The sequence below is a fragment of the Ictidomys tridecemlineatus genome, chromosome 2, assembly GCF_052094955.1.
Source record: "Ictidomys tridecemlineatus isolate mIctTri1 chromosome 2, mIctTri1.hap1, whole genome shotgun sequence".
Classification (NCBI taxonomy): domain Eukaryota; kingdom Metazoa; phylum Chordata; class Mammalia; order Rodentia; family Sciuridae; genus Ictidomys; species Ictidomys tridecemlineatus.
In genome coordinates, this window is record NC_135478.1 from 148,993,637 (window position 1) to 149,137,815 (window position 144,179).

The 144,179-nt window shown below is 40.4% G+C and overlaps 2 long non-coding RNA genes and 1 pseudogene across 5 annotated transcripts; 1 reads left to right on the forward strand and 2 right to left on the reverse strand.

Moving 5' to 3' along the window:
• Positions 1-18,159: 18,159 nt before the first annotated feature.
• On the reverse strand, positions 18,160-18,843 carry LOC101972534 (RNA exonuclease 5 pseudogene; annotated as a pseudogene).
• A 38,279-nt stretch (positions 18,844-57,122) lies between these two features.
• LOC120891947 (uncharacterized) lies at positions 57,123-69,821 on the reverse strand. Of its 4 annotated transcripts, none has more exons than XR_013435099.1 (6): positions 69,661-69,821; positions 62,268-62,344; positions 60,781-60,865; positions 60,285-60,393; positions 58,979-59,104; positions 57,123-57,425 (listed from the first exon to the last, which is right to left on the reverse strand). It is a non-coding gene; the product is annotated as an uncharacterized LOC120891947 (long non-coding RNA). The 4 variants fall into 4 exon arrangements; XR_013435098.1 differs by having other exon boundaries at positions 60,285-60,396; XR_013435097.1 differs by lacking the exon at positions 60,285-60,393.
• A 112-nt stretch (positions 69,822-69,933) lies between these two features.
• LOC144375369 (uncharacterized) lies at positions 69,934-85,606 on the forward strand. The gene is made up of 2 exons (XR_013435100.1): positions 69,934-70,097; positions 83,256-85,606. It is a non-coding gene; the product is annotated as an uncharacterized LOC144375369 (long non-coding RNA).
• Positions 85,607-144,179: the final 58,573 nt, after the last annotated feature.

Here is a 144,179-nt window from a genome sequence, read left to right on the forward strand (position 1 = left end):
GTTCCCCATCCCCTTGATGGAGCTAAGATGAACATGCAAAAGAGATGCACATAACCAAGGACCAAACCAAGAGATAAGGAGGTTTAACACGTAACAGCTTTTGAGCTCTAGCTTTTGTGGCCATATAGCCTGAATCTCCCTCCCCGCCATTCCTGAGCCCCATCCTGATTGGATGAAGGGCTATCACTCTGATTAAAGGACTGAAGGAGGGGCTTATGTTTTGTCTCCTCTTCAGGGTTGCGCTGCCTTCAACACGCCACATACCAGGAAGGGGAGGAGATCTGGCTTCTTGGGACATACCTCCTGGATTCCTCTCCTGAGTTCTGTGGCTCCAGCGCCTTACTTTGCTGATTTGGGGTGGAGGTGAATCTGGAAGTCAGCTTCCCTGACTGAGGCAATCCCTATAAGGTGCTAAGAGCAGCCCTGCGTGTGGGAAATCCCCAGTCAAGGTTAATGGCCATGGGCACTGTTCTCAGGAATCCTCTAAGGGACCCTGATGCTCTTTACCTGACCTTCAAATTCCCCAATCCCAACCCTATTTCCCAGAATCAGCTCTTCTTTGCTACTAGACCCCCATCTCTTCTCTCTTAGCCTGGACTCTCCTTGTTTTACTTTTTCCCTTTTGCTCTCCCTTACCTTTTCCTCTTTGCTCTTCTTGTACCAGCTCAACCCTAGAGCCCTGCCACTCAGGCTCCATCACCCCCTGCCTGGCTGCTTCCTCTCCCTTCTCTGCATTGGTCCTGCATTGTTAAACTCCGCTGGGCCTTTATCTTCATTCCCAGGTACAGCCTGCTCTTGGAAATAGCCCTTCCTAGCACAGTGGAAGGACAGGGGAGAACAGGGTTTCATTCATTCATTCATTCACAAATATTCATTCATTCCTCAAATATTTATGGAGCATGAACTAAAGGTTGACAGAGGCAAAGCATGTATCATTCATTCTCCACAGGAGCCACATGTTCTGAAGATGATAGTGTGGTACACGTTTAGTTATAATGCAGCACAGTGTGTGTGTGCAGTAGTTTGTCTCCTGGCTTATTGAATTGAGCATGACTTTGGAGGAAGCCGTACTGACTTTATTTATTTATTTACTTTTCGGTACCAGGGATTGAACTCAGGAGCACTCAACCACTGAGCCACATCCCCAGTCCTATCTTGTATTTTATTTAGAGACAGGGTATCACTGAGTTGCTTAGTGCCTCATTTTTGCTGAGGCTGGCTTTGAATTCGCAATCCTCCTGCTTCAGCCTCCTGAGCCGCTGGAATTACGGCCTGCTCCACTGACTTTAAATGCTGGCTCTGCCTCTAACTGGGTGTGTGATCTTGAGCAGATTACATATCCTTTTAGACACTCTGTTTCCTCAGAGGTACAAAGGAGCGATGACCCTCACTTCCCAGAGTTGTTATTTTCTATTGTCATTTATATTCTCTTGCTCTTGGGCATCCACTCTGCTGGGTAGCTCAAGATGGGTGGAAAGAGGTAGAGGGGCCAGGTGTTTAAACTTGCCAATGAGGGTGCCTTAGTTTCTTCAGCTTTAAGTGTCTTGGTGTAAGCTGTCTCAGGGATGGAGGCTCAGTTTTTCAGTCTCTTGTTGCCAAGACATTGTCAGAGCTAGTGGTTCTGAATCTGCAGGGATTTGTCTCCCAGGGGACGTTGGCTCTGTTTGGAGATGTTGTTGATTATCCTACTGGGGTGGAGGTGGTTACCATTGGCATCTCTTAGTAGAGGCCAGGGATGCTGCTAAACATCCTAAGATACAGAAGAATGATCTGGCCTAAATGACATTAGTGCCAAGTGAGAACCCTGGCCGGTCTAGTAGGAAGACTTCCCAGCCTCCTGACTGGGATTTCCTGCTGCAGCCTGTGGCTACAGAGCCAGCTGCTTCTCAGCTTAGATGGGTGGTCAGGCTCACAGTTCTATACCTTGTCTCTTCCTGGCATGGCTCACTCCACTGAATTTCCACTTGACCTCTTCCTGATCTTTCTGGTGGGGTTGCCTCTGCCCTTCTCACCTCAGCTTTTTTGCAAGACCTGTTAGCTCTCCACTTACTCTCACTCCTTGGGAACTGAGGAAGGTCAGGACAGGACCCTTCTCTGCCTACCTAATGCTGGGCTGCCATATTGACTCTACTGTACCTACTGGTGGAGCAAGCCTCAGTAATGGGAGTCACTTCCTGGAGTTTCCAGTGAAGAGCTGAGTTAGCAAGACCCTAGACTTCCAGCTTTCCCTCAATTCTTCTTTCTTCCTTTCTTTTTTGGTCTTGTCTGACATAGACATCCTCCTGGGTTTGTATTCTTGTCCTTCCAAATGACACTTCTTCCTCTTCCCTGGGGCTATAGAATGTCTGCCGGGAATGGGAGGAGGCAGTGGTATGAAAAGAGCACACCATTCATATTTGCCAGGATTATTCCTGTTGTGTAATGAATGGGGCATGTACATTTCCAAGGCCTCCTCGCAGAGTGGACCACCTTGTGCCTTCCATAGTGCTTAGCTTTCCCCTTGCTATGGGGACAGAGGGAAGAAAGTGACAGAGCCATAGCATAGCAGCTTCTCAATTTTTGCCTGCAAACAAATTGTCCCTCCACTTCTCAGGCCGGGGAGGATGTCCTCTGATGAAGTTAACTGGTCTTTCCTAGACTTTGAGCTGCACTAGGGCAGGTCAGCACCTGGCCACTGTTTGCCTGGTTTATCTTGTTTTCTATGGGAAAAATGGCAGCTGTTAAACACTTACTAATTCTGTTAAGAGCAGTCATCTCATGACAAGGTTGAGACTTTGACCATGTGTTCTTTTAATAACAATGCCCAACTCTGCTTTCGCCATCCTATCTCTGAGAAACATGTCCCAAGGAATCATCTTACTGTGAATCCCTGAAATCTTAAAATATGAATAAATATGCATTTATCTTCAGAAAATGCTGTTTTAGTGCATTATAATTTCTGATCTCAGTAATTATAATTTGGCCAATTTATTTTTCATCTTATAAGTGGCAAGATGCAACTAGATGGTATCAAGCCAGAGAAAAATTATGAAGTTTTCCTTCCATCTTTTTTTTGTGGAGGGGGGTGGTGCAGAAGAACCACTTAGGCCTTTATATTCTTTTAATGGTTTTATCACTTAAAACTTCTGGTTAAATCATTTTATCTTGATGAAGGTGATTTTAAAAAAATGACAATGTTTTATTATAAATTATAATTTTATGAACATTAGAAATGCAAACTTGCAAATTTCTGTTTATGTTTATATGTCAACATATTTAAGTACTAGCAGGTGTTCTGTGATCAATAAGACACAATTTATATACATTATCCTGAAGTATCTTTGGCTGAAAATGCTGGTTGGCAATATTCAAATTATGGCTGAATATGAATGATGATAATCAAGAAGAAAGGTATCATCAATATGATCCTCTGGCAAGTTTTATTTTAGTGGGGAAAGTAAAGTAGCTATTGATTTGAATTAAGCTGGTAAGCCCAACCATGATTTAAAATAGACTGGTAGGTCCAGTTGGGGTTTAAAATAGTGCTAAAATTAACCTTTTTGTTGCTAGGTACATACAACTGCCAGCAATCTTGCATTATTTTACATGAAATTTATTCCTGGAATAAATTTAGACCATATAATAGCTGAACAACCCATTTGCATTTGTGGTTAGAAAATAAAATATAAAAGACTTTTCTTCTAATACCTGGCAAGGTCAGCCGAGAATTGAGATCCATGCAATTTATTAAATATGTTGAATTTGGGTTGCTATTTCAATGGTCATTGAGTCACCTAGAGAATAAGAATCACCTAATCACAAAACAAAGCAAAACACTAGACAAATTAAAATGGTGTCTCTGGGGGTGGGTCCTGGCATCTTAAAATAAATAGGCGAACAAACATGTGTTTTTAATATGTATTGGGGAATTAGAACTTCTGACAAATAATCTCATTAAAGAAAACCTTAAGTAGTTCAACTAGTTTTCAGACAACTTATTCTGTTGCAATTTTATTTTAGCTTAAATATAGGAATTCTTCTTTAAAAAAATAATCTCTGCAAGATAAAAGGAGAGTGTAATTTAGGATTTCCTCTGTGTCTCCAGAGTGTTTGCAAACACAGGTGAGCCTGATCACAGTTATCTGGGAATACCTAAGTTGGTTAGTCTGTTGGGATGATGAGGATCAGCAAGCCCTCTCTTCTCCAAGTCCCTGTGAGGGTGGTGTCATTTCTGAGAGACTCCCTGAAAGAGTTAAAACAGTACTTGATTTTGAGTCTAAGAAATCAGTTTTGATTTCCAGCCTTGATGCTTCCTAGTCCTGACCCAAAGGTGTGTTCCACCCCCCACCCCTCTCCCCAGTATCAGGGAGCAGGTTAGAAATGTAGAACCTTGAGCCTTACCCAGACCTACTGACTCTGCCCTGTAGCAGGATCCCCAGGGGATTCCGTGCAGCTCTAGAGCAAGCCAATGAACCCTCTGAGCCTAACTTTCCATACCTTAGGGAAATCTTCTCTGCTGCTCCACAAGGTATTTGTGAGGACCAAACACGAGATATGAAAAAGCATTTTCATATTTTAAATTTTGATTTAATATACATAACAAAACTTATCATAATCATTTTAAAAAACAAATTCACTTTTAAAATTGGTACATAAAATTGTACATAGTAGTGGAGTACTGTGTGACATTTATAAACAGGAAAACGTTGTGTAATGTTTCCATCAGGTTATTCCTATCTATCTCCTCAAATGTTTATCATTTCTTTATGGTAAAAACATTCAAAATCCTTTCTTCTAGGTTTTTAAAATATACAGTACACAATTGCTCTCTCTAGTCATCCTATTATGCAATAAAAAGCACATCAGTACCTCTTATTCTTATCTATAACTTAGTACCCATTGACCAACTCTCCCCATCCCTGCCCCTTATTCTCCCCAGCCTCTGGTAACCACCATTCTACTCTCTACTTCTATGAGATCAACTTTTTATATCCCACATACAAGTGAGATCATGCAGTACTTGTCTTTCTGTGTGTGGCTTAATTTACTTAACACAATGATCTCTAGTTCCATATATGTTGTTGCCAAATGGTAATAGTTCATTCTTTTATATGGCTGAATAATATTCCACTGTATTAATATTAACATATCACCTTTTCTTTATCTATTCATCAGTGCATGGATGCTTAGGTTGTTTAATTTTCTTAGCTATTGTGAACAATGCTGTGATTAAACATGGGAGTACAGAGCTTCAACATACTGATTTCATTTCCTTTGGAGATAAAGCCAGTAATAGAATTGCTGGTATATATGGTAGTTCTAATTTTAGTTTTCTGAGGAATCTTGTACTGTTTTCACAGTGAACATAGTAATTTAAATTGCTACTAAATTGTGGAAGGATTCAACCCTAGCACATTGTGGAAGGATTGATCCCTAGCACATGCTAGGCAAGTGCTCTCCACTGAACTATAGCCCAGCCCTATTCATTGTGATTTTGATTTGCATTTCCCTGAAGATTAGTGATGCCAATGATTTTTCTTATACAGTTATTGACATTGTCTGTCTTCTTTTGAGAAATGTCTACTTAGATCTGTTGCTCATTTTTAAGTTGGATTATTTACTCATCTGTATTTATGTGAATGCTCTGGGTGGTGTGTATGTGTTGCTGGGGATTCAACCCAGGGCCTGGTGAATGCCAGGTAAGAACTTTACCACTGAGCTACATCCCCAGCCTCACTATGCTGTTTTGATTAGCTTTGTAGTATATTTTGATGTAAGGTAGTATAATGCTTCCTACTTTGTTCTTCTGTGCTTGATATTGCTTTGGATCTTCCAGGTGTGTGTGTGGGGGGGGGGAGTACCATGCACATTTTAGGATTGTTTCTTCTAGTTCTGTGAAAATCGTCATTGGTATCTTGCTAGGATTGTATTGAATCTGTAGATTGTGTTAGGAAGCATGGACATTTTAACAATATTGATTCTTCTAATCCACGAACATGAGATGTCTTTTCCTTTTTTTTTTTTTTTGTGTGTGTCCTCTTCAATTTATTTCAACAATGTTTCATAGTTTTTATTGTATAGATTTTTCACTTTTTTGGTTGAATTTATTCCTAAGTATTTTAATTTTCTATAGAGATTATAAATGGGGTTGCTTTCTATTTCTGATAATTCTAATTCAGACACATTATTGGCATGTAGAAGCACTACTGATTTCTGTATGTTGATTTTGTATATTGCAACTATTATTAGTTCTAATAGTTTAGAGTCTTTAGGGTTTCTATATACAGGATAGTATCATCTGCAAGCAATAACAATTTGACTTCCTCTTTTCCAATTTGGATGCCTTTATTTATTTTTTTCTCATGTCTGATTGCTCTGGTGAGGACTTCCAGTACTATGTTAAATAACAGTGATGAAAGTGGGTATCTTTGTCTGTTCTGGATTTTAGAGAAAACTTTTGGCTTTTTGTCTTTCAATATAGTGACAGTGGTTGGCTTGTTACATATGGCCTTTATTATTTTGAGATCCATTACATCTATAATTAATTTGTTCAGTTGTTATTATGAAGGGATGTTGAATTTTACCAAGTGTCTTTTCTTCATCTATTGAAATGCTACTTTGCATCTATTGGGATAGGGATTATTAAAAAAAACAGAAAATCATAAGTATCTACATCTATTGATGATCATATGGGTTTGGCTTTTTTGAGATGGGTCTTAATAAGTTGCTTCATCTTCCTGTATCAGTTTCCCTAGTGTCTTGGATTACAGGTGTGTGCCACTGTGCCCTTCTAATCACATGGTTTTTTGTCCTTCAGATTGTTGATGTGGCGTAACATGGTTATTGATTTGCATCTGTCAAACCATCCTTGCATCACTGGTGATCTCAATCATGGTGAATAATCTTTTAAATGCACCATTGGATTTGGTTTGCTGCTTTGGGGATTGTTCACCCAGCATATTGGCCTATGATTTTCTTTCTTGTGTACCTTTTTAGCGTACAGTTCAGAGGCAGTGAGTGTGTGCACACTGTTGTGCAATTACATCATCCATCCCCAGAACTTTTCATCTTCCCACACTGAGACTCTGTGACTTGCACACATCAACTGCCCAATTCCCTCTTCCCTCCAGCTCTTTGTAGCTGCCATTTTACTTGGTCTCTGGAATTTTGACTATTCCAGCTTTCTCATAAAAGTGGTTTATTTCACTTAGTATAATGTCTTCAAGGTTCATTCCTGTTATACCATATGTCAGAATTTCTTTCCTTTGAAAAAGCAAAATGAAAAACATTTTGTTTATCATTCACCCATTGATGGAATCGTTTTTCCTGATTTTTGGCTATTGTGAATAATGCTGTCATGAACATTGGTATACAAATATCTATGCGAGACTTCGGTTTCAATTCTAGAAGTGGAATTTCTGGATCCTATGGCAATTCCATGTTTAATTTTTTGAGGAACTGCTTTAGTATTTTCCACAGCCGCTGCATCAGTTTATGTTCCTACCAGTAAATGCCCAAGAGTTTCAATTTCTCCACATTCCCACCAGAATTTTTTTCTGTTCTTTTTTTTTTTTTTTAATAACCATCATAATGGGTTAAGTGGCATCTCATATGGTCTTGGTTTTCCTTTTCCTAATGATTAGTGATGTTACGTATCTTCTCATGTGCAGATTGGGTGTACAGTATTTTATACCACATATGCTGTTGAAAGTTTGGGATCATTTTATATTGAACTTTGGAAACAATGACAATTTTTTTTTTTAAAGAGAGAGTGAGAGAGGAGGGAGAGAGAGAGAATTTTTAATATTTATTTTTTAGTTCTCGGCAGACACAACATCTTTGTATGTGGTGCTGAGGATCGAACCCGGGCCGCACGCATGCCAGGTGAGCACGCTACCGCTTGAGCCACATCCCCAGCCCAACAATGACAATTTTGTTCAAGAAATCTTACAGATTTTCTTCAGCTGTTTTAGGAGTAAATTAGCCAAATTTTGTTCATAAAAACCATCCGATTATTGAATCATATCATCTGAAGATACTATAGCATTTGTCTCCTTTTCTTTTTCCATAAAAAGGAGGAAACAGTCCTACCTCATTGAACTGTTTCAAAGATTGAGTGACATAACAGATCTAAAAGGCTTAATGAATGTGGGTGTTCCTCTACTATGAGGGGGTTATCTCCTGAAAAACCCAGAGTAGATTGAAATATCATAGTGCAAAGTGCATTCAATATACTAGCCTACTGAATCTGAGAGTTTAGTGCACAATATACCATGAAGCCTTAAAGAAAAGATCAAAATTCCAGATAGGGTTTCTACTATACTTTGCACTATTGTCAACTTGGCACATTATTAAGTCGAACTAGTTAGGGACCAGCTGTATACTAGAAGAGCTGGCTCTTACTGTATGAGGGTGTGGTGGGAATTACATTATGGTTTTGAGAAGAAGAGAGACCTGAGCTGGATGATGCAGGAATACTTGGCATGAGGAGAAGCCGAGGAAGGCACAGAGAGAATATTCTGAGGGCATGAGGCCAGCCAGTGCAGCCATGAGCTGTGCTTAGGTTGACTGGTGAACTTGTTCATGGCTGTGGAGAGAGAGCAGGGGAAGATAAGGCTGGAAGGGTGGGTTGGGACAGGTGGTAGGGGCACGGAGGATAAGTACACTAAGAAGTGTGGCCTTTTGATAAAGGCAGTGTGGAACCACTGAAGGTTCTGTGTTGGGAATGATGTGATCAAAGCCAGCCTTGTTTGCTGTTCTTCCCAAGCAGACAGGACTCTCGGACTGTAATAGCAGCACTCCATCCCCAAGACTTTGATCTTGACCATTACCGCTGTTTACCTTTTGGGGAGTACCTTGGATATTTACAAAGTGCCATGTAATCAGCTTCATTAGTTCAGAGATAAGATTTATTAGATGTTTGAGCAAGCCAGGACTGGACTTGGCCTTGAAAACTCAGGCCTTAAAGGAAGCCATGCTGGAGTCGGGATGGTGGTTCTCGCTGCAATCTATGAGCTGTGGCCTCCTCTGCTGAGGAGTGTGTAGAACACCATACCAAAAGTGCCCTCAAGGGGGAAAACCTGGCTCCTATATTCACAGTGATTGCTGCCTCATTCAGGAGGGGTAGGAGTGCTGTATTAATACCGAATGAGGGATCTTCAAATGTATACTATGCAATGCTGATGGAAAGAGCTGGAACAGGAAGCAGGGATGTGATGAAGGAGGCCTGGAACCATTTCTATCCTGCTATGTCTTAATAGAATTGGCAAAGAATGTTTGTGTTATGACAAATGGACTTTTTTTTCTGTCTTTAATGGAGATAATAAACAAATTATTCATCAGTCTCTGTTATTTTAAATGAATGTTTTAGTTATCCTAAACTAGATGGGAAAACAGCAAATAAGCACGTAAAATATTTGCATTTCCATTGAGGGGGGGGCGATCATATAAAGTGAAAAATTTGTCTTGAGGAATGGCAATTAGTGAATTATTAGTTTCCATAGAGAAGCTGTCATTGAGTTTCCAAAGGTATGTTTGAATTTTGTAAACTGTACTTTTTTTTAAAACAAAATTCAGTTTGTGTTTTTGTATGATATGATTCTATGATTAGAGTGTTAGAAATAGATATATTAGTCAAATAAAGGATTTAAAATTAAAGTTCCACCAGGATGCTATTTTTAAACTTATGGCCAGTGTCATAGTATCCCACAAACAATACATATGCCATAAGACTTCAGCAGGAATGGTTAATTCAAATATGGCTTTTGAGAAAGGTGCTCTTGTGGACTGAAGACTCTCTGGTACATATCACTCAGGCTTCAGTTAGAAAAACAGAAACCATGTAGGAAGGGATTTAATAGGAAGAAATAGTTGCCTCTTAAAAAAAAATGTTGGGAAGATTGAAGAAGTGAAAGTCAGGAGAGGTGGTGCAAGATTTCAAGATTGCCCCTGCATTTGCACCACCAGAAATTGCTGCAATGGCCTCGCTCAGGAGGAGGTAGGAAAGTGATGCTTATGGTCACAGCTGGTCATAGCATGAAACTGATAACCAGAAAGGGAAAACCTAGAGTTGCTGTGAAACTTCACATCTGCTGAAGCCTGAACCTCCAAATCTTGCTCAAGGACATGTCACTGACAGAATGTATTTCTTATCAAGAACCATGAAATTTGGGACATGGTTACCAAGTTTCGTGTCCTGGGATATAGAGAAGAACACTGGAAGGAGGAGAAGTTGAATGTAGTTGCCAAAAAATAATAGCCAAAAGAAGAAGGGAATATTATTATTATTTTACATATGAGGGAAACTGAGGCACAAGAATCAAGTAACTTGCTCAAACATAGTATGAGATTCCAAGCCAGGTCTATCTGATTATAGACCTATAGCTTCTTATACTTAGTCATATTGGGGACTATCTATCGCATGGCAGAGAACTCCCAAGCTGAATTTGCTTGATCAGCTTTGCTGATACCTCATCAGCTCACATTTTTTTTTAGGTTATATGCTTTAAAATAAAACAGTTTTTAAAAAGGATGGTTTGGGCAACTTCTCATTAGGTGGTATTTCCAAATGTACAATCTTTCTCAACTCCTTCCAGAAAGTGTGATCTGGCTAACTCTGGCAATTGCAGTAAGTTCCCTAGGAACAAAGTCTTGGCTTTGGTGATATTTAGGGGGTGAAGTGATGGAGACATTGGCTATAACTCCTAAATCCAGGTCTTAAGCCAAATTATGCCACAGACAATAGCTATTTTTTTTTCTTTTTTAAAATTGGTTGTTCACAACATTACAAAGCTCTTGACATATCATATTTCATACACAGACAATAGCTATTAAGTCTGTAAATCATGACCAAATTTCTTATTCTTCCTTATTCTTTGAGTTCCTTATTGATCTTGTTTTAAGATTATAGGTCAATGAACAAGATTGGCATTCTACTGATTCTGACCCCTCCAAACCCAATAAATCATGTAGAAAGAGTATATGTTCAGTGTAACTCACTCATTGTTTTATTAACAAGCACTCCATGCTGTATACTGGTTTTTCTCCACTTATCGCCTTCTTCCTGTGTCTCACATTCACACAGATCCCGTCTTCTCCCTCTCTGCCTGCTCTGGCCCCTGGAGGGGGATTGTGCCTTCTCTGGGCCCCCTTGCTTCTGGTTTCCATTTCGGTTTGGTCAAGGGGAGGCACCAGCAGGAAGCAAAGGCAAGAGAAGTGACAGATGGAGGTGCTTCCTCCCTGCTCCTTTCCTACTTGCACCTCATTTTGACCGTGGTCTGGTCGTGGGCCTCCATGATTACAACTTTTACGACCCATCACTCCTGCTCCCACACTGGGTTCTGGTGCCATTGCTTCCTCTCCTTGTTCCTTCTGCGCCAGGGGTGGTAATTGCTTCCCACTCTTGCTGGTCCCTGGATGCTTCACCATTCCTTGTTTATTTCAGTAATCCAGCCTTATATCTATAAGGAGTCTTTTGGTTAACTTTTCTTCATTGAATCCATCTTGGGTATCAGCCCCTGACTCTCCTAAAAGACCATCAGAACAACAGATTGGTCAAACATAACGTAAGTTATTATTTTCTATAACAGGCATCATGTGAGTGGCAACTTGGTCATAAAGAAGGGGAATAAGCACAGAGTTTTGGAGTCTGAGTTCAAGTGGTTTGAGGTAGGACTCTGGAATTGGGCAAAGTTGATAAAAATTTTTAGGGTTGGCGGGTACAGTGAGGAAGAGAGCGTTTAAAAATGAGACATGATGGATAGTTATTTGATGGGCAAACAGATTTGACTCCAGGGAGTCACCTAGTGTCCTGAGAAAGGGGCTAGCTACTCACATGAACAACCTACTGTCCTGAGAAGACGACTGGTTGAGCAGCTTATGGTCCGGATAAATGAGAATTAGTTATCATTTATTGGTTTACAGCCTTACCTTCCTGGGCCAGAATTGCTTCAAAAAATAGTAAAGTCATATGAAAAGAGATGTCCCAATGTTAGTGCCAATAATTAAGCCATGGGGCTCCAAGCATCTGACAGGTAATTTTGTGACCACCTGTGACCACCTGTCCAAGTTGTGGGATGGACCATTACATGTAGAGGTGGGAGAAATCTAGATCTCCACTCTGACTTAGGATTATCAGGTTTCTGGAGGTGGTCACTCCAACCTCTGTGGATGCCAGTTTCTTGTTGCCCAGGTGATCATTTGTTAGCTCATTTGATGAAACTAACACAGCAGCATTAAAGATGCTGGAGACAGCACCTGTAAAGAATGCAACACAAACGAACACCAAGAGAAGGGCTCGGATTCCATCTGAGGTGTATATATGTATGTATGTCCTTTCCAGGAGCCAGTGGTGCTCAAGTTATACCAGGAAAACTGATCTTATCCCTAGGTGAAGAGCCCTCAGAACCAGGTTGGGAAGATAGCCAAGCCACTTAATTTTATCCTTTTTTTTTTTTTTTTGTAGATCTTTCTAGTAACAGCAAAGATCGCAGAGAGTTCTCAGGAATATAAGGACCACATTCTTCTTAATGCAACCCCTATTTCCTGCACAAGGGCTAGTGCTCTATCTAAAACAGCTCATTGGGACAGGGCATGGGAGAAAACCAGGTTGGAATGATTCACTAGCTTAAAGAGGAAAATGGGGGAGGGCTGTCATTTAGCCTGGAAATAAAAACTGGATTTGATTAAGAGGCTATTTTCATCATGGGTGGTTCAGAGACTCCAAAATTAGTTGGAAAATGTTCCTCCTTTTTACTTATAATATTTGCTCCTTAAGCCCTAATAAGACGCTCCTCCACTTACAGTGGTTCCACTAATGTTTTCCCACTTGACGGTGGTGGGAAAGCAAGGCACATTTGTACTTGTGTAACAAATTCTCACCCAGTAGGGGCCTAAAACATCAAAATTCATTCTTTCATCATTTTGGAGGCAGGAAGTTTGAAATGAAAGTGTCAGCAAGGTTGGTCCCTTCTGGAGAATCTGAATGAGAACCTACTCCACGGCTTTCTTCTGGCTTCTTGAGGTTCCTTCCTTGGCTTGTAGCTGTACTGCTCCAGTTTCTGTCTGTCCCCACATGGCCTTCCCTCTGCCTTTGACCTCTTCTCTTCACAGGAGGATATGAGTCTTTGGATTTAAGGACCACTCATTCAAAATGAGTATGAACTCATTCAAAGTATATCTGAAAAGACTCTCTTTCCAAATAAGATTATATTCTGGACATAATTTTTTTTGTTCTAATTTGTTATGTATGACAGCAGAATGCATTACAACTCATAGTACACATACACAGCACAATTTTTCATATCTCTGGTTGTACACAAAGTCAAGTTACACCATTTGTGTCTTCATATGTGTACTTAGGGTAATGGTGTCCATCTCATTCCACGGTCTTTCCTACCCCCTTGCCTCCTCCCTCCCTCTCCCTCCCCCTCCTTCCTGCTCCCTCTATCTCCCTCCCCCTCCTTCCTGCTCCCTCTATCTCCCTCCCCCTCCTTCCTGCTCCCTCTATCTCCCTCCCGCTCCCTCCCCTTCCTACCTCTTTGCTCTATCTAGAGTTTCTCTAATCCTCCCATTCTCCCTGCCTTCAACCCCATTATAAATCAGCATCCTTATATAAGAGAAAACATTCGCATTTGTTTTTTTGGGGGGAATTGGCTAACTTCACCAGCATTATATTTTCCAACTTGGATGGGCGTAAATTTTGAGGGCAGATTAGCTCTACAGAAAATCAGAACCAAGAGGATGCGTGGTGGAAGGGGAAAGGAGAAAGAGATTTAACTGATTTTAAGGAACCAGCTCACACAATTGTGGAGGCTGCAGGATGATCCAGCAGACTGCAGACCCAGGTAAGAGTTGATGTAGTTCAAATCCAAAGGCCACCTGCTAGGAGAATGTTCTCTTTCTCAAAGGAGGTCAGTTTTTTCCTTAAGGCCTTCAACTGATGGGATAAGGCCCACTCAGGTTATAAAGGGCAATCTGCTTCACTCAAAGTCCCTGGCTTAAATGCTGATCTCATCTAAAAAATACTTACAAAGCAATATGCAGATGTATGGCTTAGATATGTGGTGTCCCCCAAAATCTCATTGAGACAGCACAAGAAGGTTCAGAGGTGGATTAATCCATGGATATGGATTCATTGGGCAATAACTATAGGCAGATAGGGTGTGACTGGGGGAGATAGATCATTGGGGGTGTGACTTTGGGATTTATATTTTGTCCCTGGTGAGTGAAGGTCACCATTGTCAAGATAGCAAACATATCCATCACCTCTAGCTGCTTCCTGGTGGCTGTGTTCTGAGCTGTTTTCCTCCACCATACCTTCCACCATGTTATTTTGCCTCACTCAGGCCCAGAGGCATGGAGTCATCCATCTATGGACTGAGACCTCTGAAACTATGAGCCCCACATAAATTTCTTCTCCTCTATCTTGTTCTTGTCAGGTCCTTGGGTCACAGTGATGAAAAAGTCAACTAAAACCCATAGCCTAGCCTTTGTGGCATATAAAATTAACCATCACTGTGGAGGACATCATGCAATCTACTATTATGGGCAAATTATTTGCCCTTTGATTGCTTAGCTTCTGCTGTGCAATGGAGGTGCTAATTCCACCACACAGTTCCACTGTAAGAACTAAATGAGGAAAGGCACAGAAAGTGCTGGAGGTGACACTGAGCACAATATTGTGTCTGTTTAGCACATCTCTCTGCTAGGAATAAAATCTCCTTCATTTGGGGAATGGCTTGTATCACCAACGAGCTAATAAGTGTGGCCATCCTCTTCCTTGTCCTTTACCCTTAGCTGTCATTAGACTCCATCTGGAAAATCTGTGTCAGTCAGACAGGACTCGGGATTTTTTCAAGCTGAAATTAGAGGAGAAAGGCCTTTGTTACTCATGGTGGAACCAGGAAGGGGACTTCGACTTGCCAGCTGCCGCTCTGGTTGAGAAAAGAAAGTTGTTTTGGGCAAAAAGTTTTGTGGTTGTTAATCAACTATTTTTTAAGGTAAATTGATACACACACTGCACATATTTTAAATGTATCATTTGATCAAAGTTTGGGCATGTGTGATTTCCGTGAAAGGTTTCCATTGTCAAGATAGCAAACATATCCATCACCTCAGAAGTTTTCTTGTGCCCCTCCTATCCCATTCATTGTCCAGCAACCACTGACTTGCTTTACGTCACTGTAAATTACTTTGTATTTTCTAGAATTTTTAATAATGAAATCTATATTCCAGATTTTTAAAATCAGTTTTTTTAATGCCACTTAATTATTTTGAGACTCCTTCATGTCATTTCTAGAATCAATAGTTCATATTTATTTATGGTTGAATATACATACAGCACAGTTTGCTTATTCTGTCACCTGTTAATGGACATTTGGGTGTTTATGGTTTTTGCTATTTTACTGAAAAGACTGTTATGAACAATCTTTATGGAGAACATATTTCCTTTATTTTTCAGTAAGTACCTAAGAGCAGAATGACTATATCCTATAGTAGACATCTAACTTTGTGAGAAACTGCCAACATGTTTTCCAGTGTGGTTGTAGTATTTTACATTCCCATCTGTGGAGTTCCAGTTCCTCCATATTCTTATCGGCACTTGATATGGTCAGTCTTTTAAATTTTAGTCATTCTGATAGATATATAGAGAAATCCCATTGTGATTTTATTCTGCATTTCCTTAATGACTGATGGTGTTGAGAATCTCTTCATGTGCTTATTTGCTGATCTCCTCTTTTTAAGTGTTCTTGATCTTTGTAAAGTGTTTGGTTGACTCTTTTGTTCATTTTTAATTGCATTATCTCTTTTTCCCTTATTTTTGGCTTTTAAGTGTTTTAAAAATATTCTTGATATGTCTTTTAACTGACATATGCTTTGCCAATATTTTTCTTCTAATAATTTTTTAATAGAAGTTTTTAATTTTAATAATTTGTTTTTTTCACTGGTTGTGCTTTTGTTTTTCTAAGAAATCTTTGCCTAATCCAAGGTCACAATGATTTTCTCCTCTTTTATTTTACAACTTTTAAAGGTTTAGATTTTCCATTAAGTCTATAATATATTACAGGTTAATATTTTTATGTAATAGAAGGCATGGATCCAAAATCACTTTTATTTTTGCATATAAACATTCAATTATTCCAACATCATTTGTTGAAAAAGCTGTTCTCTCTCCATACCATTACCTTTGTGTGCCTGTCAAAAATTAGTGTGGTTTTATTTCAAGACTCAATTATTTCCATTGATCTTTCTCTCTTTATGCCTAAAACATCATTTTTGTTACTGTGGCTTTATAATAATTTTTGCAGTTAGTGACTATTATCTCTTAAGCATGTTATTTTTAAGATTTATCTTTGTTATTCTAGGCCATTTTCATTTTCACCTGAATTTAGGATCAGCTTGTCAGTTTCTATAAGAAAAAGCTTGCTGAGATTTTAATAGGAATTATATTAGATTTGTAGATCAATTCAAAGAATATTTACATTTCAACTATATATATGTATGATTTGTAGATGGACATAATGCCTTAATTTTATTTATTTATTTTATGTGGTGCTGAGGTTGGAACCCAGTGCCTCACATGTGCTAAGCAAATGCTCTGCCACTGAGCCACAACCCCAACCCCAACATTTCAACAATATTGAGTCTTATGATCCATTTTCTATTTATTTAGGTTTCAAAAAGTTTTATCAGCAATGTTTTACAGTTTTCAAAAAATGGGTCTTACAAATCTTTTGTCAGATATATTCATAAGTATTTCACATTTAGTGCTATTGTGAATATTAATTTTTTTCAATTTCAGCTTTTGATTGTTGCTAGTATAAATAGTAGATTTTTGTACATTGATCTTGTATCCTGCAACCTTGCTAAACTTACTTACTTATTGGTTCTAGCATGGGTTTTTTTTGCAGATTCCATTGGATTTTCTACAAAGATAATGATCATGTTGTCTGAATAAAGACAGTTTTATGTCTTCCATTTCAACTTGGATGAATTTTCTTCTCTTGATGGCACCAGATAATATTGAAGAGAGGTAAAGAGAGTAGATATAACTATCTTGTTCCTAATCTTTGGTTTTTCATAATTAAGTTATTTTAACAGAATACAAAGTTTTCTGTAGATGCCTTTTACAACATATATCTATCTCCTTTAAATACTTTTTTTGTTCCATTTTGTTTATTTTTATGTGGTGCTGGGGATTGAACCCAGGGCTTTATGTATACTAGGCAAGTGCTTTATCACTGAGCTATCTCCCTATCCCTGTAGATGCCTTATATCAAGTTGAGGAAGTACCCTTCTATTCCTAGTTGGCTGAGAGTTTTATTTTTAATCTGGAATGAGGGCTAGATATTGTCAAGTGCTTTCTCCTGTATTTATTGAGATGATCATATTTTTTTGTTTTAAATTTTTTTATATCATAAATTGTATTAATTTAATTTTCAATATAAAATCAACCCTGTAATTCTGGGATAAACTCCTCTTGGTCATGATGCATTTTTCTTAATATCCTGTTGAACTAGATTTAAGGGTAATGCTGGACTCATTCCTTCCTGTTCAATTTTTGAGGGAGAGTTTGTATAGAATTGATACTATTTCTTCCTTCCACATTTGGTAGAATTTGCTATGTGGGCCTGGATTTTTCTTTGTGAGAAGATTTTTAATTACAATTTTGGTTTAAAAAATAAATACAGGGTTATTTGAGTTGTGTGTATGTGTATGTGTGTGTAAACTTTTATAGTATGTGCCTTTCAAGGAATCTTCTTACTCCAACTAAATTGTTAAGTTTATAGGCATAAAGTTGTTTTTTATGGGGGTAAATTATAAATTGTATTTATTTTGTTTCCATTTTACTTTATATTTAATCATATATATATGATTAAATATATATATATATATTTAAAATTGGCACATAGTAATTGTACAGACTCATGGGGCACAGTGTGGCATCTTTTTTTTTTAGCCCCCCCCCCATCTTAAGATGAGGAAGGCTTGAATTTAGGCATTTATTAAAAACTTGTGCATGCCATGTAAATGGATTAGACCCGTTAGCTGGTACACCAGCTTCCCACACAAAGCTGTCCACTGAATGAAGAGGCCCAGCAGTCTTTGGAGAAGCTGCAGCCTGACCGTCTTCTCCACCATCGCCCAGGAAGGATGAGAAACCGCAAGTGGCGAGCCGACTCACAAACCCATGCTTGGGGTGGTGCTTTCCTCTTCTTCATCTTTTATTCCCATGAGTCCTAGGCCAGAGAGAGATCCATGAGGGCTAGTGGTTCCTGGCAGGAGGATGACGCAAAGGGTACCTGGGCTCAGGCTTTGGTAGAGCCGTCCAATCTTCTGGCTCCAACGCCAGGCTGCAATTTTTGCGTTGTCCGCCTTTAAATTCTGCAAGGTCTCTTGCTCTGAGGGAGGAGGTCTAACCCTGAGACCTGTGGGCCTTCTTGATTCAGGTGGTGGGCTCCTAAGCCACTCGTGGAGGTGCCTGGGGGTTAGGGCCTGCCTGCCTTTTAGCTTCCAGTCCTTGCCTGTGAGGACATGGAGGGCCCTCTGGGCATTGCCAAAAGTTTTGAATTTTAGGAAACAATATTTTTCCTGTCTTCTGCTTTTAGCATCTGTAGGCACGATCACAGCTTCCAGGCCACCAAAGAGGTTCGGTAGTTCCTGAATATGTCCCAAGAAATCTTTACTAACTCCAGACAGAAAACTAGTATCTCGGTTCTCAGAATCTCGTTCCAGCTCCTTAACAAGTGTGTCACAATCCAGAGTGAGTTCTGTCACAGGTCTCTGTAACTTTGTGTATACACCTTCCACCAGAACGCCATTCAAGGACTCGATGGCCAGCCGGGCAGCTTCCAGGACTTCATGACAGGGTCATTCTGCAGGTTTTGTACTGGCAGACGGTAAAGATCCTTCCATGGTCTTAGGCAGATATCCAGCTGTTTGATTTGGTAGCCCAATAATATCAGCTAGAAAATTAGATGATGGAGGAGGCAAGTGGAATTTGTGTTTGAAGGCTTTTCGGAGAAATCTAGACTCCAAATAGAACCTGTAGAAGTGTAGTTGACTCATCCCTTGAAGGACGAAGACCACTATTCTCCTCAGTTGGTTTTGGTCAAGAAGCTGGCACCACCTGGGTCTCTCAATAACGGGTTGACCCAGAACTGCATACTTGAGCAACTCACATAGCTGTTCATGAGTTACTTCACAGTTTTCAGCCATTACGATGCCAGACAACTGGGCTCTCTTGGGCTCAGGCTGCCTGACCACGAGATCCAAATGGGATATCCTTACCTTGGGTGTCCTCATCAGCCAGTCGGGGACCTGTCTCCTCAGGCTGCTGTCCCTGGGGAGCCTCCCAGTCTTCTCCTTCTCTGGCTCCATGATTCTGTACTTGAGTCCTTGCTGTGGAATGCTGTCCTTGCTGTAGAAAGCTGTCTCTGGTGTAGAAAGCTGTCCTTGTCTTGATGCCAATCCAGCAAGAGAAAACGGTCTTGAGAAGGAAAAAGGATGGTTTATTGCTTTGCTAGCAAAGGAGAAACAATGATTCTCATAAAATTGCTTTTAACACCTTATTGTCCTAGTCTTATGTGTAGAATCTGTAGTGATGTCATCTCTTTCGTTCCTGATATAGATAAGTTGTATCTTCCCTCCTTTGGTCCTGATCAATTGTCAATTTTATTATCTTTTTAAAGAACTAGCTTTTGATTTCAAAAGCTATTATTTTCTCTATTTTTTTGTTGGACAAAATGAGTTATTAGAGGTAGAGATAAAGAAAAGAATGAAAAATTCTAATGGTTTCTGATAGATTCTGATCTTGGTTCAGCTAGGTTATTTTATTTTTTTAATTGCTTTTATTTTTTAAATACATGACAGCAGAATGCATCACTATTCTTATTACACATATAGAACACAATTTTTCATGTCTCTGTGTATAAGTATGTTCACACCAATTCATGTCTTTGAATATGTACTTTGGATAATGATGTCCATCACATTCCACCATCATTGCTAACCCCCGCCCCCCCTTCCCCTCCTTCTTCTCTGCCCTATTTAGAGTTTGTCTATTCTTCCCATGCTCCCTCTCCCTATGCCACTATGTGTCAGTCACCTTATATCAGAGAAAACATTCGCCATTTATTTTTTTGGGATTGGCTAACTTCACTTAGCATTATCTTCTCGAACTGCATCCATTTAGCTTATTTTTAAAAATAACTTCCAATTTTTTTCATTTTTAAGATGAGAGAGCTGGGAATTTTTTAGTGTTTTATGAATTGTGGGTTGTGATCCATTAGAGGGTCATAAAATCAACAAGGTGGATCACAATCAAATTCAAAGAAATGAAATAAATAGAATAAAAATGTTGAATGGCTTCATAAATAGTAAGGTAGACATTATCTCATGAATGTATTTATGGTAGGTCACAAGACCTAAGTTTACAAAACATTGAGTTAGATAAGCTCTAATGACCATTCATTTGTTTGATTCTTTAATTACCATAATGAACGAATTTCACACTTTCATTGTGTGCTATATATTTATGCATGTTTCTGAAAAATGTTCTGCATGTAAATAAAAAGAAATAGCTTTGTGATTGGGAAGGTTCAGGTCTGGAAAAGTAGGAGTACTTCATCAAACTGGTCTTTCCATGTTTTCAACATATAACTTTTATAAGAACACTTAGGAATGTGAGTGACTTTATTTTTTTTTAAATTTTCGAATTCAAAGCATATTTAGCTCTCTTTTAAATTCCCTTCTGATTATTCATGTGTACTTACACATCTTAACTGATTGTTAAATAAAAGGTATGCATTTATGTTTAGGGGTCAAACATTTTCTTATAAAGATTACTACACAGTCAAAATTGACACATTTTAGGGTTGGTGCAGCTATGTAGCATTCAATGTGTTAATATGTAAGTAGCATGATATAAAACAACACAATAGTTACACCACAGGAAGTTTTGCAATGACCATTTCTGACAAAAAGGTAAGTGTTTTACTTGGTCAAGCACTACGCTAATTTTAAAAGATAATAGTTTGTGATATTAGCCAGTTCTCCCATCCTTGGAGATGTTGATGATCTATCCTTGGAGTCAGATTGAACAGTTTCCATCAGTAAAGCTGGGATCAAGCTGGGACACTGAGTGTTTGGTTTGGAATGATGAACTGAGACCAGGAAAACTGTTCTAGGGCCTGAGGTGAGGACACTGGATCCACAGAGTATCAGAGCTAGAAACCATTTTGACCATCTAATAATAGAATTCAACACCCACCTTACAAATAAGGAAACAGGTTCAGGTGGTGACTTTCCCTGTTTATATAATCCCAGTTCTAAAACTTGGATTTTTTATTGTTGTTATTATTCAGGGGATGGAAACCAGGTGTGTTTAACCACTGAACCACATTCCCAGTCATTTTTTATACTTTATTTAGAGACAGGTTCTCACTGAGTTGCTTGGAGCCTCGATAAATTGCTAAGTCTGGCTTTGAACTCACCATCCTCCTGCCTCAGCCTCTGGAGCTACTGGGATTATAGGCATGCACCAATGCACTCAACAAAACTTGGATCTTCGGATGGCACAATCTTAGCTTGATTCAGAAGTTTCAGGAGATGAAGATCCTAAGGACACCAAAAGAGTCAAGAGAATATAAGAAGTATACAATCTAGAAAGTTCAGACAGGTCAGAGAGTGGGCATTTTTGACCGCCAAAAGCAGAGGAGAGGAAGTTTGAAATACAGAAATCCCTCAATCCAGAAGGTTTACACAGTACATGCAAGAGAACCACAAGAGAGCTCAAGGATCAGGCAAAGAGTGATGGAGGTAGATGTCATCCTTATCCTCATAGGAGCTGAGATCAAGGTGCCAGAACACCACCTCTGCAGTTAAGCTTGGGCTGAGGAAGGAAGGTGAGTTGTTTTTTTTTTTTTTTTTCTCAGTGTGGTTCTGACACAGAGACAAAAGCAAAGAAAGTTCTGGGTTGGTGGAGGGGAAGACAGCACATTTCTTCTAACTTGTAGAATTGCCAGATAACATATAGGATGCCTGGTTAAATTTGAATTTCAGATAAGCCACGAATAGTGTTTGGCTATAACTATGTCCTGTGTAATATTGTAATAATAAACACTATACAATATAATATAACATACCATAATAAAATAACTAAGACATTATTTGTGGTATATCTAAAATTCATATTTAACAGAGAACCTTGTGTTTTTATTTCCTAAATCTTGCAACTCTCCCACCATAGCTAGAGGAGTTCAAGAAATACGATCACTTTCTTGGTGGTAGAGCTTCATGAGAAGGTGTTTTGGAGCCGTGCAGCTCTCTGCCATCTGACCCCCTACTTGCCCACACACATTAAATATAAAAACTTGTTTTTCAGTTTCAAGGTCCCAGTTGACTAAACAGAATGTAGTTCTACGAAGGACTTCATTCCCAAGACCGATTTGAGGCTGATGGTGCAGATTTATATGCATCTTGTAAGCTTACCGAGAAGTAAAAGTTCAGTAAGGGGTTAAGGAGCCTGCAGTTGGAGAAAAGATTGTTCCCGGTGTGGAAAGGCAATGGATGATCAAAGGCTGCAGGAGGAACGCTTCCTGCCTCCAGCAAAGAGCAGCTGCTGCACTGGTTAGAGGCAGAATGCGGGCTTGCCTAGCCCTGGCTCTCAGGCCACGTCCAAACATGCATGAAGGGGAGAGAGATGATAAGAGGGGAGGGGAGACGAGGGATGGAAGTTTGCTTCAAGAGAGATCTGTATTCTCTATTAAGTGTGTTCTAATTATTTAAGGAAAAATGGATATGCAAAAACCCTAATTTGGAAAATAAGCAGAGTCGCTTGTATTGCAGAAAAAGCTGTTTCAGAATGCTTCTTGCAGCCTGGTTTGTGGGAGAAGAAAACGATAACATGGAATGTTTATCTTAAGGGACGTGGTCGAGTGAACCATTCCGTAGTTACACTATGGAATATTTGATTACTACAAACTTGGTGAGGAAAACCATAAGTACCACTCTGGAAAGACATCTGTACTGTATCGCTATGTGAGAAAGATTAAAGGATGATGTGCACAATCTAATTGTAATAAAGAAGATGAAAAGTAGATCTGAAATTCCACCAAAGCTTCAGGAAGTATATGTGTATTCTTGTATGTGCTTTTGTGAGAAGAGTGTGAAAGGACTGGTATCAAACTCTCAAGTCACCTGGAGTGAAATGGGAGCTGAGATGTTAGGGAGCTGGTGGGAAGATGACGGGCTTTTGTTTGTACCTCTCTGAATACTTGGACCTGTTATTATGAGTGGGCATTACTATTAGTATAAAACTAACAAATAAATATCTAATAGATATTCAAGGTCATATGGTATATTAAATTTAAAAATGTATTTAAAGCCTTTTTTAAAAAGTACACTTCCCTACCCAATTTCTTCTTCCTCCTTCTACCTTATATATTTAAAATAGGGTTCAGTTCACATAATTTACATTAACAATCTTTTTAGGAATGTACTTTCATACTGTGGTTTACTTATACCTTTTCTCCAGAGAAACTAACCAGAAACAGGATTTTAGCTTACTAGGGGAATTGCTAGAGGCTATGAGAAAATGGAGATGGGTTAATGGTGACAAGATGAGTTTTTCCGGGAATCCCCAGTCTAAGAACCCAGGCTCAACTACAGTGAACTTGCTGAACAGTGGCTCTGAATAGCTTTTGTGTGATGAAGAAATCATGTTTGTACACATTTGTACACCTTATTTTTAGTGATGCTTCTATTCTCTGTTTGTATCATTCATTCAGTCAGCCTAGAAAGCCCAATTTTTAAGGTTCGTATTCTCAGTAATGAGTAAGTTGGTATTGTGTAGGTTGAACCTTCTCCAAGCCTAGAAAGTTGCTCTAGAAAGTTCTATGCACTTATGTCCAAAGGCGGGGGGAGGGTGTTTTCTTATATATTTATAGTAAAAAAGACTTTTTCTCTTTGTATTTTCTGAAACCATCATAGATTCTTTCTGGAATGAGACATATAAATAAAAATGAATCTGAAATGCTCAATAATGTCATCAGTGAGGAAAGGGAAGGTGTTTGAATGATCATCAGGGGAGGCATGAGTGTCACCACCTTTGTATTCCCTTTAATTCCTAGCTGAGTTGAAGTACTGAACTGGCTTCCATCTCACAGGTTGTTGTGGTTGAGGAAAGGCCTTTTGCTTCTAACTTATTGTACTTTCTAAAATTTTCGATCCCCTGCCCAGTCCATAAAATTTCACCAAGGGGATGTCAATACCAAATCCAACCCATCTAGACAGTTACTGTGAAGAAAATGAAATAAAATGGATAGATGTTTTCAAGATTCTTAGAAAGAGTTTTATTTATCCAAGGGACAATCACTATTGTAATTAGCAGCCCTATTTGCCTTAAAAATAATGAAACAAAACAACAGCAGTATGTATTTAACAATATATTGTATTAGTTAAAGGTATTCGCCAGTTGTATGAAGTTGGATGTGACAGGAGACTCAGATCCCTCTAGATGAAGTGTGAAGGTTCTAGGGAATAAATGTGACTCACTGCAGCCTTTTAAACAGAGCAAATGAGCATCTCTTGCTTTGCTTTTCTTCACTGGGTTCAGGGACTTGCTCATGTGCAAAGACGTGTACTTTCGTTGGGGCTCTCACTCAGTGGTAGAGCGCTTGCCTAGCACATGTGAGGCACTGGGTTTGAGCCTCAGCACCACATAAAAATAAATAAATAAATAAATAAATAAATAAATAAATAAAATGTGTCCTCACCTGAGGGTCTTTCTACAGCCTTCCTGGATCATACTGCTGGGTCACTTCTCAGTGGATCTTATGATTTCTGAAATCATATTTTGAAACCATGGCAAAAATAAAAAAAAAATTCATTGCACTAGAACTTATGGAGGAAATTGAAGTCTGTACAACTTTTTAAATTGCTTTACATATTTGAAACTACTTTATGGATGCAAGAGGATCATACTGGAGTGTATATAACTTGGTTTACTCATAAAGGTACTGGGTTGGATTTTTTTTCTTGTATAATTTTTTAATTTATAAATGACAATGGAATGCATTACAATTCTGGGTTGGATATTTTTGAGATTAAAAGAACTGAAAGTAATTTTGAGAGAAATATGAGCTTTCCTTTAAATCACAAAGTCCAAGTGAAAAAAAAATTTTGATTTATTAAGCATTCCATTTTTTGAAATTTCGCCTTTAGGGCTTCTTTTTTTCTGGGAGATGAGAAAGGGCTTGAGTAGAGGCAATGCTCTGTCATCGGAGGGGCTGCCTGGGGCCCTTGTGTCATTTGAAACAAACCACATATCCCTGTATTGTCTTATCCCCAGCTCCTGCACTATGATATACTACTATATATCTTGGTCTCTGTACTATATTTGTTTAGCAAAGACAAGATGGTAAACCTATTTCTTAAAATGTTTTACATTAGTTGAAAACACACACACACACACATGCACACACACACATGCACACACACACACACACACATAGTGTGAAAAAACTAAAACACCACTTTATATCAGTTCACATAAGGATCTACAAAGCCAAGATCAAGAAGGTCTCCTTTACTCTGTTCAACTCACACCAGCTTCTTATTGGGTCTGCGTATAAGACATGCAGTTCATTTGAATTTGAAATAAACTATGAATGCATGCAATATTTGGGACATAACTAATTTGGTATTACATGCAGTTGTTATTCATCTAAAATTCAATTATAACTGGATGTCCTTTTTTTATTTGCAAAATGGCAATCCTGGTGTGGAGTCTTCATTTTGAATTCCTGGGATTACCTACATTTTTTTCATTCATTCATCCAAAACATTTATGGAACATTTGCTCTGTGTCAGGCTCTAACCTTAAACAAGATAGGCATGGTCACTTCATTGTCCTAAAATTTTCAGTCTTGTTGGTTAAACAAACCAAAAAATAGGTTTAAAAAAAATCAATAAGACAACTTGAAATAGTGATGAGTGGTATAAAGATAGTGAAGAGAGATGTTGGCCCCTGGTGGTCGGAGAAGGCCACCTAGTGTTTACATTGAACTGAGACTTTGAATGACCAGACAGTCATGGCAGGAGCTGGAGGGAGAGTAGTCCAGGCAGAGGGAACAGGAAATGCAAAGTTGGGCAAGAATGCCATTGGATATGCAAAAAACAGAAAGTCACTGTGGCTGTATAAGGGAGCTAGGGTATAAGTGGTGATATATAAAGTCAGGGAGGAACTTGGGGATCAGATCACGGACTTAGTTGGAAAGCCACTGGGACTTTTACCATCTGATTTATGATTTTAAAAGATCATTCTGCCTGAATATGAGGAGTACATTGTAATGAGGAAGGAGTGGAAATAGGGAGAACATTTAGGAAGCAGTGGCCCTGGTGGATAGTGGTGGTGCACTGGACAGGGTGGAAGGAAGAGGCTGGTTAGGAGCTTGTTGACTGGACCATGCTGAGGAGTGCACAGGGCTTGCTGATACAATGTGGCACCTGGAGGCACACAGGGCAGCCCTCCACCACCTCTGAGGGGACATTCTTTCTTTTTAACACTCTCTTCTTTCCCTGTCCCTTTGCTCTCCCATTCTCTTGTGCTCCTGGAACACCCCTACATCAGATGTGCCCCCCCCCCAGCCCTCCTGGGTCTTCTGTTGGCCTCTGGGCCTGGTTCCAGGGTGTGAGCTCCAGACCTGTTTTTTGTTCCCCATTGGGGCTGGACAGAGGGAAGAGGGAACTTTGAATTCCAAGGTCAGGGGAGTCAAGGGAGGAAAGCCCCACCCCCCAGCTGACCTTTCTGTTGGCCCATCTTTGGGTGTCCTTTAAATGTGTTGGGTTTTGCCTTCCTTCTGCTGTTCTAACTTTGGTGCATCAAACCCAGGCTCCAGGAAGGACAAAGGAGGCACTTCTGCCCTGTTTCATATTTCCCCAAAGGATAGCTACATTTCAAGTAAACATTTCAGAGAAGTGTGAGAAGGGTCAGTGGATGGCACTTATTCTAGTTCTGATCGGATTGTGATCCCAAACAGAAATGTCTTCATCACTCCCTAGGTCAAGGTGAGGAAGAATGATAAATATGCTCAGGGAAATAATGTATGTTAGAAGGAACAAAAAAGGAAAGGAGGGTGGGAGGGAAAGAGGCAAGAGAGAGGAAGAGAGAGAGAGAGAGAGAGAGAGAGAGAGAGACTGACTCAGACCTTCACCAGAATAATATCTGAGCCATAATTTATTGGTTTATTTTCTTCATCTAATGGTGACCAAACCCCATAAGCACAGACATAAAGCAGAGCTAGTCTGAGAGCCAGTACTGATGCATATCAGGGATGGAGAGAGGCAGTGATTTAGGAGGAAAGCAAAACAAAAGAAAATGAGAACCAAAACAAAAGTCCCTGACTTGGGTTTGATCTGGACTCCAGCAGCTGGTGCTGAGCCCCAAGAGGGCAAGGCCACGCGCCTCTTGCCATCTGCAGCGAGGTGTTTGGCACTGGATGTCCATGGTCAGCATTCAAAGCATGTGGAAGGAAGGAAGGTCGCAAGGAGCCGGCAGTGCCTCTCCTCTCTGGGCCCAGGACCTCGCCTTGCTGGGAAACGGCTGGGCCAAAGAGCTCTGCAGCCTCGGGCAGCTCCAGTGCTAAGTTCCTGCCCCTTTTCTGTTTTCTCTCCATTGCTTCCTTCTCCTCTGTCACATGCCTTAGGCCCAGACCAGAGTCCCAGCATTTCTCACTTGTGATGTTGGCTGCTTATTATTATGTTTAGACCTTGGGGAAGGCAGAGAGAGAAAGCAGTTGATTGGTGAGTCAAAGTCACTGACACTAAAATGTTTACGTTAGAATATAAGCAAGAACCAGAAGAAAGATCTGTGAAGTTTAGATTTTTAATACTGGTTCCAAAACTGCAGTAGAGTGTGATTATCGCATTCAGCCGCCTTCTCCATGAAGCCACATAAAGCGTTTTTGTAGACAGTGATGACCAAGTCTGACATGGTTTGGAGAATGGCAGCTGGCCAGAGGCGGCTCCTCCCCCTCTTTGCAGAGCTCAGGAGAAGTGCATGTGTGTTCCTACAGAGAGGCGTCTATTGCCCTACCTGCGTCTAACCCTTAGTTACAGTTGGGGGAAAAAAGATACAATAGTAATGGGAAAACGTTCTGTTTTACTTAGGCTGTTTCAGTTATGGAGATGTTTTTCTCCTCCTAGGCACAAAGATGATGGTGTTTTAGAATAGATGGCCAAACAATTATCCCAATATTTCTCCAATTTCTGCCTTAGTTTTCAGAGGAAAACCTCACTATCAATGCAGGAGAGGGATAACACATACAAAGGTAAAACTTCTGACACTTATCAATAAATGGACCAATGCTTTGTCTGCAAGTTACAGGAAATCAAATATGGATTTAATAATGTTTATTTAACATAAAAACATAATTTTAGCTAGGCACAGGGGTGCATGCCTGTAATCCCAGCAATTTAGGAGGCTGGGACTACGGCAGGAGGATTGCAAGTTTAAGGTCAACCCTGGCAATTTGGCAAGACTCTACTTTAATAAAATGTAAAAAGAATTGGGGATATAGTAAAGTGGTAAAGTGCCCCTGTGTTCAATTCCCAGTACAAAACAAACAAACAAACAATAAAAAAACTATAATAACATAATATAAAAATCTTAAGGATTCAATTTTACCATCAAGGACAGTTTTTCTCCACTTCTCTACTCTAGTTAAACTATTTTCTTAAGACAGCTATTCTCAAAGTCTCCAAATAGCTGCCATTGCACCTGGTAGTACACTCAGAACAACATTCATAGCAGAGAGGGTACAGCCCCCACTTGTTCACCAGGAGAAACATGAAGTCATTCTAGACCCCTCTCTTTTCTTCACTTCTCTACTGTAACCATCCTCCATGTTCGATCAATTGTGTCTCCCTGTCTTATGTTGCACTTTAAGATCAAGGAAAACCCTCCCAGAAATCTTGCTGTCAACCCACAGTTTTCATTGGTCAGAAAGGGGGATATATAGGCACATATCTATCTAAACCCTTCACTTTTAGATAAGAGTCTGGGCCCACCGTGATTGGCCTAGACCTGTGCTATCTACTTGACCTAAATATAAATTTCTAGCAGTCATGTTTCTCAAAAAAATATAAATAAATAAATAATTAATTAAAAAGGATCAGGTAAGTAATATTAGTTCTAATAACATATTTTCTTAACCCCAATATATCCAAAATATTATCTCACCATTAATATAAAAATCATTAATGTTATATTCTTTTCCTCTCCGTACTTAGAATTCTAGTGTATATTTTGCACCCAAAACATATCTCAGTTTGAATTAGCCGCATTTCAAGTAAGCACTGGCTACATGTGACCGTTGGCTACTGTATCAGTGTGTGTCTAGAGTTGACAGGGTTAACTCCCCCACCCCTTACATGATGCCTCAGAGAAGGGAGGTGTTCTGGGGGTCTCTTTGGCAAGGGAGGAGAGTCGGGCAATGGGTGCCGGCTGCTGATCTCATCTCCCTCCCAGCCGGTATCTCTCCCCATCATCTTGGCCTGGGGAGGGTACAGCCCCCACTTGTTCACCAGGAGAAACATGAAGTCATTCTAGACCCCTCTCTTTTCTTCACTTCTCTACTGTAACCATCCTCCATGTTCGATCAATTGTGTCTCCTAAATATTCTGCTATGACTGATTTGGGGCCCTCCATCACCATCTCACCTGTCACTGGCTTCTGCAAGGTTCCTCAGTGCTCCCAAGCTTTCAGGATACAGTTCCTGTCCTTCAGTGCAATACACATTAGCACTCTGCCTCATTTCCACGAACACAATCAAGCCCTGGCTGTATGTAGGGCTTGGAAAATCTCTGCTCTTTTGTACCTCCATCCTTTGAAGGGATAATTTCCTATCTTCTGTCCACCCTTTCCCTTCTCCTTTTTCTTCTCCCTATACCACAATCCTTTTCTTAGTAGACTTACTTCCTGCCCCCATGTGGCATTAACTACTTCTCTCAAAAGTGCCACATGCCCTGGGTATCCTCTGATCTAGCACATATATGTCTGGACTGAGTTGTGCTGGCTGTACCCCGTCCGATGGATGGCACAGTGCTGCCCTGAGGGCTCTGGTCTCTGACCTCACTGCACAGGCATCCAGTAGGGAATGTGTGGCACCACACTTAGGGAAGGGAAGGTGCCATGTCTGTTGAATGGACGAGTGAGTGAATGAACGAGATGAATCCTCATCTTTCGAGTCCCTTTTTTCCATCCATGAGTGAAAAGCAGCTCTTTCCAGCTTCCTGCCCAGTTATCTAGAGTGTCAATAACAAAGTGCCACAACACAGGGTGGCTTTAACAACAGAAAGGTATTGGCCTACAGTTCTGCAGGCCAGAATCAAGGTGTTGGCAGTACCATCAGGGTGCCATGAGAAGAATCATTCCATGCTCCCTCCTAGCATCTCGTAGCCTCCGGCATGCCTTGGCTGGTAGCTGACATTCTCCCTACATCCCCTTATCATATCCCCGCTGCATGCATCTGTCTCTCTGTTGAAATTTCCCCTTTGGTCCAGTTGGATGAGGGCCCATGCAAATGACTGTATCTTAACTCAATCATCTGCAATAGATAAGAGTCCAGATCCCAGGTATTGAGGGTTAGGACTTCACTATCTCTTTGGGGAACAGAATACAGCCCATAACTGAAACCACAGTTGAAGGCAGATGTATTCATCTTCTATTGCTGTGTAATAAGTTGCCACAGATTTAGCACACTAGAATGCACATTTATTGTCTCTTTGCTACCATGGGTCAGAAGTCCAGTCATGGCTCAGCTGGGTCTCCTGTGCAGTCTCTCCAGGGAGCAATAGAAGCCTTGGCTACAACTTATCTCATGTGGAGGGTCTGGGAATAATGTACCTCTAGCCATCCCGACCTCACCAGTAAAGGACCCCCGCAGTCCCCTCCATAGTGACCTGTGCCCTAGGCAGTTTACCCTAGGCAGTTTCATTTGTATCTAGATATTTTTCAGTGGGTACAGGACAGATTCAAATGTTTCTCTTCAGTTTTACTTCAGGTGTCTGTCCAGCTCTTGATGGAGTTGCTCTCTCTGTCTCTCTCTTCCACTTTTGTTCTTGTTCTTTCTTTCTCTAATCATGGGAGTGACATATAGGCAAAGGTGCTTCCCACCCTCCAGAGGAGGGGAGTGTGACCCTTTGGGATCACCTTAGGTGTGTCCATCACAATAGGTGTGTTACTTTCTTGGGCTCCCCAACTGTCTTCCTATCTTCAGATTCTATAAAATCTGCCAAGAGGAGGGGAGGGTCCTAAAGGAGAGCAAAATTTAGAAAATTGAACTCTAATACATTTTCACTTAACAGTGGGATGTATTTATTTATTTATTTATAAGAGAGAGAATTTTTAATATTTATTTTTTTAGTTTTTGGCGGACACAACATCTTTATTTGTATGTGGTGCTGAGGATCGAACCCAGGTCGCACACTTGCTAGGTGAACGCCCAACCGCTTGAGCCACATCCCCAGCCCAGTGGGATGTATTTAATCGAAACAATTAAATTGTATTTATTTTAAAAAGCAACATTTGATATTAAAATAACTATTTAGAAATGATAATAATAACAGCTGATATTGAGTGCTGGTCACGTGCCCAGCACCATTCTAACACAATGATCATATGGCATCTCAATGGATTCCTGACATTTTTCCCTCAGCCTTTCCTTCTGATTGATCTACTCTTCATGAATGATTAACCCTTCAATCCAATTATAGAAAAATTATAAATGTAACTTATGAAACATAAGGGATTCATTAGTATCTAGATATTTTTCAGTGGGTACAGGACAGATTCAAATGTTTCTCTTCAGTTTTACTTTATCCAAACTCATCACTCCTGGCGGGTTTTGACTCTGACCACTCATGTTTGATTATGTTAGAGAGACATACCACTCAGTGGTCTGAAAAATCTGTGAACTTAGATGAGCAGTTTATTTTAGAAAACAACAGCAATGACAGCCCACTGGCCGATTTCAATGGGGACCTGTGCTTTGATTCAGGTCCTAGTTTTTAGTCTGTGCAATCTCACAAAGAGAAGGAATCAATTATTAAAATTCTATGAAAATCTAGTCTTTTATGACTTACATGTCATTTTTCTGGATGGCTTTTCTGATTGATAAAATTTGAATAATGCATTTGTCGACCTCTTGCATATGTAGAAACAATGATATAATTCAGGATATACCTAAGGATGTAAAACTTTTGCAGGAAAATATTTAATTTTTTTTCTCTTTAAAAAGCAAGGGACATTTTATTTCCAATCCAATGAGTTGACATTCAGGTGCTACAAGTTTCCATACTCATTTATACATAACCTGATAATTAAGACTCAACCAGAAATATATTTTTTAAATAAGAAAATAAAATTATTATGGTGTTTATGCAACACCAGAAACTACATTTTACTGTGAAAAGGCTCAGGTGTTAGCATTAGGCATTTAATAATGCCTAAAAGTTAACCTCATTGTTGTGCCATTCTCCATCAAACTGGTATTATCTGTCCTTTCTCCTTCCCTGCCCACTCATCATTGGGAAGAGAAAGAACATGGTTTACAGTTTTCAGCCCCCATTTCCTTTAATGGTTCAAGTCCTTGAGATATTGAGCCTGTCTGCCCCAGATCTGCTTTCCTCTACCCCACCGCTACCTCATATTCTATTTTCTCCTTTCCCATACTTAAGAGGACTTAAAGAATACAATAGTGTCCTAGATTCTGAAATTATGCCCCACGTTCAGTGAAGAAAATTCACCTTTTCCCCAGGATATTGTTCAAACAAGTACTTCTTTTAAAAAAAGTTAACAGCAACTCTAATATCATCTTTGTAAATGTGGAAGATGAAACACACAAAAGAGGTAGAGGAAATAATCCAACCTGAAGTTTTTTTTTTTTCCTCTTTTCCAAATGTCAGCTCCGAAATCTTCTTGCCCAATGATTCAAAAGAAGGAAAAAACATTTGACACGTTCATTAATTAGGCTGCACTGTAACTATGAAAAATACTTGTTGGCCTGAATAAAATCTTGGCCTTGCCATCAATTTCCCTACCCTTTTGAAATGCACATATCCTTTGATCTTTGCTGATTTTATAATATAATGCACTGGTTCTCAGCCTTCCTTCAGAATTACCTGGAGAACTAGTAGATGTGCAGATTTGTGGTCCCATAGTTTCCAATCAGTATCTGGGGTGGGATCCACAGATCTAACTTTCTCACCAGACAGAATAATACAGTTCTAAATGTTACACAAAGACAAGAATATAAAGAAGATGTTCTGGGCCACTTGGAATACCATCCCCAGACACAAGTCCTATCTGGGGTTCATACTTTTGGTCTTAGATGCTCACATGGAGCAGACACTGCCAGGACCCTGCCATATGCCTGTGCTTGCATTCAGCCTGTGCCCAACTGAGAAACCAAACTGAGCAGGCATTGTCACATGTCACTACATTGGCTGGTGGTAGGTAAGCAGAAGTCTAAGGAGAAGACTTTCTGAGAAACTACCATCTTCCTGAGCGAAGGAAAAGGTAAAAGACCTAGCTGTTCTATGCCTTTTTATGCTTTGCCCTTCTCTCTCCATCCTGCCTGGAGTGTGGTGTGAACCCTATCTTACGTGCCTGTACATGGAGGACACAGCCTGAGGGTCTGGAAGGAGAGCGGACCCTTGGTTCTTGGAGCAGCTGCGCCAACTCTGCACTGTCTTCCATTTTCACATGAGATACACAACCCAAGAATGTTGAAGCCACTATATTTGGCTTCTGTTAGAGTCCCAAACACAATCCTCACAGAAACAACTATATACCTGTGGCTATAATCTCAGGACAAATGTGACTCAATCGGAGAGGCCTCTGACTACCCGTATGCATCCACAACCATGTCATTTGTCTTAACCTGCTCCAGTTTTCTTCGGGAGCTTGACGTGATTGTTGTTGTCTTGATAGTGCTGGGTATTCCAGCCCAGGGCCTCATGCATGCTAAAAATGCATTCCACCACTGAGTTACATCTTCAACCATGATTTTTTGTTTGTTTGTTTATTGTTTGCCTTCATTTACTATAAGGCACACTCCATGAGAGTAGGGACTTTATTTTGCTGTTGTATCCTAACCATTAAGATACCTAAGAAATATTCACTGAGTGAATGAATGAACACAAACATGGAGTGTACTCTCATCTAAGATGACAGTGCTCTGTAACCAGTGTTTTCCCCATTTAACCACATAATGACTCTCCACGTCCATTCATATAGTATACCACCCACATTCTGTTTCCTGTCTACGTGGTATTCCATTATTTGAATATTTATAATTTTTTAAAAATCCAATCCTCGATTGATAGATGTTCAAGTTCTAATTTTTCTTTACACATATGAAAAAGACCCACAATTCCTGAGGTTCACTCTGGAAAAGAAACACTTGATCATCTTTTTTCCTTTCTTTTCCCAGAGAAAGTCCCAGAATGCTCAACAAATATATCACTAGGGGGAATATCACTACAGGGAAATCTGCACTGTAGTGTGTGCTCTAGCTTCTGCAGCTTGAAAGAAATTCCAATAATTGACAGTGCAAGTTCCAAAGTGGGTCATGTTAAGAAACATTTTAAGAAACATTGTGAGTGACCTTTATACTTCAGACCAGACAATTAGTCCCCTTCCAGTGTAGCCTGACATAAAGAACTCAGATTTTCATAGGCTCCGGTGAATCCAATTTTTTCTTTCTTAGGAGAAGGTATGTATAAAAAGATACATATATTGCCTCTCAAAATCTAATGTATTCAGAGATGGTTTAATCTAAATCCATGTAGAAAGGAATGAAAAAGGAAACAACTCTTCAGGACATGCTAATATTATGAATCTATTTCCCTTACTTATTACACCACTTAACTGTTTGAGTTAATGGCAACCTCGTAGGGTTTTCTAAGAACAGTGATGGGTGATGCTTATATTTGTGTAAACAAATATAAGCATAAATATAATTATTTTGTTAATTTTTCTCTCAAACAGAGGGAGCTGGCTACAAAGGTGAATTGATCTTTATTTAGCCTCCAGAGAAAAATCACCCGTAGTTTAAAATCAAATGAAACTTCCCTGGGTACCCCAATAAACTTATAGCCAGTTTCATTTTATTCTTTGATTTTTAGGAATTCACAACCAAACTTGCATTCCACTATTGAATAATGGGACAGGACTTTGTGACACAAGATTCCATGAAAGGACTAGCCCTTAACTACCTGTTAAAAAAATTAAGAATTTCAAACAGACAAAGCCTTTCAAATGAACACTGGAGGCCTCTGAGAATGATCTGATTCTGTAGGAGCATGTACCCTTGTTGATTTTACAACTCCTTAAAAAAGTCATAGAAAAAGGGAGAGCTATTTAAATAATTCTTATTTATAGGAATACAAATAATTTGTCTACAGAGTTCATCTGATTATTGCCTTATCGTAAACCAATTTTTGCAAATAATTGCAACATTTTTTTTACTGTATTCAAATTTATAGTGCTTTGACTTCTTTGAATTTGTAGTTCTCCTCAGTTGTACCATCATATTGGTTCCTTTGAATACTCACTGACATGTATTCATTTTATATTTTTATGAGTCAAAATTTTGCTTTCCTTTGAAAAATCATTTTTAATCAAACTTTCAAGTTCTCTTCATCTTGATTTCACTTCAGAAATAAAATGTACTTTATAAATTATAAAACTTACACACAATTTTGCAGAAAAGCTGGATAATGTAGAAAATGACATAGAATGAAACTTGAGTCACCTGTAATCATACTGTCCACACATAACTACTACTAATATTGAATTTTTTCTATTGTTTCTCTTTAAGTTAGAAGTTAATTTTTACCAAAGTTATACATGTATGTGGTTTAAAAAGACAAATAACACTAAAAGACTTATATTGAAACACCAGGAGTTTCCTGCCCCTGCTCTCCTGGACCCACCAGTCCCATCTGTCAGAAAACATCACCTTCACCTCTTTTAAGTGGATCCCCAGGTGTTTACTGTGTTTAGTTACCTCCACGTTTTGAAACTATATGCTCCTTTTGCTCTTTCCTTAATTTTCAATTCTATCTATCTTATCTATCTATGCATGTCTTAAAATGAAAAAGGACTGGGAATGTAGGTCAGGACCCCTGGGTTCAATCCTCAGTACAAATATATAGAGATGTACATGGGCTGGGGTTGTAGCTCAGTGGCAGAGCACTTGCCTAGCACATGTGAGGCACTGGGTTTGATCCTCAGCACCACATAAACATATAAATAATACAATAAAGAGTATTGTGCCAATCTACAACTAAAACATATATATATAAATGCAGGTCCTTGCTAAGTTGCTTGCTAAGTTGCTGAGGCTGGCCTTGAACTTGTGATCCTCCTGTCTTAGCCTTCTGAGTAGCTGGCATTACAGGCATGCACCACTGTCCCAGACTTCAGTTTTGGATATTAACTTTTGGCTTCTCATCTCAACAAATGATGACTGAGATCTATCCACTGTATTCTTATCTACTCCCTCTCCCCATGTCCCAATCCAGTTATATCACAATTTTTAGTTAAATTAAGAAAGCCAGCAGTTAATCTTGACATTCTTTTGTCTGTATGAGTATTATTTGCTTTGGAACAAACAATGACTGAATTATGCTCCCTTTCTTACACACCCTTTGTTTTTTCCTGGAGTTAAAAGTTGTTTTATTTTTTTATCTGCTTGATTTTCCGTGTCATTACTGTTTCCCCAAGTTCACTCTTTGTCACATGCCTATTGTTTGAGTTTGTTTTTGCATCACTATGACCAAAATACCTGACAGGAATATGTAAGAGAAGGAAAAGTTTATTTGGGGCTCAGGTTTTCAGAGGTTTCAGTCTATAGTTGGTTGAATCCATCACTCTGGGTCCAATAAGGCAGCCCATCATGTGGGGAGAGGGAGATAGGGAGAGCCACAGGGGCAGATGTGCCCCAGCAATCCACCTCTTCCAGCCACTCCTCATCTGCCTACAATTACCACCCAGTCCATTCATACTAGGTGAACTTGTTGGGTTATAGCTCTCATAATTTAATCATTTACCTTATTTCTGCATTAACAGGAGCTTTTGGGGGACACCTAATATCCAAACCATCACACCTATCATTATTTTTAAAAATCTCAAGTGTATCTAGTCCATATTCACCCCTGCAGGGGCCTGTCTCCTGGAACCCTCTATCTTCTGTATTAGGACCGGATGCCTGAAGCGTCATTGTCATCCCGAAGCTTCCCTTCAGTGTCACTTAGGGAATTCTTTTTTTTTTTTTTTTTTTAATTTGAATCCTGTTATCTGCATTCTGTCTTAAAGTTTCCTGGTTTTGTTTAAGTAAATAGTATCTTGCTGATAAGGGAAGATACTTTCCTTTATTTAAGGGAAATCAAACTGTCTTTTTGTATGTCTCAAAATGGCTTTATTCTACTTTCACACTTCATTTGTCGCTTCATTGGTATAGAATTCTGGATTTGAAAGGTTCATTCTCAGAACTTTGAAAGTAGTGTTCCATGGTCTTCTAGCATCCAGTGTTGCTGTTGAGAACCCTAGGGGTGTGTGTGTGTGTGTGTGTGTGTGTGTGTGTGTGTGTGTGGTGCTTACATAATATTTGCTATGAACCTAGCTTTATTTTAAGTATTTTATATCTATTACCTCATATATAAGGGAGATATTCTTATCTCTATTTTAGAGATGAAGAAATGAAGCAAGAGAGGTTAAGTAATTCATCCAAAGTTGCACAACTAGTAAGTTGAGTTACAAATTCAGGTAGTTGCTTAGCTTCAGAATCCATTTTCTCAACTACAGTTCTATCTCACCTGCAATGCCAATCTCTTTCCAATAATTTCTATGTGACTTGTATTATCTTCTTGGAATATGCAGTTCTTCTCTTTAGACCCGATGTTCTCAAATACCACAGAGATGAATCTCGGTGTGTTTCTTTCATTTGTCATGCCAGGTGGGTCTCAGTGGACCTCACCATCTGGAGAAATGTTACCTTTGATTCTAGAAAATTTTCTTTTGAGATCATTATTTGATGATTTCCCCCCTCCATTTCTCTCATTTGTATTTTTTTGACTCTTATTATTCAGATATTGGATTTCCCAAGTTGATTTAAAATTTTTCTTATCTTTTGTTTACTCTTTTCTAACTCTTGGATATTTTATTCTACTTTCTAAAAGAAATTTTTGTTTTTATTTTCTAATGTCCTGAATGAGTTTTAAGTTTTTGTTGTATTTTTAATTGTTAAGAGGCTTTTCATGGGCTGGGGTTGTGGCTCAGTGGTCGCGCACTCACCTAGCAAGCTCGAGGCCCTGGGTTCGATCCTTAGCACCACATAAAAATAAATAAAGGTATTGTGTCCAACTACAACTAAAAAAATATTTTTAAAAAGAGGCTTTTCATATTCTCCAACTGGTCTCTTTTTACTGTATTCTGTTCTTGCTTAACTCTCTAAGGATACTAATTACAATTTTTTTTTAAGTGTCATTTGGTTTCTTTTATTTTTTTGTTTCCTCCTGCTCCCTTTGTTTGGCTCCCTGGGGTGGGGATGCCTTTGAATTCAGACTGTGTACCTGATGTCCATGTCATGCCTGACACCTGCTTTTCCTAGTTCCAAGCATCTCCCAGCACAGGGGCTCTGGGGGTTCTGTGGAGTTGTGGCTTCATGCTTTTCTACCAGTCAGTTGCTTCTCCTCTCTCTGCTACACATCCTCCGTTGCCTGTCTACTGATGTTTTATCTGGAGCCTCTTTCTACAGGTGGATTAATCCCTTTTTATTATAACTTTATTTTTTTGTGAGGTTTTAAAAGAGTAGATAAATGTGTAAGTTCAGTCTGCAGGAGATCCATGCTCCCTTGCTTTCTAGGTTTTTGAACTACACCCCCTTAAAATTCATATGGTGAAGTCTTCACCTGCAGTATCTCAGAAATTGACCTTATTTGGACATAGGATCACTGTATTTGTAGTGAGTTATGACGAGATCATATTGGAGTGGGTGGGCCCATAAACCAATATGACTGGTATTCTTAGAAGAAGGGAAAATTTGGACACACATGTGCACCCAGAAGAATGCCATGTGAAGGCTGTAGTGATAGTGTCACAAGCCAAGGCATGACCCAGGAAAGACTCCTGGATCAGATCCTCCTTGATCTTGGACTTCAGCCTCCAGAACCATGACACAATTCTTCTGTTATTATAGTACTTTGTTTCAGCAGCCTTAGGAAACTAATACATCTTATGCCCCAGTCCAGCTGCGGCAAAATAGCCCCGGGGGGTGACGAATAACTTGTGTACGTTGATACAGCAGGAATGGGAGCCGTTTATTGTAGGACAAACAGAGGTATTTATACATTTTGCACAGCTTATCTTAATTAGCATAAACTAGATACATCAGTCAACCAATAAGGAATCTCCACACTTAATGGCTCACTTTTGTTACTTCTCAAACCACTCCCTCTGGCATTTTGCCAGGCACCATCCAGACTTGTTTACAGACCTTGACAATCTTATTTTGATGTATGTATGTGTTCTTATACATCACCTCAAATCCTTTTTTTTTTTTTTTTTAAAGAAGGTGTATGGGGCTAGAGTTGTGGCTCAGTGGCAGAGTACTCGCTTAGTGTGTGTGAAGCCCTGGGTTCAATCCTCAGCACCACATAAAAATAAACAAATAAAATAAAGCTATCGTATTGAGAAACTGATGTGACTCCATTTTTGAGAAACCAGCCTCTACCTCAGAACAAAGCCTGTCTAAGGAAGAGGGCGTGACCCTTGTCCTGGGAAAAACCCCCAGAGCACTCTTCAGCACATACCCACTCTGCTGAGTTGTTTGTAGATAACAGGAGAGGTCTGTGGCGCCAGGTGTCCCTGACTCAGTTAGGCTAGGTGAGGACCCATAGCAACCTCCCTAGCAACCTCCAATCAGCATGAGACAGGGAAAATACCTGAGATGACAGATGACCCCCAAGTAGTTTATGGTGGTCGATAACATGTTGGGAAACCATGTAGTTTAGCACGTACACCCCTCGTGGCCTAAACCAATCAGTTCAAAGGAATCCCCCTCTTGTACTAACCAATCACCCCTACCCAACTTGTTCCTGCCAGTGAATGAGCTAATCAATGTTAAGAGTTGTTGTTTGATTTTCCCGAGGTATGGAATGATTTGCTGTGTGATGTTGTGACACATAGAGTATCCCCCCAAAACCTATAAAATCTCACTGAACAAAGGCCAGGGACTCACTCCCTGGGACTGCTGCCTCGGGAACAGTTGTGAGTCCAGGCTCGAGCTTGCCATAAAGACTCTTGTGTGATTGCATCAGATTCGGCTCCTGGAGGTCTATTGGGGTCCCACGAATCTTGCATAACAGTGTCCAACTACAACTAAAAAATAAATATATAAAAAAAGAAGGTGGACGGTAAGTGAATGAAAATAACACTAAGGTTTTATATTATAACCAACAGCAGTTTCCTAAGCGTGGGATTATGGCAGGCTGTACAGGGTTAGTGTAGCTATTGTCTTGTAGTTTAGCATGGTTCATGGGATTTAGTCCATGTTCAAAACATTTTGGTAGCATTAGTTGTTGTTGCTAGTATTGTTATTGTAACTAAATTCACCCTACATTTCAAGATTTATTTCAATATCTAATTTAGAGAACCATTATAATTTTTCTGATGAGACCATTTCATTCAACAAATATTTAAGTGTCGAGTTAAGGAGGTGCAAGGATTAGATTCTTGACTATGGAAAGGACACTGAACTAAAAAAAGGTGTTTTTCTTTTTTTTTTTTTCCCCTCTCAAAATGCTAATAAGCAGCACTGTCTTCTCCCTTATCCTGGCTTTGGTAAGGGGCTTCAAGGAGTCAATACAAATTGTATATTGTTGTTTTCTCCATGGAAGCATCCTGCTGAAGGTCAAAGTTCACACTAAAAATTCCTTACATTAAAGCAACTTTACATCCTGGTCATTTCTGGATACTTTTTTTTTTTCTAAGTACCTGGAATTGAACCTGGGTGAGGGCAATTCACCACTGAGCTGCACCCCTAGCCCTTTTTTATTTTTTATTTTGAGATAGAGTCTCATCTTGCTAGGTTATTTCAAGCCTCACTAAGTTGCTGACTCTGGTCTTGAACTTGTGATCCTCCTGCCTCAGCCTCCTGAGTCACTGGGATTACAGGCATGTGCCACCACACCCAGCCATTTCTGGATGCTTTTTAAAAACCAGCTCAGAGGCTGGGACACATCCACGAGACAAGTCCTATTGGAGCAGAAGGCTCTTCAGGGCAAACCCAGGGGCAGCCTGTATGTCCTAACACAATGCTGCTCTGTGCAGTGAGTCTCCCCTCTGGGTGGTCACCGGGACAGTCTAGCAGCAGGAGAAGAGCTAGGAAGAATTTGGTAGCCAGGAAAGTGTGCTATACTGAGCTCACACTCCTGTCCTTGGCTGTGCAGCTGTGGCAATTTTCATAGACCTATGCTATTTATGACTCTGCATATTTGTTCTAAAAGAACCATCTCATTTTCGTACTGCAACTGCCCACACTGGTCTGGCTGTTGCTGCGGTTTTTCCAGCAGGTCACCACACTGCCACATCACTGCAGAGCATCTTCCCTGAGTTCTCTGCTCACCCAATGTACTGAGGTTTAACTTTGGCTCATTCGTTCACTTTGTATCAAGGGCCGCCCAGCCCAAGGCCCTGGGAATACTAAGGCCACATGCGTTGCAAATTCCTCCCTAGAAAGGTTTGCTAGCTCTGGGGGAGCCCCACAGGCTGTGCATCATATCGGTTTTTGGCCTTTGGTGTTTGTCTCTACCTTCTTTCCTCTATTTTCAAACCAAATCCACTGGGTAAACCCGCCACTCTGCAAGTTTGTTTTGGTCTTTCCATTCACTCTCAAACCTTATAATATGACTGCACCTAATCATTGAATGCCCTGAGGTCTGGCTTCTGGCTTGGAGGAGGGCCCTCCAAGGTCACCAATCATTCACACCTGCTCCCCTTCCTTTCCTTGGGTTTCATTTATCTTTTGACCATGATGACATAGGGTATCACACAAACACCTGTTCTTGTCTGCAGATGGGGCCTGCCCTGATCTCCCCATGCCTACCATCTGCCCCGCTCTCCTCCCTTCCCAGGTGGCTTCTCTCACTTCTTTCCTTAGGCTCCAGAACCCTTGATTGTTCCTGATCTTCCTTCTTTCAACTCCCACACCTACCCAATTTGAGAATACCATAGTCTCTCCCATCTGGGGATCAATCATTTGACAGATATCATAGATTCCCTTTGTGGCATCTTTTGTGTTGTTGACTGGCATAATTTGACAGTTCATGTAGATCATGAATAGTCCTTGTTCTCAGACATAATAAACAGCCCCTTCCTGTTGAATCTGCTAAGGATTGAATTTAAATCTGCCCCCCCTTTTAGTTAGCTAATGTGCCAGATCTGGTCTGGGAGCTTTCAGATCCATTACTTGTCCTTCCTGTTTCTCCTTTGTATTGCTGGAGGCTGAACCCTGTGGGCTGAGCTCCTTAGGATTCTGGGTCAGCTCGTTTCTGGAAAGAGTTGGCCAATGAAAGGTACAGAAATGGGAACTGGGAAGAGAGAAACCACAACATTTTCCCCTGTCCTTCCCTGTCTTGGACAGAATCTATGGAAGCTCTTCCATGACTCCAGTCCCTGATGGACTAGCCCACTGTGGGTCAAGCTTCCATGAAGTATTTTGGCTTCTGGTAACACCAAATGACTTTTTTGACTCTACACTTTAGGGAGTAGCATGTTGGACTTGCTAAAATCTGGGTGGTCTTGCCATCTCCTAGTAGCTATTTAGCTCAGTTGTTGCCTAAAAAATAATATAGAAGGTAAGCATTCCAGTGTCCGGAAAGGGGTCAACAATTACAAGCTATAATGTCATTAGTAGGAGATCTATCTCAATGAATCTACTATTCAATGAATTTCTACTTCCTGGTTGGACCATTGCTGATACAATTATCCTTCCTTCCATTTCTGATTGAGTTATTTAATGTTGTATAATAAGTTACTCTAAATTCAGTATTTTAATGTATTTTCTCAACAGGTTCTAGAAAGGATTCTGGGCATGGTTTAGAGCCCCTCTAGATCAAGGTGTCTTATGAATTTACAGTCAAATGTTGTCCAGGGTTTCAATCTCATTTGACAGCTTGTCTAGTAAGGGGAGTCTGTCCCCAAGATCGCTTGCTTAGAAGCATGGTCCCTTGCCATATGGACTTTTCCATGGGTTGCATCTATGACATAGCAGCTAGATTTTTTTTTTTTTTAACTAAGGTGAGTGATCAAAGACAGAGAACACCAAGGAGAGACAACCCAAGACAGAAGTCACAGCCTTTTTTATATCCTAATATTGGAAGTGCCATTCCATCACTTCTATATTGTTTGTTAGAAGTAATTTAATAATAAGTCCAACCCACACTCAAGAAGAGATTACACAGGGTATGAATACCAGGAAGTATTCGTCATAGAAGGCTAGCTCCTTTCCTTTCTCTTCCCTTCCCTTTCCTTTCTTCTTTCATTCTTTTTTTTTTTAAAGAGAGAGTGAGAGAGGAGAGAGAGAGAGAGATAGAGAGAATTTTCAATATTTATTTTTTAGTTCTCGGCGGACACAACATCTTTGTTGGTATGTGGTGCTGAGGATCGAACCCGGGTCGCACGCATGCTAGGCGAGCGCGCTACCGCTTGAGCCACATCCCCAGCCCCTCTTCTTTCATTCTTTCTGGAACTGGGAGAAAACATAAAGAGATTGTTTTTGATCTCAGATTTCCCAAGGCCAATTCCTTACTCTTTAAATTTTGCATACATCTCCTACAACATCAGCAAGTTATAAATGAACTAGATTTCTATGGGCTGGTCTGGGAATCTAACATTTGTAATACTGTATGTATGGAAATCCATACCTGATATTCTACTTTGCAAATTTACAAGTACATTTTTTTGGATAGAATCCACTTGTAAATGGCCAACTTGCTGGAATAACAACAATCACAAGTCTGTTTTGGGGAGAACTGTTGGTTATAATCATCAGAGAGATTGTCATGCTCTTTTGGTTGGTTTCATTTCACCTGGAACTGATACTAAAGGAAGCATATTGTTCAGATTACGGATGCAAGTTCTTCAGCGCACCTGTTTTGGATGAACTGAAGCATGAAAGTCAAAAAAGGGGCAGTATTATTCCCTAAAAGATATCCATCCTTTTTGGAAATAGTACTCAATTCTATTTTTTTAAATGTCATTGAATTGCTGATGTCATTAGTAGGAGATCTATCTAATGGGCCACCTTTCTGCCAAACACATGATAGCAATCATTCCTATGAAATATGAGCTCCTTTCTAATATTGAGTTGTGGGGTGCTGACTGTATCACTCAAACAGGAGATGAGAAATGAAAAATATTACGTAGATCATCCCTGTACCCAGCTGTAAGATATGATATTCTATTTTTTTGACGAGTCTCTGTTTCATGGCAGTTTCTATGTCAGTCTTTGAAAAGAAGTAAGGCAATATAATGAGGGGGAAATTATAGCTTGAAATTGTTGACCCTTTCCCAGACACTGGAATGGTTACATACTGTATTTGCCATAAATATGGATGTGGACATCTGCCTACTTCAGGAGTTACCCGTGTATTAGACAAAACAAACATATTTGGGCTCTACTTAAGATATATGTGCCTTTAGAAAGCACAAACATAACACCAGTTTTTTGAAATTGATTTTTAAAGGTTATAATCAAATCCTCTGATCTATTCTTCTTATCACCACAATAAGAATAATTTTTTTTTTGAAAGGGACTGTCCTAGAAGTTAGGGCTTGGAATAGTCACTACATTTACTGTACTATGCTAAGGCAAGGTAGGCCAAGGGGACAGAAGAAAGTGCTGCCCAGGGGCTTAGGGAAAGGGATTGCATAGTTTGGAAAGCCAGCCAGAAACCCACACTCAAAGGCAATTTCATAATGATCACAGCAGGAATTTTTGTGGTAATTTTGCATATATGACTTTCATACCTAATTTTCAGTGCTTCTGCACATGTGCTCCATATGTTTACCCCAAAGCATTTTTGGCTTCCAGCTGGAACATGCTCAGAAACGACCTGTGACATTTTCACATTCACAAATGAAAAGCACTCATATCTATCCTTCAATGTATCCACAAATGGCGTCCGTTTACTTTGGTGTCATTTTCCGTTCTGCTGCCATTTGGATTGACTCCAAGATTAACTTGTGGTAAAAAGGTCACACAATTTTGACATTGTTTTATTATTTGTCTAGCTTGTTCCTTAGTTATTTTAAAACGCTTTTGTAAAGTATTAGCATTGACATGGAATCTTTCATGAAAATTTATAGCTTCTTCTAGTATAGAGAAAATATGTATGTCACGTGTAGTTTTATCTGCTACATCATTGCCCAAACTAAGGGCTCCAGGCAATCCTGTATGTGCCCTGATATGTCCTATAAAGAATGGATCTTTTCTGTCCCAGATTACACTTTGTATAGTGGAAAACAAAGAGAAAACAGTAGAAGAAGGGGAAATTCTACCAGCATCTTCAAGGGATACTATAGCATTAACTATATACTGGCTATCAGAAAATAAATTAAATACAGAATCTTTAAACATCACAAAAGTTTGTAATACTGCATTAAGCTCTACCTTTTGAGCTGATTGTTTGGGTACTAAAAATGTAAAAGTTTGATCAGGTGTAACTATTGCTGCTGTACCATTATTTGACCCATCAGTGATTATATTTGGAGCATTCATGATAGGTGTTTTTCTTGTCATTTTTGGAAAAATTACAGGATGCAATGACCAAAAAGACAATAAAGGATTAGATGGTAAGTGGTTATCAAATGAAACATTAGATTTGCACATTATTATTGCCCAAGTATTTAACTCATTAGCTAATTCATCAATTTGATTCATAGTATATGGAGTAATAATTTTATGGGGAGAAATTCCAAACACTGCCTTTGCTGTTTTTATTCCTTTGAGTATTAATTGTCCTACAGCCTCAGGATATCTAGTAGGAATAGTGTTAGGAGAATAAGATAAATGTATCCATAATAATGGACCTTCTTGCCAAAATACTCCTGTAGGAATATTTTTTGTTGGTAATACAATAAATAATAAAGGCAAACTTATATCAATTCTATCCAAATGCATATTTTCCATATATGTTTCAATGATTTTTAATGCCTTTCTTGCTTCAGGCGTTAACATTCGGGGTGAATTTGGATCTGATGGACCTTTTAGGATATCAAATAAAGGTCCCAATTCTCCTGTTGGAATACCTAGATAAGGCCTTATCCAATTTATATCTCCTAATAACTTTTGAAAGTCATTAAGTGATTTGAGTTGATCTACTCGTATTTGAATTTTTGGTGGACGGACCATGGTTGAGGATAATAGAACTCCTAAATAATTAATTGGAAAATTTAATTGCACTTTATCTATTGCTATCTCTAGATTATAATTTTTTAATAAGTTTGTAAGTGTGGCATAACATTCTAGCAATGTGTTTTTAGCTTTGTGTGCCAATAACACATCATCCATATAGTGAAATATTTGTAGTTCAGGATTTTGATTTCTAAGTGGCTGGATTACTTTGTTAACATAAATTTGACACATAGTTGGGCTGTTAGCCATCCCTTGAGGGAGTACTTTCCATTCATATCTCTGATCAGGACCTTCATGATTTAGTGCAGGGATAGTAAATGCAAAACGTGGACTATCCTCAGGATGAATTGGAATTGAAAAAAAACAATCTTTAATATCTATAACTAAAACATACCAAGTTTTTGGCAAAGCAGACAATTGAGGAATCCCCGATTGAGCAGGTCCCATAATGACCATTTCATTGTTAATGGCTCTTAAATCTTGCAGTAATCTCCATTTACCAGATTTCTTTTTGATGACAAAAATGGGAGTATTATGGGGAGATACAGAAGGTTGTATATGTCCTTCCGCTAATTGTTGTTTGACCAGATCATGGGCTACTTGTGTCTTTTCTTTAGTCAAGGGCCACTGAGGAACCCATACTGGTCTTTCTGATTTCCATGTAATTTTTATTGTCTCAGTGGCCCTTTGTGAAAATCCAACCCATGTCTGTCTGTTCCTTGATCTATTTGTATTGGTGCTGCTATACATTGTTCTTGTCTTTCTAATCTTTTTCCTTTCCTAAAACCTTGTCTAGCCATAATAGTGGGTGCATTTTGATTGATATTATTTGTTAATGTCAAACCTAATTGATCTAAGACATCTCGTCCCCATAAATTTACGGGAAGATGATCCAATACATATGGCTGTATAGTTCCTTCACATCCTTCAGGATCCTTCCAATCTAATAGCATTGCACTTCTATCGGGATTAGTCGCCACTCCTAGGCCTCGAAGCGATTGAGTGGCTTGTTGTAATGGCCAATGTTTTGGCCATTCTTGACGAGAGATGATGCTAAGATCTGCACCTGTATCCAGTAGCCCATTAAATTCATGTCCTTGAATATTTAGTTTTAGCATGGGGCGAGAATCTAAATTTAAAGAAAGCATAGCCCAATCTACACCTGTGGAGCCTAATCCCTTGGAACCTCTTTCTACAACATGACTGGAAAATTTATCATGTAGGCTTGGTATTATTAGTAACTGTGCTATTCTATCTCCTGGTGAAATTACTGATATACCCTTTGGAGAACTGGCTATAATTTTTATTTCACCTTCATAATTGGAATCAATTACCCCAGGACTTATCAAAAGTCCTTTTAGAGTAGAAGAGCTGCGTCCCAATAATAAGCCTACTGTTCCTTTGGGAAGAGGTCCTTTTACCCCTGTGGGAATGATTTGAACTCCCATCTCTGGAGTTAGTACTGATTTGGTGGAGGCGCAGATGTCCAACCCTGCGCTCCCTCTGGTTTGTCTGATGAGGGATCTGATGTGCTGGGCACTACCCTGATGGGGTTGCTGGGGTTGCTGGGTTCCTCCAGTGCTCCGTATATTTGTGGTTTGGGGCCCCGGAGCATTGGGGCCCCCTGTCCATTTTTTGGCAACGGAGCCCGATGCCTTTGTCCACGATATTGTGGATAAACACCTTGTCCTTGTTCGTTTTTTGATAATGGAGTACCCTCTATGGTGGTTTGAGGACGGTATTCATTAGCCCAATATAATGGAGTACCCTCTATGGTGGTTTGAGAACGGCATTCATTAGCCCAATGTCTCCCTCTACGGCATCGTGGGCAAATACCCGGTATTCTACTTGTTTGATACCTAGTTTTGTTAAACCCTCCTCCTATGGGGCAATTCCTTTTAAAATGTCCTGTTTGTTGACAATTGTAGCATGTTCTTGGCCTGGCATCTAAAGCCTGTTTTACTGCAGCTGCCACAATTTGCCCTTGTTCATTAATGTCTCTGGCATCTAAAACCTGTTTTACTGCAGCTGCCACAATTTGCCCTTGTTCATTAATGTCTCTGGCATCTAAAGCCTGTTTTACTGCAGCTGCCACAATTTGCCCTTGTTCATTAATGTCTCTACATAATTTAATATATGTGTTTAAATCTTCATGTTTCCATGGTCTAATGATATCTCTACACCAACGATTCGCTTGGTCATAAGCCAGTTGTTTTATAAATGGCATTGCTTGTTCTGTATTCCCAAAAACTCTGGTAGCTGTTTGAATAAGCCTATCTACAAATTCAGCGTAAGGTTCATTAGCTCCTTGTATTATCTTAGATAATTGACCTTGTAAACCTCCAGGTTCTTGTAAAGACTTCCATGCCCTAACTGCATCTACAGCAATTTGTAAATATACACCAGGATCATATGCAAGTTGTTGCTGCCGATCCTCATAAGGTCCCTTTCCTAACAACATATCTAGATTTCTCTGAGGATAACCAGCTGCTGCATTTCGACTAGCCGTCTCCTTGCAAAATTCCTCATTGGCAACCTTCCATAACAGGTATTGTCCTCCATTTAGCACAGCTTTACACAAACTAGCCCAATCTGCTGGCGTCATGCTTAAGTTGGTAATGGATTCGACCAAGCTTACAGTGAAGGGTGCTTGAGGACCATAGGTTGCTACAGCCTCTTTTAGCTCCTTCACTGATTTGAAATTTAAACCCTGGTAAGTTCGCTGCCCTCCTACCTCAAATACAGGGCATACTTGAGATCCTGTCTCAGGATCCAAACTATCAACTGCGGGGGTTGGGAGTCTCTTAGCATATGGAGGTGGTGCTGTTGATTGGACACTTATGCCCTCTGGTGATAGAGTGCTGTTAGTAGCAGTCTCCTGTAGAGGTGGCGCTGTTGGTTGAACACTTATGCCCTCTGGTGATAGAATGCTATTAGTAGCAGTCTCCTGTAGAGGCGGTGCTGTTGGTTGGACACTTACGCTCTCTAATAAAAGGGTCTTATTAGCAGTCTCCTGTTTTAAATTTTCCCCTGATAGATTTTTCTGCTCTAAACTTCCTTCCTCTGTCTCACTATCTCGAAAGACCTTCTCTTTTACTTGAATCTTTTCCTCTTTCTGACTAGCTCGAGCTTTTACTTGAATCTTTTCCTCTGTCTGACTAACTTGAGAGACTTCCTCTTCTACTTGAATCAATATGTCTTCTTCTTCCTCTACCTCTGTCTGAACTGAAGGCTTTGGACTAAGCAAACTAGATACCAACGTCCACAATGACAATGTGCCAACTGGCAGAGTCCCTGGGTTGTTCTTTTCTATTCTTTTTAAATCTTCACCGTGATGGTTCCATTGTGATATATCTAACAGCTCCTCCTTAAAAAGCCATGGGCTATATTCTTGTATTACATCAATTTTACCTGTAAAAAGTTATAAGGCCTTTACTATTATGTTATGTGTTGTATGTATTATATTATGTGTGCACACTTGTGTTTTGTGTTATATGTTTGAATGTACGTATGTCCAATGTACGTGTTTCCATATATTATATATGATGAGCGCTCATGAAAAGATGAAAAGAAATTCTGGCACTAATGGCTAAAGAAAAAATTAGGTAACATTCCAGAAGACACTAAAAGAAAACAATTTTCTTAACGATTTACATTATAGTGAAGAGAATTATTCAATATAATGAAAACTAAAGGTGAGAGTAAACAAACAGATCTGTTAACCTCCTTTTTTGTTTACATATTAAAACAATTCTTAACAGTTATTTACCCAATTTAAATTAAACCATTTAAATCACGTGAATAAAAAAAAAAATATTTGGATCCATCTTTTCATGAGCGCTCATCATATATAATATATGGAAACACGTACATTGGACATACGTACATTCAAACATATAACACAAAACACAAGTGTGCACACATAATATAATACATACAACACATAACATAATAGTAAAGGCCTTATAACTTTTTACAGGTAAAATCTCTATTGCAATGTTTAAAAACTCTATAGTCAAAAAAAAAAAATAGAACTGATCAGCAAAACATTAACCTAGGTCTGTATGAGCTCAAAAAAATAAAATAGAACTTCATGATATGGGAAAGGGCAATAATAAAATAGATATTGAAAAAAGCATCCTGGTTCTGTTGCAGATGTAAGGATAGCCAAATTGGAGTTTTGGATATCAGCTATTATGGATTTGAGCTAAATCATCTTCTTTTTGGTCTGTAGAAATCGCTTTAGTTAATCTCTCTGGAATCCAAATCGGCTGCTGTTCTCTCTGTGGAAACACAAAAACAGACCCCCGACTCCAGACAATCACTGGGTCAGGATTTTAGTTAATCTCTCCGGAATCCAAATCAGCTGCTGTTCTCCCTGTGGAAACACACAAACAGGCCCCCGACTCCAGACAATCACTGGGTCAGAACCTTGGTTAATCTCTCTGAAATCCAAATCGGCTGCTGTTCTGGGTCAGAACCTTGGTTAATCTCTCTGGAATCCAAATCGGCTGCTGTTCTTCCTGTGGAAACACACAAACAGACCCCCGATTCCAGACAATTACTGGGTCAGGACCTTTCCATTGTCCTGTTAGAATATCTTTCCAAAGTACCTTGGGCTTATGTACATTTTTTGGACACATATGCCTTTCTGCAGCACTAAGTCCTGATGAATCCAAATTTAAAAAGTTTAGAGTAAAAAGGGTTATTTTAAGTTTATCTTTGGGGAATATATACCCCTTCCCAATTCCATCTTTTTGCTTTAATAAGTACATTTTAATAGTTTGATGAGCTCTTTCAACTATGCCTTGACCCTGTGGATTGTATGGGATTCCTGTTATATGAGTAATGCCAAATGATGAGCAAAATTGTTTAAAAGAAGTAGACGTATAACCAGGGGCATTATCTGTTTTTAACTGTTTTGGAATGCCCACAGTGGCAAAATTTTGTAAGCAATGAGCTATAACATTTTTAGTTTTTTCGCCGGCATGAAGGGAGCCCATCAAAAATCCAGAAGAAGTATCAATTGTAACATGCAAATATTTTAATTTTCCAAATTCTGGCAAGTGTGTGACGTCCATCTGCCAAATATGGTTAGGCATCAATCCTCTAGGATTGACTCCAAGATTAACTTGTGGTAAAAAGGTCACACAATTTTGACATTGTTTTATTATTTGTCTAGCTTGTTCCTTAGTTATTTTAAAACGCTTTTGTAAAGTATTAGCATTGACATGGAATCTTTCATGAAAATTTATAGCTTCTTCTAGTACAGAGAAAATATGTATGTCACGTGTAGTTTTATCTGCTAAATCATTGCCTAAACTAAGGGCTCCAGGCAATCCTGTATGTGCCCTGATATGTCCTATAAAGAATGGATCTTTTCTGTCCCAGATTAAACTTTGTATAGTGGAAAACAAAGAGAAAACAGTAGAAGAAGGGGAAATTCTACCAGCATCTTCAAGGGATACTATAGCATTAACTATATACTGGCTATCAGAAAATAAATTAAATACAGAATCTTTAAACATCACAAAAGTTTGTAATACTGCATTAAGCTCTACCTTTTGAGCTGATTGTTTGGGTACTAAAAATGTAAAAGTTTGATCAGGTGTAACTATTGCTGCTGTACCATTATTTGACCCATCAGTGAATATATTTGGAGCATTCATGATAGGTGTTTTTCTTGTCATTTTTGGAAAAATTACAGGATGCAATGACCAAAAAGACAATAAAGGATTAGATGGTAAGTGGTTATCAAATGAAACATTAGATTTGCACATTATTATTGCCCAAGTATTTAACTCATTAGCTAATTCATCAATTTGATTCATAGTATATGGAGTAATAATTTTATGGGGAGAAATTCCAAACACTGCCTTTGCTGTTTTTATTCCTTTGAGTATTAATTGTCCTACAGCCTCAGGATATCTAGTAAGAATAGTGTTAGGAGAATAAGATAAATGTATCCATAATAATGGACCTTCTTGCCAAAATACTCCTGTAGGAATATTTTTTGTTGGTAATACAATAAATAATAAAGGCAAACTTATATCAATTCTATCCAAATGCATATTTTCCATATATGTTTCAATGATTTTTAATGCCTTTCTTGCTTCAGGCGTTAACATTCGGGGTGAATTTGGATCTGATGGACCTTTTAGGATATCAAATAAAGGTCCCAATTCTCCTGTTGGAATACCTAGATAAGGCCTTATCCAATTTATGTCTCCTAATAACTTTTGAAAGTCATTAAGTGATTTGAGTTGATCTACTCGTATTTGAATTTTTGGTGGACGGACCATGGTTGAGGATAATAGAACTCCTAAATAATTAATTGGAAAATTTAATTGCACTTTATCTATTGCTATCTCTAGATTATAATTTTTTAATAAGTTTGTAAGTGTGGCATAACATTCTAGCAATGTGTTTTTAGCTTTGTGTGCCAATAACACATCATCCATATAGTGAAATATTTGTAGTTCAGGATTTTGATTTCTAAGTGGCTGGATTACTTTGTTAACATAAATTTGACACATAGTTGGGCTGTTAGCCATCCCTTGAGGGAGTACTTTCCATTCATATCTCTGATCAGGACCTTCATGATTTAGTGCAGGGATAGTAAATGCAAAACGTGGACTATCCTCAGGATGAATTGGAATTGAAAAAAAACAATCTTTAATATCTATAACTAAAACATACCAAGTTTTTGGCAAAGCAGACAATTGAGGAATCCCCGATTGAGCAGGTCCCATAATGACCATTTCATTGTTAATGGCTCTTAAATCTTGCAGTAATCTCCATTTACCAGATTTCTTTTTGATGACAAAAATGGGAGTATTATGGGGAGATACAGAAGGTTGTATATGTCCTTCCGCTAATTGTTGTTTGACCAGATCATGGGCTACTTGTGTCTTTTCTTTAGTCAAGGGCCACTGAGGAACCCATACTGGTCTTTCTGATTTCCATGTAATTTTTATTGTCTCAGTGGCCCTTTGTGAAAATCCAACCCATGTCTGTCTGTTCCTTGATCTATTTGTATTGGTGCTGCTATACATTGTTCTTGTCTTTCTAATCTTTTTCCTTTCCTAAAACCTTGTCTAGCCATAATAGTGGGTGCATTTTGATTGATATTATTTGTTAATGTCAAACCTAATTGATCTAAGACATCTCGTCCCCATAAATTTACGGGAAGATGATCCAATACATATGGCTGTATAGTTCCTTCACATCCTTCAGGATCCTTCCAATCTAATAGCATTGCACTTCTATCGGGATTAGTCGCCACTCCTAGGCCTCGAAGCGATTGAGTGGCTTGTTGTAATGGCCAATGTTTTGGCCATTCTTGACGAGAGATGATGCTAAGATCTGCACCTGTATCCAGTAGTCCATTAAATTCATGTCCTTGAATATTTAGTTTTAGCATGGGGCGAGAATCTAAATTTAAAGAAAGCATAGCCCAATCTACACCTGTGGAGCCTAATCCCTTGGAACCTCTTTCTACAACATGACTGGAAAATTTATCATGTAGGCTTGGTATTATTAGTAACTGTGCTATTCTATCTCCTGGTGAAATTACTGATATACCCTTTGGAGAACTGGCTATAATTTTTATTTCACCTTCATAATTGGAATCAATTACCCCAGGACTTATCAAAAGTCCTTTTAGAGTAGAAGAGCTGCGTCCCAATAATAAGCCTACTGTTCCTTTGGGAAGAGGTCCTTTTACCCCTGTGGGAATGATTTGAACTCCCATCTCTGGAGTTAGTACTGATTTAGTGGAGGCGCAGATGTCCAACCCTGCGCTCCCTCTGGTTTGTCTGATGAGGGATCTGATGTGCTGGGCACTACCCTGATGGGGTTGCTGGGGTTGCTGGGGTTGCTGGGTTCCTCCAGTGCTCCGTATATTTGTGGTTTGGGGCCCCGGAGCATTGGGGCCCCCTGTCCATTTTTTGGCAACGGAGCCCGATGCCTTTGTCCACGATATTGTGGATAAACACCTTGTCCTTGTTCGTTTTTTGATAATGGAGTACCCTCTATGGTGGTTTGAGGACGGTATTCATTAGCCCAATATAATGGAGTACCCTCTATGGTGGTTTGAGAACGGCATTCATTAGCCCAATGTCTCCCTCTACGGCATCGTGGGCAAATACCCGGTATTCTACTTGTTTGATACCTAGTTTTGTTAAACCTTCCTCCTATGGGGCAATTCCTTTTAAAATGTCCTGTTTGTTGACAATTGTAGCATGTTCTTGGCCTGGCATCTAAAGCCTGTTTTACTGCAGCTGCCACAATTTGCCCTTGTTCATTAATGTCTCTGGCATCTAAAACCTGTTTTACTGCAGCTGCCACAATTTGCCCTTGTTCATTAATGTCTCTGGCATCTAAAGCCTGTTTTACTGCAGCTGCCACAATTTGCCCTTGTTCATTAATGTCTCTGGCATCTAAAGCTTGTTTTACTGCAGCTGCCACAATTTGCCCTTGTTCATTAATGTCTCTACATAATTTAATATATGTGTTTAAATCTTCATGTTTCCATGGTCTAATGATATCTCTACACCAACGATTCGCTTGGTCATAAGCCAGTTGTTTTATAAATGGCATTGCTTGTTCTGTATTCCCAAAAACTCTGGTAGCTGTTTGAATAAGCCTATCTACAAATTCAGCGTAAGGTTCATTAGCTCCTTGTATTATCTTAGATAATTGACCTTGTAAACCTCCAGGTTCTTGTAAAGACTTCCATGCCCTAACTGCATCTACAGCAATTTGTAAATATACACCAGGATCATATGCAAGTTGTTGCTGCCGATCCTCATAAGGTCCCTTTCCTAACAACATATCTAGATTTCTCTGAGGATAACCAGCTGCTGCATTTCGACTAGCCGTCTCCTTGCAAAATTCCTCATTGGCAACCTTCCATAACAGGTATTGTCCTCCATTTAGCACAGCTTTACACAAACTAGCCCAATCTGCTGGCGTCATGCTTAAGTTGGTAATGGATTCGACTAAGCTTACAGTGAAGGGTGCTTGAGGACCATAGGTTGCTACAGCCTCTTTTAGCTCCTTCACTGATTTGAAATTTAAACCCTGGTAAGTTCGCTGCCCTCCTACCTCAAATACAGGGCATACTTGAGATCCTGTCTCAGGATCCAAACTATCAACTGCGGGGGTTGGGAGTCTCTTAGCATATGGAGGTGGTGCTGTTGATTGGACACTCATGCCCTCTGGTGATAGAGTGCTGTTAGTAGCAGTCTCCTGTAGAGGTGGCGCTGTTGGTTGAACACTTACGCCCTCTGGTGATAGAATGCTGTTAGTAGCAGTCTCCTGTAGAGGTGGTGCTGTTGGTTGGACACTTACGCTCTCTAACAAAAGGGTCTTATTAGCAGTCACCTGTTTTAACTTTTCCCCTGATAGATTTTTCTGCTCTAAACTTCCTTCCTCTGTCTCACTATCTCGAAAGACCTTCTCTTTTACTTGAATCTTTTCCTCTTTCTGACTAGCTCGAGCTTTTACTTGAATCTTTTCCTCTGTCTGACTAACTTGAGAGACTTCCTCTTCTACTTGAATCAATATGTCTTCTTCTTCCTCTACCTCTGTCTGAACTGAAGGCTTTGGACTAAGCAAACTAGATACCAACGTCCACAATGACAATGTGCCAACTGGCAGAGTCCCTGGGTTGTTCTTTTCTATTCTTTTTAAATCTTCACCATGATGGTTCCATTGTGATATATCTAACAACTCCTCCTTAAAAAGCCATGGGCTATATTCTTGTATTACATCAACGTATGCCCTGACTGCTCTTGGTTTTACTGGGAAGCTTCCTTCCTCTAACAATTTACTTAACACTCTTTCGGTTTGTTTTTTACTAATTGCTGATCCCGTATTTCTACTACAATACAACCCAACAAGATGACGCCAAACAAAACCGAGACAGAATCCAATAAAAAGGGAACCACACAAAATCATTATAACAGCCTTTCTATCCTCCTGACATATGTATCCGTCCTTTCTCCCTATCTGTTCCTCAAACGCAAATAGTTTTTCCTCAGATGTGAGTGGTTTTTCTTCCCTCTTACTCATCTCCAGGGACAGGAAAGTTAAAACAAAAACGAAGCAAAACAAAAGAGGAGACTTAGAATGGCTCCCCATCCTCTCGCCCTGCCCTCAGGGGCAAGCAGTTTACTTACCCTCAGTTGCTCCCCGTGCGAGCCACCAAATGCCGAAGTCTGGCTTGGCACAAATCAGGAGCCACTTGTCAAAAAGAAACTAACTTTATTTTTAGAACTACAAACGCCAAACAAAACAGCTCCAGGGAAAAACCCTCAGAGCCCAACTGCCACCACCGGCTTCCACAAGCCTCTCTCCCCCACACCACCCTTTCAACCTCCCACAATCCTCCTCTCTTGAGGCCGATTGGCTGGGTTGCGTGGGCAGAGCCAAAGAAGTCACCCAATGAGCAGCTCCGTGGAGGAGCCAATCAGCTAGATGTTGCTGGGGCCGCTGTGAGCCAATCATCAGCTGGCAGTCTGAAGGGCAGGGAAACAGCCCAATGAACATCACCGCAGAGGAGCCAATCAGCTAGATGTTGCTGGGGCAGTCTGAAGCTTGCTGGCAGCTGGAAGTTTGCTGGGGCCCCTTTGGCTGTGGCTCTCAACAGTTTACCCCAAAGCATTTTTGGCTTCCAGCTGGAACATGCTCAGAAACGACCTGTGACATTTTCACATTCACAAATGAAAAGCACTCATATCTATCCTTCAATGTATCCACAAATGGCGTCCGTTTACTTTGGTGTCATTTTCCGTTCTGCTGCCATTTCATAGGAATAGGTTGAAAGGTGCCCCTAAGGTGATCTTCATGGGGCCCAGTAAAGCGAAGAGAGCCAATGTAAAGACAGAGGGCAATTGTTGTAAAAGGTCATAGCTGCTTTCATCAGGTGACATATGAACTGGTGAAAAGGTACCACATCTATGAGAAGAAAGAAAAAAAAAATAACAACACGACGGGCAGAATCAGTCACTCTGCATCCATAGTTCCATATCCCATGCAGCTTTGCAACCAGCCTTGCTGCTGGTGAGACAGACTCTATTTGCTTTGGCCGGAGCAGAATTTTTTCCTTTTTAAAAACATGATTTAAAAAAAAAAAAAAAAAGCAGAGCACGAAAGCACCCTGTCTTTCTCGAAGGAACGTGTGCTGATAATTAAAATTTATGAGTACATTCTTATAGACTAATTCATCTTAATGGAAATATTGCTCTTCCAGGGTTGATGAGGTCAGAGGCTATAGCAGTCACCACGGGTACAGGCTTTGGGTGGGGTCTGTCCAAGAAGGGTAGGTTGTGGGATTGTAGAACTTTGCTGAGAATGTCCTAGACTCACACCTTTGCTGCGTGGCTCTTCTCAGATGCATTTTGGGACCTCAATAGAGTCTCCTAGTGCATAACTGGGAGGCAACTGAGAGGCCTCCTTTGATCACAGAGGTGCCCACCAGCCCTTCTTTGACCAAGCAGGCTTAATCCAAGATCTTTGGAAGGACTGGTTGCTCAGGTTTTTTTTTTTTTTCCTATTGCATTAGAGACGTCAGTGAAGAGAGTTTACATGAGCCAACAAATTGGAGCCAAATTACAGACATAATTTAAAACATTTGTAAAACAAACAGACTCACTCTCTATATATTTATATAGGCAGTCTTCTAGACACTGGAGTTTGAACTGAAAATGATATGTATGTGAGGATTTGGGGAATGATATTCTATTTAGTTTTTCTTTGGGTGACTTTAATTTTTTACTGTTAAAAAAAATCTGTGTGTTTTTGTAACTAACAGCAAACACCCTTCACAATATTGGCACATTGTTTTGCAAGAAGAGTGTTTATTATTAATAATTAGCTAAGTTTGCTGGTTTCACTCCTGGGTTTTAGTCCTGGCTCTGGAATTAGGCAGTAGCTGTGTGGCCTTGGCCAGATCACTGAATTTTTTTTTTTTTACTTTCATTTCCTGCTCTATCACATAAGAGGATTAACATAGATCAGGGATTCTCAAACTGTAGACTTCAGTCCATTAGCAAATCATGAAACCAGTTTAATGAGTTTGTGATCAGCATGAAAAATAATAAAAATGAATGGAAATGTTAGCATGCAAAATGTTAGCATGCATTCCATATTGCACAACTACGTATGCTTTCATTTTGGTTGCATCTATGCTTATTAGTTAAGTGTATAGATGGTTGCCATAGTTTCTTACAATGGGGTGAAGTTCAAAAAGTTCAAAAACACTGAAAGAGATTATCTCCCTGGGGTCCCTTCAAATTTTAAATGCAAGACTCCTTGAGACAGTATCCCTAGCCACATACATTAGTGCAGATCATAAAGATTATTAGTATAATTATAAAGATCATAAAGATTGGAGTTCAGTGGAGAAACTAGGAGTTGGGGAGCATGCTAGCACCACCCTCATCAGGAGGAGCCTTTGGTCAACAAGGAGAGGAGGGGGCTCTCAAGAGAGGGCGTGTGCACTCCATTACCTTACTGGCTGAGGTCTGGGAGAAATGCATCCAGTTGTGTTTGCAGGGTGTTGCTGAGATCCTAGTTACACAGCCTGTCACCTCTTCTCACATTCCTCTTTCTTCCCTCTCCCCTGAAAAAAGGGCCTGTGGAGGGAGAAATGACCAAGGTTATTGTTGGAGTGGTCTCAGACATAAGGAGAAATCACCAGTTGCATTTTTCCTCTTGTTCTCCTTGAAAATCCAGAATATAAAGTATCTCTACAAATGGAAGAGATCTCTGAAGGACTGACCACCCACAAAGTCATTTGAAGGTCAAGTGCCTTCTAAAAGATATTCCTCACACAACATTAACCTGGTTCCATCTATTCTGGAAAAGATTTTGGTCTTGGAGGAAAATGGTCAGAATCTTTAACAAGATACCTCTTGCTTCCAAGAAAGGAAGAAAGATTTTTGTGGGCACCAGATCCCTCGTTTCCAGTGAATTCTGGCCCACAAGGAGTAGAAGATAAGTGTCTCCCCTATCCCAATTTTTTTTTGTGTAAAAAATAAATAGTGTTATTCCATCTTTCTCTAATTTACCAATAGAAAAGCGTATCTTTTCATAAAAGTGCCATATTGGCCAGCAGTGATCCTGAGAGGAATTATTGATGGCAAAATTCCAGTAGAGGAAGTTTTGTTGAAAGTGTCACTGAAAGAGAAAAGAAGTGAAAGGTGTCCGGAAAACTAGAAAGTTGGAATTCTAGGCAGAGGAAACAAAGCATCTGATATTCTGTATCATGCAAAAGTTTTGTTTTTTTTTTTTCCTTTTGCCACTGTTGGTGTGTTGATGTCATTGAATCTCGCAATCAACACCCCATCAGCACAACTTAATAGTGTGACTCAAATGAATAAGCCAAACTGACTCCAGAGCAGAGTTATCCCTGCTATATAAGTTGGCAGATCTGAATTGAGCTACACTGAAAATGTGTCTATCAGCTTTTCTATTTAACAAGAGATTGCCTGATCTTGAGTAAATCAAACACTTTACTGTGACATTCACAATCTATGAGAAATAAAGTTATAACAAGTGAATCATTCTGGGAGATTAAATGAAGTTATAATCCATTATCCTCCCTTTTACTCTTCTTGCATTATTTTAGAGAAACAAAATTTTCAACTCTAAAAGTTCAGAAACTTTTAGAAAATACCATATGATTCTATAGGTAATATTTAAAGGGATAATGCTTAAAAAGACATTTATGCCATTCATTTTTTTGTTCTTTTTAGATATCTATGACAACAGAGTGTATTTTGACATATTGTACCTACATGGAGTATAACTTACTCTAATTAGGATCCCATTCTTGTGGGTGTACATGATGTGGAGTTTTATTGGTGAGGTACACATATATGAACATAGGAAAGTGGTTCATGTAGATCTTTGGTGAAGGTGACTTCTCCAAAAAGATAATCAAATCAAGTTGTTGGGCAAAGCATGAAAAGAAAGAAAAACATTGAATTTGATGCTATAAGTTAGTCTTTTCTATGCTTTAAATATGCTATCTCATACTGGTCTATCAGATTTTTGTTTTTGTTTTTGTTTTGTTCCTGTACTGGTGATTGATCCTAGGGGCATTTTACTTTTTAGCCACATCCCCGACTCTTTTTATTTTTTGAGACAGGGCCTCACAAAATTTCTAAGGCTGGCTCCAAACTTGTAATCCTCCTGCTTCAGCCTCACAAGTCACTGGGAGACTAGATTGAACCCAAGCGTGCTTTACACTGAACCACATCTCCAGTCCTTTTCATTTATTCATTTTTATTTTGACACAGGTTCTTACTTGTTTTCCAGGCTGGCCTCAAACTTGTCCTCTTCCTGCCTCCTGAGTTACAGGTAGATGTCACCAGGCCTGGCTTAGATTATCTCTTTAAAAATAAAAACGAAATTTAAAAATTCCTCCAAAGAATGTCAGGCTACATCATACATCTGAAAGCAAAAGTATATATATATTTTTTCTTTCCGCACCAAAGGACAGGGTCAGAATGTTCTTGACAATTTTAACACCTTTGGGTAATTCTTTAACTCTTTACAGGATACTTACTCTGATGCATGAAAAAAGTACTAGGAAAGTTGCTTTGTGTAAGTCTGTTCTTCACTCTGTTTTTATCTTCCAATTTTAGCACAGTGATCCATTCAACAAATGCTAACAGAATGGCTGCGATGTGTGTGTGCTGCTGCTTTGGGATCTAGCTGTGGAAGATAAAGCCCTTCCCTCAGGGAGCCTACAGTCTTGGGGACACTGGGGGAAAACAAACAAGGAGTGAACAGATCCGATGTGAGATGGTGGGAAGTGAGGTAAGGGGGCTCTGTGATCACTGGGGTGGGCGTGTTATTTCATATAGTTTCAGATGTGGTTCCTTAAGTGGTGGCTGTATCATTATTTCATTATTTGCTAAAGAAGAAGAAGAAGAAAAAAAAAACTATTGCTAAAGAAAAGAAACAAGAATGTGCATGTGCAGGAAGCTATAACAGCTAAGGCCATAAGCAGACCTCTCAGACCCAAGGGAGACTGGGAAAGGAAATCAGATACCAGGTAGGCTGAAAACCAGGTTGAGGCTGCACCAATTTAGTACCTGGCCTTTCCTTGTAAAGGTCTGTGCTGCATGGCTTTCCTCAGGGTTCATGGGATTTCTGATGTCTCCTGGCAAGGAAGGTTGCAGGGGAAAGAGTCTGTCCCATTCTCTTAGAGCAGGAGGGACAGAAGGGAATGAGACCCATCAGGGATTGCAGATCTGAGCAGCAGCTACCACATTTTGTGGGACTGCCAGCGACTGGGCTGGTGGACATCCTACTACAGAGAGCAGAATTTCTCTTTTCTTGTATAGAAAAATGCCTGAGGTCAGAATAGAACCTGGAGTAAAGAAGAACGATTCTAGCAGAAATGAATTGGTATTTATGTGGCTCCCAACTGAAGGATTTAGACAGGGTGAGGATGCTTGCATGGATGGCTCTTTGGAGGTGGGTGGCAGAGGGAGATACATCTTCTGAAGGTCCCAGGAAGGGGCTTGTACATTTTAAACAGGGCATTAGTAAGACACACTAGAGAGTTCATTTTATAAGATCAGTACCTAAGGGGTAAAACGAGTACTGATGACGAAGGTGAGAAGTTGGGATCTTCCTGACCACATGTTGGAAAAGTTAAATAGCTTGAGATTTGCAACAGAATTTTCCAGGGATTTGTAAGTGTTAGGTCTATGGTCTGATGCTAATTTTTGATCAATACTTTTTCATTAATGTGGAAAATTTTGCCTTTTCTTTTGATCTTACCTTCAGACCCAGGGTGCACAGATAGATAGCCACGCTCCAGTCCTGCTCCTCCACTTCCTCTCGCTGGAGACAATGATCTATATTGAACATTTCATTTAGAGCACTCTATTTTGAACAAACCTTTAGGAAAGATCTTTCTCAGGAGTAGGTATGATTCAGCAAACAAGCAGGTCTGAGCTGTTTTCAGGAATGAAATGTCTTTTACCATCTTCTGTTCAATTAAACTAAATTCAGGGAAGAGGACGGATTTTTCTAGGCAGGATTGAGTTGGGTTCAGTCTGCTCTAAGTCCCCATTCTCCTTGGACCATAAGTCTTGGGTGTCTGTGGACTCTTTGTTAGAATTTGGGGGTGGCTGACTAATCTGATCTGCATGCTTCATCCTTGACTTGTGCTATCTGGGTCATTAGTTCCCTTCCTTTTGTTAAGCTGCATAGGTGATAGCCACCCTTGGGGATTTAGTTTTGATTCTTGACTCTATGAGGAACCATCTGTGAGCTCAGTGAGAGGGCTCAAGGGAGCCTACAGAGAATGTGGGCAGGTCCTTTTGCTTCAAATGTCATTAGCTTCCAACCACAGCTTCTTTCTCTGATTGATGGTTTCATCTCTAATGTGACACCCAACTTTTAAATTTTCCTAATTTTTTTTTGGTTGAAGAAGTCTAAAAATGAGCTCACAAGCTGAGAAAGAACCCTGTATGAAACACTATTCTGATGTCTACTATTGGATAAAGTTTATCTAATATTCTTGCTTTTTTTCCCCTTCTTTGTATGTGATCTAGAGTACGAAATTTTACCCCAAGTTTATAAACATGACTTAAATAGAATTTGAGCTTTTGATTTAATGTCAGGTTCAGAATGCATGGCTAACAGTTCTTATAGAAGTAACTTGGGCCTTTATGTCTCTTTCTTCATATATGTGAGTATAAATATGACTCATTCTAGTTTAAATCTGTACAATATTAAGTTTGTAACCAAACAGCAGTTCCTTATGCAGTGTCTGATACCTACGTTACTGCCTTTGACAGTAATGAACTTGAACTTCAACAGTAGACTATCTCTGTAGTATGACTGTAATACAATTCCTAAAACAGATTGAAACCATAATAAATTGCCATTTTTGTAGTTCAAAATGGCCAAATATTAACGATTTGATATGGTTCAATATAGTATGATATTTACTCATTCTGCAAAGCCTTGAGTGCCTCATTATGTATTAGGCCAATTGCAATGGAAGATTAAAAAATGAGAATGACATGGTTCCTCCTTGGCATCTCTAGTCTATCTACCACAACTTGACCACCACAGAGAGAGTAATTTTCCCTTTAGAAGACGAAAGCAGCTTTCTGGTTTAAAGGAGGAGACCATGGTTTAAAATGTGTTCCTTATATCATTAGAGTGCCTTGAGGTCCATAGAGTCTCATTACAAAATCTCACTCTCAAAGACTTTTGGTTCCTCAAAGTCTCATGAACTAAGGTCAGAGTCTTTAGTGTGGCCTTCAAAGTACTATCTTATTTTATTCCTTTCCCCTATGTTTAAAATCACTGCTTTTCCATTTTTTGCTATTTCTTCTTCCTGGAATATTTTTTTTTAATTCCCACTTCAAAGGCAGTAGATGTAGTGATTGAGTATGGGCACGGACTAGAGTCTGGGTTCAAATTCTATGGTGTAACCCCTGGAAAGCTGTTTGATCATTGCGTGCTTCAATTTACTTACCTATAAAAGAGGGACAATATTAGTGCAGCCTCATAGGACTGTGAATGTTCAGATCTTGAATGTCCCCCAAACCCCCATCTGTACAGGCTGGGTTCCCAGTGTGGTGTTATTGGGAGATGGTGGACCATTAAGGAGCAGGGCCTAGTGGGAGGACCTTAGGTTATTGGGAATATGTACTCAAAGGGGATTGTGGGATCCTATACCCTTCCTTTTAGGTTTTTGCTTCCTGGCCATGAGGTGAGCAGTTTGCCACATCATATGCTTCCTGCCATTGCTATCCAGCACCCACACCAGAGGCCTAAAAGCAATGGGTAGGCTTAAAACCTTTAAAACCATGAGCCCAAATGAGCTACAAGTTAATTATCTCAGGTATTTTGTTACAGTGATGGAAAGCTGACAACTGTACATGTTAAATCATTGATTATATGTCAGCCCTTGGTAAGTGTTGTTTATATTATCACAACAGTTGCATCTCTAAAGATGCAACTTCATCTTTGAAGGCTCCAGATGAGGATCACCTTCTCCCCAAGCCTTCCTCCTGAGTTCCTAGGTGCAAGTTCACCTTCCTTTCTCTGGTTTCCCTTGGTATACCTGTTAACTGTTATATGCACTCATTGTTTTTAAGCCTTTGTATCTTATCTCCTCTATTAATCTGTATACATTTGAAAGTAGGAACACCATAATGCAATGGGTTTCTGTCACCGATTACCCAGAGCTGACTCTGCAGACCCTTCAGGTTAACCATACAGTTTTCCACAAAACTGCCTTTATTTCAGATTCAGACACCAGCTCTCTCAGGAAGACCCCCAGACCACCTACACTTCTGATCTACCAACTCAGAGGGTCCCATGACCCCATCAGTCTTGATTACTTGCTACACAGAATTCAGGAAAGTGCCGTACTTCCGATTATGGTTTTATTATTTAAAACACACAAATCAGGATGAACCAAATGAAGAGACACAAAGTAAAGGATCTCAAACACAGTTTGTGTCCTTATCTTATTGTGGACTCAGAATATCTGTCCTCTGGACACATTGTTATGTTCACCAAATGGGAAGCTCATTCAAGTTACAGTGTTCAGAATTTTTATTGGGGTTCCATTAATGTAGGCATGATTGTGTGAGTCACTGGGCACCTGATCAAACCCAATCTCCAGCCCCTGTCCCTTCCCTGGAGATGGGGGTGACATATCACTTGACTCAAGGCCTCAATCCTCTAACCACATGGTTAGTCCTGCTATCATGAACGGTCTTCATCCTAAGCCATCTCATTATCCTAAATTCAGGTATGGTCAAGGGGCCCACCATGAACAACAAAGTGCTCCTACCCCCAGGAACCCAGGACACAGACCAGACCATTTCTTTATTATAAACAGAAGCCATATCTGATTCACCTTCGCCTCTTCTCCAGTGCTTAGTGCAATGCTCTGCACACAACACTCATGTTTATTAAAACAACGACAAAGTGGGCTTTAGGAAGCCAACACTAGCAATATGCATAGGATGGATTGCAGAGATCAGTTAAGACTGTTGCAAGAGAACTGATGCTATTTCTTAGACTCTTTCAATATTCTGTTGGTGCTAAGATTGGGGAAATGTAAACTACAAAAGTTAAATTGCTCTCATGCTCCCCCCTCCCAACTGCAGTAATTTCCTGTATGTTAAACTTTTTCAATTAAGCCCTCTACTAGGAAGTTAAAGACCTTGTGTCTTCTCATACATTTAACTGATTAACAGCTTGTGATAATGTTTTAATATTATCATATTGTTATTGATAGTTCTCCACACCAACATACCATGATGAGGAGGATTTGCTTCAAAATAATCCTGGAAGTGGATGGGGAAAGATACAAACGAAACAAGAGTGATCATGAGTTACTAATTATTGAAAGTGATGATGGGTGATTAGTACCATTAAAAATAAAATAAAATAAAATAAAATAAAGAACTATAATGTTACTAATTGTATCCTCCACAGGCTCCATTCCCATGGTCCTTCCCTCCATCTCCCACCAGTAACCATTATCCTAAATTTTCTCTTTATTAATTTCCCTGCTTTTAATCACTTGATGAATTCCTTAAAAATACATTGCTTAGTAAAAGAGAATAAAATCATGGCATTTGCAGGTAAATGGATGGCATTGGAGAATATAATGCTAAGTGAAGTTAGCCAATCCCCCAAAACCAAATACCGAATATTTTCTCTGATATAAGGAGGCTGATTCATAGTGGGGTTGGGAGGGGAAGCATGGGAGGAAAAGACAAACTCTAGATAGGGCAGAGGGGTGGGAGGAGAGAGGAGGGCACATGGGAATAGAAAAGAGGGTGGAATGAGAGGGACGTCATTACCCTAAGTACATGTATGAAGGAACAAATACTGTGAATATACTTTGTATATAACCAGAGATATGAAAAATTGTGCTCTACATGTGTATTATGAACTGTAATGCATTCTGCTGTCATATATAACAAATTAAAATAAACGATTTGAAAAATACACTGTTTAGTTTGGCTTGTGTTTGAGCTTTGTAAAAATGGTATCATATTACCGTAGTCTCTGAGGACTTGCTTTTCTTTGTTCAACATTGTTTCTAAGCTTCATTCATAACTTTTTGAGGAGCTGTAATTGATTCATTTTCACTGCTATGTAATAATCCATGGTGTGAATGGACCCCAACCACCACTGATTTGCATTATCTGAATCTGCTTACGTTGTCATACTTGTGAATTTTGCCAACCTCTTGGGTATAAAATCTTTCATGGAAGTCTAAAATTGTATTTCCTTGTTACTATGAGATTTAACATGGTTACCTATGCTCATTGGCTATTTCTTTTTCTGTGCAGTTCCTTCTTATACCTTTCACTATTTTTTTCCCTTATAAGGCTGTCTTTTTTCTTACTGATTTTGTAAGATTTTTTATATATACTAAAGCAGTGTTCTTTACCATTTTCAGAAAAGCAAATTTGTAGTTGTAGCTGGACAGCATGCCTTTATTTTATTTGCTTATTTTTTTATGCAGTGCTAAGGATTGTACCCAGTGTCTCACATATGCTAGGCAAGTGCTCTGCCACTGAGCCCCAGTCTCAGCCCAGTATTCCTTATCATCTATCAATTTGTTCATCTATACAATTTTTATTACAAAATATGTTGTTCATTTCTTTCATGTTACCCAGGAAGAAAACTAAAGTGTAGAAGGGAAAAGCAACTTGCTTAATACCACAATTTGTTTTTAGCAATGCTGAGGTTAGCACTTGGACTTTTTACTCTAAATTAAATCATGTTCCTATGATACTGTGATAACCTCTTTTATTGGTTTGTCTCATTTTCATTTAAAAAATTAAAAAGAACCCAAGTGATACATGTTCATGATAGAAAAAAGGAAAATAAAATCCACACAATGAAGAAAATAAAAGTCAGTTTTGATATAAGCAACTACAGTTTATATTCTCTATTTGCTCTCCATATAAGAACTATAGCAGATTGTTAGTTAATATGGTGTGCTTGCAATGTATTAATTATTACAGTGTGCTTATTATGTGTCAGGCATTTTCTAAACACAATACACGTTTCTTTTAATCTTACCTAGGATTCTGGGAAACGGTGATGTAGATAATCACCGTTGGCCAGAATGGCTAGCAAGTGACAAGGTAGAATAATAGCTTCCCAAAGTTTCCATATTTTAATCTCAGGAACACGTGATGATGTCATGTTACATGGCAAAGGAAAATTAAGGTAGCAAGCAAATGAAGGTTAAAATGGGGCAATTATCCTGGATTCTCCAGATGGACCCAATGTAATCAAAGTGATCTTAAATGTGGAAGAGGGAGGTAGAAGCATCACTGTCAGAGTGATGCAATGTCAAAAAATTTCAACCAGCCATCACTGGCTTTGAAGACAGAGGAAGGGGCCATGGGCCAAGGAATGAGGGCAGCCTTTAAGCACTGAAAGGGTACGAAAACAGATTTCCCCCTGGAGCTTTCAGAAGGGATTACAGCCCTGTGAATCTCTTGATGTTAGCCCAGTTATGGCTAACCTTGATGTTAGAATCATGCAATGGAGAGATTATCATGGATTATCTAGGTGGGCCCAATGTCATCACCAGGATCTTGATCTGAAGGAGGCAGGAGGATGAGAGTTAGGGAGAAGATATGATGACTAGTGCAGAGGCTGGAGCACTGCTCTTTCAAGGTTGAAAAAGGAGCCAGGGCCAAGGACGGTAGAAAGGCTAAGAAACTGATGTGGGATAAGCTATAGGAGAAGCCTCCACATATACTGTTGAGCATCTGGAGGGAGTGTGGTCTGACACCCTGATTTGGTCCAGAGGAACCCATTTTGGACTTCTGATTAACTGTAAGAGAATAAATTTGTATTGCTTTAAGCCAGGAGGTTTGTGGTGGTTTGTTACAACAGCAACAGCTAATGAATACACCTAGTTTAGAGCTGGTCAAGGCCACATGGCTAGCAAGTGACAGGCAGCATTTGAACCCAAGCCATCTGACTTCAGAGACCATCTCCTTTACCACTATATTTACAGATATATAATATATCTGTATATATGTATGTATACATGTATATACACATATATCACATGTACTATATATATCTCATATATATGTATATATATACATATACACACACATACACATACACATCTGGGTATATAGATTTAATTAGTACAAACAATTCAATACATGCAAATCTTCCATATTATTTTAATAGTTATCTAGCATTAGTATATAAAAATTTTTTTTCATTGAACATCCCTGCTAATGGACATTTAGGTTGTCTCCAATGTTTTGATATCATAAAACTGACAGTGACAAACGTTTATCTCTTTAATGATATTAATTATTTCTTTGGGAAAAACTTTTAGAATATCAAAAGAAGTACATTTTAGAAAAAGGCCAAATTACCACCAAAAAGATTGCACTATAATATAATTTAAAACAAATCATACAACTGGAGTAGGAATATATCTGCCTTCTGTTTCTGCAGTTTTTCCTTTATTATTGTGTTTTTCCTATTGGTGATACGCACTTGACATAATTGTTTTTGTTTTTAGCTATACCATGATTTCTTCTGTAGAATCTTTCTCATTTAAGTTAAAGCAAAAGGGTATTTAGAAGTCATTTAAGTTAAAGCTTCCCAGGCTGAGAGAGGTGAACACTCATCAGGCTGCCTGGAGAAAACAAACCCACAAGCCTGACTCCAAGTCCAGCTGTCTTTCCTCATCTGCTGCAAATGTCATGATTATAGCCCCCAGGTTGGTACCATTATTGATTTTTTTCCCCCTTCAAATCATGCGAGAAATCTCTTGTCCTTTTAATCAGAAGGGTACTATAGGGCTGTAGGACAAGAGGCTTCCACATACTGGTGCTGAAACAAACTCTAGCTCTTTCCTGGAGCAATCGTATTTTTTATTTTCTCCTGTGAAATTTGGTAGGATTGATGGCAGACAATACCCACCCTCCCATATTTTAATAAGAGTTCTTAGAAGGGATAATGGGACATTTTTCATCATCCCCTTTTGCCTTTTATCCTAACTTGGTTCCCGCGTTCCCCAGTAACACCAAGGTAACTTGTCCTGGTATCTGATGTACACAACGGCATGCAAACTCTTTCTTCTCTCTGAAGCAAACAATGAAATAGGAAAGCACACTGCCATTTTCTGACTGACCTCAATCGCTGAGGGTGGACCCCGCACGTTACATCAGCAGGCCGGCTCCATTACACTGCCCTGCGCTGTGCTCGAGCTACTGAAATATTGATTTTTACAGAGCCGGCGCACACACACTGAAAAATCAATATTCCAGTGCACACAACAGAACAGGCGGCAGAGCCGGGACCAACTCCGAGGCCCAGCAAGCACTGCCGGCAGGCCTCGGCCAAGCAGGGGGTGGGGGGCTGGAGGAGACAATGCCTGGGGAGAGGCCCCAGCAAACCCGGGAAGGGTCAGATAAACAAGTCAGTGTGGAGAGGGAAGAGAAAGGAGAGTGGAGAGAAAAATCCTTGAGGATAAAACAGTTGGAAGGAGCAGAGATTTGTCTTTCCATAGGGGGAAATAGGGAGAAGGAAAGAGTATATTAAGAAGAGAGAATGGGAAGAATTTTCCAGGTAAGAATCTTCCCATGAAAATACTTCTTTTGTTTTTCTGTATCATTCGGCCAGACTTAAGATGAAAAAATTATAAAGATGACACAGATACTTTATTAAACGAAGAGGAAATAACTAGGCCAGTTCTGGGGGAAAATTTTTTTTTATATCTCAGCCCCTTTTTTCTTTGGTGATTGGAGGCTGGGAGACCTTATGATAGCCACCAAAGAGTCAGCATTTATAACGTGGGGTCTATCTTTGCAATGCCATTTACTTTCTTTTCCTTGGGGAGGGGAAGGGAAGGAAAACATCCTGGTCATGTGGTCACTCATTGATTCCCTTTATTCTACAAAAGCAGCTTCTCTGGCATGCTTGGGGATGACATTCAGAATTGATTCCTTTTACCTACTCCATGACTTCTTGGGGAATTGGGAGCTTCCCTGAGTCACACCTCCTTCCAGATGTGGGGAGGAGAGCACGACTCCAGGTTGTACTCTTGGGTGCCCAGTACCCAGTAGAAGCCAGAGTGGAAACCCAGTGGCCTGTAAAATTTTTAGAAAAACGTTAAAAAAAAAAAAAATCCAGAACTGGCATTTGCTACTTTCAGTTAGCTTTCTGGCCTCTTTTAAATTGTGGATGGGTGGTGGGCAGTTAATTAAAAAGGACGACTTTTAACTTTCGTGAATTCTTGATTTTGCTTTTTCCTAGAATTTTCTTACCAGAAATCTCGCTATTAGTTCTTTCAACTCCCAGTCAAGGGTAAGAAACTGTCCTCCCCGGTTGCCAGAGTACCTGCTGGTACTCTTCCCAGACGGCAGCATCGCTGCTTCTTCTTTCCTAGCCCAGAAGAGACCCAGGCCCAACGTAGGCTCTGGCCTGGGATCCTGGAAGGGGTGCCGGGGGTAGCGGGCATTCTGTGGCACCTTGCAAAACCCGGGTCCTTTGGGCCAATGGGGCTGGCTTGGGCCAGCGTTCAGCAGACTGTTACTGCAGGCCAAACCCGAGGAGTGGCAGCGGGGTGGGCGGGAGGGCGGGACAGGACGTCTAGCCAGGTGGCCACCTGGAGTGCCCCGCCCTCCCAGCCCCGCCCCCGACCGAGCTGGCGAGCCGCGCCCCCGCGCCCGCCCCGGTGACCGCCCCCAACCTAACACTGCCGCTCTATTTGCATAAGGAGGTGTCTCTGGGACCCGCCCGGGGCGCACGTGACCCCGGGGGAGGCGGAGGGAACCTGCTGACTTGACACGAGCCGCTTTGCGGCTCCCCTTGGCGCGGAATAGCGAGAGCAGCCGTGACCTCCGACCCCGCCCGCCGGCAGCCAATAAGAGCGCAGGTCGTCTCCAAACCCAAAATTTCCACGTCGGCAAAAGTCAAGATGGAAGGGAGCGGAGCGGAGCGCAGGGGGGGAGCCGGCCCGGGAGTGCCTGGCGACCGGCGCTGAAGGGACAGGCTGGGGACCCTGTGGCGGATGCACAGGGGACCATACGCGAGGGTGTCCCGAAGGGGCCAGGCCGGAGTGCGACCACCGCCCGTAGCCCCAGGAGACTCTGGACGCCCCACACTTCTCCAGCCGCCTGTGCACCCTGGCCCGAGATCGCAGCCCACTGCACGTCCGGCCCGGGCTCATGGGGGTCGTAGGGGACGGGACGGTGCGGGGCGGTGGGGAAAAAGATGGGGAAGGCACTTTCCAGACCTGTTGCATGGGCGCAACAGCTGTTCCAGCGCGGTATGTGGGGGGAGGGGCCTGCCGGGGTCCGGAGGGAGGGTGGTCGGAGGTACTTAAGGGACTGGGGGTGCAGGATCAGAGCGAAGAGCCGAGGGCCGGTGTTGGGGGGCTGTATGCAAGAAGAAAGGTTGTGTGTAGACGGGGTACGCGGGAAGCTCTGCTTAATAGGAGAATCCCGAAGAGTGGGTGGGTGGAGCAGAGGGGACCGAACTGCATAGACGCTAGTTCCCTTGGCTGGGCGCGGGCTGCTGCAAGATCGGGAATAGAACAGTGGGAATGGCTGGGTGAACTGGAGGCCCCGCAAAGCCTCGCTTTTCAGGCTGTCCCATCTGCGGGCATTTCTCGGGCCTGTGTTTGCCCACTCCCCATCTTCCAGCTCCGGGCATTCGTCCTTATGTAGCCCCCCCTCCCCCATCAACTTTCCAGATGGGAAACTAAAAAGTTGCCACAAGTTAGGAGTGAATGAATTAGTTTCTTACAAAAGTCTAAATCACAGAACCGAGGACGTGAGGGTTCCACCGGGAATGAGTTCTAATGGGGGTGGGTAGGAAGGAGGGGGAGGGTGTGTGAGGCCAGCAGTCCATTTGTTGTGACATTGCGATCAGAATTTGTCATACCCGGTTGTTAGAACACCATTTCTGTTGGGCTTTTGCTCCTGCTGACTGCGGCAGTAACTTTCCATAATTAATGACCCGTTCCATTATCGGTCGCATCCTGAGCTAAATTGCTTCTAACGAGTTATTCTTCTTTGTCTTCACTGGGGGTGGGGGAGCACACCTGCAGGAGGAAACTTCTAGAGGAAGATAGCCCGTTTGGTCTTTTGAGGCAAAGTTCTGAGACACTCCGACTCTGAGTATGATAGAAGTCAGTGCACTACAGAACTTTGTCTCTAGAGGCTGTGGTCGCCGCCTCCGCCGCGAGAGCTCCGGACGCCGGGCTGGGTGGCCCTGCTGGCCACGTCGCTGAGCCTTTCCTTTGGGGGAGGGGCGAGGCTAGAGCGGGTTCAAGTGCCACACGAGGAACTTGATCAACTCCTTTGAAGCCAGGGGGTTAAACCATGTAAAGGGGAGAAATCCCCCAAATCTGTTAATCTTACCTCGTGAACACCTCACTTCAGAGGACAGTTTTTGTTTTGTTTTGTGTGTATGTTTTGATTTAAGGGAAGGGGGAAGCTTTGTGTTTTTCAAGGTTATTTAAAAAATACTCAAAAGACTGGCTTCACTTATTGAGCAAGGAGAGCCGCAAGTTTATTAATGGGTGTGTTGGTGTGCAATGCCTTACAGGAATCTAAACTCTGCACCCTTAAAGAAGGAAATGATTTTGTTCCAAAGCCACGGATAATGCTCCCTTTTCTCAAGTGTCCTGATGGATAAATGAGAGCCTGCAAGGGTTGAGTTTGGAGATCTAGTCTCAATTCTGTTTCTGATTTAGGTCCAGTTTATTCTTATTTTTTAAAGCAGGATTCATTAATGGAAAGGAAGCACTTTTTCCAAGAAAGCATTTTGACAGACATTTAGGGAGGTGGCATTTATACTTTTGGGCTGTGAGATACTTTACATGGAAAAGCTGCTCTTCTCCTCCCTAATGGAATGTGGGTTGTGGTTCGTGAGTTCCTATCAATAGCCTGCTCTGTGCAGTGGGCAGTCACTGGCACTGAATTGTAGACCTGTACCATAGGCATTGCCCTGTTTGGGTTTTATGAGCTCTTGGCTGGACAGCTGATCGATCCAAGGAATTACAAAAAACTCCTTATTAACAAAGGCACTTATCCAACATTATGTGTGTAGTGCCTGCTGGGAGCCAGGGTCAGGGCACAGGGTGATGAACAGAAAGGAAATGGTGTGGGTGCCATGCTGCTGACAGCCAAACCAGGGGAGGACTTCCTGGCATAATCTGTGGGGAGCTCCAGAAGTCTTGGGGTTGCCTGTTTGTGTGACTGAGAGGTCCTTGATTAAAAAAGAAAGAAAGAAAGAAATCATCTATTTAATTATGTTCCAGCTGATTTATCATTGAAGAGCAGTGAAAATGGAGGAAGGGTAAATGGGGGAAAGTATTCAGTAATTTGGTTAGAGCCTAATGGACAGATTTGCCAGTTGATTTTCCCAGGAGTGCTATGTCTTGGTCCTCAGGTAGCCTGTGTGTTTTGATGTGGCTATTATCCATATTTTCTGCCTTTTCATCAGTGACTGTTTTGCTTAATTTTCTCAATCTTTACCTAAAAGGTGGCTGAATTTTATTTGTTGAGTTAAATAAAATGATTCAAACTCAGGTACCCCTTGTGTTCATTTGAGATGGAAATTACGCTTAGTTGTAAAGAAGATTCCCTTTCCTGATTTTTGTGTACAAATGTGTCCACAAGATATTCTGAAAATACCAAACACCTACAAAACTTAAGCCAACTTTGTAAGAGAATGCATGTGACTCTTTGAGGGGATAGGGTAGAGTCCTTGGCTAAAGAAGTGGTCATCCGTGCAAAGGTTTGGATCAGGACATCATCTCCAAGGAAGGGTAAGGTTTGGAGTCTCCAACAGGGTTCCATCTGGTTTGACTTTATGCTAATATGATTTGCTTAGAAATCTTTGCTTTGTTTCCTTCCTGAGATCTCGAATGAGTGAAAAGACTAACTAGTCTGGAAGGCTGTGGTTTATCTGGGTGCTAAGGATGCCAGGAATTGGAACTAGGAAATTCAGCAGTCTGGAGGTGTTTACTGCAAACCTGGCTTTGTCATCTCCTGAGCATGAGGAGGGATTCGGGCAGTGAACACAATAGGCCCAAATTCCAGCCTTCTTGGAGGTCATTTTTGTGGAGAGAGACAATTAAGTGTAAGCTAGTCAGAAAGATAGTAAGCATGCCAGGGAAGGGTGAGTGTTGTTTTCACCCAGATTGCTAGGTCCAAGAAAATCATCACCAATAGCCTACTTTGAGTGGCTCAAGCTCACCTGCTGGGTGTGGTGGCACATGCCTACAATCCCAGTGGCTCAGGAGGCTGAGGCAGGAGGGTTGCAAATTTGAAGGTTGCAAATTTGAACCCTGGTTCAAAAAATAACATTTTTTTTTAAGTGAATGAACTGAATGACAGGTGCACTTGAAACTATATGTAAACACTGGTAGTTCCCCCTCCTTTTTAAGAACATTTTTGTTTTCAAATGTAAAGGGTGGGAAATGGTGGAGGTGATGCTAGAAAGATCTTTGGTGAAGAGGCAGGAGCTGGGGGAACCATGTCACTGGGCCACTGAATCTTCACATGCATAATATCCAACCATATCTTCCAACAGCAGAATTCTAGCTAACCATGCATTTCAAAAAGTGTTTGCTCTAAAACCTCAAGAGTGCCTTCAACTATTAATTAAATAGTTGGGAGTAGGGTGGACAATATATTTCTTAGGATCTCCAGGAGCCACAGGTGTGCTGCCATTAAGTTCACATATGATATTCAGGAAGTACTTTTTTTTTTTTTTGGCTGTGCTTTTCTCATTATTTGATTTAAAATATTTTTTATTTACGTGGGCCTCACATGGAGAGCTTTCATTGGATAATCACTACAGACACAGGAAAACCTTAGAAATACGACAGCTGTGGGCACAAAAGGAAAAAGGCAGAATTCATTGATCACACTGCTCTCAGTGACATATCAAGAATAAAACCTGTGGTAACTTTGGAGGAGCTAGAAGGAGGGAAGAGGATGTCTTAGTATTCCTGGAAATACTAAGATACAAGTCTCATGATTCTGACCTGTAAATTCATTAAATGGTCAGTAGGAGAGCTAGCAGTGGTTTCACATAGGAAAAAGCCACTCCTGAAATGACTTCTCTGCTTTGCTTCTTAGATATAGCTCTTTTTTTGCCAGTTAATAGGAAAAATTAAAAACAAACAAACAAAACTACTAAGTTGCGCCAAGCCCTGTTATAAGCATTCACATACTCAATCATTTATTCTAGGAGACCAGAATTGTTAATATTAGTCCCATCTAACAGATGAGGAAATTGAGGCATAAAGAGGTTAAATAACTCACTGAACACACAGCTGGTCAGTGGTTGAAGCAAGATACAAGCCAAGCTGTGTGGGTCAGAGTCTGGGCAGCTGACTATACTGGGTATCATGCCTAATTGATCATGGTGTAGGATAAAGCTTGGGAGTCTAGGTTCAAGGTTAAAAGCCCTGAGCATATTAGGGCATAGCTCATTGCAAATCTTCAGTCTGTCTGTAGTATATGAGGTTTGTTTCCAGGGTGGCAGTTGCACTACTTTCGGGATTATTCTCATTATTTTCAGTTTACTGATCTTTCTTGCTGCCGGACAAAATTGAATGCTGAGAAAAAAAGGATAGTTTTTTAAACCATGCTCTAGATGTGAGAAAAGTAATAGAAATGGAAAATAATTAAATTGTGTTAATACGTTCATCGACAAGCTTCTGGTTCCTACCACATGTCAGTCCCTGGCTGTAAGCAAGCCTTTGAAATGTGGTACACACAGGGTGCTGTGACACCCACCTGAATATCCAGAAAGGCTTCCCAGAGGCTCTGAGAGCTGAATATGGAAGGATGTATGGGGAGTACCTAAATAAAGAGGGAAAGGCATTGTAGTTCAAGGGAACAACAAGTACAGGCTCATGGAAATATGCAACCTAATGTTGTACTTAGAACTAGGAAGTCTACTTGTGCCAGGTATAAAGGGCACGTGTAGGTGAGCAGTAGGAGGTAAGGCTGAAGAAATAGGCTTGGCTGAGCCCTGAGGGCTTTGCGTGTTACAATTTAAAATTGCGTGATCCATCCGGAATGTTTTGGGAAGCAATGAAAGATCTTAAGCAGGGAAATGGCCTGATCAGCTCCGTTTTTGTCTTCTGGCAGTAGAAAGGGTGAGTTGTTTGCGGGCGAATAGCCAGTTTTGAAGCTGTTAGAGAAACGCAGCAGGGGACACAAGGAGAGGTGGTGGTGTGCAAGAGATGGGTGTGGGGTGGCTTTTGGATGGCAGTAGGGAGGCCCATTGCCCAGGAGCAAGATGTAAGGACATTCAAGCAGTCTGTCTAGAGCCCCTTACATATATTTTGCTGGTAGTACTAACCCAGGGGATGAAATTGGCACTCCACTACTTTGTGTACATTATTTCCCAATATTAAACTTTTGCTTGGCTATAATCCCAAGTTAATTCTGGAAGTGTAATATTGGAAATAGCTCTTTAACCCTTTATGGTATATTGGAAATTTTACCATCATTCATCAAACCTTGAGAGTCAACCATTGCTAGCGCACAGTCAAAACGTATATGGAGTGGGAGGCAGGGGCCACTGAAGAGGGTTTGATGCAAGAAATGTTGGCAGTGGGCATGGGCAGGGTGGAGAGTGAACCCTAAAAGGAAGAGTGAAGAACTCTGGTGCTGGCAAGAATGGGGAGCTCTTCCACTCCTAGCCCTTCAGGGCTGAGAGAACAGTCCTGGGGAGCTGAGGCTACAGGAGGTGTCTGGGCCTTTGGTGGAGGAGGGAAGCAACCTATGCTCTGCAGGGGGGTGGGGGTGGGTAGCAGGGAGTAAAAACCCTGTATTCTCTCTCCTCTTGCCCTTCTGTCTCCTGCCACTGCTTCTCATTGGCTGAACCCAACTGGAGGCCACAATCAGGAGATCAGGGTGGAGAGTGGATCTGGGAAGTCAAATAGGGAATGGACAGCACAGGTTTATTTTTTGGCATCTTATCCTTTCTGTGAATACACAAAAGAAAAACTGTAAGGTCAATGAATTGGTTGGAGAATTCCTAGAACGTCTTCATCTTCAGAGTATTTTTTTTTTCTCTCATACCGTCATCTTCTGTGCCATCAAGGACACAAGTCCAGGTGCAGCATTCTGTAGGAGATGTTCCACTAGGTTCTCTGCACCCAAGCCACTGACACTCACTCCTGCAAAGTTTGAAGCTGGGCCTTTTAAACCCTCTCCCCCTTTTCTAATCATGGTGAAATATATGCAACACAAAATTTACCATTTTAAGCATTTTTGTATGTACATTTCAGTGACATTAGTACAATTTCACATTATTAGCTGTATGCCCATCACTGCCATCCATTTGCAGAATTTGTTCAGCTCCTCAAACTGAAACTTTGTACCCTTTCAATGGTAATTCCCCAGAGATGCCTGGGTTATTTTGAACTCATCAGAAGAGGCCAACAAAAGATTATCAGACTGGATTTCTGCAAAGGTAGAACATGTCAGTGACATGGTGCCACCTGGCTGACAGCACTTACAAGGCATTACTGGTTGTGAGATGCATCCTAATTTCAGAGATGTTAAAATGTTGGGAAAATATGTTGCTTAGAATGAATGAAATATGAATCCTTTTACAGCAGATCTCACAGCCAGTATTCTGTGAATGGGTTTCAGATGGGCCAAAAACGTGTTCTTTTCTGTCCTCAGGGAAGCCAAGCAGGACCTAAGGCAACTGGAATCCGTAGGCTGAAAAATATTGGCTTTGAGTGCTATTATCCGTTTACCCCAATGTGCCTTAAAATATTATCATTTTCTGCGTGTAATGTGATCTGAAAAAGACTAGGAAGCACAGCTCTGGCAGATCTCCATCTTTAGTCTGGCCAGATTTCTAGATTTATATTTAATTCAATATTATCCGTGTACATCTGTAGGCAGGAGGTACTGATGAGAGAACTGTTCAAATATGCTTCACCTAATGTAACAGTAAAGCTGGCATCCCAAGCTCTTGAGGGCCCTTCTGCATCAGGCTAGGAGAAGCACAAACCTTTGAGTACCCAACACAGGAAAAAATCTGTACCTACCTTCTGCACTACAGTTCCATTTGTACTGCTTAGTACAGTCTTGGCACTGACTGAAAGGAAAAAGAACTTACTTTACAAGAAGCTCAGAGGTTGGGAAACTCCAGGGCTGATTAATTTAGCAGCTTAACAGTGCATTAAGGACCAACGGTTTCCAGATCTCTTCCCGTTATTCTCGGCTTCTCTGCCTCGTTCTCAGACTAGGTTTTCTCATGAGTGTGGAGGCTGAATCAACTCCCAGCATGATGCCCTCACAGAATGTCCCTCTGTCTCTTGTTTTCTCAAGACTTCCTGGCACTTTCTGTGATTTCCCACTGGGTCAAATTGAGTTGGATGCCCGGGTGTTAACCAGTCACTAGTAGGGGGAATGGCCTAGATCAATCAGGACTGAAGTCTGAGTCCCGAGGAGCTAGGGTGGACCTTGAACCAAGTCAAATCTATTTGCAAAGAAGAGGTGGGGGACTGTCCCTTGGGTAGGCAAGAAAACATCTGCTGACCCACTTTGAGAGCGCAGTCTTAGAAAACTGCATCTCCATGGCAATTGTACACTCATTGCAGTATTGCCTTTAAAGGCAAAAATTTAGAATTAATCAGGAAGTCCATCAATAGAAGACTAGTTAAATGAATTATGATACAGCCATATGATGAGATAGGTAATAGAAAAGAATGAGATAGATATATGTGCAACCAACATGCACAGGTGAGTGAGACTTAAGTTTTCAATAAAGATAGTGTTGGAGAATAATAAATGGGATTCAATCCCATTTTGATCACTCTGTACATATAAACTCAAAATAGAAATAAAATCTGTCTGCTATGAAGGGGATTAAGGGTAGCGTGGTTGAGATAGAAATTTTCACTTAAAAGGTTACACATTTTGGGGGCTGGGATGTAGCTCAGTGGTAGAACACTTGCCCACTATGAATGAGACCCTTGATTCAATCCCTGGTACTGGGCAGGGGGATGGAAGTATGCACTTTTGATTGCTTGACTTTTTAACAAATTGTATATTACTTTGTAATTAAAAAAACAAGTTTGTCTCATGGGTAGAAGGCAAATAGAAAATAACATATTACTATTAATGAGATCATAATCCTCCCCCACATTATAGCTTCATATATAAAAACATCAACCCCCAATTTATTACTATCTTTTTTGAATCGCTTGCCTACACTGGGTGCAACTACTCTCTGGTAGTTAACAGAGCAGCCTCTTCAGCTGGGCTGTCTGAAACAGCAGCGTCTAACCACATGTGGCTATTTTAAGTTTATTAAAATAAAATTTAAAATTCAAGCCAGGCATGGTGGCACATGCTTGTAATCCCAGTGGCTCAGGAGGCAGAGGCAGGAGGGTCACAAGTTAGAGGCCATCCTTAGCAGTTTAGCAAGGCCCTAAGTAATTCAGCAAGACCCTGTCTCAAAAAATAAAAAAGGGCTGGGGAGGGAGCCCAGTAGTTAAGTTCCCCCGGGTTCAATTCCTAGTGGGGCTGGGTGGGAGAAGAAGAAGTCCTAAAAGAGAAAGAAAGAAAAAATTCAGTTCCTCATTTGCACTGGGCACATTCAGGTGCTCAACAGTCACACAGAACTAGTGGCTGCCGTGTCCTACAGTGTGGATTATAGAACATTCCCACCATTGTAGAAAGACCAGCTGGTCGGCAGGTTCCAAGCCTCTAACAGCCTGAGTTCAAGCATAGGCTTAGTTTCTTGGTAATTACGTGTCTTTGGACAAGATATTTAACCTCTTTGTTTTGTAGCTTTCTAGTTATTAAAACAGGGAAAATGATAGTATGTAGTACCCAGAATTGTTGAATAAATTAAAATTCTTGCTTAGTGCCTTGCTCATGGTAAATCAATAAAGTTAACTGGCATATTATGAGGAGCTATGATTTGGAAATGGTTTGTCCCTGAAAAGTTTATGTGATGGAAATTTGGTCCCCAATGTAATGTCACTGATAGGTGGTGAGACCCTTAAGAGGTAGGGCATAGTGGAAGGTAATTAGGTCCTGGGTCACAGCCCTCATGAATGAATTAATGCCTTTCTCAAGAATCTGGGTTATGTCTCTTGAGACTGGAATAAACCTCTCAAAACTGGATAAGTATATGCAGGATGGATTGTTATAAAGTAGGTGGGCCCTTCCTCTTTCTCTTTTGCACACGTGCTCCTCTTGTACAAACCCACTTCCTTTTCACTTCTCTGCCATGTTGTAGGCAGCAACAAGGCCCTCACCAGAAGCTGAGCAGATACTGGCACTGTGTTCTTGGACTTTCCCATTTCCAGAACTGAGCCAAAATAAACCTCTTTTATTTACAACTTATCCAGTTTCAGGTATTTTGTTATAGCAAAGTAAATGGGCTAAGACAGAAACCTTTCCCAATATTGATTTAGCATTTACTAAATCCAGCACCACTGTTTTGCTAAATAAGGAATGACAAGTTGAAATAGGGATGACAAGTGAAATAAAACTTCCCTGTCTCATGAGAAGAGTCAGGGGAGGGAGTAAGCCAGGACTGGTTCCAAGGCTTATATTCCTTGATGTTTATAAATGACATTTGGGATGGGGGAGTTGAATAATTAACCCTCCCTCTGGAGGCCCCTGCCTCCTGCCCTGCTCCTCCCTCTATGAACAAGAGCTGACTGGTTCAAAAGAACTATACAACTTCAGATTTCTGATTAACTTTCTTTTTGATGGTGGAGGGACTGGAGATTAGAGGACAATCATTTACCCAATTTTCTGTGCTGTGTGAATTTTCCCGTTTTCTTCTTGTGGATTTTCTAAAAGCTGAATAGCCGCCTTTAAAGGAAACCACTTTTGGCCAAATTAAGGAAGGAGAGCTCTTGCCAGAGGATGCAACAGGAAGAGGCGATTATCTTGAGAAGCTTCTAATCAAAGTTAAAAATCATCCTGTGTCTCTGCTTGAAGGTTCAGTGTGTGCACATATCCCTTGCTTGGGGCTGGGAGGCTTACAGGAAAGGACACGGTCACATCCCAGGGGTGGTTCAGGAAAAGAGGGGGCAACACTGTCTTTGGTTCTGCAATTGGGGGGACTTGTATCTGCCAGGCACTTCTGAGCTGGACCTAGGTTGGTCTTCACTGGTATAAATGGCATCTTAATTAGAGTTTCTTTAGAATCCTTTTCCTGATTTTTTTTTTTTTTTTGACAGCTTCTTGCAGTCAAAAAGATGTGCTTAATCCGGGAAGGGGACTGTGAGCCCCCTGCAGTGGCGCTGATAAGGAACTGTGCTGATAAGATCTTGCTTTGTGCTTCATTTTTTAAAATTTTTATTTATTTTTTTATTTTATTTTTTTTCATTGTTCAGTCTTTTTTTTTAATTAGTTACACATGACAGTACAATGATCTTGACAATTCATACATTTGAATCAAATGGGGTATAATTTCTCATTTTTCTGATTGTACAGGTTGCAGAATCACATTGGTCATACAGCATTTTTTTAAAAAAAATGTATATTTCTAATTTTTATATGACAGCGGAATGCATTACATTCTTATTACACATATAGGACCCAATTTTTCATACCTCTGGTTCTATGCATGCTTCATTTCTTAAGTTACAATTCCAGTTGGCTGTTGTTGAGCTGATGTGCTATGGAAAATGCCCCTTAAGCTTTTCAGTCTTTCTAAGCTGAGAGAGAGAGAGAGAGAGAGAGAGAGAGAGAGAGAGGTGTGTGTGTGTGTGTGTGTGTGTGTGTGTGTGTGTGTGTGTGTGTTTTAGGGAAGAGGCTTTTGAAGGGTCACTGAGAACTGGTTTGTTAGAGTGCTGGGACGTCCTGACTGGGGATTAAAGGAAGATGGGCATGCAGGACCAAAGTGGGCTGTTCGGCCATCGAAAGCCAACAGGTGATCAGGATTCCTCTGAACTTTGTGAAAACTGAAAAATGAATTCAGTTTGTTTTTCTAGCTTCCACGAGGTCACTTAAATCTGAGACACTTCACAATTAATGGATTGTGGATAATTTACATTGAAAAAAAATTGTATTTGATTATAAAACTAGAAAATACTATGAGACTTTTACACTCTTGTATCATTTCTTTCCCTCCAATTCAAATCACAAGGTTTCCTTTTGTTTCTGAAATAGGACTTTTTTGGGTGGGGACACCATACCAGGGATTGAACTCAGGGGCACTCACCCACTGAGCCACATCCCCAGCCCAATTTTGTATTTTATTTAGAGACAGGGTCTCCTCGAGTTGCTTAGTGCCTCACTTTTGCTGAGGCTGGCTTTGAACTTCCGATACTTCTGCCTGAGCCTCCCGAGAGGCTGGGTTTACAGGTGTGCATCACTGCTCCTGGATGAAATAGAATTTATTGAAGACCTATCATAGCACAGTGCCTAGAACATTTGCCACACTTGGTTTCAATTCTAAGCTCCCAAGCGTACATTTACCTATTTGTTTCCACAGCTCAACACACAGTGCTATTCCAGGCACATAGTGGCTGGTCTGTCAATATTTCAACATGCAGATGAGTTTGTGTCCTAACCTCTGTGTGTGCCTGTGTGTGAGTACCTTGACTTTGAGAGTTAATATAATTTCAATTTATTTCACTGATGTTGATCCCTTGATTTGAAGTTGAGTTAACCACACCCTCTCATACAGCTGCCTTCCAAGTTTTTCTTCTGTGGAGTTGAGTTAAAGCACGCATTTTTCTTCCAACATTTTTTTTTTTTTTAGGTTGATCCTGGTTTGGGAAACTTCCAGGCTGGAGTGATTACAATCAAAAAAGGTGTTTCTCCTGCCTCTTCCTGATGCCAACACACCTTCTCTCTACTAAAACTGTATCTCCAATTAATGTTTTAAAGGGCAACATCTTGCGAATGGGCATATCTACCCTGGGAGGCAGATGGATACTTTGTAAGAGGTACTTGGTCACCAAAGCATTCAATTGTGTATCCTCAACTTTCCCCTCCACAAGTTTCTAAGGAAGATGTGATACGTCATCAGAACACTCTGGGCTCAGGATTTTTTTTTTTTTTAATCTTCTCCTACCTTTCCTTTGCCCATCATCCTTTTCTTACTCTACAAAAGAAGGCCCTGCCCTCCCCAATTCCATATCTTACTGAAATGCATTGCCTGGGGTATAAAAACCTTTGTGAGCCGAGTGCAGTGGTGCCTGCCTGTAATCTCAGCAGCTTGGGAGGCTGAGGCAAGAGGATCGTGAATTCAAAGACAGCCTCAGCAAAAGCGAGGCACTAAGCAACTCAGTGAGATCCTGTCTCTAAATAAAATACAAAATAGGGCTGGGGGTGTAACACAGTGATTGAGTGCCCTTGAGTTTAATCCCTGGTAGTCTCTCCCAACCCCTCCCCCGCAAAGTTGGTGAGATGAAAGGGACAATTTCACTCAACAACACACATTTATTGAATACCTACTGTATGCCAATTCTAGATGATGAACTACCACAACAAACACAACAGTGAAACATCTCTGTGCTCATGGGTTTTCCATTCTAGCACTCTTGCTTTTCTGCCAAGAAGGAAAAAAAAGTGTTATGCATGTTTTAATCAAGCCCTATAGTTTAATCAAGGCCCTATAATTTTCCCATGAGTCTCACAAAGAAATGCATTCCAGAAAATTCTCCTTTATATGATTTAATTATTATATATCAAAACCTATATTTAGGTTATTTGGCTCAATTGTATACTAGTAATAATTGTAATGATTCAGTCTGGAAAAACTAGTTAACACATGGAGCAATAATGGAAAATTAAAACAAATTTAAGTCACACTTTATATATGTATTTTCATTGTAGAGAAGTATGGATATCAACAAAAGTCTTTAAGTAAAAAAAAAATCATGATTAAAAATTGTAGAAAGGCGGAATGAATTACAGTTTCAAGAAAAAAGGAGACATTATAAAAGTTCTAATTATTAGGTAAGAGCTTGATCAGACATTTTTAAATAGGTAAATGTTGGTATCAAATTACTGTAACATTTAAGTTTCACTGGATACATATAAAAGAATGTCACTTTTATTCAAAAACTTCAGTGTTTTCAATGACCACAAATCACATCTTTTGCAACTATTTAAACTTATGAAAAATGTTAAGCATCTACTTAAGTATGTGTGAGGGGCACATAGTTTCCTCAAAGTTCTTGTGGGGATAGGGGGCCAGCTATGTTAACAACATCTGAAGGCCAGACTGCAAGTTATATTTTTCTGAGAAGGGAGGTGGTGGGTGGAGCAGCACCATAAATATGTGGCAATATTGCCTGAATGTAAGTGATATTTGGCAGAATCATACTGAAGCTTTTCCTGGAGGGATAGGAAAAGTATGAAGATCACTTATAAAATACTGACTCAGGAATCTCTAGTTTTCAGTGTGATCTGGCAATCCCACTCCCGGGTACATATCCAAAGGAAATGAAATGAATATGTCATAGAGACATGTGCACTGCTAGGTTCACTGCAGCTCTGGTCATCATAGTCAAGAAATGGAAGCAACCTAAGTGCCCATCAGCTGAGGACTCAATGAAGAAAATATGGTGCATGTTCACAATGGAACACTAGTTGGTCACAGAACGAATGAAATCCTGTCATTGATGACAACATGGATGGAACCGGAGATCATTACATCAAGTGGAATTAGCAGGAAGACAAGAACCTCATGATAGCACGCATAGGTAGAATCAAAAATGTCAATCTCAAAGTTGAAAGTAGAAGGGTGCTCACCCGGGAGAGACTGGGAAGAGTCGTGTGGAAGGCTGATCAAGGTGACAGATAAACAGGAGCAACAGTTCTGTTGTACTATTGCACAGTAGGGAGACTATAGATACCAATAATAAACCATGTATTTCAAAAAAGCTAGAAGAAAAGATTTAGAATGTCTTAATCATAAAGAAATAATAAATGTTTGCAGGGGTAGATATATTTAATCTGATTTATTTATTTATTCATTTTTTTCTGATTTAAAATATTATACAAAATGTATACATGTATTGAAATACCACATTGTAGTCCATTACTATCTACATTTTTTATGGTTTTATGTATCAGTTTAAAAAATAAATTTAATTTAAAATAGTCACTGGTTTTAAGTAATTAATTAAATTAACAACATGAGTAATTAAATATTATGATTATTTTAGATTGTCAACTCTAGACACTAGGAAGTTTTGATAACATTATGAAGATTCAGTCCTATTTTGATGAGCAACTCTGTAGCCATAATCCTGCAATCCATTTATACCTGGGCATTAGCATAGATGGTTTGGAGCCTCTTCATAGGTTACTTGCATGAATTCAATTCAAATTTGGGAGAACCATACTCTAGGGACAGTGTACGCATCATATACTACCCCTTACATTGTACAATATGTCATATTTCATGCCTGTGGCAAATATTTATTAAGCAAGATGTGCCAGACATTATGCCTAGCCTTTGTGTAGGTCCAGAGTTCATTTCTTGGAGAGGATCAGGTGAGCATTCAGGGCCGGGGGGAAAATAGGTAGGGAAAAGCTTCTACCCTTGCTTGTGAACCAGTACAGAGTAAGCAGGAACTATATATAAGCTGCTATTAATTAATTAAAAGTAATACTACTGCTTACTAATATTACCAATATTAGCTCTAGCCCTAATCACTGTCATCAATATTGCTACCCAAATCTTGTTTATCTTACTCGAAGTTTCCACTGAAAAGAGCACCGATCTAGAGGCTATCTTTTTAAATATGTCAAGTACTGTTTTAAGCACTTTATATAACTTACCTCATTTATTGCTCACAATAAATATTCTCTCTCTCTCTGTTCTCACAGATGAGGTCACTGAGGCACAGAAAAGTTAAATAACTTGTTTATGGACACACAGCTGTGAAATGGTGGAGCCATTCCTGGGAGGATTCAATCCCATGTAGCCTGCCTCCATAATAGGCCATTTGTATCACAATAGAATTAAGAATGAACATTTACAGAACACATGATTTGGATCAGGCTTCATGCTAGACGCTTCACCTGGATTATCTAATTTACACGGCTAAGTAACTCTGGTGTATTATTCTTGCTTTATGAGGAAATGGAGGCATAAATCAGCTAAATAATCTTCCCACTGGTGCAAAGCTGGCAATGGCAAAGCCAGGATGTAGTCAGGGTTCCAATCCAGAACCCTCAGGGACCATTTTGTAAATCTCAGTTTGCAAGCCTGTCCCATGGGAACGGCCAGACCTCATGGCCTTACTGTAAGAAGTCTTACTGTTAGGGTCTCCTCTGTCACCTTTCACTCCATCGCTGACATCATCTACCCTCTGTCAGAATCTGCCACAGCATCCTAACATACCATGCAAGTAACTTCAAACTACCTTACCCTAAAATATCTGGGATCTGGGGGTGTAGTTCAGTGATAGAGCGTGTGCTTAACATGCACAAGGCCCTGAGTTCCATACCCAGTACCAAAAAATAAAAATAAATAAATTATAGTGTCACTGTCATTGTATGGAGTGAAAAAAATAGCAAAGTTGCTTTAAGGATTGGATGCAGAACTCACATAGAGTCTGAGCCTTAACTGCAGATAACCCAAACATTGATATGACAGTTGTCTTCACAATGTTACATTTTAGTGTAAGGTCACCATCAAAATACAAAAATTAAGGCTAGTTATTTCATCCACAAGGGTCATAATGACTTTGAAATATTTGGTGAGAGATGGTGGCTTCTGATCTCCTTGTTTTACAAACAAGCACTTATAAGTAAATGGATGTGCCTTCAAACAGCTATCTCTGGGGCCAGATCCCTGGCCAAGTAGTGTGTGTAGTCCAGTTCCCACTTGAGATTCTGGCCAGCTCCACCCACCCACTGCTACTCAAGAGCAAAGAGATGGCAAGTGGAGGCATGCTGATGTGCTGCAGGGGCTCCAAGCTCAGAGGGCCTCTCCCCATCTGTGAAGGATTTGCTTATTTATTAAACATTACTGAGGACCTTTTACTTGCCAGATGCTATTAGTACTGGTTCTACAAAGATGAGTAAGATGTGGTTCTTGTTCCGCAGAGATTCAGACCCTGATGTAATGAATAAATATGTGAACAAGTCACTGTACCATGGGAGTAGGAAATGGAATGCACAAGGCTGGGGTCCACACCAAGGAAGCAGTGCCCCTGTGGTGCCAGGAGAGGAAGGTCATGGAATAATTCCCAGAGATGGGATACTCTAGACCAGGGTCATGCAGGATGACAGGAGCCCTGAGAAGGAAAGGGACATTCCAGATAAGAGCATTTGCAAATGCATGGAGTCATTGAACTGTACAGGAGTGTAAATCTTGTATGGCTGGTATCACCAGCTGACTCACCTACCCTCATACACCTTTTATGTGTAAGAGTGGGGATGGGGGTGTGAGGTTAGAGCAACAACCAGGAACCCCACATCATGGAGGGCCTCATCTGCCCTCTATTTAGACTTTATGTTGAAGGCCATGAGGATCCCTGAAGGCTCTAGGCAGGAAGAGACATGGTCAGACAAGCATTTAGGAAAATAGCTCTTCCATCTTGGATCATGAGGACCAAAAACAGGATCCCAGGTTAGCTCAGCCTGAGTTCAAAAGAGCCTGGATCCCTGAGGACTTAGTAGAGCAAAGTGTCATATTGGCTGTGGACTGCCTACATGAGAAAGATATAGATTTATATGGGTAGGCTATTTTTTTTGATTTTTCAGACATGTGTAGCTGAACCACTAACTCTAATAAAAGACATCACTTACGGGGTTAAGTCTAATTTGAGGACTTCCCAATATCAGTTCAAATGAATGGTTTTATGTTTGTTCATTGAAAAGTCTTAGTAAGGTTTGGTTTCCCTAACTCCAGCTGCTACCAAATTCTCAGAAAGAATCTTTCTGAGAAGACTCTCGGTCAGGTGAATGAGGGGTGTGGTGAAGTGCATGTTTGGATGTAAACCCTGACTTCCTGTGTAATTTCAGAGAATTGCAGTTGGTGTGTCTATTAAACATAACTTCTCATTCTGTATTTTTGATGTATTGATAACCTGGGGCCTTGCTGATCTGAAGGGACCGTCCTCCTAGAGCTATTAAACCACCAGTATTGAGTTCACCTTTCATATGCAAACTGAGTACAGGCCCCGGGCTCTCTGTTCAGCTCTGAACTGAGACACTACTTTCCTGCTCTAATCTCCCCAGGGCCAAATACCAGACAGCTAGGGACAGCCCCTACACTTTAGAGCTCAGCACAGTTACTCAAACTGTCCAATCCTATGCCTGCTTACCCTGCCTTGCCCATTTCTTCATGTGGAAACCACAATAGAGGCTCTTGCCCATGTTTTTCCTTCATTCTTTCTGTCTCCTGACCTGTCCTGATGCTTCTTATGTGGCCCTGTATGCCTCCTTTCTGCTTGAAGGGATTGGCAAGCTTAAAACAAACTTCTTCCATTATGACAGTCATTTCTGTATCTGTGTGTGTTATTGCACCTGATTAAAACAAACCCCAGGTACTCTTAAGAGAGCATGTACCTTGATTTCCCTGGCTGAAAGAGCAGCCTACCATTCTACAGCGAGAATGCTGATAAAAATATTTTAAAGAGGAAACCATGCAAGAGGGTGGGGACGGAATAAAATGATGTTCATTCATATTCATGGCATTTGATTTACCAAAGTGATGACTCAGACTTGAGATTGGATGCATAATTAGTTATTAATAAAGGAATGTTATTTAATCCTTGGAATAAGTATGTAATCCTCTAGATGCTTACTATTTCTTTTCTCTGAATATTTGTTCTATTAATTCGTGTTTATGTAGCACTTGTAAACTGCATGCGGTACTTTTACACAGGTAAATTATCTGCTTAATAAGAAATAAAATATCTGCCCTTCGGAACCCGTAGTTAAGAAAACTGTGTTATTTAGAATTAACATAATATACGAGGTGGTTATGACTAAGACTCTTGTCATTTAAAAGGGGACAACCTCCTCCTGAGTGCCTCAGTACTGTGTGTTAGAACTCTGAGTGAGTCATCCCTACACATGGCCCTGGAGACCTGGTCGCCTGCCTTTCTTGTCACAGCAGCCCTGTGTCGGGAGCAGCACTGTGTTAGCTGAAGGAATGGGGAATGCAGGACCTCTTCAGTTCTAGTATGTGTATGTCCAAGCTGACCCAGGATATAAAAATATGTGTTTACACAAGAGACAGATTAAGGATAATGTTCACTTTCCAAAGGACTGACCACTGTATGCCTTTTCAAGGCGAACTAACACTGTACATTTAGAATATGATTTAATTTTTAAAAACATCCCTTATTTAGGCAATTGTGTGTGTGTGTGTGTGTATATGTGGGCAAGGGCATCTGTTGTATACATGAGGTCAGTCAGGGAAATTAGAAGGTACAAACATGAAATGTAGCAGTTTATGTTTTAGCTAAATTCTCTCAGCTTCTAAGCAGAGACATTCTTTAGAATGTGTCAGGGTGTACAGAGGTGGGGGCTTGATTGCAAGCTATAAAAGGATTAATTGGATATATACATTTTTAGCATTCCTTAATGCAATGTAAATGCTAACAGCCTTTGCAAGGATCCATAACAGCCTTTGCAAGGATCCATAACAGAGCTGTTTATAGCTTTCGGAGCACACTCTATGCATTATCTCATTTGGTCTTCATAACAATCCTATGAGGCAGGAGGTAAGGTAATGTTTTCATGTCTGTTTTATTGATCAGGGTGCAAAGCCACTTGGATCAAAAGAGGTGGAGCTGGGACTAAAAAGCAAGCCCTGTTCTCCCTGCTCCTAGCACACCCTGTGACCCAGAGCATCCACTCAGACTGCAATTGTTTTAGAGTGAACCAAGGACCCTTGATTTATCATTTTGACTCCATGAATTTCATATAATATTCACCATCTCTGCAAGAAGATCAATCTTTCTTCCTTCTTCTTTGGTATGTTTTAACCAGCTCTGAAATGAAGATTTAGTGACTTTTGTGACTATAGACCTTGATATTGGAAAATGTTTACTTTTGAAGTCCTAAGAGGGAAATAATAAGAGTTGTGTTGCCTTCCTGCCAAATATACACCCACTTATTCATAATCAGCAGAAAAATATTAAAAGGTATCTTTATTGGTGGTAGTGGATTTCTATATAGAATAGAAATTTTAAAATGACCTGGATAATAATCTAATTTTTAGGGAAATTATATTCATCATGCCCTCCTTGGTAGTACACAGCAAATATTTTAGGAATTGAAAATCAAATGCAAGAATTATAAAACAATTCTGCTATAATAAGATGTGTTTAAAAGAAATATTTAATATTTAAAAGAAAAAAATTTAAAGAAAATAAACATGGTTATTGTCTAACAAACAGACAAGTTAGAATAGAGACTTTGGGAAGGTCAACTTTGCCTAGAGTGAGGCCACATTCTCCACCCAGAGGGGAACCCTCTTCTGACTATGGGACATGCACTTAGCCCAGATCAATTTGATTCAAACAAGTAATAGCAGTTGCCCACAGGTAGCAAAAGCCTTCTGGGTCCTCCCTTTTTAGACCAGGAGGGATTCCCTGGATGAACTGAGCTGCTTTTGAATGTCTGAAGCTGGAGAGAGTGTCCTTTTCTACTTCTCTGGGGACACAGCAAGTAAATGTTGGTAACGTGGTCACCTGATTCTAAGAACAGAATGGAATTCCCATCACTTCTCTGAACCCTTCAAAAACTTTCAAGATGGACAATTACCTGCTTTGAGACCTAAGGACCAGAGTTTTATGCATAAAATATCCTTAAGATTTCATATCCCTTTGATCTCTGTATTTTGACTTCATGAATGTTCTTGATTTTTTTGAGCAGGTTCTTGAATTCTTGATTGTATCTAATCTAAATGCAAAATGAAACAATATAGGTGATACCTATTATGTAATTAATTAGCTTAATGTGGTGGCAATGTTATGTAATAGGAAGATCAGAGGTGTTCAAATCCTTCTTTCTAACCTCATGATCTTGGGTAGTTCACTCAGATATTTGTGTCATATTCTTAAGAATAAAGATGCTAGATATTTTTGAGCAGAACGTATAGCAAAATGTGTATAGTGTATATGGATTCTTGGCACATAGAAAGCACTTAAAAATGCCAATTTTAAAAAGCTAAATGTAAGCTTCAACACAAAAAGATTCATCCTTGACCTAAACATGTATTCTAGCTCTTAGTTGTAAACCCCTTAGAGTTGATAAGTGGTAAACTTTTTATTTACTGCATTTCCAACATTGTTCTATCAAAACATGCTGAATGCAACTCCATAAGATAGAAATGTTAAACAGGTCTGTGAGCTGTGTTTGTAAGCTGTGAGTTTGTGGATCTGAGTTAAAAGTGCATTCATTGAGCTGGGCATGGTAGCCCATGCCTGTAATCCCAGCAGTTCCAGAGGCTGAGACAGGAGGATCATGAGTTCAAAGCAAGCCTCAGCAAAAGTGAGGTGCTAAGCAACTCAGTGAGACTCTGTCTCTAAATAACATACAAATTAGGGGTGGGATTTGTTTTTTTGGGGGGATTGGCTAACTTAGCATTATCTTCTCCAGTGCTATCCATTTACCTGCAAATGCCATGATTTTATTCTCTTTTATTGCTGAGAATAAATTCCACTTTTTTTATCCATTCATTTACTGAAGGGCCTCTAGGTTGATTTCTTGGATATAAGGAGGCTGATTCATAGTGGGATAGGGAGGGGGAACATGGGAGGAATAGACAAACTCTAGATATGGCAGAGGGATGGGAGGGGAAGGGAGGAGGCAGGGGATTAGCAAAGTTGGTGAAATGTGGTGGACATCATTATCCAAAGTACATATATGAAGACACGAATTGGTGCCAACATACTTTATTTACAACCACAGATATAAAAAATTATGCTGTATATGTGTAATAAGAATTGTAATGCATTCTGCTGTCATTTATTTTTTTAAAAAAAAATCAATTTAAAAAAGGCAAAATATGGGGTGAGGATGTGGCTCAGTGGTCCAGTGCCCTTGAGTTCAATCCCCAGTACCCCCTCCCCCCAAAAAAGTGCAGTCATTGATTAGTTATGTCTGCTATGAAGTTGGGAGAAGATAGTGGTGGTGGGTGTGCAGGCCTTTTCCTTGCTTGGCCTAAGGTGCTTGCCCTTGAGTCTTTATCTAAGAACAAAGAGACTTTCAAATTCAAGATTCTCTCACTGCGGAACTTCATATAAGGTGCCCTGAGGTAACTTTATAATCAGAAAGCCAGCTTGTTTAAGTGAGAATAAGGAAGAGAAGGAGCTGGAAACCTGTTTCCCTGGCTTCATGCCTCCAGTATGCCACACCAGGTATCCAGTACTTCAGCCCCCATTGAGGTGTCTCCCAGTTCCTAGGATGGGCCCCATCCTCTCGCAGGCATATGGCTTGGCACAGGGTCTTACTACTTCAGAGAATATCATTTCCTGTCTTTGCCTCTTGGCAAATTTCACTCAGACTTCGATGTCTAGCTCCTGTAGGTTCTTAACATAAGACTGTCTGTTAGATTCAACTCTAGGACTTCCTTGTATTCTTGGTGCCCACCTTGTAATCCGTCTTCAACAAAGTACATGGATATGAAGGAGATATTGATGAGTCAAAGGTCTCACATTTCCCAGAGGAAATAATGCATGTTTGAGAACGACATTGCTTCCCTCTGGAGTCAGTAAAACCATCTCATCTGGGCTCTTTCATGTTTTAAAGGGGTGCTCCACTCGGGTAACTGTTAAAATGCAAAGCAAAGTTTTATATTTGAAAAAGACATCTTGAATTATGCTGAGAGAGTCTTATGGGAACTAAGACGAATTTTTGAAAGAATTGTGATAAATTACATATAATATAAAATTCAGCATTTGTCACTATTTTTAAGTGTACAATTCAGGGGCATTAAGTACACATTGTCGCAGGGCCCTCACCATCATCCGTCTCCAGAACTCTTCATCTTGCAAAATTCAAACTCCATATCCATGATACAATAACTCCCAATGACTTTGGTCCAGTGCATCAACCATTCTACTTTCTGTCTTCATGAATCTGACCTCAGCTTATTTCACATAATATAATGTCAAGGTTCATCCCAGTCATGCATTTGTGGCATGAGTGAGAATTTTCTTCCATTTTCTTTCTTTCTCTTTCTCTTTCTCTGCCTCTCTGTCCCTCCCTCCCTCCTCCCCCCTCTCCCTCCCACCCACTCTCTTTCCCTCAGTACTGGGGATTGAACCCAGAGGGTCTCTACCACTGAAGCACATCACCAGCCCTTTTTATTTTATTTTAAGACAGGGTCTCATTAAATTGCTGAAACTGGCCTTGAACTTGCAATCCTCCTGTCTCAGTCTCCCCATTTGCTGGGATTATAGGCATGGGCACTGTATCCAGCAGAATTTCCATTCCTATTAAGACTGAATACTATTGCATTGTCTGTATATGCCACATTTTGTTTGTCTATTATCTGTTGCTAGACACAAGTTGCTTCTCCCTGTTGGCTCTTGTAAGTAATGTTGCTGTGAACATGGGTATACAAATCTCTCTTTGATATTCACTTTCAATTCTTTTGAATATATACTCAGAAATGGAATTGTGAAGGACCTGGTAATTCTATTTCTAACTTTTTGAGGAAGCTCATAGTGTTGTCCATAGTGGCTGCAACATTTTACATTTCCACAAACAGTGCAGAAGGGTTCCAATTTCTCCTATCCTTTCCAACACTTGTTATTATGTTTTTTTTTTAAATGGTAGTCATCCCAATGGGCAAGAGGGAATATTTTATTATGGTTTTGATTTGCATTTCCCAAATGATTAGTGTCTTAGTCCATTCGCTACTATAATAAAATGCCATAAACTAGGTAGCTCATAGCATCAGAAATCTACTTTCTCATAGTTTTGGAGGCTGGGAAGTCTGAGTTCATATTGTGGGCATGTTTGGTGCCTAGCAAAGGCCCACTTTCTCAAGGATGGTAGCTTCTTGATGTATCATCATATGGTGAAAGGGATGAAAAGAACTCCATTGGCCTATTTTATAAGGATACTAATCCTATTTTTGAGAGCTCTGCTTTCATGACTTAATTTTCTCCTAAAGTGTCCTATCTCCTAATACCATGGCTTTAGGATTAAGATTCAAACGTGTTTTTTGGGGGGACGACTCTGGCATTTAGACACAGCAATTGGGGATAAACATCTTTTGTGTACCTGGCCAATTCTGAATTTTCTTTGGAGAAGTCTCTGTTCAAGTTCTTTGCCTATTTTTTTTTTAAATTGGTTATTTGGGGTTTGATTGCTGACTTGTAGGAATTCTTTATATATTTGGAATTAACCTTTTTTCAGATATATAATTTGGAAATAGTTTCTCCCATTCCCCGTGGTGCCTTTCACCCCATCAATTGTTTTCTTCCATACACAAAAGTTTCAAATTTTGATATAACCCAATGTATTTATTTTTCTTCTTTTGCTAGAGCTTTTGGTGTCATATACAAGAAATAATTATTGAATCCAATGGCATGATTACTTTTCCCCTGTTCTAAAAATTTTAGCTTTTGTTTAGGTCTTTGATTCATTTTGAGTTAATTTTTTATATGGCATAAGGTAAGGGCCCATCTTTATTCTTTTCATGTGAATATCCAGATTTTCCATTTATTGGAAAGGCTGTCCTTTCCTCGTTGAGCTCTTGGCACCCTTGTTGATCATGTTTGAGCACATATGTGAGGGTGTACTTCTGGGCTCTCTATTGTAGTAATCTCTATGTTTTCCTTTATGTCAGTGTCACACTGTTTTGATTACTGTAACTTTGGAATATATTTTGAAATCAGGAAGTGTGAGACCTCCAACTTTGTTCTTCTTTTTCAAGTTTGTTTTGGCTGTCCAGGATCTCTTGAGATTCCATATTAATTTTAGTATTTTATTTTTAATTTCTGAAAAGAAACCATTGGAATTTTAACAGGGAGTGCATTGAATACACAAATGATTTTGAATAGCTTGACTTCTTAACAATATTAATTCTTCCAATTCATCAACATGAAATGTCTTCACTTATTATTGGTGTTTTTAATTTCTTTAGCAATATCCTGTAGTTTCTGTATATAAGTCTTTTGCCTCTTCAGCTAAGTTTATCTATTTATTCTTATGATGCTATTGTAAATGGAATGAATTATTTTTAAATTTACTTTTCCAAAATTGTTCATTGTTAGTATACAGAAATGCAACTGATCTCTATATGTTGCTTTTGCATCCCAAACTTTGCTGAATTTATTTATCAGTTCTAAGAGAGTTTTATTTTTGGTGGATTCTGTAGTGTTTTCTATATATCAGATCAGACCATGTCATTTGTGAACAGAGATAACTTCACCCCTTCCTTCCCAATTTAGATGCCATTTGTTTATTTTTCCCCCTCTAATTTCTCTGGTAAAGACTTCTAATACTATGTTGAATAGAAGTGGCAATGACAGCCATCCTTGTCTGCTCGATCTTAGAGGAAAAGCTTCAGTGTTTCACCACTGAGTATGATTTTAGCTGTGAGCTTTTCATGCATTGTCTTTATTATATTGTGGTAGTTTTATTGACTATTTTTATCATGAAATAGCATTGAATTTTGTTAAATGCCTTTTCTGTGTCAATTGAGATAAGCATGAGGCTTTTCTTTCCTTCATTCTGTTTAAGTGATAAATTAATTGATTTAATTATTATTTCATTGCAGGAATAATTCCCACTTAGTTGTGTTAGTATAATCTTTTGCATTTTGTTTACTAATACTTCGCTGAGGATTCTTGCACCAACATTCATCAAGAGTATTGTTCTATAATTTTGTTTTTCTAGTGTCTGTCTGGCTTTGGTAGCAAGGGAATGCTGGTCTCAGAATGAGTTTGGGAGTATTTTTTCCTCTTTAATTTTTTGAAAGAGTTTAGGAGGATTGCTGTTAATTATTTTTAAATTTTTGGTAGAATTCAACAGTGAAAGCCATATGGTCCTGGGCTTTTCTTTGTTGGAAGTTTTAAAAATTCTGATTCAATCTCCTTAGTAGTTACAGTTCTGTTGAAATTATCTGTTTCATCATGAGTCAGTCTTGATAGGTGGTATATTTCTAGGAACTGACCCACTTCAAAGGTCATCCAATTTGTTGTTTATAGTGCTCTCATAATCTTTTTTTAATTTCTCTAAAATCAATTGTAATATCCCCTCTTTCACTTAGTTATTGGAGTCTTTTTTTCCCTTAGTCAATCTAAAGATTGTCGATTTTTTTGATATTTGAAGAATCAATTTTAGTCTCATTGATTTTTTTTTTTTAGAAAGAATGAGAGGGGGGGGGACAGAGAGAGAGAGAGAATTTTAATATTTATTTTTTTTTCTTAGTTCTCGGCGGACACAACATCTTCGTTTGTATGTGGTGCTGAGGATCGAACCTGGGCCGCACGCATGCCAGGTGAGCACGCTACCGCTTGAGCCACATCCCTAGCCCCAGTCTCATTGATTTTTAAAATTGATTTTCTATTCTGTTCTGTTTGCTTGCTATAATTTTAATTATTTTCCCTCCTTCTGCTAGCTTTGGAGCTAGTCATTCTTCCTTCTCTGGTACCTTAAGGTATAAATTTAGGTTGCTGATTTAAGATCTTTCTTCTTTTTAAAGGTACATGCTTTGAGCATTTTTAGGTAGAGCTGACTATCTGTGTCTATCCTGAAGACTCTGCAGGAAGAACCAGGGAGCAGCCAGCAGTACCGCAGCCCAGGTGAGGTACCTCATTGGGCATCACATTCTCAGAGTTCCAGGCACCTTCTGGGTCTGAGACTTTGCAGGGGCCCTTCCTGTTCATCGAATGCCATCAAAGTTTGCACTATCTGATTTTATGTTGGACCAAACTAATTTTGATTTATTGTGATCATGTCTATATCCAAGAGTGAGCTGATTTGTTTTGAAACACAGTGCTTAGAGGAAATTCGTCTACTTTTTTGCTTCTACAATATTTAATATAAAATGTTACCTTAATTTCATTAAGAAAGACTACAGTATGATTTGAACCAAAGAAAACACAGTAGTAGTGACTCTTCAGGGAAATAAGTGGCTGCTGTGTTGAGATCTAGTATGTCCTCAACATCCCAGAGACTAAAGACTTGGTCACAGCCTGTGGTGCCCTTGGTAGTGGTGGAACCTTTAATAGGTGGGCCCGGTGGAAGGAAGTCAGGCCACGGGGGTGATGCCTTTGAAGGAGACATTGGGAGCCTGGATCCTTTCTCTTTCTCTCTTTCTCTCTCTTTGCTTCCTGGTCACCAGGAGGGTGGGCCAGGCACCTGCCCACCATCATATTCTCCCTCACCTCACACCCAAAGGCAACAAGTGACCCTATACTGAAATCTCTGAAATCATGAGCCAAAATAGACCTTAACAGCAAAAAGCTGACTCATGGTGGCTTAGAGTTTTATTGGCTCTCCCGATTTGTAGCTTAGAAGAGAAATATGTTTGGCTTGTGCCTACTTCCTTGATACAACAAACAAATCCACCACAAGAAGGATCAGAAATAGTTCTTTGTGGCTACAATATGGATTAGAAGGATATAGATTATCATGTCTTCAGATGCCTATAACAGAAAGCTAGACTCTAAAGGACTTAAATATTAACTGTGTTATCTCCTATCACTGGGAGTTCAGAGGCAGGCGGACACTGGATCAGCAAAGCTTAGTTATGTGATCAAGGACGCGGGGATCTAGTTCTGAATCTCCTCATGGTCATAAGATGGCTGCCAGCAGCCACAAGGGCAATGTGCATATCCTAAAGGAAGAAGAGAAGGAGTCAGAGAAGGATATGGAGCTCATTGTTCTCTCTATTCCACCCTAAAACAGAATTAAAGTCCTACATTGTCTGTTATGGTAACCGCTAGCCATATGTGGTTATCAAGCATTTGAAATGTGAATATTCCAAGTGAGGTGTGCTCTAAATGTAAAAAAAAAACAAAAACACTAAATTTTTAAGATTTGGAAAAAAGGAATGTTAAAATATCTCCTAAATTTGTATCGACTGTGTTTGGATCATGATATTTTAGATATAGTAGGCTACATGAATATATTTAAAAAGCTAATTTCGTTTGTTTCTTTTTACTTTTTAAAATGTGGCTACCAAAAATTTTGAGTTACATATAAAGCTTGCAATATATTTCTACTGAACAGCATTGCTTTAGTCCATTGGGCCTGGCTTTGGATGCAATTTGAACAGCCACTGTCCAGGAATGCCCTGTGCTGATTGGGTGGAAGAAGTCATCTGAGGTGAGTGGATTTGGGGGAGTCAATTATCACATTCATCACAAAGGAAGAAGAGTGGAGAATTGGGCATCTTAATCCTTACTTAGGATTGGCAGAGATTTTGAAAAAAAAAATGACTTCAGAAAATTTAAAATACTCTGGGATTTGAAAGAATGCAAACCCTCCCTAATCCACTCTTCTTTTCCTTGAGGCCATTCCTTACCCTGGTCATGGATCAGAAAAGTTGGGTTGAAGAATGATGGGAAGAGGTGAGGCGGGTGAGGGTATGCAGCAGAGAGTTAGCTAGAGAAACAGCTAAGTTTCCAACACAAAACAAAAAAACAGATCAGAAAAGCCGTGTCTGAACTGCTTTGCATAAGACTGGTTATTTTATGCCTTCATAAAATGGATCATTATATGGTGGATCATTCCAGCAGAATGATCGGCTTGCTGTGTTTGGCTGGTTTGAAAAAAGAGCATAGAAGGACGTTGTAAATGGGAAGGGGGTTGGTGGATTATTTCCTGGAGCCCCTGCGTTTGGGTGGAAAGAAGCTAGGAGGGTAGTGCAGTGTTAATTTCCTGGGCAATCCTTCCCTTGTCATTCCTTGCCATGGTTGCTATTTTAATGCCTCATATTTCTTTCCTATTCTCTTAGCCCTATATGGAATAACCATTTTTACTCATTACATTCTTTATTATAGAGTTTCCCCAAATACTCTTCTGCCTGTTCCTTATATAAAATCCAGTGTTACTCATCACCATGTGGGCTCTTCTCATGTTTTTCAGGATCATTCAGACCACTGGCTTCAGAATCATCTGAGAAGCTTGTTTCCAAGCAAATTCCTTGGGCCCTCATCAATGCTCCTGTATCCAGATCTCTAGTAATCTACATTTCTAACAAGCTCCCAGGCAATTCCCATCCTCCCCAAAGACCGAGAGCATCCAAGACTCCTATGGAGATAGTGGGTGCAGGTAGATGTGAATGGGGCGCAGTTTCTCCCGTGGAACCTCATGAGAGTTAAGTCCTAATTAAGGCACATGGGCATCTTTCATTTTCTGCCAGGAAAACAGGGTTGATGTCTGGTGGACTGAGGAGCCATGGTGGTATCTGCCATGCCCAACAGTGAGTCAAAAAAAGTGTTCTCTCTCAGGGTTATAGCAGCCTAGGCCAGGGTGTGGCTCCTCTGTTTTTTGGCTCATGGGCTTCCTCCAGGAGGCCACATTCTGGAGAAAGCAGGTCAGTTGGTGTCTAGTAGATGTGGCAGTCATTGGGAATTTCCAGAAGTAACCACGGAGATGGGGAAGATACAAGGTCCTTTAGAGGGGTACCTGAGGCCAATGGGGTTGCTAGGCTCAGCGTTAATGTTAACCTGCCATTAAGTTACTATCATTACACAAAATTTGCAAAACAGCAGGAAAGCATCACATATAATGCCTTTATCCTGGCACTTTTGTGGCTTTGGTGTACACACCGGGAGTCCCATCCGTTGGTAGATCTAGGTGGAGACATTCTTTCTTGTTTCCTAGCTCTGTCCAGATCTATCAATTCAGATGCTCATTCCTTTTCCCTTTATGGAAGAGCCAGAGATCCCTTCAGTTGGCAGAGTAGTTGGAGTCATCCCAAGTGGAAGTACCCTGGTGTTTGCTGCCACCCAGGCAGTGCTGGGGAGGTGCCGTGGGCATCTGAGTCAGTGCCCTGTCCCACAGCCAACATAGGCATCAACTCTCCATGTCCCTGCTGTGGCTGTATAGATGTGAAGCATGGGAGTGGGTGGGTGTGTGTTTGGGGCATCTGGGAGGATGGGCCATTTTGGAAAACTTCAGCTATTCCCAGAGAGACTGAGATCTGAGTCTGTTCCTTGGGGTGGAATTGAACAATGAAAGACCAGATGGACAGTTTCCTTTGCATGTGTGGAAAGGGATCATCACTCAAGCAGGTTTTGGCTTCCTGTCATCAGGCTTCCCCCCACAATTCCTTCCACATAAAAGAAGCCTTGGAATCAGCTGAAGTGCCATGAAGTAAACTAGAGCTTCAGAGCTTTAGATTTCTAGAAAACCAGGTTCCCAGATGGTATGTGTGTGTGGAGAGAAGGTAGTTGTGGGGCAGAGGGCATCATGAGCCTTGGAACTCTGGATGACCCAGAATGGGTCTTCCATCTTAAAGAAATGTCTCTCTAATCTAGATGGTCAACTCTCTCTGGATACAGACATCTACTTTGGCCTTTGATTACATGAATTAATAGATAGAACCCTGCTTATCGTTTTAGAATTTTATTAGTAACACTTTTTACTGTACTTAAAATCAATTGCCGGAGAACACCTTAGTATCTTCTGGATATAAATGTAGGAAAATATTCCATTAGGGCATTTAATACAGTTTTGGAGGCACCATTATATGCAGTCTGTGTCCAGTGGAAGATAGGGAATTTATTCAGTGACTGAAATCTGTGTGAATTATTATTTTTCCCACAGAGCATATTTATTTCTTTTTGACAGTGTTTAAGGTTATGGACTCTATTTCTATCTCACAAAATACAGCAGTATACAATAAAATCATAGACATAGTCCAAATAAATGCACTCATTTTCTTTAGACAAGGACTCCCATTTCAATAACTGTAGGAATTGAGAATGTTTAACATTCTGAGAACATGCTAAGCTGAATTTAAGTGAAAGATGATCCCCGGTTCTTTCATTCTTGCTTTAAAAATAAACTACATAATTAAATGGCTATAGATACTTCTTTTGTGGGGAGAAAAACAGCAGTCAGATTTTTTTGCAATCATGCCAACAGGGCAGGAGTTTTCCTAACCCTTTGGCAAAATAGAGAATCAATACCAATCAGAAAAAATGCTAACAAAAGGGAAAATATCATGGGAGCCACAGGCGATAAAAGATTTAAAATGTGAATGAAACATCACAGGTCAGCATTAAAATAGATGGTACATTTCTCTGCCAAGGAAAAACATCCAAACTCTAACCAGAGGCGTAAAAACAGACCTAATTGCATGAAGGGGCCAAACAGAGAGCCCCAGACCAACCACTTCAAGTCCCCCAGGGACATTGGCTCCCTGTATTTGTATTTGGAATCAGACATTTCTCCTTACTTAAAAAAAAAAAAAAAAAAAAACTCTGAAAATGCAAATCTTGACCATATATAATTTCATAAACTAGTGTACTATATTTGGAATTTGAGGACAAAGAGATTAGATTTGCTTTCAGAACAGACAAGATTACCTGTTGGTTCAATTCATAAATGAATAAGGCCTAAAATACAACCTACACAAAGGTCCATTAGAGACAGCCTAGATTTTGACTAAATGGCAGCGGAAGCCATCTCCAATTGGAAGGGTTTTATGGACATGGTGGAGAGGAACTTTCAGGCGTGGATCATTATTCAGGAAGGGTCATTAGTTCTTTCTGAGAGGACTCTCATCATGGGAATTTCTATATTCCAAACTCAAATCCCTATTTAAAAGAAAAACCCAGACAACAATATTCTAGCATCTGGTAATTGTCAAAGGAATGCATCTGAAAAATATAAATCCAATTTTGTTGTTGTTGTTGTTGTTATTATTATTTTGCCAAATCACAGAAGGTAGATCTGTGTCTTCACCACTTGCAATAACGCAGTCAATCTCCAATCAGTGTAGCTAGGGTGGCCCAGGTGACTTGATCTCAGGTTAATAAAGTCTCAGGTGAACCTTCACCCATGCTCACCAGTCCCAATTTGGCAATAAAGTCTTGTCATGCTACATTAAATATCTATTTTGGGGGTGGGGGTGGGGGTACTCAGAGGCACTCAACCACTAAGCCACATCCCCAGCCCTATTTTGTATTGTATTTAGAGACAGGGTCTCACTGAGTTGCTTAGTGCCTTGCTTTTGCAGAGGCTGGCTTTGAACTCGCTATGCTCTTGCCTCCACCTCCAGAGCTGCTGGGATTACAGGCGTGTGCCACTTCACCTGGGTTGAATATCTATTTTAACAACTAGACCTTACACTGGAGACTTGCACACAGATTTCATATCACTTTACACTTAGAATTTAGACTATTTAAAAAAATGGTTCATAGAACCCAATTTATGCCCTAGCATTAACATGAGCTACAAAGTTTATCACCAAGGCTTAGTGATAATATCTAGCTCCTTTTCCCATCTCTCTGGGGACCATCTGGCTTTCCTTAATCTTTTGAAATTCATGCAATAATGACCTCTGAGCGCATAAATGTGCTAGGCACTGTGCTAAACCCTTTATTTATGTTGGTTTTTGCGTTTAATTCTTATAGCATCCCCATGAGGTAGAAGCTGTTATTACATCAATTTTGGGGGCAAGGAAACTGAGGTTTGAAGAATGTGGCCAAAGCCACCCAGCTCTACCATGAGATGCAGTGAAGGCAGTTTGCTGCCAGCCTGGGCTCTTCCATAAGTCAGAAGTGTCAACTTGCACCAATATTCACACACATCTCACCTTATTGCTCGGCTGTCTGATGTATCTCTGACTGCCAATATATTTGAGTCCTGATAAATTTCATCTAATTTTCTTCATTTTAGTTTTGCCTCATTCTATTGTTTCCCATTTCCAGAATTGTTTATCTTGCATAATGTGTGGTTATCTGGAAATACTTGTTTTCTGTGTTAAATGAAACTCATATCATTGTTTGATTTATCGCCCTTATTGTTAGCCTTCCTAACTTTAGTAATATAGTTTTCACTTCAATTTAGAAGTCTGTCACTTATATATTGACATATGAGATCTGTATGTGATGCTGGTAGTGATAGTGCAGTATCTGTTCTACTGTACCCCTTTCTCAATTTTTGAAATGGTGACACAAATCTTCATCACCTGGTTTACTTTTTCCTGGAGCAATATGGCTATTCTTCCCTCCGATGAAATGTACAGCTGGTTTCCAATTGGAATATTCTGATTAAGGAGGAACATAAATGTTGCAAAATATTATTTGTGAACAATGAAGTGAAATATTAATGTTAATTAATATTAATAATTTCATATTCATTACAGTATTATTATAACAGCAAAAAATCAAGAATAATATAAATGTGCCAAATAAGGGACTGGCTAAGTAAATTATATGCCATTCATATGTTATAATGTGATACTACCCTCCAAGTCACATTTTAGAACAGTCTTTCACAATGGGAGAAATATGATGATAGATTAGTAAGTGGCAAAAGCAAATGATGAAGAAATATGAGTTATTCCTTAATCCATGAATTATTTCAATATGTATTTTTTCATTTCCAATTGCTCTCATTTTTGTTGTGTTGGATCATAATTTTTATGTTATTGTGGACAGAGAACATGGTCTGTATGATATCAGTTTCTTGGAATTTATTGAAATTTCCTTCTTGGTACAGGTTCAACTTTTCCTTGTGAGAGGAATGGGTGGTTTCTATTTGTGTGGTATCTGATTCTATGTAAATATCCATATAATGTTATAATATACACATATGTATTTATGTGTAAACATCTATGGAGCATCATATCTTTGTGTATGCACACATTGATGAATGTGCATGTATGTGTACGTAGTATGTATGTACTCACAAATTTTTTATGCATGTGTATGCATGTTTGCATGTGTATTCCTTCAACAAAGCCTGTCAGTATTGTTATCCAGATCATCTAGTTCTTTACACTGTTTCTGCCTGCTTGATCTCTCAGTTTTAAGAGAAGTGACTTAGAGATCTATCAATTCTCCTGATAACTCTATTTCATTTTATGTATTTCAACTACATTTGTTAAGTATATGAAAGTTTATGGTTAGTAGAAATTTTTTTGATGGGCTCCTTTTGATAATATAGCTTTTCATTCAGTTGATTTTTACCTTGAATTAATATTTTTACTAATATGAATAGTGCCATGCTTTCTGTTGGTTCCCATCTGCCTACAAATTCTAGGTTTTTCTTCCAAGTTGCCAAGTTTATCTTCATTCCTATCTAGTGTCCTGTTTAACTTATCTATTGAGTTTCTTATTTCAATGGCTGTTTTTTGGGGGGTGGAGGAACTGGGGATTGAACTCAGGGGCACTCAACCACTGAGCCATATCCTCAGCCCTATTTTGTATTTTATTGAGAGACAGGGTCTCACTGAGTTGCTTAGTTGAACTTGAGATCCTCCTGCCTCAGCCTCATAAACCTCTGGAATTACAGGTATGTGCCACAGTGCCTGGCTCAATAGCTATCTTAAAATATTAGGGCCCTTGTTTTTCAAATCTGTTCTGATTTCATAATGCTATGTTATTATTTATAAGATATTTATTTCTGCAAACATATTTAAATGCTTGTTTAAGTTTTTAAAAGTTGAAACATTGCTCTTTTAGTTTTAGTTGCTCAGGTTTGAATTTGACTCTCTAGACTGTAGAGTATCTTTCTTGGCAAGTGATTACTTCATATGGTTGTTTGTTTTGTTTTGTTTGTTTTTACCAGGGTTTCAATCCAGGGACTCTCAACAACTGAGCCACATCATCAGCTCTTTTTATCTTTTATTTTGAGATAGGGTCTTGCTAAGTTGTTCAGGACCTCATATGTTTTTTAAAAAGTGCTCTCATCTTGCATGGGCATTAGCTCCCATAGGACCCCCACATATGCTCTGTGCTGTGGCAGCTTATTATGAGAATTGCAGATATGTCTTTGTCTTGGCCTTAGGGGGCAACCAATTTTTATACTGGCATGGTTGGATTTTCATGTCACATTATAGCTTAAAATTAACTGTCATACCTAAGACTGAGTTTGGCATTTTCCTGGATTTTGGAATGTAAAGGATGCCTCTTTGGTTGGTTCTAGTATGCAATTTACTATCACGTTTTATGGGATTTAATCATCTTCTTTTTTAAGTTTGATGTTCTATAAGTTAGATATCAATAAATAAAGGATGACCTATCAGTTGACCTTGGGTATACATAGATCAAGATTTCTCAACCTCATCCTATTGACATTGTGATCTGGGTAACTTTTTCTTGGGGTAGGTTGGGGACACTGTCCTGTGTGTAGTAGATGGTTTAGAAGGATCCTTGACTTCTGCCTGATAGGACCATTAGATATCAACACCTCCTCCCTGAGTTGCAATAATTAAACATCTTGAGAGACTTCCAAATGTCTGCGGGGGGACAAAATCACTTCCAGTAGAGAATTGCTACTATAGAGAAATGACAAGTTCTCTTTGAAAAGTGACTAAATATTAGTCTCACTGAGTCAATAAGCATATTTATGTAGTCATTAATGTATTCAAGGCACCAAGCTTTTATAAAAGCAGATTTATTTAGAACAGATTTATTTCAGAGAAAGATAGCCATAGTCCCCTGTATTATCATGAAGCCATCTGTGATATATGAGGATATTATAAGAGCCGGCTTGTTTTAGTCAGCATTTTTGTCACTATGAATCAAAAGACCTAACAAGGAACAACTTTAGAGAAGGAAATGTTTATTTGGGGCTCCCAGTTTCATCGGTCTTGTCACACAGAGGGCTGACTTCATTCCTCTGGGCCCAAGGTGAGGCAGAACACCATGGCAAAAAGATACGGAGGAGGAAAGCAGCTTAGAACAGGGCAATCAGGAAGCAGAGAGAACTGCACTTACCAGGGGCAAAAATATAAACCCCAAGTCATGCCCCTAGTGACCCACCTCCTCCAGTTACTCCGTATCTTCCTCCCTACCACCTGGTTAATCCATATCGGTGGATTAATGTACTGATTATGTTAAAGCTCTCATAGCCCAAACATTTCACCTCTAAGCTTTCTTACATTGTCTTACACATGAGATTTTAGGAGACACTCCATATCTAAACAATAACAGGGCTCCAATCTGTACAGTAGAAATGACTCTGTCCTTTTAGAGTTCTTGGGAGAATATGTGCAAAAAGGTCAAGGCTGTTGACACAGCTGCCACTCAATAACTTGTAGCTTTTACTATTATATTATCCAGCCTGAACTTATGCAGGATAAGAGGAGGGCCCATCAACCAACTGAACTGGTCTGCCCCTGACTACATGATATGCATCAGTCACATCCACACATCTTTCTGGAATGTTATCAGCACGGCCTTAGTGTCCATGAGGAAACAAACAAGCAAACCAACACATTGTTAAAGAAAATCGTGTGAAGTCAACCAGGACTTGGCCAACAGTTAAAGATCAGGTTCCAAGGTCTCTCTGTGTATCCAAGGAGCAGGGGTCTCTGCATCTGGGTGGCTCATGCATGCCATTTATATCTTGAGTGGTACCTAGATTTCACTGTTGGAGGAATGAATGATTGTTAGGAGGTTTCTTCAGCCTGGTTCATTATCTCTTTTAAACTATCAGGGCTCCATCTGAGCAGGCCAACAGGAAGCCTGGTTTTGATTTAACAGTGCTCTGAACAAGCCCCTTCTATGGCTTTCCAAGAATTAATTACAGAGCTTAGTAAAAGCGCCTGCCACAAAGTCCCATGGATGGCTTTATGAGCAATTATAGCAGCCACACTGATGCCAGCAGAATAAGAATTTCCTGGGAGGACTGCTTTGAAAGAACAGGGCTGGCTTGTGGAAGTACACTCCCATGTAAGCTTGCAGAGGACTCTAAGAGACTGATTTACCATCACACAACACCTGCATTATTGGACACTCATACACCTGGAACTTGTGTGATTGAGGCAGAGGGAGAGAGAAAGCTCTCATTCTGATGTGCAGCAATTGGAGTCTTGTGAAGGGAAGAAAACAACAAAATGCCCGTTGGTGTAGGGCTCAAAGCTGAAGTCAACAGGATCTAACCACATGGTGCAGTGAGAGGCAGACTCTCTGACCTTGCTGCACTTGCAGCCCAAGAGGACGAAGCAAATGCATATGGTGGCTGCCAACCCCCTGCAGCAACTGAGCAAGAGCCGAAGACCAGGGTTCCTTTAAGAGGGAACGCTGAATACTGCTGGATTCCTGGCCAAAAACATTCAGGTGATTGTGGCAGTTAGTATGGGGTGGCAGGAGGCAAAGGAGAAGGCAGTTCCTCTAATGAGACTGTCTGCAGAACCTCCTGGAAACAGATGCTGCTGCCTCCTACAGGGCAGGCTCCCTTCTCCCCTGGGAGCCGAGGGAGCTGCAGTGGGTGGCCATAGCTACTTAGTGGAAGAATGTAACCAGGATAGGCTGGCACGGGCACCCTACAACCCAGACATTTTTACCGTTTTGAGATTAGCATAGTGGTAAAGAACGGTAGATCCCAAGAGGGTAGATATTTTAACATAAATATCTGCTAGTGCAATTGAGGTTATGTGGGGATTAGTCAGGGGCAGGGGTCCCCCTCATCAAGGAGACTGGTGCCTGCTCTCTCTTTGCATCCGGGGCTCTTGTTGGGCCAGCCCCCTAGACATGAAGCCTAGTCTTCCAGAGACAGTACTACCTAGCTTGGCCTTGTGGACTCCGTGACCCTTTCTGATTTTGCCTGTGTGTGTATTTTCTCGCACACAAGAAATTCCATGCTTGTCCACCCGAACATTTGTGAGTTTTCATTTATAGAGGCCTGTGGCTCCTGGCCAAAAGCTGTTACCATAATTGAGAAAAATAAAATTTAAAAATAGAAAATCCTTCCCTAAGTTTTTGAAAAAAAAAAAAGTTTCTGAGGCCTTTTAACAAATATATAATAGTCAAACAATCCATTTGCTATTGGTTATTTCTTTTCCTATTCACATCTCTGGGGAAATGAGAGTCTCTGGATAGGAGGGTTATTCTCACCAGCTTGTGCCAGCTAGCAAAGCCCAATGAGGGCTTGAACCATGAGGGAGAACTCTCCCAAATTCATATCTTCAGCGTAGACCTTCACCCTCAGGCCCATCTCTAATGCTTAATCACCCCCCCCCCCACACACACACACCAGGATGGCTACTTAGCCACCTTGTACCTCTGGATTTGCTGCATTCCCCCATCTCAGGAAGCAGCACTTCTGCTTGCAGCAGCTCAGGCTAAAAGCCTTGGCATCTATCACCCCAGGTTGTTCTCTTTGGCTCATCATCCCCCCACCCATCCTGGATCCAATCTGCCAGGAAAAGCTGTAGTATCCAGATTCCAGCCACCTCTCCAGCCTCCTCTGCTATTCCCCAGGTCTGGGCTCCCCTACTTCAGTATCTCTTAATTGGTCTCTTGGCCTCTTCCTTCCTCCCTTGAAATATGTTCTCACTGTAGCAGCCAGAACGATTCTTTTAAAGCCTGAATCCCATCATATCCCTCCTCTGCATACAACTGTCTAGGGGCTTTCCACTTAGAGCAAAGCCAGTCCTTACTAGCAACTAAAAGTTCCACATCAAGGCCCGACATGGTATGCAAATCCTCTCTCTCCCCTGCTCCCTCTGACTCCTATTTTCTCTCCTGCTCTCTCTGCTTCAGGGGCAATGGCTCCCTTACTGCTCCTTGCTTAGGGCTTTGTCCTGGCTGTCCACTCTGCTGGAATGTTCTTTACCTAGACATCCACAGGCTACCTGCCTCACCTGGAAGTATGCACAAATATTCTCAGTGAGGCCCGCTCTGGCCATCCTATTTGAAATGATCATCTGCCCCTCTTCCCTTTTGAATGCCAAATCCCCCTTGCCTTTTTCTATTTTATTTTCATTTTTCTCTCACCCACATCACCCAAACTAATATATAATTTACTTATTCCTTATAGTTACTGCCTGTTTTTTTTTTTTCCAGTTAGAGGGTAATCTCCATGAGGGGAGATGTTCTTATCTGTTTGGTTTAGTGATGCATCCCTAGAAATTTCCTTGCACATAGTCAATGTGTAACAAGTAAATGATGAGTGAATGAGGTGCCTTCCTTCACTACATTTAAAATGTTCCAGGCATTGTAGAAACTAGGAAAGATTTGAGTACAGGGTGGAGAGTATTAAAAGAATCAATGTTTGATTTAAAAAATCACTTCTTTTTCCTCTTGATCTATGGTGTGTGATAGGAGAATAAAATCCATTAAATTCTCAGATTCATTAGGCTGGAAACGCCTCAATGTTGGCAGAGACCCATCAGACCAGATCAGCTCTATATGCTGAATACTGTCACACAGCACGGCACGTGGCAGGTGCTCTAAAATGTTGATTAAGTGCACAATGAGCACATTTAAGAGTTGGTCTTACCATCCATACACACTGTTTTTCTAGGTCCTTGAGACAACTGAAATTATTTACACAATTTTATTACCATGAGATAAACTGACTAAGGTATGTTATTGTCAAGATGGGGGTGGGGTGCGATAGTGGAAAGATTATACCTGGGAGTAAAAAATCCTGGATGCTGGTTCCAGCTCTAACGTACCCTGCTGTATGTACTACATGACCTTGAGAAAGTCATTCACTTGTCTGAGGAATCTGTTTTATTTTCTAAAAAGAGTGAAAGTGGCTAGGACATCTGTAGAGTTGTTTCCAACTATGAACCTTCTTCTTTTTTTTTTAAGAAAAGGAGGTGTTAGTGACCTTTATTCCCTTTCTTCCTCCATTTCCTCATTCACTTCTTCTACCATGTGAGAAGGAAGTCATGTAAGAGGTGTGGAAGTGTTGGGGTTCACAGCCCACACTTGGAATAGCTGGGCCTGGTTGCATTCAGGAGCTGCTCCAAATCAAACTTGTGACCCTGGGTCAATTTCTTAACTTCACTGAGCATCATTTCCTCATTAATTGCATTGTACAATCTGGAACAAGGTAGACATTCTGTAGCTGCTAAGAGAGGATGAATGGGTAAGGGAGAGGCCACATCTGGCATTGGAGAGTTGGAATAAGTCAGAGGTATTACATCTATGTGAGTGAACTATAGAGGTTTGCAGACTGGCCAGTAAGGGAGAGCTTCTCAAACTCACTTATTCTAGGACACACATTAAAAATAACAAAACCTTCCATAACTTCATTTTTATAAGAGGAAAAAAAAAAAACCCTGAAGACAATTGTCTTCAAAGCATCATCCAGGGGCTGGGGCTATAGCTCAGTGGTAGAACACTTGCCTCACCCATGCGAGGCACTGGGTTCCATCCTCAGCACCACATAAAAATAAATAAAGATTGTGTTCATTTACAACTAAAAAAATCAATTAAAACAAACAAACAAAAAGATGCCGTCCAACCCTATTCCCTTTTTACTCTTTATCTATTTTTAGAGAATTGGGTCCTCTTGATTGTAGATGGATATATTTGACCAAATGTTTTATTTTCTGCTCTAGATCAAAATGCCCACCTCTGTTAGAAGGTAAATATCTGCCCCTTGAGACTGGTTTGGGCTCAGTATAATTGAAAGCTATGATTTTGTAAATTTAAAAAAGTCCAACTGAGTGTTTTTCTTCCAAAGCAGAATTCATGAATGAAATGGATGGCCTTATGATTGCTTTGCATCATCCATGGCATTTGACAAAATCTGCTCTCTTTATATGGCCATCATTAGCCTTCTTTGTGAGATCCAAGTCCTGCCTGTGTTAATTAGATGTAATTTTTGAAATGAAGGAGAAATGATTAAATTATCTGAATTCCAGAAAAAACAAAGAATCCTTATTTCCGCCATCCATCAAGCCTTGACATCTAGAATATTACATGCTATAACTCAAATGAAAATATTTCACTTAAAAGTACAATGCCCCCATCCATGATATCATTAAAGGAAATCATTAAGCATTTATGCAGCACTTTGTGCCGGAAAAGTGCTTCACAGTTATTTTTATTGCTCACCAAAACCCTCAGAGGCAGGTCCTCCTCTACATCTTAAAACCAAAGCAGAGAGAAGAGATTGAATTACTTAGGTCTTAGAATAAATGGCTGGATCAGAATGAGAGCTTTGATGCCAAAGTCAGCTGTTTTAATCTACAGAACCATTAGGTTAGAAATTTATTCACTGTAAAAATGTTATCTGATGTAGGATTGACTTTTTTTTTCTTTAATACCTAGATCATATGTGGTATAGATGTGGCACATGAATTACAGCTATGGTTTGAATATGGTTTGTTCCCTGTGAAAGAAAACTCATGTTTAATCCCTATTAGGAGATATTAAGAGGCAGAACCAGGCAGGACCTTGAACAGGTGATTAGGGCTCTGCCCTTGTGAATGGATTCATTAGTGTGATAGTAGGTTAATGGTTATTACGAGAGTAAGTCTGCTACAATGGCCACTTTAGCCAAGTCTCTCATACTTTCTTGTCATGTGATATCCTGCACCGTCTTGTGAGTCTACCACAAGAAGGCCATTAACCTTGGACTAGACCATGAGCCAAAATAAACCTCTTTTCTATATAATTTACCCAGTCTGTGGTATTGTGTTAATATCAGACTAAGACAGGGGCTGGGGATGTGGCTCAACTGGTAGCGCACTCGCCTGGAGTGCGTGCGGCCCGGGTTCGATCCTCAGCACCACATACCAACAAAGATGTTGTGTCCGCCGAGAACTAAAAAATAAATATTAAAAAAAAAATAAAGTTTCTCTCTCTCTCTCTCTATCTATAAAAAAAATATCAGACTAAGACAACTATATTATTTTTTTAAAAATCAGTTTGTTTCATCACGAGTAACTCCGAAGAGCACTGTTTCTGAAGAAATTTAATACAGTGAGCGCATTTTAAAAGAGAGGGTTTTGCTATGCTATAGCATTAAACAAACTGAAATCTCTGAGGCTCAGCCTTAATACTAAGCCTTGCATTCCAGTGAGAGGAGACTCTTCCATCTGGTGACTCAGGGATCCAGGTTCCTTCCATCTTAAGATGTGATTTACAGGATCACTGAAGCAGAGGTGAGCAAGTGTGGAGAACCCATCTTTCTTCCTAAGCAGTTTGGATGAAAGTGTTAACATAGTCCATCTGCTCAAAGTCTTGTGGCCAGAGGTATGCACAGCACCAGCCTAATCAACAGGGGCTGAAAATGTCGGCACACACATGGTCCCTTTGGACAGCTCTGTTGCCTCTTCTGCAGACTTAGCTTGATTTCAATTCTCTCTTTTGGACTTTGAATTTAAGGTCTAAAGATAGTTTTTATTCATTTTGTTTTTGTCTGGAATAGGTGACAAGTTATCCATTATAATATTTCTTTCATGGTCTTACATTTTCTTAGCACTTTATTATTTTTAAAGTTCTTTTGCATGGTTCATCCCATCTGATTGTAGTAAAAAGAGACTTTCTGATAGTAAAGAGAACTTCAGTTCTTCTCTTCCATCTTCTCAGGTTCAACCGCTCTGGTACTCATAGGACAAAGTCTACCACTGAAGGAGGGAAGAGTCCATTGGCCCAATTCCTGAAACTGGGCTATAGCAAAGGATTAAAGTTATAAGTAATATTTATTCTGTCATTGGAACTAAATCTTGGTAGAGTACCCTCATCTTTTGCTCACTAATAGTGATGTCAGTGATGGATTCAGTTTCATCTCACTGTGTTTGTGGAGGCTGAGAAGACTAGAGAATGGAAGTATTTGGGTGGGAGGGGGCTTGTGTGACAGAGTTTGGGAGCCAGGATAGCGCTTCACCATTCCCCAAACTATAGAGATCCTGGTGTTGGGAGCTATTCACAGCCTTACTTAGGTACTAGCCTTTTTTTTTTAGTAGATGATTCTAAAATTGGAAGGAAACTGAAATATGAAAGCACATGGAAAGAAGAGTCATTGAAAGTTCTGGAGTGTGGAATGATTTCCTTTGATAGGGGCAAGATTAGATTTCAAGTTTTCCCCTCATATACATTCTTAAGACATAATTGCCAACCCGGAAGATAAATCCCATGATTGGTTTCTGAAAAAGGCCACCAATGGAACTGTTTACAAACTGATTGGCCAGTGTTCTGGCTTTAACCTTAAGTCTTCAGCGACATCCGACAACTTTGACCTAATTCTGAAAGGAGATTATATTTGGCTGGGTTGCTGAGCTGTTTCTCAGAACCTCCTCTTAGGACAGTTGCCAAATGCTCTTTTTGTAACTGTGTTGTAAAGTCTGAAGAAATTTGTTTTGGGTCACCACCCAGGGCCTGATGCCCCAATTTTAGACATACACGTTATGATCTTTGTATTCCACTAGAGTTGAAATTGCCTTCTGCCTTGTCTCTCAGGTCTCAGAGACTGGATGTCTAGCAGTTGCCTGATGAGAAGAAAAGAATTTTACCTTTCAATTTTAGCAATTTCTTAGTCTGTTACAGTCTTTCTTTAAAACTGGGGTACTCAGGTTGGGGATATAGCTCAGTTGGTAGAGTACTTGCCTAGCATGCACAAGACCCTGGGTTCAATCCCCAGCACCCCACCCCCAAACTAACCAACCAACCATAAATTACAAAGGCTGTCATGCTGACTGCTTTAGAAAGGCTAGTAGAACCCCCTTCATCTTTATTCTATACTTTGACTTGCACAATTTGGGTAGGTTTCTGTTTCTTGCAATTCTACATGCCCTATTAAACCTCTGGACATTGTAAAGCACCTCAGATTGCTACTTAAACACAACTTGAGTTTCGCCTCTGCAAAATGTGAACATGACATTGTTGCCCTCACGATTTAATATTTCTTTGGGAATCATAATGATCACACCTAAGAGCAGCCTCTTATTTAATTCTTTTTTGAAGAACAGTGACACCTAATCAGAAAGATATTGTATTTAGTAGGAAGGCTGGAGGGCGACCGAAAAGTAGTGTCAGAACTTTAAAAAAGGAGGAAAGAACAAAACTGTCCATGTTAGCCTTTGCTGCTGGGTTATGAGCTATTCTTAATCCTGACAGTACAATTAATGAGGGAAAAATAGTCCCCAGAAGAAATGTGGTTGGAGGCACTGACCTACCCTCCATCCCCCTCTCCAAGAGGGACAAAGTCTAGAGAAAGTTTCCCCAGTGAGAGTTACTGGGAAAGCGACTCTTTGGCTCTTGCTAAAACTTTCTTTATCAACCTCAGGGGCAAGTTAGTTTATAGCCAAGAGTTTGCACACAGCTTCCAAGGCAAAGGCGGAATCTCAAAGGCCTTACATTTGGATGGGCAAGAAGCATCTGTACCCTGGAAATGAAAGGCCCACACAAGGCTGGGGTTACCCAGAGCAGTCTGTGAGGGTTCCAGAGAAGAATCCTTTGAAGGTGGAGATTTCACTGTGGACACTTGAGAAAGACTTCAGGAGAAAGCAGATCCTGGGCAAACCTTGGAGGAAATACAGCTGCAGACAGACTGAAAAAGCAGGCAAGATTATGGAGGAATGGAGGGAAGTCTTTGTATTGGGTTGTGACAGTTAAAATTGAAAAATGTCTTGAGTTTATGCTTCCCTCCTCTAAATGCCAGTAACACCTGAATCCACAGAAGTGCGAACCCATGGTTTGATCTGTGTTATCCAAAATAATATCCAATTATATGTCACACATTAAAGTTAGACAGGCTCACCTGCCTCATAGCAAATGGATATGGGATAGTTTATCCTGGTGAACTCAGAGATGTGAGAAGATACACTAATGAGAAAAGCATCTTTTCCTTGTTTTTTTAAAAGGAAACTTCAATATTTCCATGAAAGTTCACCTTTTCGTTCATTAGCAACAAAAAATGTTTGTTAGGAACGTATCCAGTTCCTAAGGTTTCTTAAAAACCTAGGGGCATCCCTCAATAAAAAGAAAGCCTCCTATTTTACGTTCACAAAGCATTTTCACATTCTTTATCCCATTTGGGCAGTCAATACTGCTCCCAGTATTTGTTCTTGCTGCTGTGGGTTTTCCACAAAGTCACAGAACTACAGAGTAAGAGATCAAATTCAAGCCCAGGTCTCCGGACTCCCCGTCTAAAGTGACACCACCCATTTCAACAGAGCTCTCTGTGTGTAGGCTGAGATAAAAACAGCACAGGGATGCAGCAAGCCAGGACACCTCACTCACTGTGACAAGAGTGCAAATTGAGAAGCACCCTTTGGGAAAAGCAATTTGGCAAAATGTATTAAGAACTTCATTCTGTTCCTACACTTTGACCCAGTAATTTCACTTCTAGGAATCTATCCTGAGTAATTAATGAGATATGTGGCCAAAGGTTTACGTAGAAACATGTTTACTGGAATGCTATTTATGACACCCAACAATAGGAGATTACTTGAGAACATTACAGTAGAGTGCAAAGATGGAATATTATCAAGGTCACTAAAAATCTGCTTTGAGGACTATTTATTGATAAGTCAATATCGAGAAAATATTTAAGATATAAGGTAAATAAAAATAACCAACTTCCAGAGAGAATAATTAGCAAAGAAGAAATGACCGAAACATTAATAATGCTTAGCTGTGTGTGATGAGATTACAAATAAATTTTTTAAAATCATATACCCATTTCCACATTTTCTATAGAGGATTTAATAATTTTAGACTTAGTAAAAAGAGTCTATTTAGATTTTTAAAAATGTAAAAGTAGCCAGTAAGTGTGAACACCAAAAATGAAGAGTGATTAGGGATTTCAGGTGGTCCTTTTTACCTAGACTGCTCTATAAACTGTACAGCTTATGTTCAGGAAAACCTAATAAATAAGTAAATGTGGTACCATTCTTAAAAGGAGAATATTATGATTTGTGATGTAACGATGAAAAGCACAATTGCAATAGAGTATGTGGCAAATATCTAAAACTAGAAAAGTTTAGCTCTGAATAGTTGACCCACTTCCACAGTTGAGTTTCACTAAATGTGCAAAAGCTGGGCACTTAGAAAGTCTTGCTTCAGGAAGCTCTTAAAAGTTCTCCTTGCCTCCTAGGCATCTGATTTCTTCCTCTTCTGTCTTTGGCCCTGACTTGTTCTCCGTGATAAAGAAGGACAGAGTCATCAGTGTCATCAGAGCTAAATGCTAGCAAGCCAAATTTTGGAACTTTCTAGGTGACAGGGAAGGATGAGCAGAACTGGTAGCAAAAGCAACTCACAGATTCAGGGTTAACACTCTGCTTTTTGAGGAGACTTCAGCCCTTTGGAGGGCTTCCAGCCTGAATTTGGAGAAGTCATCAACAGGAAAACAAATAGTTGGCGTGCCCTGTGTTTACTTTGCCTTTCTCAAGGTTGCATCATAAATTTCCCGACTTGGACAGCCTTAAGGCCAAGGAGACATTCTGTGAGCTCAGGGCCTCTCCTCCAGTCTGCGTGAACTGCTTCCACTCTCTCCCAGGAGAACCTGGGCTCCGGCCCACGAGGTATGACCAAGACAGTGCCCGCACTATTCCACTCTCCTGGGGCAGGCTGGGAAAATGTGGGCTGGAAAACTTGAGTTCTTCAAATGAGAGCTGCTGGGCTGCTTTGGAAAAAACCCCACTTATGCCAGGGGAGAGGAAGCCTGGAGAAATTCTCACTGGTTGAGTTGACAGCAGGTTTACCATGTAAAATACCCAATGGTACCTTAGGGGCCTCGGCATTGTAGTGGAGTTTGATCAATTCCAAGAGCAACCGTCTGCTCCACCGTTGGAATATTTGTGTTCTCACCTCCACCCAACATTTCCAATTAGCAGAAAAGCCCACGCTGGAAACCGCCACATATAATCCAGAAAAACTGTCAACGGAACATTATAAAAATTGAATATGTGTCAGAAGTGGATTTAGATTCCTTGGGTTAATATTATTTTTGCAATTAGGTAATGAGCTGAAATTAATTTACTTGTGCTGTGCGATTAGGTTAATTTACTCCAGAATAATCTTACATTTTAAAAATTAAAAATGGTAGCCATATCTTCTCATTATCAATCAAAGTAGCAGCCGCGCCACAGAAACAGGCCCATCTTGTACTCAATTGTGCTCTTATAGGCAGCCGAATAAGCATTAAAAATGACAAATTACTGTGCTCCGATAGATCTTCATGTTTAAGTAGCTACAAATAAGTGTCCATTTGTGAATGGTTCAACTTTGTCAATTATTTTTCCTATAAGCAAGATAACCTCTTTCATAAACAGAAATCTACAAATAATACTCAAAGCGCTTTAAATTCTTACATATAATAATACTGCTGTGTGTAGAAAACAAAAAAAAAGCTTACAAAAATGAAGCTAAATACGTTACCCTTTATTTTGACCTTCACAAATAAGAGAGCTCTCTCTGTGGCTCGATAAATGGTTTAAGTCCTTGAACGATGCAAACGTGCTGACGATGTTCCCACACTTGCTTCAACCATGGTCCTGTTAATAGTTTTGAAAATTACTTTAATTAACCTTATTTCATCTTGTCGTGGCATTAGAACACTTTTATATTTTTTAACTAAGCATTAATTTCTTTCGTTATTAACCTTGGATTCTGGCCTTGGAAGTTATGGTAATTTATAAATCGAGTTGAGCCAGGTGCCAGCGCATCAGAACAAACAGACTGCGGGCCCTGCCCAGAGCTTTCTTGGTTAGGAGTCTTCAGTTTACAGGGGACAGAAATACAACCAGAGAGGGGACAAGGTGCAGCAGGAAAATCCCAGGGATGGATTTTAATTGACCAATGATACTGACACAGAAGGGAGATTCTGAAAGGCAAGGCCTGGTCAGGTACTCACCCACCCACCCCACCTTGTCCTGAGATCAGAGAGGAAGCAATCTGTGACTGAAGAGGGGGGCCGGGAGGAGGAGAAATAGTGGCCATCACCAAACAGCCTCTATTGTAATGGTTAATCAGAGGCACTTTAACAGCATGTATGAGCATGTACACTTTCTTGACAATGCCTCCTTCTCTCTTTCTCTCTCTCTGAACACATCCAAACAGCCAAATCTGCCTCCATCTGCAACTGAGTCCTGGGTTTTACATCTGCATCTTCAACTTGTCACATTTCTCCATAATTCGGGTCTTCTGCCCTCACTGGTTTCTTTAGATATCCCACATCCATAGTCATGGAAGACCACGATCCTGCTGCCAGGGAGTTAGGTTGAGGCAAAGCCTACAGGCAGTGTCAGGAGCCAGTGTGAACCCTTGCAGCATGCTCTCCCTTCTCTGGAAGTACCATGGCAGGCCAGAAGAGGGCGAGACCAACCTCAGCAGAGCAGGCAGCTGGAATCACAAATTCAGCAAACATCTCCTATCCAGACGTGTCCGGGAGTCTATTGTTGAAATCCTCAGTTCTCATCTTATATTAACATATTTTCATTTTGGACATATCATATTCAGTGACAGGAAATGATATCATATGAACCACTGAAGAGATATTCCAAATACCTCAAGCAAAATGTTTTATAAATATCAAAATGACATCATTTGAAGAGTCAGGGCTTTCTAAGAGCCTGACTTCTCCTATTTGTTCTGATAGTCCCCAGGCCTGGAAGTCTCAGCCTCACTCTGTCCTATTCCTGGTGGGAGTGCTCATTATGTTCCCACACACTACTGATGGGGCAGGAATGGGGCCGGGGAGGTTATGACAAGCCAGGGCAGAGCCTCCAAAGCTACCTGTCCGATATTTACACGTCACATACTGTTACCAATTGAGCAGGGTGTGTCTGCCTAGAGGTGCACAGCAGAGTGAAGAAAATGGATGATGTGAAAAAAGAAAACTCTTGGGTGGTTAAGAGCTCAGGCCACTTCCCCAGTCTACAAGATGGGGGGAGAGGATCCCGTAGGATTCTAGGATTTTCCAAATCAGGGAGACACCTTGAAGAGCTTTTGGTCTAGTCCTTCTTTTCCTGCTGCCCAGGATGATATGTGCCACATTCACTGTCCCAGAAACAGGTGAAGTTCCTGGGCCCCTCCTGGATGGGCAAAGGGAAGCCCTCAGGACTGCCATCATCTTTCCTCCTGTTATCATGGTTGAAGGTTAGTTGTTTGACAATCTCAACCCGCAGTGACCTGACACACAGAAGCTGTGTCTTACTCATGGAGCCGTTGAATGTCAGTGTTTCGTGGGCCCCTTCCATTGAGCAGTTTTGGGACACAAGCCTCTTTCATGCTTGGCTCCCCTGACCCCAGAGCCCTCGAGGTTGGCTGCTGCATCTCCACATCTGTCTGAGACAGGTAGGGAGGGAGCGTGAAGGCCTGTGCAGGTACGGGTGGGTCTGGAAGTGGGGTGCCTCACTCCTGTTTTCATTCCACCAGCTGGAAGCCACCCTTGAGTCCAACTCTCACAGTGAAGGAGACTGGGAAATACAGCCCAGCTGTGGGCATAGGAAGAAGATGGGGCTAAGAAAGCACACGGCAGGCTCTGCCACACCTGTCTTTCAAGCCAACTGAGGTGAGTCTGTTGACGGCTGATCATTTCAGTCTTTAGGTTCTTTGTTTGAGATGCTGACATTGAATAGCAGAGGGCATGCGGTCTCTGCAGGTGGCCAAACTTGGGTTAAGATACTGTTGTGTAACCTTGAGCAAAGAATGGACCTCTTTGAGCCTCGGTTTGCTTGATTAGAAAATAGGGACATCTTGTGATTGATTATTAAATGAGATAATGGATATAAAATATCTATTTTATGTCCTCATAGTTGTTGGTACAGACCATTTTGACTAGATGGGGGTCGGGGACAGACTTCTCATGTCCCATTGTGGCAGCACTGCCCAGCAGGGCCCAGGTGGCTCCAGACAACATGTTCTATAGGATGCCAAGAGAAGTGGCATCGTTCCTCATTCTCCTGCTAAATTTCAAGGTGATTCAATCAGACCGATACAGGGCTTTGAAAGGTGGTGGTGGTGGTGGGGGTGGGGGGGGGACATTCCCCCAACTCACAATCATCCATTTTATTTAATTCAGAGAACACAGCCTATCCGGAAAGCAGTGGTTTTAATATTTTCCTTTGAAAAAATATATATTTTGGGAAAGCAGTGAAAAGAGAAACAATCTAAAAAGGAGTATCAGTTTCACTTATAGGTTTGGGTGCCCTAGGGGTGGGGAGAAGTGTCTTCTCCCATGGTCAGGGCCCTGGGGGAGGATGTGGCCCGGGCCTGGGGTCCCTGGGGGCACTTGAGGGACTTCAACAGATACTTGCCGACTAGGTTAATAGGTGCAGGAAGACTGTTGCACAGTTAATAGCCCTAAATGGTGCCTTTAATTGTAAATGTTTATCAACCACCACACAACACGTTCTCCCCTCCCCCACACACACTGAAAGAAAAGTAAAATGAAGAAGCCTTTGTCTCTCTTTTTAGCGCAGTGTCCTTTAACATAACCTTCCAAGCCTGGCTAGTTAAGCTTAGTGGCGATAAGATATTGAAAGCAATAAATAAAATGACGTCTGGGGCTTAGAAGGTTAACAGTTTTTTCAAGAAATTATTCTCCAAATCCAAGGGTAAAATGGCGCCTGAAATCACAAAACGTGGTCCTGTAGTGCCCCCTGGTGGCACTTTTGTGGAATTGTCAAAGCCTGTAATTGTGTCCAGCCCTAGTCATTAGCATAATCTTGATTTATTTATGAGCCTGGGACTTGTTATACAGAGGAGGGGAGGGGAAGGCAGGAAGCTGGACTCTTTTATTTCTGGGCCTTTTTCAAATGGGTTAACATCACAATGCCAAAATAATTTGTCTATTACTGCTAGTGTATGATTTAAAAACTGAAACCATGTATTATCTTGAAAAGAAACCCTTTCACCTCCAAAAAATTATTGGCTTTAAATTTTTTTTTCAAGTGGCAGATATTAAGCAGGTTTTTTTTTACTCATTAAAACATTCTTTGTAAATCAGACAGAGGACAGTTTTTAATTTTAGAGATTAATTATCACATGTAATAATCGAGCCATTTTTTTCCCTCAAGATCTACTACTCATTTCAATAAAAGACATATAGAGCCAGTCTATAAAATGAGAATGGAGAATGTAGATAAAATTACAATATTACAAATGGCAGTATTTTCTCCTTAAAAAAATCTTGAAATTTATTCTAATAAGAATATTCCTGTTCCTAGGAAAGGGAAACTAGTTAAATTATACACATTTAGCAAATAGAAGTGGTGAAAGGTAATAATTAAGAATTTTAGATTACTCGTCTTTATTGATGAATCTGGCCAGGCTCAAAAACGCTACAACCAGAATTGTAGAATGTTATGAAAAAAGAAGGGTCTTTTTCTTCTTCCGCCCCCTTCTATGGTGGTGGAAGTCAATTTAACTGCAGGAAATAAATGTGCCAGGCATCCTGCTAGCCCCTGGCATAGGCCAAGTTCTCGACTTTCAGGAGCTCCAGAGCTGGGAGGTAGACACACAGGCAAGGCCAGCCATTTCCAGCTCAAGAGATGAATTTGGGGTTAGAGAGACAAGAGTTGGGAAGGGAAGGCCAGAGAAGTCTGGGAGGCTTTCCTGTGAGCTTGGAAGATAGGAATTACCTAGGTGGGAAAAGAGCAGGCAAGGGAGTTGTAGAGACAGGAACCCTCACAGGCCAAGGGGCTCCATAGCACTTCTTCCTAGGAAGGGGGCATGGAGGGAGGAGCCATAAACTACAGAGGGTCCCCGGAGTGCTGCACTAAGCACCCCTGCAGATGGAGACCTTGGTATTATGAGGAAGAAGCACAGGATACAGACAAGACAGGAGCTTTTCAGGTCCTCATTCAAAGCCCCTCTCAGTCACTACCAATCTTGGACAGGTTTCCTGCCTTTCTCAGCCTCTGTTTTTCATGGATAAATTGGGCATGGCAATACCTACTCTTACAGATTGGAGAAGGCTTATAGGGTGTGATTGACAGAGGGACTGACCTGCCGGTGCCCTGTGGACGGTAGCTAGCTTTTATCAAAGTGAAAATTATTCACATTATCCAAACTCCTAACCAGCACACCTATAATCCCAGCAGTTTAGGAAGCTGAGGCATGAGGATCTCAAGTTCAAAACCAGCCTCAGCATCTTAGTGAGGTCTTAAGCAATTTAGACCTGCCTCTGAGTAAAAACTATAAAAAGGGCCAGGGATGTGGTTCAGTGGTTAAGTGCCTCTAGGTTCCATCTCCAATATCAAAACAGACAAACAGACAAAATTGCAGATCAAGCCAGGTCCCTGCCTGGGATCTGATTGAGTCACCAAAGCATCCCCCAGTGTCTGGTTACCTATATTTTTAATATGATCAAATAATTGACATTATTATGACAAATAATGCCTCTTCCTCTAGCTGGAAGCCCCCTGAGGACAGGAGCTGTGCTGACCTTGTCACATGGCCCACTTGCTCTTTGGGTGCCAGAGAATAGCTGTCAAATGAAGGAGGAAGGAGATAGCTGGGGCATAGCTCTGCCAACATCTTGCTTCGCTGATAAGAGAAGGCAGAGATGGTGAAGAAACCCTCTGTGTGAGGTGCCATGCCTTATGACCCTGTAATTCTGGGTTGGTAACTGTTTTGGAAAGTACAGTTGAATTAGGGACATCAGTGTCCTCATCTTCATCACCTGGGAGGACAGAGCTGTGGTTGAGAAAACTGACTCAGGAGTCTGAAGGCCTGGCCTGTGGTTCCCCCTCTCCCGCACCCCATGCCTCCACACATCCTTCTTTGGAAGAAGGATAAGACAGTTTATTTGCAGATTTTTTTTTTTAGGATTAAACAATCCATTTACAACTCACACATTCCATATCTATATTTAGGTGTTATTATTAAGTATTGGATTTACAGATTTAAAAAAATCTTTTGGCTTTTGATTGACTGTTCTGTAAGGCAGGCAAGACAAATAGCAGTTCCCATATTTATTTTCTGCAGTAAAGACAAATTATCCTGCATTCAGCTATAAAAAAAAAAAAAAATAAAATAAAAACAGTACAAAGAAACTCAAACCCAGGAACTCCCTTTGCATCATTAAATTCAAATGAAAATGTCTCAGTGTGTAGACAGAAATTGCGGATAGCTGTAATTAGTTAATATTGCCTGTATGTCACAAGCAAGTTTCCCATAGCATTGTTTGAAAAAAAACAGTATATGTACTCTGTATTTCCATGAATGAAAGAGATAAGTGCATTTCTCTTTATAAATATAGAAATATGCATGGAAATAGAGACTGATGAGTTCAACTACATTCTCAGGTAGTGTTGGCTGCCAGGACTAAAATCCAGGTCTCCCGGGGTGCTAGAGTTTGAATAAACTATCATTGCCCAAGGTTCCAGGTATTAAAGGCTTGGTTCCCCAGGGTGGGAGGTAGGGAAGTCTTTGGGAAATGGGACCTTGTAGGAGGTTCTTAAGTCATTGGGGGTGTGCCTTTGGAGGGGAATGGGGTCCTGGTGTTGTCCTCTGTTTTTGTTTTTTGGCTTCCTGGCTCAGGAGGTGAGCCGTTTTACTCCACCCATGCACTTCTGCCATGTGCTGCTTCACCAATGGCCTGAAGAATGGAGCTTGATCATGGACTCAAATATCCAAAAGCATGAGGCAAAATAAGTTACCTCTTTTTTTTAAAAGCTGCCTCAGGAATTTTGTTATAGCGATGGAACACTGAAGAATACATGCCATGTTCTGGTACAGTTTAGTTCTTTGTACAGTGTCTCCCTGATGGTTTCTTCTTTCCTCCAGACATCAAATACAGGACGAAGGCTCACTGGGCAGGCCATGTGTAGCATGGAGTCCACAATTGGAAGGAACCCAGGCCTGGGGCAAAATTCTCAGAGGCACATAGGTATCGACCCTTTAGCATATGCTGGATATTTGGGCTGATACCTTTAGTGATTACAGTGCAAATATTCAAAAGATAGTGACCAATGTTGTGGGAGGTCCACGGTGCCTAAGACAACATGCACAGCAAAACACACCACCCTGCTTTCTACACACCTGACAAATGTCCCTCCAGTTTCTAGTGAGAGACCTGTTTATAATCATCTCAGCCTGGTTACTGGGGCTGTTTTATAATTAAATAGAAAGGTTTAACAATTTTTATTTTCAGCTTTTGGCACTCTGAATTTTCCACCACGCAAATCAAGAGAAGGTTGCCCTTTATTGCAGTCAGAAATTACAAAGTGCTTTTCTCCTGGCAGGAAAAAGGCTGCCTGTGTGCCCTGGAGCCATGCTGAGCTGGTGGCACTGTGGGGGTGCAGTGCCGAGCAGCAGGCACTGACCATGGCACTGTGTCTCCTGGTATTCCACCTGGAACGTTGACTTGATGAAATACATACATATTTTATCAAAAACTTCATTTTCTCTTTATATTTCAGGTAGGACATTATACTGACTTGTTGACATGATGTGTTTATGTAGATTAGCCCTGAATTTCATTTCTGGGCCGAAGATGATGTGATGAATATTCGGTACAAGAAAGGGTGAAAGATTGTTGATGGTGGGGGGAGATGGAGATCAGGGAGCAGCAGGCTGGGAAGTTGGGGTAGAGCAGGGCCTCTGACTGGCACTGGGCACAGAGACCCTGAGAGAAAACAGGCCACAGCACATTTATTTAAAATGCTGCTAGCATACATATTAATCCAAAAGAAAATAGTCATAAACATTCAAGCCAGAGTCTCCCAACTAGCACCAGGGAGTGAATCTGAGCACCATGCTCTCCTAAACTTCTCCTCAACTTGCTTCTGTATATGCAAAATGATGGGGCTGGGCTCTGTGACAACTTCCGATATTTTGTTTTGCTAAAATTTTATCATCTACAGCTGCTGTAGTAAATCAATCTCTCTCTCTCTCTGTCTCTCTCTCTCTTTTAAGATTCAGGCAATGAACTTCCACAGAGACATGAATTTTTTTCTCCACATTATTTTCCAGTTGAAAAAAATCCTAAGAGAGAAAAATCTGGCAAAAGGTGAAATGAAAATCTGTAATTTCTAGAAATACACAATTTCATGGAAATTTTTCTTAGCATAAAACTACTAAGATGGATGAGTTTCAAATCTAGCTCTACCAGTCATTTGCTGTGTGACCCTGAGCTTGTTGCTTAACTTCTCAAGATGGAAATGATAATCGTCCCTACCTCCAGCAATATGAGACTTTAACGAGGTAAGGCCTCGCACTAGAACATACCATGCCATTCAGTTTTGTGAGATGAAAATGTTCTAGAGATCAGTTGTACTATAATAGGACTATATTTAATATCAGTCAACTGTACACTTAAGAATGATAAATTTATACCATGTATTTTTATCCTAATCTAAGAAACTAAATTGCAAAATGTATATGCATAGGTGTGTACTAAGTGCTTAATAAGCATACCGTACCTATCATTATGTCTCTCACTTTGTTTTCAAGTGGGCTCACATCCTTCTCATTCATTCATTCCATGAGCAAGGAGCAAGTGTGGCAAGCATGGCCCTGGGTTAGGCTAGGGATGTCCAGAGAAGAACATCACTGCAGACCTCAAGAGTGACAGCCCTAGAGGGGAGGTGGGGGGTAAGCAGTTGCCACTTAGGGTGGTGAGGGCCATGGCAGAGATGGGTCCAACAGGATGGGAGGAAACTCGTGTGTGCTTCTCCAGAGGAGAGCCCCGGGGTGGAGGGAGTGGAGAGAGAAGGGACTGTTGCAGTAGAAGGTTTGCTGCAGTGTTTAGGGCTGAGCCAAGGCTTGGGGGACACTGTGGAGGCAGCAGTCAGGGATGACACCCCCTAGATTCTCTGACTTTGCGATGGGGATAGGGATCTGCCTCTGCCACTGAGACAGGTTAAAAAAAAAAACCAACCCTATGCTTTAAACAGAGCAGTGGATGTACTAGTAGTAAAGGGTACAGCCACAGAAGACCTGTCCCCAGCAACTGAAAACCACCAGCTTTCCTTTCAGGAAAGCTAGGGCCATGGATGCGCCCTGGACATCTGTGATCCTTGTGCATGAGAAGGGTGGTACTGATGGCTCACTCATCCCCAAGGCCCTGGCCTTCACACCAAGGGGGACCTGTTTGGGACAGCATTCCCATCTACTTGGCATTCACCAACCGGCTCAGCCTCATGCACCTCCCTCCGACTCACTGCCACCCACATGGCTGGAGATATGAGGGGGAGTGACAGGCCATCCTCTCACTACCCACGTGAACACTGGAGTTAATCTGTATCTGGATTATTATCTCCCAATGCAACAAATTATTTTGTGCATTTGCTTTATTGTTGACTCTTGGTTATAATAAAATTAGTTCTATTCCACATTATTGGTTCATAATTAGAATTACATGAAAAAAAAAACCCAGATACCATCTCTCAATTCCTTCTCTGGCTGAGCAATTGAACTGACTGCACAATTTCTTCTCTCTCTCTCTCTCTCTCTCTCTCTCTCTCTCTCTCTCTTTCTCTCTCTCTCCTCCAGTTTCATTTTCAGGTTAGTTTCAAAGCCCTTAAAATGTCTTTAAAGAATAAGACCTATTTCAACTGGATTTTTCTATAGCCCATAGGTAGGGTGACTATATAATTCAGCATCCAAACTGGGACAATGGTGTGAGGGAGAGTCAGGCTATTAATAATTAAGCCAGGACAATAGCATAAGCCAAAAAGGCTGCAGGCAAATAGCGACAGGTGGTCATCCTATTTTTAGGGGCAGGCTGACCCTTTCCCGCAGTCATGGGTTAGTCCTGCTAGGCAATGCTTCTTTTCCTGATTTCTTTCTTTTTTTTTTAAGAGTTAATTTGGGGCAATCATTTCTGTAAATTAAAAACTCCTTATGATATGGATGACTGTGGTGAGGAGCAAAAGGTATATTTACATCTAGACAGAGGTGATTGCTTGGGACTTCCTTCGACGTGATAACTAGGAAGCATTAAGGAGATACTTGGCTGGTGTTTCTCTACGCCAAACTTGTGACCTAGACCAAAATATGAAAATGTACTTATTTTCTCTTAAGGCACAGGAAACTTTGAAAAAGTGACATTAGAGTCTCCCTCTATTTCACAAAATTCAGTTTGGAGAAAATGAAAAGTCTACCCTTTGGCATCAAAATAGAATGTACATCTGTAAATATATTTTTTTTCTAGGAAATAACCTTGTTTACAAATATATCGTTAGTGTGCAGAGATCCTGACCTTGACTTGAGGTTGATTCAAGTGAACCTGGCTGTTCAGTGAACCTGCCTTCAAGACTGCCACCTGCCACCCATTATGCGTCATCACTCCTGGCCAGCCAAGGAATGGCTTTCATATTAAGATGTGAGATTTGCTGCTTTTGGTTTCTTCCTTGATCCTTGAAACATGTGAAGGGGGGGCGGAATTGAAATACGTTTGGTCCTCAAAGCAGCAGTGATTTCTCTAAGCACAAAGACTACTTCTAATATTATGCCACACTATGTCCCCAGCATCCCTGGGTTTGTGTGATCATGTGCTGGGTATGGACATATTTTGCTACCTTTAAAACCATAACAAAGTGAGATATTATTCTCATTTCAGTGTTTGCTGGATGGAGTTCAAATAAATTGGAAGTCACAAATTGAACTGTAGCAACTAAATTTGCCTCTGATAAATCATGTTTTAACAGGGCAATGCCCCATAGATATAGTTTACATACTTCTCTGAAGTCAGAAATGACTGCAGTTAGCAAGGTGTATGGTGGCCTAGGTCAAGACATATATAGAGGCTTGGGGAGCTCTAGAGAATAAATGATTTCCAAGGAAGAAAGAAAAGAAGGAACAGAAAAAGGACAGAGGAGGAAGCAAGGAGGGCAGAAGAAGAAGGAGGAAAGGAAAAGAAAAGAAGAAGAAGAAATACAGCCTGAGAACTCCTGATGGTTTCAACAGAACAATTTACAATTCATCCCATTCATCCTAAGTGAGCTGGGGGGCAACCACCCATACCACCATCCAAGGAAAACCCTGTTAGAATGAGGACATATTTTCCCTCAAAACAACAAGATGGAAAGTGGCAGGTGAATTGGAATTGCACTACCACCTTGCAGTGTGTGGATCTGATTTCTTTCCACTACGTGCATGTCAGGACTTAGGTCCCCGAGGCTGGCGCCATGCTGGCGTCCACACTGATGTGGTCTGAGCACTACAGCAGATGGACAGCTGAGGCCCAGAAGCTGGGTGCTTCCTGCAAGGAGCTGCCAATAAAGCAAAACTTCATCAAAGTACAAATGATCATCTTTTATCAGAATCATTCTCTCTCCTATCTCATAATAAACCTGTCTGCATGGTGTGTGTGTGTGTGTGTGTGTGTGTGTATGTGTGTGTGTGGGTGTGTGTGTGTAGAGGGGTGTGTGGAGCTGCTGAGCAGGTGCATGCGTGTGAGTGCTTGATGTCTTGTCTAGTGTGATTAAGAGAGGAAAGGGGGGAGCTGTTCTTTGTTTATTTTGCAGATAAATCTCATCGCTAATCCGGATGCACAGCAATGTCTTGTGCAAAGGAAAGGAAGCCCCCTATGCCACCCAGACGACATCCATATAAATCACAGGTTTTATTCTTTGGCTGTGAGGGGGCTCTGCAGATTGGTGCAACGTTGCACACTCTCATTGGGCGATGCTTCATTACTTGGCAGAAAATCCCCAGGGCCAAAACGTTATTTAAATGTGCTATGAAAATAAACATGATTTATATGTGTGTCGTCTGCTGAGATGTTCTCTGTTACTGCAGGTGCTGTCATGCATCAGGATTAGCGCTTCAATTTATCGTCAGTCCCAGCTACACACATGTTCAATGACAGGACGTTGTCCACATCCCTAAAAGTTCCAGGAAGGAGATGGTGTCTGCTGAGTGGTGGGTTTTAGCTCTTCAATGCTGTGGTTGACTTTTATGGACTGAGGATGCATGCGTGTGTGTGCATGCTCAGGCTGAACCTGGGCTGTGTTTTGTTTGAGGGATGCAAGGAACAGACACTTTGTACTTAGGGGCATCAATTTCCAATGGCAGCAGAATGATGTTTCTGGTCAAAAGAGAAAGAAGAAAGTGCAATCTTTATTTCAGCTCAGGGCTGGGGCCCACATGTTCAGCTCAAAGTGAGTAGAAATCTCTGAAAATCAGGTTTAGGCTAATGAATGTCAGCAGGCTTTCAGCCCAAATGCAATTGATGAGCAGGAAGGTGTGTGGTTGGGATGTTTCCATTACCAAAGACTGATTTTTAAGGGAAGGGCTTGTCTTCAGGGGTAGAAGACAGTTCCTCTAGAGGTCTAAGTAGAGGCTTTCCCAAAGGGCTTTCACAAACATTCCAAAAGCATGGGGCTGACTTTGGCTCCTCCACCAGCCCATTGCTCAAGACATGAAGACAGACTTGAGGTTAGGAGAGTGGGCGGAGCTAAACCAAGAGCCCTGATTGAATACTGACAGGTGACAGCACCTGCTATCCCAGTCCTTATGCAGCCCTGCATCCTACCTCTCCTGTTAAAGATGAAGAGGCCCACAGGCGTCAAAATCCCACTCAGTATCCCTGGGTCCAGAGAATACAGGTCCTCTGCTTCCAGAGACCTCCTTCTCTTTGCTTAAATAGTAGCAACTTGTGTTTTGTGAGTCTTGTCTCTGGCTTCCCTGTTCTGTTTTTTTTTTTCCAGATTAGGACTCTCAGTGATATCTTAAATAGGTCCTACATCAAATTCTCTTTAGATTGATGTGGGGAAGCAAACAAAAGAACTAACAAATACACTACACCCCATTAAGTATTTATTTTTGTTTGTTTGTTTATGTAAGCAACTGTAACACCAGAGGCCTTAATAAGAAGCCTTTAAAAAACAAACTTTAATTTGGGAATAGTTTCATATCTACATAAAATTTTCATAGTGCCAAGAATTCCTTCATTCCTGATGAAATATACCCTTTATCAGGTTCCCCAAGTGTGAATTCTTTGCCATGTGTGCTTTGTCGTTTGATGTGTGCACACACGTGCATGAGTGTAAGTATGTGTGTCTATTTCTTTTCTGAATGGTTTGGGAATAAGTCATAGACATGCTGCTGCTTATCCTAAATACTTTGGTATGTACTTCCAAAGTTCACTAACATAACTACAGTGCAGTTATCCAGGAAATCAGCATTGCTATGGTATTATCTAACGTCCAGACTGTACTCAAATTTCAGTTGTTGTTCTATTACTGTCTTTTCTAGCAAAAAAGGGAAAAAAAAGGGGGTTTCTTTTCAGATTGAGGCTTTTCTCATTTGTGGGGACTTGTGTGAGAGGGTTGATTTTACTGAAGGTTTAGGCTATTAATCTGAAAACTAAACTTTACCTTTAAAAATATCAAATCTATTTTTACCTTGATGAGTCTCCTTCTGTACTTACATTTGAATGTTTCTAACTGGCTAATTCAAAACCTTCTTATCCTTGAAATAGAAAATAACTCCCGGTTCTGGGGGCCTCCTGAAGTTCAATTCAGCATCTTCAACAGCCACTTGGTCAAGAGCTGTGTGGTTCCATTTGCCTGTTTTCACAGGGTTTCAAAAGACTTGGCCGTGGCTTTGACTCTGAACCTAGGGTGAGTAAAACCATGGTCCAAATGGTGCTTTGACAAAGTGTAGTGAGACCTGGTAATTTGGTCTGAAAATGTGTTTCGGTGGAAGCAGAGCCTGGTGAGGCTGTGACGTGGGGTGCCACTCATTAGAGCTGCCAGCGTAGTCCTCTGGCTGCTGTGAGCACGTGGCGCGCCTAGGAGCCGGGTACAGGGAAAGTCGCGCAATGAAAAGACAGCATTGCTGGAGAGTTGGTGTTGTCCACAAGGAGGATTAGTGGAACACCTTTATAATGCTGGTGTTGACAGACAAGACTAGCGTCTGTTTTATAGGCTATCGCCTGAGTTCCATCAGACTTCTCCTGGGTAGCGATAGGTTTCGGCCGACACGATTTGACCTGTGATTTATCCAAATCGGTGTAATAATAAGCTAGGTTGTAAGGGCATTGACTTGGCCATGTATGCTCAACTACAGTAAACCTGTTATAAAACCAAGCAAATGAGGACTTCTGTTTCTCTTGCTGGTGCACGGTAAGGGTAGGAGAGTAATGAACTTGTCCCCCCTCCAAGGCATAACCATCCAGAAGGTTTGTAAAAGCTCTTTATTCCTGGTGGGGAAATGATTTTAGTCTTAGGAAGGAAACACATGGCTTTCTTCTTACAGCTTCAGACTCCATCTTGCCAGCTGCATTTATTTCCCTTGGCATGGCACTAATGAAAGGAGACTTTGATGAGCTGTGTGTGTATGGTCACTCCAGAGAGGAGGCAGAAAGACTCGACTTTTTGGAAGGTGCTCTTTCCAGAGTGTTTCTGCCTTATCTCTAACACACATCTCTGAGAGACATCACTGGCTTTTGATGAAAAGCTCACGGGGGGCCTGAGTTACCTGCCAAAATAGTTTGCTGCAGGTTGGGATCCTTGGAAAGGTGATACCAGGCAGGCACACAGGCTCTTGCGTTCAGCAGGTTTGTGTCTCCCAGGCCGTGGCTGGGCCTGGTATACTTTAAAGCAAATTCCTGCCTTTTTTTGTTGTTGTTGTTTAAATTTTTTTTTTCCAAGGTGTTAGCAATCTGTCTTACGTTCTCCCACCCCTGCTGGGATTTATGATCCAGTTTGTATTTTACTACATGATCTTGGCAGGCTCCCCTCGTTGAAATTCAAACCCAAGCAACTTGATGGGGGAACAGACATAAAAATATTAATTTGGTGGATATTAAAAAAAATCACACTGGTTATAAATCAGGGGCTGTCCACTGGTTCCTTTCATCATCTAAATGGTCCTTCTAACCAGACCACAAATCTTCCTGGGGAGGAGGAGGGGTTTGGAAGGTGGGTCCCTTCCTGAGGTTTCGGAGACAGCTCACATCCAACACTTCCTCAAACCTGGCTTTGTTTTCTAAAGGTAATAAAAAGTGAGTACTTCTGGTACAGGGAGGCTAATTAACTGGCCTCACAGAACAGACTTGGGGCTTAAAAGAAAGTTGGCTTGGTCTAAAAGAAATTAGGTTGTGGAAATGTCTGAATGTTGATTAAAAATATGATTTGGGAGGCTTCAGATGAGCACTGTGCTTCTCCAAGGAACAGGGGAGCCTGTGTTGTTATGATGGTGGTGTAAGGAGAACAGATGAAGTGGGGTTGGTGTGACAACAACCAGGAGCAGCACACACAGCATGTGTGTATCTGTGATTGAGCTGGAGAACCGAGACAGCCTGTCTGTGTCTCCTGTGCCAGCCTTTGGGTTTTAATAGGGAGCCATAACAAGATATAACCGAGGGAGGGAGGGTAGTTCCATTCCTGTTGGGTAGAATTAAGAAAAAATGGCCAAGAATTTCCCTCCTGTAATGATATTTTAATGAACTCTTTCATTTCCATCTTACAGCTGATCCTTACAGTTAAAAGACTCTTGATAGGTACTTTAAACTTTCATGAAAACTCTGGGAATTGATTTTTAACAACTGCAAATGGTTGAAAGGCTAAATACTTCTATAAGAGGATGCTAATAAAATGGAAAGTAAGTTGTCCCTCTCACCAATATCCATATATGCAAAAGTGTTTGTAGTCATGGTGGGAAAATCATTAGCATTTTAGAAGTTCAAGGCTCTATTTAATGGTACAGAATCTAATAAAGTAAATGAACCCCAAACTCAATCCAGTCAGGCTCACGGTGAACATGTGTGTTATAATGAAGGTCCAACACAGCTGGATCTTGAGGTGAAAGAGAGAGAAAATCCAGTAGCTGGGAAGGGGCAACCTGGTTTTCTATAAAAATCAAAGCAAATTCTTGATTCAAAATACTAGCACGACAGCAGGAAGAAAAGAGATTGTAAATGAATGCTTTTTTTTTTAAAGGGAAAATATTGGTAACAATTGGTTGATATTACTTCTTTGCCATCTTTAAAGGCAGCATTAGAGAAGGGCCTCATTTGTGCATGAAGATGGTAATGATGAAAATTATTTCATCTTAAACAGACATCTTTCTACTTGGTTACCATGCAATCTAATACTGACAGTGCCTTGGATTTGAAAAATGATATTCTCATCTCTAAGAAATGGAAGGCAGGAGACGGCACAGTCATTCTGAGCTCCACTCTAAAGCAATTATGAGCTCTTCACAACTCTCAGACGAGAATTGATTTTTATTTTTAGATTATTAAGCCATGGGTGCAAGGAAGTCAGGCTATGTGACCTACTTTTGACCTTGTAGATTGAATTCTTCTCGAATGGATTCAATATTGAAAAGGAAAACTTTTAAAAAAGCATTTCTGCCTTCTATTTCCTCCAAATTCACTTTGCTTCTTTCCTGCCTGTACCAAAACCTTCATGTGCATAAAGACAGATGAATGCATAGGAATTTTATGTGCAGGGTGTTGAAAATAGAGCATAAGCAATGTCCTAAAGAAATGTCCTGATTAATGGCAATGTCCTAAAGAAACCTAGAACTGAGAAATCCTCCAAAAAGTTGGTGCATTTGATGTTATCATCAACAAACTTCCTCTGGGCTGGGGATGTGGCTCAAGCGGTAGCGTGCTCGCCTGGCATGCGCGCGACCCGGGTTCGATCCTCAGCACCACATACCAACAAAGATGTTGTGTCCGCTGAGAACTGAAAAATAAATATTAAAAATTCTCTCTCTCTCTCTCTCTCTCTCTCTCTCTCTCTCTCTCTCTCTCTCTCTTTTAAAAAAATGTTTAAAATAAACTTCCTCTCCAGCATTCAGAATAGTAACATGCCACGTGGTGGGAAATCATGTTAGATATAGTTGTATATAGTCATGTTATACATAGCATGTGTGTGTATGTATGTATGTATATATGTATATATATGTATATATTCAGTTATCACATATATATGAACTGAATTGCTCCAGTAAGCTGAGAAGGGTCCTCTGGGTAGAATAAGATTCCTACCTAAGAAGCAGAAGGACTATACCATTGTATGTCCATGTGGGTTGCCATACTTCCTTCTCTGATCTTTTCGAGTAGTTCAGACATCTGCCCAGATTGTGCCAACTTCCAACTTAAAATGCATGTGCAGCCTGGATTGCAGACTTCAGAGCTTTCCAGCTTTCTTCTACCCGGCCTGGGTCTTTCACGAGGCCCAACCTCTCACCGTCCCCTGTGACATGTGCTTATTCTTGCCTTCCTCCACTGGGTTCTTTTATAGAGCGTTCTCTCCTGCCTCTCAAGTTCTCCAGTTGTTAGCAGAGTCTTCTGGATGCTTCCTCTCTCCATCTTTGGCTCATCTTTTCTTACCTCTGGTGCATTTCTGGCAGAAGCCTTCTGGTTTGGTATTTAACAATGATGTGCTCTCTTCAATTGTGTTTTTAATTTTTCTCTCCTAGTGATAACTTCACTTCTTTGAGTCTCAGATTCGTTCCTTACAAAATGATAACATATGCAGGAGTGGTTGTGAAGATGATACAAGACAGAGCACAAGACCTGGGCCATAGCCTGTGCTTCATAAATATTCCTGGCCTCTTTTCTTCCAAGGGGCTATTTCATGTTTCTGTGGTATCTTCTCTATCTAGGGAGCAAAATATTTTTGTGCATTGTTGTTAATGTCAAAAGCTTAAGCAAAGGCTGAGCCACTATACTGTGTCCCACTTTATAATGACAGGTTGCACATTTGCTTGGTTTCTCAAGACAGGAATGGTCTAATGCTTGGGTGGGGATGACCTAGTCTGATGTGGACTCGTCTAGAGCAGCGATGCGTGAAAAGGAAGTGATGGGAGCTGCTCCTGGAAAAACACTCCAAACTCTGAATGTCAGGGTTAGAGGGACTTTGGAGATGAGCTAATCCAAGTATCTCTCATTCTTGCCTACCCTCAGTCTCTGGGATGAACTATGACAGGGATGCCCCCCAGCAGCCAGACCAAAGCAATCACAAATATAGAAAACAGAAATGAGAGCAGAGCAGGAAAGAAGCCCAAGGAGATGTTGGTGCCTCTTTCTGGCAAAATGAGGAGACCCTGGAAGAGTTTAATCTTCTGGAAAGAGCTGTGATGTTCCCATTAGGACCATGGGGTTGGTAATTACCCAGAATAAGAGCAATAGTCCCCTTCTCTCCTCCTCCTCTTCTTTTATTTTTCTTTCTTTCTTTTTTTGGTACCAGGGACTGAACCCAAGGGTACTTAACCACTAAGCCACATCCCCAACCCTTTTTTTGTATTTTATTTAGAGATAGGATCTTAGTTGCCTCACTAAGTTGTTGTGGCTGGCTTTGAACTTGTGATCCTCCTGCCTCAGCCTTCCAAGTCACTGGGATTTTAGGCATATGCCACCACACCCAACACCCTTCCTTTCTTGACCAAAGTCCTGGAGAGGCCTTCTGGGAAGCAAAGCTTCAGAAGGCTACCCCCTCTCGGCCTCTGGTATGGCACAGGCAGCTTTGTGATTACACAAGATGGAGCCACCCCAAAGAGGAAGACCACATGCCCAAAACAGACCAGTCTTCAGCTCATGTCGAACATTTATTGTGTTAGTTTTACCAAAAGCAGCTCAAAGTACGAGGCATGTGCATACATAAATGCTATCAAATCAGTGTAGACAGCTGGTAAATCATTAATTAACAGCAGTAATGGTCTTCCAATGGCACTCTGGGGAGGCCACAGAAAGAAGTTCCCCAGACGTGGTTTCAGCTTTGCCCACGATCTGAATTCATCCTCATACAAAAGAAGGGAGATGGGACGGGAAGAAAGAAAGAGCCACATAGAGGCCACCATAACATCTTCTATCCCCTTTCCCTCCTTGCTAGCCCCAAAGAGAACAAACAACGGCTGAGCCACACCGCCTCTCTGTCTGCAAGCTATCCCCAAACCAGACAGACGCCAAATGAGCAGCGGGCATATGAGGCTGTGCCCAGCACAAGATAATTGTGCCATAAATATAATTAAAGTCAGCAGGAAGACCATTACGGAGAAAACCAAACTTAAAAAAAAATTAGTACTAGTGAAGAAAATATCATACATTCTTTTTATTTCAGTCTAATTTTGTTTACATGATTCATACAGTTTCCAAGAGCATCCCTGGAGAACATTAGGCAGGCACCACATGCATAAACATTCATATATAACATGTAAATTAGAAACAATCTCAGGATTTATATAGAAATTACAGCCACTTCTAGCAAATTAATTCAATGACAGAAAAAGGGTTACTGTCTCTCTTCAAATCAAGAGGGGAAAATATTGGGCAAAGCAGATTTATTTATTCAAGAGGCTTGTTTCTTGCCAGGAGCCAATGTCCCTTTGGCCTGAAGATTTCCATTTTTTTATTGGATATGTATTGGTGATTGAATTTGCTTTGAATACAAGAGCAGTCAGTGAGGACCATAATGGGCTGTTTTAAGTTATAGCATTGCTAATATAGTCATAAAGTCGATTAGGCTAGAAGAGTTTTCTGGAGAGAAATGATGGAAGGAGGCCAGTTGCTCGAGTTAAAATATTCAAGATTATTGACTCTTGGAGCTGCAAGACCCCAAGGGTGCAAACTTACCATTTTATAGATGAAGAAACTGAGCCCCAGAGAAGATACACTCTGACCAAGGAAACAAAGAAAATGATTTACAAAGTCAGATCAGAACCTGGGTCTTCTTCTCATCAAGACACTCCTATATTTTAATAGAAAGGACAAGTGACATTTGATTATATATTCTTAAAGGATTTTGCTGACATCTTTTGGTGGTGATTTTGCTGTGGGGGACTATGGTGGATAGGTTGTCAAAATGGTGCCTCTTCTTGACCTTCCTGTATTCCTGTCCTTCTCAAAGCAACTTTATAATCCTTGAATCTGGGCGGGGCCTTGTGGCTTTCGTTGGCCAATAGAAAACAGTGTGGCATCAGTGCTGAGCCTGGAACCGTGGCATCAGTCAGGCATCTCCCATTGTATTTTGCTTTGGTGCCATAGGAATATGTCTGGCTGGAGGGATGAAGGGGTGGCAGATGTATTTGGGACATACTTACACTAAAAAATTGATATTTATCTGAAATTCTTATTTAACTGATTGTCCAACACTTTATCTGTCAACTCCATTCATAGAAGAGATCCCAAATGACCATACTTTATATTAGTCAGCCAAACCCTGAACTTGTGGCAGAGCCCAGCCAAGATCAGCAGATCTTGCCAACCCATGATTGGTAACAGGTACCTAAGGAAATCCAATGGAGCCTACCACAGGGCCCTTAGATTCACAAGGAAAAGTAAATTCTTCTTTGTTATGCAGTATTGTAGCAGTAGCGAACCTACATACAGACTGTCCTAAATAAATAAATAAATAAATAAATAAATAAATAAAGTTCTAGAAAAAGACATTGGGTTTCAGATGGAGGTGATCTAATTGTGAGATCTTCTATGTGTTTTATGCAGAAATAAGAAGAAAAATATTTTTGAAATATGTTCAGAGACTACCAGAGAATCCAGAATAAAAATATATTAATAGTCTATATGTCTTGTACTTATTTCTCTTTCTGGGGTCTTTGGGGTCTTACCATTGTTTTAATTTTTTTTTAATGACCTAGTTTGAGGTTCTGTCTTTGTTATAGAAGAAAATGCTGGAATAAGATAATGGCTTTTTTTTTTTTTTGCTTCTTCTAGAACTTTGATATATTCTCTCTAGACTAGTATCTTTTTTTTTTTTTTTTAGACTAGTATCTTTTGAGCTATTTCTTTTCTTGCCTTCATGTGTCTTCTTTCTCATCCTTCACAGAGTGGATGATTCAAGGGAAGTTTCATCTCAGGACCCAGTAAATGTGCTTTATTTCTTCTCATGGTTACATTTTCCAAAGCTCAGCTTCATCTACCAGAGACCCTGCACTATATATGTATCTTTTCCTTGCTTAATACTTTATATTTTTAAAAGCACTTTCATGTTTGTTACTTCACTGACTCCCCACAGTCTCTGTGGGAGAGCACTTGGACTGGACAATTGTTATTTCCCTTTTGAAGATGAGGAAACTGAGGATCAGAAAGTTCAAGTACTTTTCCCAAGTTAACACAGCCTTGCTAATTGGCAGAATTAAAACTAGAGTCCAGATTCTTGACTCCTAACCTCTGACTTGTGGATACGCTCTGCTATCTTCTTCATCCTGGGGCTTTGGTCAATTGCTGCTGTAGCCAGGTGTTTGAAGGGTACCTGAATAAGGTTTCTATCTAGGAATGATTCAAGTGGAAACAACACATTCTTAAATAAGCCATTAGAAATCCCCAGACCTCCACTTAAGCAGGTTTTGGTGCAGATGAACGAGGACTGTATAAATGCCTACACCTTGTAACGGTTGGCCTCAAAATCCAGAACAGAGTCCTACATTGTGGATTAATCACTCCATATCTTGGTTTTAAAATCATGTTATGGTCTCTTAAAGGTATGTTTTAAGATGTAATGTTCTGCAAGGAGGCATGGTCCATTTAAAAGCAGGGCTGCTTGCAGATTGCTGGTTGAGGAGAACAATTAAATGCAGATGAAGGGAAAAATGCCAGGATATTACTTTAGGAAACTTCTTTTTCCCTAAATCGATGAAACAGAGGCATAAACCACCCACTGAATTGTGTTTTCTGCCTTGGTTCTTTACTTTATCTGGATTCTGGAAGACCAACAGGTGATGTTATTATTGGTCTTAGTGTGAACAATTATCCTAATTTTTCTTGGACTGAGGGGTTTCTTGAAATGTGAGACATTCAGAGCTACAACAAAGTCAGTCCCAGGCAGTGATTGCTTACCCTATCTGATCTTCTGTATAACCCTTTGAGATGATCTGATGAACACCCCATCCCTACTAAGAGACAACTCATGTCTTTCACCTTGTCTGTCTTGCACACAAGAATCCTGGAAGAGGAAACATATCACATGAACGTGTTAAAGTAATGAAAGAAATAATAACTTGTTCTGGATTCAGGAACTGCTCCGTACCCAAACTGGGAAGAAGATGGCTTAGAAATTAGAAGACTTGCTAAATTATTAACTTTGTGTTAACTTTTGCTAAAGTCACTAATGGGCTATGTCTGAGTTTCTCTATCTCTAAAGAGGGGCAGTGACTAAGTTTCTCAAAGTTCCTTTTCCATTATTTAATTCAAAGCTTTATTGTATGGGACCAATATGGTGCCTCCACCCTTTCCCAACTCATTTTATTCTGACCTTCCAGGGGTCACTCACCAATGCATCTTAGAAACCTCTCTTTTATCTCAGCCCAAATGATGAAGCTCAACTCAGAATCAGACATGCAGTAAAGCCTCCAGGCTCTTGCTTAGGGATAGATCCTTTACCTCAATGCTGTTCAATGATGGCTATGTTCTGCTTGCATGGTCCAATATGGTAGCCACTAAGTGCATATTACTACTTAAATTTAAATAAGGTTAAAATTAAGTGAAAATTTTTTGGGTACACCGGTGCACACTTACAATTCCAACAACTCAGGAGGCTGAGATAGGATTATAAGTTTGAGACCAGCCTAACAATTAGTGAGTCACCGTCTCAAAAGAAAAAGTAAAAATAGTTGGGACTGTAGCCCTGAGATAGAGCACTGCGGGATTTAATCCCAGTACTGAGAAATAAATAAAAAATAAAAAGTAGAGAGACCAAGAGAAAATTTTTACAATCCAGTTTTATAGTCATAATAATGACATTTCAAGGATTCAACAGCAACTTGTAGCTAATGGCTACCATAGTAGATATTGCTGATCTAGATCATTTCCATCATCACAAAACATTCCACTGGAGAGCACAGCTTTAAAGAGCTGTTCTGAGTATTTTCTCAGTAACTCAGAAGGCAACCAGGGTAGAAAAAGGAGAATAGAAAAAGGAGGCAATGTGGACTCCATCACCATTACATTTTATCTATTGATCTGGAATTATAAGAATAATGTGGCAAATTTAGTGAAGTTTTGTTTGTTTTGTTGTTGTTGTTTGTGCTGGATGTTGAATCTACTATTGAATAGTGGTAGAAAGTTTTCTACCATTGAGCTACATCCCCAGCCTTTTAAATTTTGTTTTGAGACAGAGTCTTGCTAAACTGCTTAGGCTGGCCTCAAACTTGGAAACCTCTTGCCTTAGCCTTCTGAGAGTTGGATGATCTTAAGTCTGGTCATAGGCAATGATCCTTTAAAAGTCAATAAAAAAAGCACAAAAATACATCCTCCACTGACACTAAGGAAGGAGGGTGGATGTGGTTACTTTCTTTTCATTAATCCTCTGATTAGGTTAGTGCTTTGATCAACAAAAGAAAGTACCAGGAAATAAAATTAATCAGCTAACTGTAATAGTGGTAGAAAATTCCCTTTTTGTAAGGATCGTGATTGAAGACTTTTTTTCAAGTATTTTGTACATTGAAAAAAATATGGAGACTGTTTTATCATTGAAAAAAAGGTAAAAATCAAAACGAATGTTTAAGTGTTCATCTCTTGAAAGTGGCATTACTGTTTGTGTTTAGGAAGTAAGTAAAGAGTGTTTTGTGGAATTAAAGCCTCAGTAACAAGACTTCAGAATTCCAGGAGCACATTCTTAGTTCTGACTATGTTTCTAGAAGCTGGATGACCCAGGGAAAGTGATTCCATCTCCCTGTGCCTCAATTTCCATCTTTTTAAAAAAAATATTTATTTTTTTAGTTTTAGGTGGACACAATATCTATATTTTATTTTTATGTGGTGCTGAGAATTGAACCCAGTGCCTCACACATGCTAGGCAAGCACGTTACCACTTGAGCCACATCCTCAATCCCTCAATTTCCATCTTTAGTTGGAGAAAGATGATGTTGGAGTGAGTTCCTGGCATCTTTAATATTCTTTAAATATAATGGAGTCACTTTTTGTGAACCATATTCCTGCTGTAAGCTCTAAACACTGATGTTTACCGCCTTCATCATCCTTACAAACATTGTTCCTTTTAACACTCAGATGATCAGGTCATCAGTTGCCCTCCTGTGGCTCCCATACTGAAATCTGTTGGCATCCTAGGCCTGTAAACCTTTAGGCTTTCTAACCCCAGACATTGACTGCATGACTTAGAACAGTCCTTTCACCTCTCCAAGCCTCAGTTTCTTAATCTGTCAGGCAGTGATAATACTACAGTGGTACACAAGGCAAACCAGGAAGTGCATAGAACTTCCAACTCCAGTGCCTCTCACTGGGCAAACCCTTGCAAGTCCTTGTGCATTATTTGACTTTTTGTAATTTCATTAATTTTTTTTCAAAGAAGGGCCTCCAAATATTATAAGTGTCGGATCCTACAAAACCTGGCTGTGGTTGTTTAAAAATGAGATGGCACCTGGGTATTCAGTTGTCTCATAAAGAGATTACCCATCAGTAAGCCAGCCCTAATTTCAGTTTTTCCATTTCTTCCAAATATAAGCCCAAAGCCTTACTCCCATCCTGGCACACATTTGTGATACCTTAGCAGAGATGACCCCTTTCAGTCACCATCACTCTCAGGCACCATGGTGCATGTTCTTAGAGGTCACATAATTAAAGAATATGAGACTCAAAAGGATCTCCAATGGCTTTTTCCTTTACTCATTCCCCCTCCCAAGAAATGTTCATTTTTTTTTTCATTTTTCTTTTTCTTTTTTGCAGTAATAGGGATTGAACTAAGGGACACTCAACCACGGAGCTACATCTCCAAACCCTTTTATTTTTTATATTGAAAAGGGTCTCACTAGGTTGCCTAGGCTGAACTTGCCCTTGTCTTTCTTTTAAATTCTTCCCAGCTAGAGATTCCACAGTCTCTTTTAAAAACCTGGTCTGATCTGACACCTTTCAGATCAGACTTTCTAATGAACATCTTCCTTGGGTGTAAAAAGTATATTTCTGACTCAGGTATGACCATGCCTTGAACTTTCTTATGGGGTGTTTTCACTTGCTTTCCAGAATCTGCAGCTGCACATTCTCTTTCTAGAACCAAATCTAAAGTTCAAGGTGCTTAAAAAACAAAAACCAAGCAAGCATTTAAAGGATCTTAAATATTGGGATTCTAAACCTTGAAGACCTCACACAATTTGTGGATGAGCTAAAGCTTATGAACAGCTTGCCTGTTGTTTCTGTTTGGGGATAGCTGTCTCTGCTTCTCTGAATCATTCAAATCTCTTTTCTGCATTACTAGACTTGGAATTATCAGTTTCGGCCATTGAGAATCATCAAAATTCCCAGCAGGGAACTGACAGAGATCCTTGTGACCCAAGATATCCTCTCCTGCCCCATTTCATCCCCATTATTTAAAAATAAAATCACTCTTTCTTCATTCATTCATTCATTCCAAAATTATTTATTGGGTGCTGTTAAGGGCACAGCACTAATCCTATAACAGGAAAAAAAAAGCAAGCAAGCATTTTAAAAAAATGAAATATGGTAGGTGGTGTCAGCAAGATGGCAGAACAGGAATCCCCAAGCTTTCATTTCCCCATGGAGATGCCAATTTAGCAACAATACACAGACCACACTGACTGTGTGAGAACTTTGAAAGAGAGTGAGTAAAGGACTGACTCTGTTTTTCTAGACAAGGGGAATTTCTATTTAGTCAAATAGGAACCAAAACAGCAAAATCAAAACCAGAAAAAAAGAAAAAACACCTTTTGATTGCATTTTATGTGTCAGGCACTAAGAACTTTATGAATATTAATGTAATTTTCACCCCAGTCCCATGAGGTGGTATTTACTATAATTATTCTCATTGCACTGACGAGGAAAATTGAGATACAGAAAGACTATGAAACTTGTCTAAGTTTGCACAGGTGGCCAAGCCTGTACATTAGGCAGCCTGGCTCCCAGATCCTCACTCCAGGCTGTATTTAAAATGGGAAGTTGGCACAAGTTGGGCACAATCCTGAGGTGTTCAGATGAACAGATGCTAGACTTATGCTGATTTAAGGATCTTTCTTCCAAAACAAAAATGTGTTCTTGAAAGGATTAATTGAATTCACCCGGTCTTAGCTCTTGAGTTAATAAACAGAAGATGGAGAGAAGGAGCTGGTTTAAGTTTTGGGTCTCCATCTTTGACGCTGACCCTTGATGTATTTTTAACAGACAAAAGAACAGAATGTCCAATTAAAGAGAGGGCAATGGCAATGATTGGGTGAGATCTTTAAGAATAAATAGCTCTCAGAAATGCAGCCACTAGGTCTAGACTTTCACCATATTTGCACATGGAAAGAGGACGACTTCATATTCCAAACATTTTCATGTCTGTAATCCATGCACTTTGACACACGAATAAATATTCAAATAGGGACACAGATATAGACAGAATTATATAGCTTCTTAGATTTCTCTATGGCTCAGGAAGAAGTGAAGATTGGGAAACATTTAGGTAATACACAGGATCAGGGGAAAAAATTAGAAAACCCTGAGTGGCTTTTTTGAGAGGAGGGATTCCTCTGATTTGGAACAGTATTGCTCGCGCCAACTAGAAAGATATCAGCCGTCTCCCTTCCTTTCTACTGTGAAAATAGAACTTGAGAAGGATGCATGTGCAAAGGTTTGGTCTGCACGTGCGTCCAGACAGCAGGGCATCAATTTGGATGCCAGAGCCCAGAAGTTCTTCTGTGGGATTTATTTTTTTTCAAAAGACTTGATGCCTTTGTAAAAGAAACTACATAAAGAAGAAGCGATGTGTTGAAAGATCAAATGTTTGTCAGCACCTCTAATGGAGCAATAATAATTAATTTCCCCGTGCAATTAAAACCTTATAATTAGAATGGGTTGGGTGTTGGTCAAATTTTTCAGACATGGATGAGCAAATGGAAATGCTTTCTTTCTTTCTTTTTTTCCCCTCAACTCTTCCTTTATTTTTGTAGTTTGTGTGAAATACAGAGAGGAAGTGAGCCCATCTGTTTCTGATACTTCCAGGCTTGATGTATCAGAATGTTTTGAAGCAGTTATTTGATGTCTAGTATGCCTTGAA